The 144,179-nt window shown below is 50.9% G+C and overlaps 2 protein-coding genes and 1 pseudogene across 3 annotated transcripts in view; 2 read left to right on the top strand and 1 right to left on the bottom strand.

The window, feature by feature from the left end:
• The window catches only part of NRBP1 (nuclear receptor binding protein 1), a 138,712-nt gene extending 128,568 nt beyond the window's left edge, over positions 1 to 10,144 (bottom strand). Inside the window, exon 1 of one of the 2 annotated variants that reach the window (XM_088466146.1) lies at positions 10,002 to 10,144. The gene's annotated coding sequence lies outside the window, so the exon portion shown is untranslated. The remainder of the gene's footprint in view (positions 1 to 10,001) is intronic. The other variant, XM_088466148.1, reaches the window with a different exon arrangement.
• A 46,560-nt stretch (positions 10,145 to 56,704) lies between these two features.
• PPM1G (protein phosphatase, Mg2+/Mn2+ dependent 1G) lies at positions 56,705 to 125,236 on the top strand. The gene is made up of 10 exons (XM_088466142.1): positions 56,705 to 56,910; positions 72,963 to 73,032; positions 73,266 to 73,351; positions 73,424 to 73,556; positions 73,962 to 74,392; positions 117,475 to 117,585; positions 119,995 to 120,229; positions 124,157 to 124,286; positions 124,356 to 124,443; positions 124,523 to 125,236. The coding sequence occupies exons 1-10, from the start codon at positions 56,800 to 56,802 to the stop codon at positions 124,709 to 124,711; spliced, it is 1,584 nt and encodes a 527-aa protein (XP_088322268.1). The 5' UTR covers positions 56,705 to 56,799; the 3' UTR covers positions 124,712 to 125,236.
• Positions 125,237 to 132,090: 6,854 nt separating this feature from the next.
• On the top strand, positions 132,091 to 132,209 carry LOC148431261 (5S ribosomal RNA; annotated as a pseudogene).
• Positions 132,210 to 144,179: the final 11,970 nt, after the last annotated feature.

The raw sequence follows: 144,179 nt of genomic DNA, 5'->3' as shown, positions 1-144,179 counted from the left end.
GAGTACTACACAATACTAAGCGTAAAAACCTAGATCCCCAGAGGACTACACAATACTAAGAGTAAGATCTAGATCCCCAGAGGACTACACAATACTAAGCGTAAAAACCTAGATCCCCAGAGGACTACACAATACTAAGCGTAAAAACCTAGATCCCCAGAGGACTACACAATACTAAGAGTAAAACCTAGATCCCCAGAGGACTACACAATACTAAGAGTAAGATCTAGATCCCCAGAGGACTACACAATACTAAGAGTAAAACCTAGATCCCCAGAGGACTACACAATACTAAGAGTAAGATCTAGATCCCCAGAGGACTACACAATACTAAGCGTATGACCTAGATCCCCAGAGGACTACACAATACTAAGAGTAAGATCTAGATCCCCAGAGGACTAAACAATACTAAGCGTATGACCTAGATCCCCAGAGGACTACACAATACTAAGAGTAAGATCTAGATCCCCAGAGGACTACACAATACTAAGCGTAAGACCTAGATCCCCAGAGGACTACACAATACTAAGCGTAAGACCTAGATCCCCAGAGGACTACACAATACTAAGCGTAAGACCTAGATCCCCAGAGGACTACACAAAACTAAGCGTAAAAACCTAGATCCCCAGAGTACTACACATTACTAAGCGTATGACCTAGATCCCCAGAGTACTACACATTACTAAGCATATGACCTAGATCCCCAGAGGACTACACAATACTAAGCGTAAGAGCTAGATCCCCAGAGGACTACACAAAACTAAGCGTAAGACCTAGATCTGCAGAGTACTACACAATACTAAGTGTATAAACCTAGATCCCCAGAGTACTACACAATACTAAGTGTATAAACCTAGATCCCCAGAGTACTACACAATACTAAGAGTAAGACCTAGATCCCCAGAGTACTACACAATACTAAGAGTAAGACCTAGATCCCCAGAGGACTACACAATACTAAGCGTAAGACCTAGATCCCCAGAGGACTACACAATACTAAGCGTAAGACCTAGATCCCCAGAGGACTACACAATACTAAGCGTAAGACCTAGATCCCCAGAGGACTACACAATACTAAGAGTAAGAGCTAGATCCCCAGAGGACTACACAATACTAAGCGTAAGACCTAGATCCCCAGAGGACGACACAATACTAAGAGTAAGAACTAGATCCCCAGAGGACGACACAATACTAAGCGTAAGACCTAGATCCCCAGAGGACTACACAATACTAAGAGTAAGAGCTAGATCCCCAGAGGACTACACAATACTAAGCATAAAGGCTGGTGTCCACTTATAGATATCAGTGTTCTCCCCAGGCTGTTTTCTGCAGGCGCATCGCCCGGCCACCTGGCACTTTTCCCCACCGACCTCTGCTGCGACCAGAGGCTAAAGAAGCTTCAGAGGCAAGCGCTCCCAGTGATGTACTGCGCGGGTGACGTCATGACGTCACCTGCGATGTGAGGAGCCTGCCCCACGCGCCTTCTGGATCTAGTTAGATCCAGTCAGCTTGAGGCAACGGGAGTGGTAGCGGCCAGCAAGTAAAGGTAAGTACTGGGCTGGCGCTAGGACCAGCTTGGGGACACTATTATACCCAGGGGCGCTGCATAAGGGGCACTATTATACCCGGGGGCGCTGCATAAGGGACACTATTATACCCGGGGACGCTGCATAAGGGGCACCATTATACCCGGGGGCGCTGCATAAGGGACACCATTATACCCGGGGGCGCTGCATAAGGGACACCATTATACCCGGGGGCGCTGCATAAGGGACACCATTATACCCGGGGGCGCTGCATAAGGGACACCATTATACCCGGGGGCGCTGCATAAGGGACACCATTATACCCGGGGGCGCTGCATAAGGGACACCATTATACCCGGGGGCGCTGCATAAGGCACACCATTATACCCGGGGGCGCTGCATAAGGCACACCATTATACCCGGGGGCGCTGCATAAGGCACACCATTATACCCGGGGGCGCTGCATAAGGCACACCATTATACCCGGGGGCGCTGCATAAGGCACACCATTATACCCGGGGGCGCTGCATAAGGGACACCATTATACCCGGGGGCGCTGCATAAGGGACACCATTATACCCGGGGGCGCTGCATAAGGGACACCATTATACCCGGGGGCGCTGCATAAGGGACACCATTATACCCGGGGGCGCTGCATAAGGGACACCATTATACCCGGGGGCGCTGCATAAGGGACACCATTATACCCGGGGGCGCTGCATAAGGGACACCATTATACCCGGGGGCGCTGCATAAGGGACACCATTATACCCGGGGGCGCTGCATAAGGGACACCATTATACCCGGGGGCGCTGCATAAGGGACACCATTATACCCGGGGGCGCTGCATAAGGGACACCATTATACCCGGGGGCGCTGCATAAGGGACACCATTATACCCGGGGGCGCTGCATAAGGGACACCATTATACCCGGGGGCGCTGCATAAGGGACACCATTATACCCGGGGGCGCTGCATAAGGGACACCATTATACCCGGGGGCGCTGCATAAGGGACACCATTATACCCGGGGGCGCTGCATAAGGGACACCATTATACCCGGGGGCGCTGCATAAGGGACACCATTATACCCGGGGGCGCTGCATAAGGGACACCATTATACCCGGGGGCGCTGCATAAGGGACACCATTATACCCGGGGGCGCTGCATAAGGGACACCATTATACCCGGGGGCGCTGCATAAGGGACACCATTATACCCGGGGGCGCTGCATAAGGGACACCATTATACCCGGGGGCGCTGCATAAGGGACACCATTATACCCGGGGGCGCTGCATAAGGGACACCATTATACCCGGGGGCGCTGCATAAGGGACACCATTATACCCGGGGGCGCTGCATAAGGGACACCATTATACCCGGGGGCGCTGCATAAGGGACACCATTATACCCGGGGGCGCTGCATAAAGGACACCATTATACCCGGGGGCGCTGCATAAGGGACACCATTATACCCGGGGGCGCTGCATAAGGGACACCATTATACCCGGGGGCGCTGCATAAGGGACACCATTATACCCGGGGGCGCTGCATAAGGGACACCATTATACCCGGGGGCGCTGCATAAGGGACACCATTATACCCGGGGGCGCTGCATAAGGGACACCATTATACCCGGGGGCGCTGCATAAGGGACACCATTATACCCGGGGGCGCTGCATAAGGGACACCATTATACCCGGGGGCGCTGCATAAGGGACACCATTATACCCGGGGGCGCTGCATAAGGGACACCATTATACCCGGGGGCGCTGCATAAGGGACACCATTATACCCGGGGGCGCTGCATAAGGGACACCATTATACCCGGGGGCGCTGCATAAGGGACACCATTATACCCGGGGGCGCTGCATAAGGGACACCATTATACCCGGGGGCGCTGCATAAGGGACACCATTATACCCGGGGGCGCTGCATAAGGGACACCATTATACCCGGGGGCGCTGCATAAGGGACACCATTATACCCGGGGGCGCTGCATAAGGGACACCATTATACCCGGGGGCGCTGCATAAGGGACACCATTATACCCGGGGGCGCTGCATAAGGGACACCATTATACCCGGGGGCGCTGCATAAGGGACACCATTATACCCGGGGGCGCTGCATAAGGGACACCATTATACCCGGGGGCGCTGCATAAGGGACACCATTATACCCGGGGGCGCTGCATAAGGGACACCATTATACCCGGGGGCGCTGCATAAGGGACACTATTATACCTGGGGGCGCTGCATAAGGGACATATACCTGGGGGCGCTGCATAAGGGACACTATTATACCCGGGGGCGCTGCATAAGGGACACTATTATACCCGGGGGCGCTGCATAAGGGACACTATTATACCCGGGGGCGCTGCATAAGGGACACTATTATACCCGGGGGCGCTGCATAAGGGACACTATTATACCCGGGGGCGCTGCATAAGGGACACTATTATACCCGGGGGCAATGCATAAGGGCAAAGTTAAACTACAGCATAAAGAGGAAAAACTACAGGGGGCACTGTATAAAGGGCACAAATACAGGGGGCACTGTATAAAGGGCACAAATACAGGGGGCATTGCATAATGGGCACTTTTGACTGAGAGCCAGTGGGGGAGCAGCCCGAGACCTGTCGGGCTGGACTGGTAAGGGAGATACCCCTTTTCCCGGTGCACGCATAATTGCGAAGACCCTCACCCAGCTACTTCTGGATGCCACCCGGCTGGGAAAAATTTCTGGGGAGAACACTGGATATACAAACAAGAGCACGATTACGACATTGCCATTGTTCTCTCGTTTGTAGATCTAGCGATGTTCCTAGACAGAACGTTCACTCGTTCAATCCAGGCAAATCCCTCATCCCCACACATGCTCAACCTGACGAGATCGTGACCAGCATGTACGGGCGATGTCGGAAGCGACCAGCGGGCACGCGCGTCACTGGTTGCTTCCGACCAAAACATACACGTACGATTTGCAAGCGATTGCACGATAACGACGTCGGTACCGTGCAATCGCTTAGTTAAATAGCTAAGTGGATACCCCCCTTAAGACCTAGATCCACAGAGGACTACACAATACTAAGAGTAAGACAAAGATCCGCAGAGGACTACACAATACTAAGAGTAAGACCTAGATCCCCAGAGGACTACACAATACTAAGCGTAAGACCTAGATCCCCAGAGTACTACACAATACTAAGCGTAAGACCTAGATCCCCAGAGTACTACACAATACTAAGCGTAAGACCTAGATCCCCAGAGGACTACATAATACTAAGTGTAAAGACCTATATCCCCAGAGGACTAAACAATACTAAGTGTATAAACCTAGATCCCCAGAGGACTAAACAATACTAAGTGTATAAACCTAGATCCCCAGAGGACTAAATAATACTAAGTGTAAAAACCTAGATCCCCAGAGGACTAAACAATACTAAGTGTAAAACCTAGATCCACAGAGTACTACACAATACTAAGCGTAAGACCTAGATCCCCAGAGGACTAAACAATACTAAGTGTAAAAACCTAGATCCCCAGAGGACTAAACAATACTAAGCGTAAAACCTAGATCCCCAGAGGACTAAACAATACTAAGCGTAAACACCTAGATCCCCAGAGTACTACACAACACTAAGTGTAAGACCTAGATCCCCAGAGGACTACACAATACTAAGCGTAAGACCCAGATCCCCAGAGGACTACACAATACTAAGAGTAAAAACCTAGATCCCCAGAGGACTACACAATACTAAGCGTAAGACCCAGATCCCCAGAGGACTACACAATACTAAGAGTAAAAACCTAGATCCCCAGAGTATTACACAATACTAAGCGTAAGACCTAGGTCCCCAGAGGACTAAACAATACTAAGAGTAATGGAGCGTACACACGGTCAGATTTGTCAGACTTGTCAGATTTGTCAGATGAACGACTGAACGATTAAACGATTTAAACGATTTGGACGATTTGACCAAAGTTTTGAACGATTTGAACGATTGAACGATTTTTGACTGCATTAAATGAATGGAATCGTCCAAGTCTGACTGCAAACCCATCAGATGTCAGATATCGTTATCTGACAAACGGGAACGCGCATCGTTGATCGTCCATCGTTCAGGCATGTCAGATATGAACGATTTTCCATCAGATATGAACGACTGAACGATTTTTAAATCGTTATCGTCCATATCTGAAGAAAAAATCTGATCGTGTGTATGCACCATTAGAGCTAGATTCCCAGAGGACTAAACAATACTAAGAGTAAGAGCTAGATTCCCAGAGGAATACACAATACTAAGCGTAAGACCAAGATCCCCAGAGTACTACACAATACTAAGAGTAAGAGCTAGATCCCCAGAGGACTACACAATACTAAGCGTAAGACCAAGATCCCCAGAGGACTACACAATACTAAGAGTAAGAGCTAGATCCCCAGAGGACTACACAATACTAAGCGTAAGACCAAGATCCCCAGAGGACTACACAATACTAAGAGTAAGAGCTAGATCCCCAGAGGACTACACAATACTAAGAGTAAGAGCTAGATTCCCAGAGAACTACACAATACTAAGAGTAAGAGCTAGATTCCCAGAGGACTACACAATACTAAGCGTAAGACCTAGATCCCCAGAGGACTACACAATACTAAGAGTAAGATCTAGATCCCCAGAGGACTACACAATACTAAGAGTAAGATCTAGATCCCCAGAGTACTACACAATACTAAGAGTAAAAACCTAGATCCCCAGAGTACTACACAATACTAAGCGTAAGACCTAGATCCCCAGAGGAGTAAACAATACTAAGAGTAAAAACCTAGATCCCCAGAGTACTACACAATACTAAGCTTAAGACCAAGATCCCCAGAGGACTACACAATACTAAGAGTAAGAGCTAGATCCCCAGAGGACTACACAATACTAAGAGTAAGAGCTAGATTCCCAGAGAACTACACAATACTAAGAGTAAGAGCTAGATTCCCAGAGGACTACACAATACTAAGCGTAAGACCTAGATCCCCAGAAGACTACACAATACTAAGCGTAAGACCTAGATCCCCAGAGGACTACACAATACTAAGAGTAAGATCTAGATCCCCAGAGGACTACACAATACTAAGAGTAAGATCTAGATCCCCAGAGTATTACACAATACTAAGAGTAAAAACCTAGATCCCCAGAGTACTACACAATACTAAGCGTAAGACCTAGATCCCCAGAGGAGTAAACAATACTAAGAGTAAAAACCTAGATCCCCAGAGTACTACACAATACTAAGCGTAAGACCTAGATCCCCAGAGGACTAAACAATACTAAGCATAAAAGCTAGATCCGCAGAGTACTACACAATACTAAGCGTAAGAGCTAGATCCGCAGAGTACTACACAATACTAAGTGTAAAACCTAGATGTGCAGAGTACTACACAATACTAAGCGTAAGAGCTAGATCCGCAGAGTACTACACAATACTAAGTGTAAAACCTAGATGTGCAGAGTACTACACAATACTAAGCGTAAGAGCTAGATCCGCAGAGTACTACACAATACTAAGTGTAAAACCTAGATGTGCAGAGTACTACACAATACTAAGCGTAAGAGCTAGATCCGCAGAGTACTACACAATACTAAGCGTAAGACCTAGATCCCCAGAGGAGTAAACAATACTAAGAGTAAAAACCTAGATCCCCAGAGTACTACACAATACTAAGCGTAAGACCTAGATCCCCAGAGGACTAAACAATACTAAGCATAAGAGCTAGATCCGCAGAGTACTACACAATACTAAGCGTAAGAGCTAGATCCGCAGAGTACTACACAATACTAAGAGTAAAAACCTAGATCCCCAGAGTACTACACAATACTAAGCGTAAGACCTAGATCCCCAGAGGACTAAACAATACTAAGCATAAGAGCTAGATCCGCAGAGTACTACACAATACTAAGCGTAAGAGCTAGATCCGCAGAGTACTACACAATACTAAGTGTAAAACCTAGATGTGCAGAGTACTACACAATACTAAGCGTAAGAGCTAGATCCGCAGAGTACTACACAATACTAAGTGTAAAACCTAGATGTGCAGAGTACTACACAATACTAAGCGTAAGAGCTAGATCCGCAGAGTACTACACAATACTAAGTGTAAAACCTAGATGTGCAGAGTACTACACAATACTAAGCGTAAGAGCTAGATCCGCAGAGTACTACACAATACTAAGCGTAAGACCTAGATCCCCAGAGGACTACACAATACTAAGCGTAAGAGCTAGATCCGCAGAGTACTACACAATACTAAGTGTAAAACCTAGATGTGCAGAGTACTACACAATACTAAGCGTAAGAGCTAGATCCGCAGAGTACTACACAATACTAAGTGTAAAACCTAGATGTGCAGAGTACTACACAATACTGTATCAAAGCTTGACGAGAGATAAAATTGTGAGTGAAAAGTATTAACCAATCAGCTCCTGTCATTTTTCAAACACAGCTTGTAAAACGTAAGTTAGAAGCTGATTGGTTAGTGCTTTATCTTACACCATTTTTTCTCTCTCCAGTCTTTGATACATATGGAGTAGGGAGCAGTAGGTACACAGCGGTAGGGAGCAGTAGGTACACAGGAGTAGAGAGCAGTAGGTACACAGGAGTAGGTACACAGGTGTAGGGAGCAGTAGGTACACAGGTGTAGGGAGCAGTAGGTACACAGGAGTAGAGAGTAGTAGGTACACAGGAGTAGGTACACAGGTGTTGGGAGCAGTAGGTACACAGGTGTTGGGAGCAGTAGGAACACAGGTGTAGGGAGCAGTAGGAACACAGCAATAGATACACAGGGGTAGGGAGCAGCAGGTACACAGCGGTAGGGAGCAGCAGGTACACTGGAGTAGGGAGCAGAAGCTACACAGGGGTAGGGAGCAGCAGGTACACAGTGGTAGGGAGCAGCAGGTACACAGGGGTAGGGAGCAGTAGGTACACTGGAGTAGGGAGCAGAAGCTACACAGGGGTAGGGAGCAGAAGCTACACAGGGGTAGGGAGCAGTAGGTACACAGGGGTAGGGAGTAGTAGGTACGCAGAGGTAGGGAGCACTAGGTACACAGCGGTAGGCAGCAGTAGGTACACAGAGGTAGGGAGCAGTAGGTACACAGGGGTAGGGAGCAGTATAGGGAGCAGTAGATACACAGAGGTAGGGAGCAGTAGGTACACAGGGGTAGGGAGCAGTAGGTACACTGGAGTAGGGAGCAGAAGGTACACAGGGGTAGGGAGCAGTAGGTACACAGCGGTAGGGAGCAGTAGGTACACAGAGGTAGGGAGCAGTAGGTACACAGCGGTAGGCAGCAGTAGGTCCACAGAGGTAGGGAGCAGTAGGTACACTGGAGTAGGGAGCAGAAGGTACACTGGAGTAGGGAGCAGAAGGTACACTGGAGTAGGGAGCAGAAGGTACACAGGGGTAGGGAGTAGTAGGTACACAGAGGTAGGGAGCAGTAGGTACACAGGGGTAGGGAGCAGTATAGGGAGCAGTAGGTACACAGAGGTAGGGAGCAGTAGGTACACAGGGATAGGGAGCAGTAGGTACACAGGGATAGGGAGCAGTAGGTACACAGGGATAGGGAGCAGTAGGTACACAGGGATAGGGAGCAGTAGGTACACAGGGATAGGGAGCAGTAGGTACACAGGGATAGGGAGCAGTAGGTACACAGGGATAGGGAGCAGTAGGTACACAGGGGTAGGGAGTAGTAGGTACACAGAGGTAGGGAGCAGTAGGTACACAGAGGTAGGGAGCAGTAGGTACACAGGGATAGGGAGCAGTAGGTACACAGGGGTAGGGAGTAGTAGGTACACAGAGGTAGGGAGCAGTAGGTACACAGAGGTAGGGAGCAGTAGGTACACAGGGATAGGGAGCAGTAGGTACACAGGGGTAGGGAGCAGTATAGGGAGCAGTAGGTACACAGAGGTAGGGAGCAGTAGGTACACAGGGATAGGGAGCAGTAGGTACACAGGGATAGGGAGCAGTAGGTACACAGGGATAGGGAGCAGTAGGTACACAGGGGTAGGGAGTAGTAGGTACACAGAGGTAGGGAGCAGTAGGTACACAGAGGTAGGGAGCAGTAGGTACACAGGGATAGGGAGCAGTAGGTACACAGGGGTAGGGAGTAGTAGGTACACAGAGGTAGGGAGCAGTAGGTACACAGAGGTAGGGAGCAGTAGGTACACAGGGATAGGGAGCAGTAGGTACACAGGGGTAGGGAGCAGTATAGGGAGCAGTAGGTACACAGAGGTAGGGAGCAGTAGGTACACAGGGATAGGGAGCAGTAGGTACACAGGGATAGGGAGCAGTAGGTACACAGGGATAGGGAGCAGTAGGTACACAGGGGTAGGGAGTAGTAGGTACACAGAGGTAGGGAGCAGTAGGTACACAGAGGTAGGGAGCAGTAGGTACACAGGGGTAGGGAGCAGTATAGGGAGCACCGCTGGTTACCTTGGGATTCAGGCCCCGATACTGGGGATCCTCTGACAGATCTCAGCGCCCACGAGTGACGTCACCAGGTTTCCGGATACCGGCCCCTCCCTCGTGACGTCACATCCAGAGTGCACATCCGGGACATTGTTACCGTGTGACCCCGCTCCTTGTCCCCAGAGCTGACACTCTGAGCGGTCTGTTATAGACGCATGAATGTGGCGGTATAGAGATGAGGCTGCTCCCTCTCCCCTGTGTATGGGGAGGGGGCTCATTGTCACCGCGGCTCTATATGATCATTCTTCTCTTATACTCACACAGTGTCCCACAGCACAACCATAAAGACAGAGCCCCCATTCCCAGCCGCCATCACCGCCCGTGCCCCATTCCCAGCCGCCATCACCGCCCGTGCCCCATTCCCAGCCGCCATCACCGCCCGTGCCCCATTCCCAGCCGCCATCACCGCCCGTGCCCCATTCCCAGCCGCCATCACCGCCCGTGCCCCATTCCTAGCCACGATGACAGCCCATGCCCCATTCCTACCCCCATCACCGCCCGTGCCCCATTCCTAGCCGCCATCACCGCCCGTGTCCCATTCCTAGCCGCCACCACCGCCCGTGCCCCATTCCTAGCCGCCAATCACCGCCCGTGCCCCCATTCCCAGCCGCCATCAACGCCCGTGCCCCATTCCCAGCCGCCATCACCGCCCTTGCCCCATTCCCAGCCGCCATCACCGCCCGTGCCCCATTCCCAGCCGCCATCACCGCCCGTGCCCCATTCCCAGCCGCCATCACCGCCCGTGCCCCATTCCCAGCCGCCATCACCGCCCGTTCCCCATTCCCAGCCGCCATCACCGCCCGTGCCCCATTCCCAGCCGCCATCACCGCCCGTGCCCCATTCCCAGCCGCCATCACCGCCCGTGCCCCATTCCCAGCCGCCATCACCGCCCGTGCCCCATTCCCAGCCGCCATCACCGCCCGTGCCCCATTCCCAGCCGCCATCACCGCCCGTGCCCCATTCCCAGCCGCCATCACCGCCCGTGCCCCATTCCCAGCCGCCATCACCGCCCGTGCCCCATTCCTAGCCACGATGACAGCCCATGCCCCATTCCTACCCCCATCACCGCCCGTGCCCCATTCCTAGCCGCCATCACCGCCCGTGTCCCATTCCTAGCCGCCACCACCGCCCGTGCCCCATTCCTAGCCGCCAATCACCGCCCGTGCCCCCATTCCCAGCCGCCATCAACGCCCGTGCCCCATTCCCAGCCGCCATCACCGCCCTTGCCCCATTCCCAGCCGCCATCACCGCCCGTGCCCCATTCCCAGCCGCCATCACCGCCCGTGCCCCATTCCCAGCCGCCATCACCGCCCGTGCCCCATTCCCAGCCGCCATCACCGCCCGTTCCCCATTCCCAGCCGCCATCACCGCCCGTGCCCCATTCCCAGCCGCCATCACCGCCCGTGCCCCATTCCCAGCCGCCATCACCGCCCGTGCCCCATTCCCAGCCGCCATCACCGCCCGTGCCCCATTCCCAGCCGCCATCACCGCCCGTGCCCCATTCCCAGCCGCCATCACCGCCCGTGCCCCATTCCCAGCCGCCATCACCGCCCGTGCCCCATTCCCAGCCGCCATCACCGCCCGTGCCCCATTCCTAGCCACGATGACAGCCCATGCCCCATTCCTACCCCCATCACCGCCCGTGCCCCATTCCTAGCCGCCATCACCGCCCGTGTCCCATTCCTAGCCGCCACCACCGCCCGTGCCCCATTCCTAGCCGCCAATCACCGCCCGTGCCCCCATTCCCAGCCGCCATCAACGCCCGTGCCCCATTCCCAGCCGCCATCACCGCCCTTGCCCCATTCCCAGCCGCCATCACCGCCCGTGCCCCATTCCCAGCCGCCATCACCGCCCGTGCCCCATTCCCAGCCGCCATCACCGCCCGTGCCCCATTCCCAGCCGCCATCACCGCCCGTTCCCCATTCCCAGCCGCCATCACCGCCCGTGCCCCATTCCCAGCCGCCATCACCGCCCGTGCCCCATTCCCAGCCGCCATCACCGCCCGTGCCCCATTCCCAGCCGCCATCACCGCCCGTGCCCCATTCCCAGCCGCCATCACCGCCCGTGCCCCATTCCCAGCCGCCATCACCGCCCGTGCCCCATTCCCAGCCGCCATCACCGCCCGTGCCCCATTCCCAGCCGCCATCACCGCCCGTGCCCCATTCCTAGCCACGATGACAGCCCATGCCCCATTCCTACCCCCATCACCGCCCGTGCCCCATTCCTAGCCGCCATCACCGCCCGTGTCCCATTCCTAGCCGCCACCACCGCCCGTGCCCCATTCCTAGCCGCCAATCACCGCCCGTGCCCCCATTCCCAGCCGCCATCAACGCCCGTGCCCCATTCCCAGCCGCCATCACCGCCCTTGCCCCATTCCCAGCCGCCATCACCGCCCGTGCCCCATTCCCAGCCGCCATCACCGCCCGTGCCCCATTCCCAGCCGCCATCACCGCCCGTGCCCCATTCCCAGCCGCCATCACCGCCCGTTCCCCATTCCCAGCCGCCATCACCGCCCGTGCCCCATTCCCAGCCGCCATCACCGCCCGTGCCCCATTCCCAGCCGCCATCACCGCCCGTGCCCCATTCCCAGCCGCCATCACCGCCCGTGCCCCATTCCCAGCCGCCATCACCGCCCGTGCCCCATTCCTAGCCACCATTACAGCTGCCCATGCCCCATTCCTAGCCACGATGACAGCCCATGCCCCATTCCTACCCCCATCACCGCCCGTGCCCCATTCCTAGCCGCCATCACCGCCCGTGTCCCATTCCTAGCCGCCACCACCGCCCGTGCCCCATTCCTAGCCGCCAATCACCGCCCGTGCCCCCATTCCCAGCCGCCATCAACGCCCGTGCCCCATTCCCAGCCGCCATCACCGCCCGTGCCCCATTCCCAGCCGCCATCACCGCCCGTGCCCCATTCCCAGCCGCCATCACCGCCCGTTCCCCATTCCCAGCCGCCATCACCGCCCGTGCCCCATTCCCAGCCGCCATCACCGCCCGTGCCCCATTCCCAGCCGCCATCACCGCCCGTGCCCCATTCCCAGCCGCCATCACCGCCCGTGCCCCATTCCCAGCCGCCATCACCGCCCGTGCCCCATTCCTAGCCACCATTACAGCTGCCCATGCCCCATTCCTAGCCACGATGACAGCCCATGCCCCATTCCTACCCCCATCACCGCCCGTGCCCCATTCCTAGCCGCCATCACCGCCCGTGTCCCATTCCTAGCCGCCACCACCGCCCGTGCCCCATTCCTAGCCGCCAATCACCGCCCGTGCCCCCATTCCCAGCCGCCATCAACGCCCGTGCCCCATTCCCAGCCGCCATCACCGCCCTTGCCCCATTCCCAGCCGCCATCACCGCCCGTGCCCCATTCCCAGCCGCCATCACCGCCCGTGCCCCATTCCCAGCCGCCATCACCGCCCGTTCCCCATTCCCAGCCGCCATCACCGCCCGTGCCCCATTCCCAGCCGCCATCACCGCCCGTGCCCCATTCCCAGCCGCCATCACCGCCCGTGCCCCATTCCCAGCCGCCATCACCGCCCGTGCCCCATTCCCAGCCGCCATCACCGCCCGTGCCCCATTCCTAGCCACCATTACAGCTGCCCATGCCCCATTCCTAGCCACGATGACAGCCCATGCCCCATTCCTACCCCCATCACCGCCCGTGCCCCATTCCTAGCCGCCATCACCGCCCGTGTCCCATTCCTAGCCGCCACCACCGCCCGTGCCCCATTCCTAGCCGCCAATCACCGCCCGTGCCCCCATTCCCAGCCGCCATCAACGCCCGTGCCCCATTCCCAGCCGCCATCACCGCCCTTGCCCCATTCCCAGCCGCCATCACCGCCCGTGCCCCATTCCCAGCCGCCATCACCGCCCGTGCCCCATTCCCAGCCGCCATCACCGCCCGTTCCCCATTCCCAGCCGCCATCACCGCCCGTGCCCCATTCCCAGCCGCCATCACCGCCCGTGCCCCATTCCCAGCCGCCATCACCGCCCGTGCCCCATTCCTAGCCACCATTACAGCTGCCCATGCCCCATTCCTAGCCACGATGACAGCCCATGCCCCATTCCTACCCCCATCACCGCCCGTGCCCCATTCCTAGCCGCCATCACCGCCCGTGTCCCATTCCTAGCCGCCACCACCGCCCGTGCCCCATTCCTAGCCGCCAATCACCGCCCGTGCCCCCATTCCCAGCCGCCATCAACGCCCGTGCCCCATTCCCAGCCGCCATCACCGCCCTTGCCCCATTCCCAGCCGCCATCACCGCCCGTGCCCCATTCCCAGCCGCCATCACCGCCCGTGCCCCATTCCCAGCCGCCATCACCGCCCGTTCCCCATTCCCAGCCGCCATCACCGCCCGTGCCCCATTCCCAGCCGCCATCACCGCCCGTGCCCCATTCCCAGCCGCCATCACCGCCCGTGCCCCATTCCCAGCCGCCATCACCGCCCGTGCCCCATTCCTAGCCACCATTACAGCTGCCCATGCCCCATTCCTAGCCACGATGACAGCCCATGCCCCATTCCTACCCCCATCACCGCCCGTGCCCCATTCCTAGCCGCCATCACCGCCCGTGTCCCATTCCTAGCCGCCACCACCGCCCGTGCCCCATTCCTAGCCGCCAATCACCGCCCGTGCCCCCATTCCCAGCCGCCATCAACGCCCGTGCCCCATTCCCAGCCGCCATCACCGCCCTTGCCCCATTCCCAGCCGCCATCACCGCCCGTGCCCCATTCCCAGCCGCCATCACCGCCCGTGCCCCATTCCCAGCCGCCATCACCGCCCGTTCCCCATTCCCAGCCGCCATCACCGCCCGTGCCCCATTCCCAGCCGCCATCACCGCCCGTGCCCCATTCCCAGCCGCCATCACCGCCCGTGCCCCATTCCCAGCCGCCATCACCGCCCGTGCCCCATTCCCAGCCGCCATCACCGCCCGTGCCCCATTCCTAGCCACCATTACAGCTGCCCATGCCCCATTCCTAGCCACGATGACAGCCCATGCCCCATTCCTACCCCCATCACCGCCCGTGCCCCATTCCTAGCCGCCATCACCGCCCGTGTCCCATTCCTAGCCGCCACCACCGCCCGTGCCCCATTCCTAGCCGCCAATCACCGCCCGTGCCCCCATTCCCAGCCGCCATCAACGCCCGTGCCCCATTCCCAGCCGCCATCACCGCCCTTGCCCCATTCCCAGCCGCCATCACCGCCCGTGCCCCATTCCCAGCCGCCATCACCGCCCGTGCCCCATTCCCAGCCGCCATCACCGCCCGTTCCCCATTCCCAGCCGCCATCACCGCCCGTGCCCCATTCCCAGCCGCCATCACCGCCCGTGCCCCATTCCCAGCCGCCATCACCGCCCGTGCCCCATTCCTAGCCACCATTACAGCTGCCCATGCCCCATTCCTAGCCACGATGACAGCCCATGCCCCATTCCTACCCCCATCACCGCCCGTGCCCCATTCCTAGCCGCCATCACCGCCCGTGTCCCATTCCTAGCCGCCACCACCGCCCGTGCCCCATTCCTAGCCGCCAATCACCGCCCGTGCCCCCATTCCCAGCCGCCATCAACGCCCGTGCCCCATTCCCAGCCGCCATCACCGCCCTTGCCCCATTCCCAGCCGCCATCACCGCCCGTGCCCCATTCCCAGCCGCCATCACCGCCCGTGCCCCATTCCCAGCCGCCATCACCGCCCGTTCCCCATTCCCAGCCGCCATCACCGCCCGTGCCCCATTCCCAGCCGCCATCACCGCCCGTGCCCCATTCCCAGCCGCCATCACCGCCCGTGCCCCATTCCCAGCCGCCATCACCGCCCGTGCCCCATTCCTAGCCACCATTACAGCTGCCCATGCCCCATTCCTAGCCACGATGACAGCCCATGCCCCATTCCTACCCCCATCACCGCCCGTGCCCCATTCCTAGCCGCCATCACCGCCCGTGTCCCATTCCTAGCCGCCACCACCGCCCGTGCCCCATTCCTAGCCGCCAATCACCGCCCGTGCCCCCATTCCCAGCCGCCATCAACGCCCGTGCCCCATTCCCAGCCGCCATCACCGCCCTTGCCCCATTCCCAGCCGCCATCACCGCCCGTGCCCCATTCCCAGCCGCCATCACCGCCCGTGCCCCATTCCCAGCCGCCATCACCGCCCGTTCCCCATTCCCAGCCGCCATCACCGCCCGTGCCCCATTCCCAGCCGCCATCACCGCCCGTGCCCCATTCCCAGCCGCCATCACCGCCCGTGCCCCATTCCCAGCCGCCATCACCGCCCGTGCCCCATTCCCAGCCGCCATCACCGCCCGTGCCCCATTCCTAGCCACCATTACAGCTGCCCATGCCCCATTCCTAGCCACGATGACAGCCCATGCCCCATTCCTACCCCCATCACCGCCCGTGCCCCATTCCTAGCCGCCATCACCGCCCGTGTCCCATTCCTAGCCGCCACCACCGCCCGTGCCCCATTCCTAGCCGCCAATCACCGCCCGTGCCCCCATTCCCAGCCGCCATCAACGCCCGTGCCCCATTCCCAGCCGCCATCACCGCCCTTGCCCCATTCCCAGCCGCCATCACCGCCCGTGCCCCATTCCCAGCCGCCATCACCGCCCGTGCCCCATTCCCAGCCGCCATCACCGCCCGTTCCCCATTCCCAGCCGCCATCACCGCCCGTGCCCCATTCCCAGCCGCCATCACCGCCCGTGCCCCATTCCCAGCCGCCATCACCGCCCGTGCCCCATTCCTAGCCACCATTACAGCTGCCCATGCCCCATTCCTAGCCACGATGACAGCCCATGCCCCATTCCTACCCCCATCACCGCCCGTGCCCCATTCCTAGCTGCCATCACCGCCCGTGTCCCATTCCTAGCCGCCACCACCGCCCGTGCCCCATTCCTAGCCGCCAATCACCGCCCGTGCCCCCATTCCCAGCCGCCATCAACGCCCGTGCCCCATTCCCAGCCGCCATCACCGCCCTTGCCCCATTCCCAGCCGCCATCACCGCCCGTGCCCCATTCCCAGCCGCCATCACCGCCCGTGCCCCATTCCCAGCCGCCATCACCGCCCGTTCCCCATTCCCAGCCGCCATCACCGCCCGTGCCCCATTCCCAGCCGCCATCACCGCCCGTGCCCCATTCCCAGCCGCCATCACCGCCCGTGCCCCATTCCCAGCCGCCATCACCGCCCGTGCCCCATTCCCAGCCGCCATCACCGCCCGTGCCCCATTCCTAGCCACCATTACAGCTGCCCATGCCCCATTCCTAGCCACGATGACAGCCCATGCCCCATTCCTACCCCCATCACCGCCCGTGCCCCATTCCTAGCCGCCATCACCGCCCGTGTCCCATTCCTAGCCGCCACCACCGCCCGTGGCCCATTCCTAGCCGCCAATCACCGCCCGTGCCCCCATTCCCAGCCGCCATCAACGCCCGTGCCCCATTCCCAGCCGCCATCACCGCCCTTGCCCCATTCCCAGCCGCCATCACCGCCCGTGCCCCATTCCCAGCCGCCATCACCGCCCGTGCCCCATTCCCAGCCGCCATCACCGCCCGTTCCCCATTCCCAGCCGCCATCACCGCCCGTGCCCCATTCCCAGCCGCCATCACCGCCCGTGCCCCATTCCCAGCCGCCATCACCGCCCGTGCCCCATTCCCAGCCGCCATCACCGCCCGTGCCCCATTCCTAGCCACCATTACAGCTGCCCATGCCCCATTCCTAGCCACGATGACAGCCCATGCCCCATTCCTACCCCCATCACCGCCCGTGCCCCATTCCTAGCCGCCACCACCGCCCGTGTCCCATTCCTAGCCGCCACCACCGCCCGTGCCCCATTCCTAGCCGCCAATCACCGCCCGTGCCCCCATTCCCAGCCGCCATCAACGCCCGTGCCCCATTCCCAGCCGCCATCACCGCCCTTGCCCCATTCCCAGCCGCCATCACCGCCCGTGCCCCATTCCCAGCCGCCATCACCGCCCGTGCCCCATTCCCAGCCGCCATCACCGCCCGTTCCCCATTCCCAGCCGCCATCACCGCCCGTGCCCCATTCCCAGCCGCCATCACCGCCCGTGCCCCATTCCCAGCCGCCATCACCGCCCGTGCCCCATTCCCAGCCGCCATCACCGCCCGTGCCCCATTCCCAGCCGCCATCACCGCCCGTGCCCCATTCCTAGCCACCATTACAGCTGCCCATGCCCCATTCCTAGCCACGATGACAGCCCATGCCCCATTCCTACCCCCATCACCGCCCGTGCCCCATTCCTAGCCGCCATCACCGCCCGTGTCCCATTCCTAGCCGCCACCACCGCCCGTGCCCCATTCCTAGCCGCCAATCACCGCCCGTGCCCCCATTCCCAGCCGCCATCAACGCCCGTGCCCCATTCCCAGCCGCCATCACCGCCCTTGCCCCATTCCCAGCCGCCATCACCGCCCGTGCCCCATTCCCAGCCGCCATCACCGCCCGTGCCCCATTCCCAGCCGCCATCACCGCCCGTTCCCCATTCCCAGCCGCCATCACCGCCCGTGCCCCATTCCCAGCCGCCATCACCGCCCGTGCCCCATTCCCAGCCGCCATCACCGCCCGTGCCCCATTCCCAGCCGCCATCACCGCCCGTGCCCCATTCCCAGCCGCCATCACCGCCCGTGCCCCATTCCTAGCCACCATTACAGCTGCCCATGCCCCATTCCTAGCCACGATGACAGCCCATGCCCCATTCCTACCCCCATCACCGCCCGTGCCCCATTCCTAGCCGCCATCACCGCCCGTGTCCCATTCCTAGCCGCCACCACCGCCCGTGCCCCATTCCTAGCCGCCAATCACCGCCCGTGCCCCCATTCCCAGCCGCCATCAACGCCCGTGCCCCATTCCCAGCCGCCATCACCGCCCTTGCCCCATTCCCAGCCGCCATCACCGCCCGTGCCCCATTCCCAGCCGCCATCACCGCCCGTGCCCCATTCCCAGCCGCCATCACCGCCCGTTCCCCATTCCCAGCCGCCATCACCGCCCGTGCCCCATTCCCAGCCGCCATCACCGCCCGTGCCCCATTCCCAGCCGCCATCACCGCCCGTGCCCCATTCCCAGCCGCCATCACCGCCCGTGCCCCATTCCTAGCCACCATTACAGCTGCCCGTGCCCCCATTCCTAGCCGACATCACCGCCCGTGCCCCATTCCTAGCCGCGATTACTGCCCGTGCCCCATTCCTAGCCACCATTACAGCTGCCCATGCCCCATTCCTAGCCACGATGACAGCCCATGCCCCATTCCTAGCCGCCATCACCGCCCGTGCCCCATTCCTAGCCGCCATCACCGCCCGTGTCCCATTCCTAGCCGCCACCACCGCCCGTGCCCCATTCCTAGCCGCCATCACCGCCCGTGCCCCATTCCCAGCCGCCATCACCGCCCGTGCCCCATTCCCAGCCGCCATCACCGCCCGTGCCCCATTCCCAGCCGCCATCACCGCCCGTGCCCCATTCCCAGCCGCCATCACCGCCCGTGCCCCATTCCCAGCCGCCATCACCTCCCGTGCCCCATTCCCAGCCGCCATCACCGCCCGTGCCCCATTCCCAGCCGCCATCACCGCACGTTCCCCATTCCCAGCCGCCATCAGCGCCCGTGCCCCATTCCCAGCCGCCATCACCGCCCGTGCCCCATTCCCAGCCGCCATCACCGCCCGTGCCCCATTCCCAGCCGCCATCACCTCCCGTGCCCCATTCCCAGCCGCCATCACCGCCCGTGCCCCATTCCCAGCCGCCATCACCGCCCGTTCCCCATTCCCAGCCGCCATCACCGCCCGTGCCCCATTCCCAGCCGCCATCACCGCCCGTGCCCCATTCCCAGCCGCCATCACCGCCCGTGCCCCATTCCCAGCCGCCATCACCGCCCGTGCCCCATTCCTAGCCACCATTACAGCTGCCCATGCCCCATTCCTAGCCACGATGACAGCCCATGCCCCATTCCTACCCCCATCACCGCCCGTGCCCCATTCCTAGCCGCCATCACCGCCCGTGTCCCATTCCTAGCCGCCACCACCGCCCGTGCCCCATTCCTAGCCGCCAATCACCGCCCGTGCCCCCATTCCCAGCCGCCATCAACGCCCGTGCCCCATTCCCAGCCGCCATCACCGCCCTTGCCCCATTCCCAGCCGCCATCACCGCCCGTGCCCCATTCCCAGCCGCCATCACCGCCCGTGCCCCATTCCCAGCCGCCATCACCGCCCGTTCCCCATTCCCAGCCGCCATCACCGCCCGTGCCCCATTCCCAGCCGCCATCACCGCCCGTGCCCCATTCCCAGCCGCCATCACCGCCCGTGCCCCATTCCCAGCCGCCATCACCGCCCGTGCCCCATTCCTAGCCACCATTACAGCTGCCCGTGCCCCCATTCCTAGCCGACATCACCGCCCGTGCCCCATTCCTAGCCGCGATTACTGCCCGTGCCCCATTCCTAGCCACCATTACAGCTGCCCATGCCCCATTCCTAGCCACGATGACAGCCCATGCCCCATTCCTAGCCGCCATCACCGCCCGTGCCCCATTCCTAGCCGCCATCACCGCCTGTGTCCCATTCCTAGCCGCCACCACCGCCCGTGCCCCATTCCTAGCCGCCATCACCGCCCGTGCCCCATTCCCAGCCGCCATCACCGCCCGTGCCCCATTCCCAGCCGCCATCACCGCCCGTGCCCCATTCCCAGCCGCCATCACCGCCCGTGCCCCATTCCTAGCCACCATTACAGCTGCCCATGCCCCATTCCTAGCCACGATGACAGCCCATGCCCCATTCCTACCCCCATCACCGCCCGTGCCCCATTCCTAGCCGCCATCACCGCCCGTGTCCCATTCCTAGCCGCCACCACCGCCCGTGCCCCATTCCTAGCCGCCAATCACCGCCCGTGCCCCCATTCCCAGCCGCCATCAACGCCCGTGCCCCATTCCCAGCCGCCATCACCGCCCTTGCCCCATTCCCAGCCGCCATCACCGCCCGTGCCCCATTCCCAGCCGCCATCACCGCCCGTGCCCCATTCCCAGCCGCCATCACCGCCCGTTCCCCATTCCCAGCCGCCATCACCGCCCGTGCCCCATTCCCAGCCGCAATCACCGCCCGTGCCCCATTCCCAGCCGCCATCACCGCCCGTGCCCCATTCCCAGCCGCCATCACCGCCCGTGCCCCATTCCTAGCCACCATTACAGCTGCCCGTGCCCCCATTCCTAGCCGACATCACCGCCCGTGCCCCATTCCTAGCCGCGATTACTGCCCGTGCCCCATTCCTAGCCACCATTACAGCTGCCCATGCCCCATTCCTAGCCACGATGACAGCCCATGCCCCATTCCTAGCCGCCATCACCGCCCGTGCCCCATTCCTAGCCGCCATCACCGCCTGTGTCCCATTCCTAGCCGCCACCACCGCCCGTGCCCCATTCCTAGCCGCCATCACCGCCCGTGCCCCATTCCTAGCCGCCATCACCGCCCGTGCCCCATTCCTAGCCGCCATCACCGCCCGTGCCCCATTCCCAGCCGCCATCACCGCCCGTGCCCCATTCCCAGCCGCCATCACCGCCCGTGCCCCATTCCCAGCCGCCATCACCTCCCGTGCCCCATTCCCAGCCGCCATCACCGCCCGTGCCCCATTCCCAGCCGCCATCACCGCACGTTCCCCATTCCCAGCCGCCATCAGCGCCCGTGCCCCATTCCCAGCCGCCATCACCGCCCGTGCCCCATTCCCAGCCGCCATCACCGCCCCTGCCCCATTCCCAGCCGCCATCACCGCCCGTGCCCCATTCCCAGCCGCCATCACCGCCCGTGCCCCATTCCTAGCCGCCATCACCGCCCGTGCCCCCATTCCTAGCCGACATCACCGCCCGTGCCCCATTCCTAGCCGCGATTACTGCCCGTGCCCCATTCCTAGCCACCATTACAGCTGCCCATGCCCCATTCCTAGCCACGATGACAGCCCATGCCCCATTCCTAGCTGCCATCACCGCCCGTGCCCCATTCCTAGCCGCCATCACCGCCCGTGTCCCATTCCTAGCCGCCACCACCGCCCGTGCCCCATTCCTAGCCGCCATCACCGCCCGTGCCCCATTCCTAGCCGCCATCACCGCCCGTGCCCCATTCCTAGCCGCCAATCACCGCCCGTGCCCCCATTCCCAGCCGCCATCAACGCCCGTGCCCCATTCCCAGCCGCCATCACCGCCCTTGCCCCATTCCCAGCCGCCATCACCGCCCGTGCCCCATTCCCAGCCGCCATCACCGCCCGTGTCCCATTCCCAGCCGCCATCACCGCCCGTGCCCCATTCCCAGCCGCCATCACCGCCCGTGCCCCCATTCCTAGCCACCATCACCGCCCGTGCCCCACTCCTAGCTGCCATTACAGCTGCCCGTGCCCCATTCCTAGCTGTGATTACTGCCCTTGCTCCATTCCTAACCGCGATTACAGCCCGTGCCCCATTCCTAGCTGCCATTACAGCTGCCCGTGCCCCATTCCTAGCTGTGATTACTGCCCTTGCTCCATTCCTAACCGCGATTACTGCCTGTGCCCCATTCCTAGCCGCGATTACTGCCCGTGCCCCATTCCTAGCCACCATTACAGCTGCCCATGCCCCATTCCTAGCCACGATGACAGCCCATGCCCCATTCCTAGCCGCGATGACAGCCCGTGCCCCATTCCTAGCCGCCATCACCGCCCGTGTCCCATTCCTAGCCGCCACCACTGCCCGTGCCCCATTCCTAGCCACCACCACTGCCCGTGCCCCATTCCTAGCTGCCATTACAGCTGCCCGTGCCCCATTCCTAGCTGTGATTACTGCCCTTGCCCCATTCCTAACCGCGATTACTGCCCGTGCCCCATTCCTAGCCGCGATTACTGCCCGTGCCCCATTCCTAGCCACCATTACAGCTGCCCATGCCCCATTCCTAGCCACGATGACAGCCCATGCCCCATTCCTAGCCGCCATCACCGCCCGTGTCCCATTCCTAGCCGCCACCACCGCCCGTGCCCCATTCCTAGCCGCCATCACCGCCCGTGCCCCATTCCTAGCCGCCATCACCGCCCGTGCCCCATTCCTAGCCGCCAATCACCGCCCGTGCCCCCATTCCCAGCCGCCATCAACGCCCGTGCCCCCATTCCTAGCCGCCATCACCGCCCGTGCCCCACTCCTAGCCGCCATCACTGCCCGTGCCCCACTCCTAGCCGCCATTACCGCCCGTGCCCCATTCCCAGCCGCCATTACAGCCCGTGCCCCATTCCCAGCCGCCATTACAGCTACCCGTGACCCATTCCTAGCCGCCATTACTTCCCGTGCCCCATTCCTAGCCACGATTACTGCCCATGCCCCATTCCTAGCCGTAATTACAGCTGCACGTGCCCCATTCCTAGCCGCGATTACAGCCCGTGCCCCATTCCTAGCTGCCATTACAGCTGCCCGTGCCTCATTCTTAGTCGCCATTACAGCTGCCCTGCCCCATTCCTAGCCACCATTACTGCAGCCCGTGCCCCATTCCTAGCAGCGATTACTGCCCATGCCCCACTCCTAGCCGCCATTACTGCAGCCCGTGCCCTATCGCTAGCCGTGATTATTCCCCGTGCCCCATTCCTAACCGCGATTACTGCCCGTGCCCCATTCCTAGCTGCCATTACAGCTGCCCGTGCCCCATTCTTAGTCGCCATTACAGCTGCCCGTGCCCCATTCCTAGCCACCATTACTGCAGCCCGTGCCCCATTCCTAGCAGCGATTACTGCCCATGCCCCACTCCTAGCCGCCATTACTGCAGCCCGTGCCCTATCGCTAGCCGCGATTATTCCCCGTGCCCCATTCCTAACCGCGATTACTGCCCGTGCCCCATTCCTAGCTGCCATTACAGCTGCCCGTGCCCCATTCTTAGTCGCCATTACAGCTGCCCGTGCCCCATTCCTAGCCACCATTACTGCAGCCCGTGCCCCATTCCTAGCAGCGATTACTGCCCATGCCCCACTCCTAGCCGCCATTACTGCAGCCCGTGCCCTATCGCTAGCCGCGATTATTCCCCGTGCCCCATTCCTAACCGCGATTACTGCCCGTGCCCCATTCCTAGCTGCCATTACAGCTGCCCGTGCCCCATTCCTAGCTGTGATTACTGCCCTTGCCCCATTCCTAACCGCGATTACTGCCCATGCCCCATTCCTAGCCGCGATTACTGCCCGTGCCCCATTCCTAGCCACCATTACAGCTGCCCATGCCCCATTCCTAGCCACGATGACAGCCCATGCCCCATTCCTAACCGCGATCACTGCCCGTGCCCCATTCCTAGCCGCCATTACAGCTACCCGTGCCCCATTCCCAGCCGTGATTAGTGCCCGTGCCCCATTCCTACCCGCGATTATTGCCCATGCCCCATTCCTAGCCGCCATTACTGCCCGTGCCCCATTCCTAGCCGCCATTACTGCCCATGCCCCATTCCTAGCTGCCATTACAGCTGCCCGTGCCCCATTCCTAGCCGTGATTACTGCCTGTGCCCCATTCCTACCCATGATTACTGCTCATGCCCCATTTCTAGCCGCCATTATTGCCCGTGCCCCATTCCTAGCCGCCATTACTGCCCATGCCCCATTCCTAGCTGCCATTACAGTTGCCCGTGCCCCATTCCTAGCCACAATGACAGCCTGTCGAAACCGTATAAATTGGTTGCGATCGCTTAATTGCGCACGAATCACAACACGACATTCATTGGACGATTTGATCGTTCACAGCCATTTTATGCGAACACACGCTCCCGCCGCATTTGCGCACGCACTTGCGCACACGCAATTGCACATGCTCGCTATACATTCACACGCATCCCCTGCCCCCGCAACTCGCCATACTGTGAATGGCGAGCCATGCTTCTGTGCTCACAACGGTTAAGCACCATTTTACATTACATAAACACATAACAAAGTTAGTACAGCAATACTGTTTAAATACTGTTTTGCGTTTCAATCGCATAGCCAGCTTTTAAGTATTATTGTCGGAAACCTTACCCCGACGGACAGCAGCCTTTCCTTACAATAAACTTATATCCCATTTAACCCTAAACTGACTGAGATACGCACAATGCTATGTGTTTTAAAGGTATACAGTGAATGTTACATGTTAAATAGCAGTTATATGATATCTGGGATTAGGAATAAGATAAATGGGTCATGAGTAGTATCTACCGATTTCCCTCTGTCTCAACAGGAATATGAAACCAACAGAATGAATATGGAAGGGATCACTATCGAGTTATGAAGACCTGCCAAGAATTATACTCTATACTGTATAAATCACTGTACACCTCCCCTGTAGATTTGCATGCCAAATGTTAGTACAAAGGGATTTTCTAACAGTTCAACCTCCAGTGACGTCAACCATCTACTAACAAATGAATAGCAACAACCATTGTGACTCAGTAATAAAGGGCCAATAGGGAACCCCTCTGAGTATTTAGCTTATGTTCAAAGGTAATTGTACACCTATAAATTGCCATGCAGTCTGGATCCCAGCCCCTTTCCTTTGCTACCTTTCTCCCTGCCTGACCCTAAAGAAACACACAGCAATCCTGATGGACAGCTGTTAGTCTAGGATCCAGACCGCATGGCAAAATATTGGTAATTGTATCTTTGTCTTTATCCTGTATATAGCTGCATTGTATAGATTAAGGCTGATTATACCCTTTTTACAATATAGTATCTTTGTGTGTGTTAGAACCGCAAACTGTTTCTGTGTGACAAAGTTATTTTATATTGAAATGGGAGGTATGGGCAATCTGGTCTGTGCAATCAAATCTCTTTAATATCGATGCTGTTCAAACGGTATCAATAAATGGGGGCTCGTCCGGGATGGATATCACCCATCACTGTGTTTTTGAACTGCTCTCCTCGTCTTGGAACAAAAGACTGGAAAGGCGCCCGCAGACTTTTTTCCTGCGTTCCTATTTTTGTTCAGAGACGGAGACTCGCAGTTTGCGAATTCAGAGAGGGCTGATTAGAATCTGGGATAGTGGAGAGAGATTTGTGCTTGCCCACGTTGTTGTAGAACGGCCGCGCATTGCATGCGCAACCGATCGCACAATAATGCCACAAAGGTTTTAGTGTACACCACATGCAAACAGTCGCAGCATAGTGCGTGCGACCGGATGTACGGCCACTTCCTGCCATGTGTAGTGATTACATCTAATTGTTTGTAACCGAACGCACAATAGCAAGTGAAGCATGTGACTAGCATTTCTGTTAGAATTCAAATAAATCATCAAGACTGAAATACGTCATATTGATAGGGCTGTAATCTCCAAAAGGCTATAAATCAAAAGAAAGGTATTTTTTTTATTTTTGTTATTTGGCCACAATATAGAAGTGTGTAAGGTGTATGATTGAGATTGTTAAATAGGTTGTGCCTTCGTGGTCCCTATTTTAGGTAATAAATATAGGGTATACATAACAGGTATACTGGCAGAGGGGATCCTCCTGGTTTCCTATCGTTAAAGAGAGTTAACGATAAAATATAGCTTCCAGTGTAGTTGTAATATTCATCGGTCAGTTAGGGCCTTTGAGTGTTGCGACCGGACCATACGAGTGTGGCATCTCTGACTGAGGCTGGTTGCGGGGACAAAGGGACAATAGGTGGTTACTGTGGTTTTATCTATAGCTAGATAACTCCTGTGTTCCCTATTATAGGTGGTACTGTGCTTGCCTTAGTAGGTATTGCTGTGCTCCCTATTTTTAGATATTAGCTAACTGTAGAATAGGTGTGTGGAGGCAGCCTATCGGTTAATTCTTCCACCGGTCTCATCATTGCTGTTGTTTTTTTTTTGCAAAATGGGCGCAAAACAGTCAACAGGGATGGTAGACGATGCGCTGTGTATGCAAGGTCCGACCGGGTCGGCTCTTCATATAATGTACACTAAATATGGTGCGTACGCAACGACGCACTGTACTGTGTGGGTTAAGATGACGGGTAAGAGTGAGAAACCTTTCCCAAAGATTGAAAGCTTTAATATGGAGATTTTAAATAACCTTAGGGATCACATATGTAGAGTGAAATCCCTAAAGAAAAGAGTGGAGTATGATGATTCTTTGAAACTCTGGCTGAATGAGAGTCGCACATGGGTTAATGGCGTGCATGGGGCACCGTGTGGAGCCACGTGCATGCCTAGGGGTGATGCGCTCGCAACGCTACACAGCGTAGCGAACGCATCACAGGGAAGTGCAAACTTGCGGCATGGTAGCGTTGCCAAAGGTATTGCGAATCGCGCTTGCGCACCCCCGCCACCTTATGTGGTGGGCGGTGATGATACATTACCACATAACAAAAACTATAAAAATGTTGTAACTGAACCAAGTAAGTTGTACCCGGTCCTGAGTGAATATTTGGAAAATGTCTATGATGCAGAAAGTGATCCTGTAGCAATGTCTGCTGCATCCCATGCTGTGCAGTTATTAAATGTCCCTTCCCAGCAAGTACAAGTAGCTGCCCCTATGGCATCAAGAGGGGGGGAGGGATCCTTAGCTCATGGGGGGAGGCCCTAGTAGAACCCATGGTGGGGGAGGCTCCTTTAATAAGGGTGCAGGAAGTATTAGAACCAACTGCTTCAATAGCGGAGGTTAAAGTAGGACACTTTAGGAAGGACTGTAGAGTCATAATTCAGGAACCCCACATGCAGCAACGTATTGATGCATCTCGTAACCATAAGAACTACCAGATAAATCCTGCCCACATAGTTGCTGCAAATGCCTTGCTGGGGGAAGATAGCCAACTATAGGGGTTAGGTCATACCTGTAGTCTGCAGGCAGTCAGGATAACGGGAGGTACTAGGGAAGAGCCGGTAATAAAGGTTAATGTAGCTGGTACTGAACGTTCCTTCCTAGTAGACAGGGGCGACCAGGTCTGTTTTAAAATCTCTTGAAAATCTACAGATAACAAACCAGACAGTACCAGCAATGGGTGTAACAGGTAGGTTACCATTGGGCCTTTGCATGCCAGGCATTCTTTCCTCCTGGCAGCAACAGCCCCTACTAATCTCCTGGGAAGAGATTTATTGTGCAAAATGGGATGTATTATCTATTGTACCCCTGATGGGATATTTATGGATGTCCCAGGAAGGTTTGCACATGAGGTAAGGGATGTGCTAGACACTCCCCAAAGGTTAATGCTGCACACCATAACATCAGACAAGGGTTCAGCTCAGGTAGATGAAATGTTAGAACAAATACATAGTTTCCTTTGGACTAAGGATGGACAGGACACTGGGTTAATGGCAAATGTAGCTCCCGTCATGGTAAACCTGAAAAACGGTAGACACGCTCCCAAAATTCCCCAATACCCATTAAAGCCAGAAGTGGAGTTAGGGGTTCACCCCATAATTGAGCATTTACTACAGCAGGGAATTTTAGTCCGTACAGCCAGTGTAGCCAACAGTCCCATCTTCCCTGTGAAAAAGAGTGGTGGGAGGGGGTACAGGCTGGTACAGGACCTTAGAGGGGTTAATAAGGTGGTAGAAAGCCAATTTCCCGTAGTGCCTAACCCAGCTGTCATCCTTATGCAAATCCCATCAACCGCAACCCATTTCACGGCAATAGATTTATGCTCCGCTTTCTTCTCCGTCCCCCTTCATCCTGATTGCCAATACCTATTCGCCTTCACATACAAAGGCGTACAGTACACATGGACACGACTACCCCAGGGCTTCATTGACAGCCCCAGTATCTTCTCCCAGGCCTTACATGATTGTTTACAGTCTTTTCAACCTGCCAATGGATCGGTACTAATCCAATATGTAGACGATTTGCTGTTATGCTCTGATTCGTTTATGTCATGTTTAAATGATACTAAACTTTTGTTGCTTCATCTCTCGCACACAGGGCATAAGGTTGCTAAGGACAAATTACAGCCGTGCCAGACCAGGGTTAAATACTTGGGACACTGTCTTACCCAAGGCCTCCGACATCTGACAGCGGACAGAATCCACGCCATACAGACCATGACACTACCGCAGAACCAGCACCAGATCCGTACCTTCTTGGGCATGTGTGGGTATTGCAGGTCATGGATACCCGGTTTTTCCATTCTGGCTTTACCACTGCAGGAGTTAGTATCTTCCACAAAACCAGACCGTGTCTTGCACTCTGAAGAGTCAGAGCAAGCCTTCCTTAATCTTAAGGACAGTCTGATAAGAGCACCTGCATTGGGGATTCCAGACTATGGGAAACCCTTTGATTTATTTTGTACGGAGGCTGCTGGTTGTGCGGCAGGAGTTCTCACACAAAAACATGGTGATGCCAATAGACCAGTAGCATACTACAGTGCCCAGTTGGACGCTGTGGCAAGAGCACTCCCAACGTGTTTAAGGAGCGTAGCTGCAACCGCACTCTTAGTGGAAAAGAGTGAGGATGTAGTGTTAGGCCATGACATGACTGTACATACACCACATGCTGTTTCTGCCCTGTTAAATTCGGCCCAGACCAGACACGTTTCCTCCGCTAGGTTCACTAAATGGGAACTAGCGTTAATTGCACCGACCAACATTACTATAAAGAGGTGTAATACTTTAAACCCTGCTACATATTTACCAAGTGTGCCTCATGATGCACAAAGGGTGGAAGGTAAAGGTGAATCGTTACCAGTGGTAGAAGGTGAGTTTGGTACAGGAATTAATAGGCATGACTGTATGGAGTATTTAAATCAAAATTTTACAGCTAGGCCTGACATTCATGACACACCGTTAGAAAATGCAGACTTAACGTTTTACACGGATGGGAGTTGCCATAGACAGACTGATACAGGTGAGTTATGTACAGGTTATGCTGTGGTTGATGACAAGGACGTTATAGCGGCCGAACCACTCGGTCCACCCCATTCAGCGCAGGTGGCGGAACTCGTGGCACTAAGGAGAGCGTGTGAGTTGGCCGAAGGAAATATTTACACAGACTCCAGGTACGCTTTTGGGGTGGTGCACGATTTTGGGGCCCTATGGCGTCTAAGAAATTTTCTAACGGCAGCAGGCACACCAATCACACATGCACATCACATAAAACGACTGTTGACGGCAATACAGCTACCCAAGACAGTAGCTGTCATTAAGTGTAAAGCCCACACCTGCGAAGATGATCCAGTATCATTGGGTAACAACAGGGCTGATGAAGCTGCCAAATGGGCAGCAGGTTTAAAACTTAATCAAAAGGATAAAGTGTTGGTATTTGAAACGGTTGACATGCAGAAACTGGTTGAAATGCAAGGTGTGTGTACCCATCAGGAAAAAGCAAGCTGGAGATCCAAGGGATGTGAGCAAGAGTCCTCTGGGCTCTGGAGAAATGGACAAGGGAAGCCAGTAGCTCCTAAGGCATACTACCCAAGCTTAGCAGAAGCAGCACATGGTCTGACCCATCTGGGTAAGCAGGGTATGTGTAAGTTAGTGAAGGCATACTGGTATGCACCTGGCTTTTCTTCCCAAGCAGAGAAGAGGGCAATGTCCTGTTTGACCTGCTTAAGGAAGAATATAGGAAAAACTGTACCCACCGAACCATCTCACATCCCTCCAACAGACGGCCCTTTCCAGGTCATACAAATTGACTTCATCCAGTTACCACCCTGCAGGAACTTGAAGTATGTTTTGGTTTGCATAGACATATTCTCTAATTGGGTAGAGGCATACCCAGCTGCTACCAACACTGCTGCATTCACGGCAAAGAAAATAGTTCAGGAGTTTGTATGTAGGTATGGTATCCCTAGAGTAATTGAAAGTGATAGGGGTACCCATTTTACTGGAGATGTTTTTCAATGTATGTGTAAGTTGATGGGTATTAATAGTAAGCTTCACACCCCATATCGACCGCAGGCCAGTGCCAAGGTGGAGAGGGTAAATGGTACTATTAAAAACAAGCTGAGTAAAATCATGGCTGAAACTGGTTTGGGATGGCCAGAAGCTCTGCCTCTTGTGCTCCATAGTATCAGGACCACCCCTAGATCCCCTCTTAATCTTTCCCCATTCGAAATACTGTTCGGGAGTCAACCTCATTTAATTATAAGTCCTCAGGAAGATTTGAAAAGTAACAACGAGGTTACTGTGAGGTACCTTATAGGGATGAGTAAGCAGCTCCAACAGCAGCAGCAGAAACTAAAACTGTTATCACCTGATATGCCTGAAATGAACTGTCATGATGTTGAACCTGGAGAGTATGTTATGATCCGAAACTTTTTACGTTCAGGTTGTTTGACTGACCGTTGGGAAGGACCATACAAAGTGCTACTGACAAGTACAACATCCGTGAAAGTAGCTGAGAGAGACACCTGGGTCCATTCCAGCCATTGTCGGAAGGTCAAAAATCCTGAGGAGAACCAGACCAGGGGAGAGACAGAGAACCTGGACCTGTCGATTGCAAGCCTATTCCATGAAAGCTACTAATTGTATCAGTAGCACTTGAACAAGGCTGGTAAGACCTGGTATGGTGATGGGGTTTCAGGTTGTAACCTGCTTTTGTGTATCCTCCCAGAGTTCATATCATACTGTTGTGTTTCGGGATGTCCTGGTTCTGTGCTGGTGGTCGGAGGATGGAGAGAGAGATCGGTAGTAGTGTCGGTGGAGAGGAACTGGGAGAGAAAGCTGCAAAAACAAGGCCAGTACCTGACCAATATTAGCACTGTAGTGGTTAAAAGATCTGCTCTCTTGGAATCTCAGAGGCAGTGTGAAGGTTTATTGTCTGAAGAGTATTGTATATGCGCAAATTGTGGGCCTGTAGTCAATGATAAATGCATCCTACGATGTCAGACCCAGAGTAATTTATACTTGGGCGAGCATCCGTTAGAGGACTACCATTCCCTAGTAGGTAAGGTTTTGAACCAAACCGAATGTTGGGTATGCTCCAAGGTTCCTCAAGGACAGCATAATGTAGGGTTAGTCCCATTCCCCTTAAAGGTCTCTGAAGTGATTGACTTACAGGGAGGCAAACCGGTGGACAGAAAATTTAACATATCCGATTCCCCTAATTTGAAGCTCCACCAATATCAAGTAGATAAATCCCTGTTATGTTTCAACTTCACCAATCCCAACAAACCTGGGAATTTTGAAGTCACAGGAATTAATCAGACAATGACCTTCTCACTGAGAGCCGATAATGTATCTATAGACTCAGCACTTTTATACAACATTGTTACAAGTGGGAAATTCTATAGGTATAGGTATACGCGGAGTAATGTTAAAGTGATGGTTGGAAGAGTACCACCCGGGTACTGTGCGAAGATCATACAACCTGATACTTGTATTAGCCAAATGGAGGAGATAGGGATGGGATCATTCATAGAAAAGATGTGTACCGGTATCATGAAACATTCCATCCCATTCATCCTCCCAGATGATGTATATTATATTTGTGGTAGAAAAGCGTATAAATGGCTCTCTCCAAGTTCTAGTGGACTATGCTATTTGGGAAAGGTACTCCCTGAAGTCATAACTCTTGCACATAATGAAATGATTGATGTCCATAGGAACATACCTTCTCCATACCTTCATACGCATTATGAACACAGAAATAAGAGAAACATGATTCCTGGTGATGTGCATAAAGCCACTCAAATGATAAGTGAGACGACTGGCTTCCAGATTTTAGTTGCACTTGATCCCACCAGGATTGCTCGGGGATCTCTAAATTTTAGGTATATATTCAAGATCTCGCAAAATTAATAGATAATATCACCGAGCTATATGATGACACCTTTAGGTACACTGGTAAGGAGTTGCAAGCGTACAAGAAAGAGCTGGTCCAACATCGTTTAGTGCTGAATTATTTAACTGCTGTCACTGGAGGGTATTGCGTAACCCTAGTCACCCAGTTTGGTGTTAAATGTTGTACTTATATCACCAATAGCACTAGTGACCCCAAGGAGGTGATAGACCGGAAAATGGATGAAATTCTGCAGTTGAAATGGGAATTTCGGAAGAACCATAATGCTTCAATCGCTGAAGTGGAGGAACAGGTCGAAGAGTGGTTCTCCTGGTTGAACCCTATGAAACGGTTCTCGGGTCTAGGAGAGTGGGTCCAAGGACTGATTGCGAGTATAGGGAAACTCCTGATCCTAGTGTTGGTGGTCATCCTAATAATTGGCATATGTATCAGATGTGTTCCAGCGGCTATGAAGTGTGCAAAAGGTTGTTCCAATGGAAACCAGGAAAATTAAATAATGATGGTAGTTACCCATGATGCTGTGAATACTAATGTAACTAATACCCTACATTATAACCCTGAATTAGAGAGTACGATCTAATGTTTGCTTGCATATTGCCTTGTATAATAAAGTATTGTCAATGTTTCTTTAGAACACCCTAGTTTAAATGTAGTCTTCATCTCTCCTTTCTTCCAAGGTTGTCCTCTCCATGGAGTGGTGCTTTCCCACACTAGCTCCCCATTGTTCCCCGACTTAGAGTCCACGTGGTATGCGTACGAGGGGCTACTTTATGTCCCCAGGGGCGCATTATTCAACGATTCAAATGACCACACAGAGTCATATCGTTAAGAACATTGAACAATACTTTATAATACAATGTCCACATGAAATAAGATCCGAATGATAGTAGAAGTCCCATAAGAACACGTACCTTGTAATGATGTGATTTGGATTTGTTTAGCAGTGCATAAAAGTGTTATTAATGCTATTTCAAAACATCTTAAAATGAAGTCTCTAAACAATTCAAAATTATCCTTATGGGTTAGGTGCATTCCCACATCTAACATATGGTCACGACCTCTTCAGTCTGGCCTGTGGTGTGCACACAAGGCTAGTTTTATGTCCCTTCCCCCAAGAGCACTTCATTGATGGGTAAATTAACAACTCATGCCATCCCATAACAATAACATTAACTAATGTCTTATAGTATGGCTAATCAGATAACCAATTATTAATTGTTGCTTGCATATGGTGATAGCGTATAATTGCTATCAAAGGGTGGACTGTCGAAACCGTATAAATTGGTTGCGATCGCTTAATTGCGCACGAATCGCAACACGACATCCATTGGACGATTTGATCGTCCACGGCCATTTTATGCTAACACACGCTCCCGCCGCATTTGCGCACGCACTTGCGCACACGCAATTGCACATGCTCGCTATACATGCACACGCATCCCATGCCCCCGCAACTCGCCATATTGTGAATGGCGAGCCATGCTTCTGTGCTCACAACGGTTAAGCACCATTTTACATTACATAAACACATAACAAAGTTAGTACAGCAATACTGTTTTGCGTTTCAATCGCATAGCCAGCTTTTAAGTATTATTGTCGGAAACCTTACCCCGACGGACAGCAGCCTTTCCTTACAATAAACTTATATCCCATTTAACCCTAAACTGACTGAGATACGCACAATGCTATGTGTTTTAAAGGTATACAGTGAATGTTACATGTTAAATAGCAGTTATATGATATCTGGGATTAGGAATAAGATAAATGGGTCATGAGTAGTATCTACCGATTTCCCTCTGTCTCAACAGGAATATGAAACCAACAGAATGAATATAGAAGGGATCACTATCGAGTTATGAAGACCTGCCAAGAATTATACTCTATACTGTATAAATCACTGTACACCTCCCTGTAGATTTGCATGCCAAATGTTAGTACAAAGGGATTTTCTAACAGTTCAACCTCCAGTGACGTCAACCATCTACTAACAAATGAATAGCAACAACCATTGTGACCCAGTAATAAAGGGCCAATAGGGAACCCCTCTGAGTATTCAGTTTATGTTCAAAGGAAATTGTACACTTATAAATTCCTATGCTGTCTGGATCCCAGCCCCTTTCCTTTGCTACCTTTCTCCCTGCCTGACCCTAAAGAAACACACAGCAATCCTGATGGACAGCTGTTAGTCTAGGATCCAGACCGCATGGCAAAATATTGGTAATTGTATCTTTGTCTTTATCCTGTATATAGCTGCATTGTATAGATTAAGGCTGATTATACCCTTTTTACAATATAGTATCTTTGTGTGTGTTAGAACCGCAAACTGTTTCTGTGTGACAAAGTTATTTTATATTGAAATGGGAGGTATGGGCAATCTGGTCTGTGCAATCAAATCTCTCTAATATCGATGCTGTTCAAACGGTATCAATAAATGGGGGCTCGTCCGGGATGGATATCACCCATCACTGTGTTTTTGAACTGCTCCCCTCGTCTTGGAACAAAAGACTGGAAAGGCGCCCGCAGACTTTTTTCCTGCGTTCCTATTTTTGTTCAGAGACGGAGACTCGCAGTTTGCTAATTCAGAGAGGGCTGATTGGAATCTGGGATAGTGGAGAGAGATTTGTGCTTGCCCACGTTGTTGTAGAACGGCCGCGCATTGCATGCGCAACCGATCGCACAATAATGCCACAAAGGTTTTAGTATACGCCACATGCAAACAGTCGCAGCATAGTGCGTGCGACCGGATGTACGGCCACTCTCTAATATCGATGCTGTTCAAACGGTATCAATACAGCCCGTGCCCCATTCCTAGCCGCGATGACAGCCCGTTCCCCATTCCTAGCCGCGATGACTGCCCGTGCCCCATTCCTAGCCGCGATGACAGCCCGTGCCCCATTCCTAGCCGCGATTACAGCCCGTGCCCCATTCCTAGCCGCGATTACTGCCCGTGCCCCATTCCTAGCCGTGATTACAGCCCGTGCCCCATTCCTAGCCGCGATTACTGCCCGTGCCCCATTCTTTGCCGCGATTACTGCCCGTGCCCCATTCCTAGCCACGATTACTGCCCGTGCCCCATTCCTAGCCGCCATTACTGCCCGTGCCCCATTCCTAGCCGCGATGACAGCCCGTGCCCCATTCCTAGCCATGGGTACAGCCCGTGCCCCATTCCTAGCTGCCATTACAGCTGCCCGTGCCCCATTCCTACCCTCGATAACAGCCCGTGCCCCATTCCTAGCCGCGATGACAGCCCGTTCCCCATTCCTAGCCGTGATGACAGCCCGTGCCCCATTTCTAGCTGTGATTACTGCCCGTGCCCCATTCCTAGCCACAATTACAGCCCGTGCCCCATTCCTAGCCATGATTACAGCCCGTGCCCCATTCCTAGCCGCGATTAGTGCCCGTGCCCTATTCCTAGCCACGATCACTGCCCGGGTCCCATTCCTAGCCACAATTACAGCCCGTGCCCCATTTCTAGCCACGATTACTGCCTGTGCCCCATTCCTAGCCACCATTACAGCCCATGCCCCATTCCTAGCCGCCATTACAGCTGCCCATGCCCCATTCCTAGCCACGATGACAGCCCATGCCCCATTCCTAGCCGTGAGTACAGCCCGTGCCCCATTCCTAGCTGCAATTACAGCTGCCCATGCCCCATTGCTAGCCGCGATTACAGCTGCCCGTGCCCCATTGCTAGACGTGATTACAGCTGTCCATGCCCCTTTCCTAGCTGCCATTACAGCTGCCCGTGCCCCATTCCTAGCCACGATGACAGCCCATGCCCCATTCCTAGCCACGATGACAGCCCATGCCCCATTCCTAGCCGCAATGACAGCCCGTGCCCCATTCCTAGCCACCATTGCTGCCCGTGCCCCATTCCTAGCTGCGATGACAGCCCGTGCCCCATTCCTAGCCGCCATTACTGCCCGTGCCCCATTCCTAGCTGCCATTACTGCCCATGCCCCATTCCTAGCCGCCATTACAGCTGCTTGTGCCCCATTCCTAGCCACGATGACAGCCCGCGCCCCATTCCTAGCCGTGAGTACAGCCCGTGCCCCATTCCTAGCCACAATTACAGCTGCACGTGCCCCATTCCTAGCCGCAATTACAGCTGCACGTGCCCCATTCCTAGCCGCAATTACAGCTGCCCGTGCCCCATTGCTAGCTGCGATTACAGCTGCCCTTGCCCCATTCCTAGCCACCATTACAGCTGCATGTGCCCCATTCCTAGCCGCGATGACAGCCCATGCCCCATTCCTAGCCATGAGTACAGCCCGTGCCCCATTCCTAGCCACGATTACTGCCCGTGCCCCATTCCTAGCCGCCATTACAGCCCGTGCCCCATTCCTAGCCGCCATTACAGCTGCACGTGCCCCATTCCTGGCCGCGATGACAGCCCATGCCCCATTCCTAGCCGTGAGTACAGCCCGTGCCCCAGTCCTAGTCGCGATGACAGCCCATGCCCCATTCCTAGCCACGATGACAGCCCATGCCCCATTCCTAGCCGCCATTACTGCCCGTGCCCCATTCCTAGCCGAGATGACAGCCCGTGCCCCATTCCTAGCCGCCATTACTGCCCGTGCCCCATTCCTAGTCACCATTACTGCCCATGCCCCATTCCTAGCCGCCATTACAGTTGCCCGTGCCCCATTCCTTGCCGCGATGACAGCCCGTGCCCCATTCCTAGCCACCATTACTGCCCGTGCCCTATTCCTAGCCGCGATTACAGCCCGTGCCCCATTCCTAGCCGCCATTACTGCCCGTGCCCCATTCCTAGCCGCCATTACTGCCCATGCCCCATTCCTAGCCGCCATTACAGCTGCCCGTGCCCCCATTCCTTGCCACGATGACAGCCCGTGCCCCATTTCTAGCCGCGATGACAGCCCGTGCCCCATTCCTAGCCGCGATGACAGCCCGTGCCCTAGCCGCGATGACACAGGTTATATAACCTATTTTTTGCATGCATGTCTTTTTCCTTTTCCTGAGAACACTACTCTCCACCAATTGATATCCCCAGAATAACGGGGCATAAAACTCTCTTTTTGTGTGATACGGAGTTTTAACAATTATGTACATAAACTAAACACTTGAATCCTCAATATCTATATTGGATCAGATGTACTTCCCTTGTATGCAGAGGAATAGAACCATCTAAGAAGCCTCTTGCAGTAGCTGACATGCAGGGGCAGATTTAGAGCATACATAGAGGTGGCTGATGGGAGACCTATGAGGTTCCAGTGAGCTCATTATTTATCTATTTTTTCTGGACAATATTACAATAATTAAATCAAAATGCCACAATTGTGTCATCAATTCTCTGTGGTTTATCCCCCCCTTTTTTTTGTTCAACATTTATTGTTTTTTCTGGACTATGTTATAAAGATTTAATCAAAACGCCGTAATTGTAATAATAATTTTCTGTGGTTTATATCAGTTTTTAGCAGGATGTGTGTCTGATGAATTATTAATTTTTCTGGATACTGTGACGTTTTAACCAAATGCTGAAATGATATTGGGAGTAATAATTTTCTAAACACTGTATCAACTATCGAATTATCAATTTGTGCCCTTGAGATGAGCAATATAATTGAATTTACTAACCAGATATCATCTTTGACACTAATCATCTAGACCAGTGGTGGTTATTTTCATATAGTAAATCAGTTTATAGGTTTGACACTTTTTTCTCATAAACAAGCACCAGTCAATAATACAGTCCCAACTGATAGACTATATATATATTGGTGTATATCGGTGTAACATTTGTATTACTTGAGGTTCGATCCATGTTTTTAATTGTTATTGTATTTTTTCTTTATATTGTCTCTTTCATATATATTTATTAAATCTTTTTTTATACTGACCAGCGCCTATATATTCTTTGTCTGTATGTTCTTTGATTTATGGGAATCCAACAATTTTCCCATCTATATAATGGCTGCTGTCAACCATTTTGGATATGGAACTTTGGGCCTGATTCAGACCCACTCGCGAGCGGCTGTACGCTCGCAAGTGGGTCGATGGTCTGCACTGAGCATGCGCACGACGGAGGGAGCTCCGTCGTGCGCATGCGCCAGACACGACGAGCGAAGGACTTTCCTTCGCTCGTTGTGTCCGATCAAAGGGGGCGTGCTGTCAATGTTGATTGACAGCACGCCCCCTTTGGTGGGCGTGCCGGGGGCATGCCTCCCTGACGGGGGCGTTCCCACGGGAACGCCTCCCGTCAGAAGCCGGCCCACTGACATCACTAGTGATGTCAGTGGGAGTGATTTTGGCTCTGATAGAGCCAAAATCACTCCGGAGCTTGCGGTTGAAAACCTCAACCGCAGGCTCCGGCTCGCAATTTCGATGGTCGCGATGGTCACGACCATCGCGGCCATCAAAATGCACGCTCGTATAGCCTGTGGGTGGTGACCCACAGCTATACGAGCGTCCAGGAGGACGCTCCATGAAAAAGGAGCCCGGCCCTCATGCAGAGCGTGCGCTCTGCTCAGAGCGTACGGCTCTGAATGAGGGCCTTTATACATACTTGATAATTTTTTGAGTCTCAATTACCATCTTTATAGGCTAGCGCCCATACAGATTCGTTGTATGGTTCTGCTGGACAGCAAGTGTGTGAATTGGGCAGTAAAGCCATGCCAAGTATGGAGAAGAAAGCCGGTGCAATAGGGGGTGCTTGGTGGAAGGAGGATGGAGTCCCAGGATTCGGTGATGCGGGATATGCGGTTCTCCATGGTGAGGCTGAACTGCGGGTAAGTGATGGTTCACGAGGTGCCGGGAACGCGGTGGGTGTTGGTGCTGCATCTACTGTGCTGGTTGTCCCATGTGAGTCAGGGCCACCCACTGTTGAAGCTGGGGACCTGATGGGGGGAGCAGCTGGGGTGTTTCTAGGGCGCAGGATGAGGTCACTGATACAGAGATAGTGCTGGCGGCAGCACTGGTTGAAGAAAGCATGGAGGGGGGCCCCCGGGTTAGACTCGTTGCACCTGAGGTGGATCCAGGGGTTCGGTCCTGTGAAGTGCAGGGTGATGTTGGTACAGGTGGTTCGGTCGGTTTGGAGCGTACAGCACAGGGTATGCCGATATTGAATATGAGCACTGTGTCATCTGATGAGAGACTATTCATAGAGACTGTGTATGGTGACAAAATGGCGGTCCCTATATGGGCGAAAACAGCTGCTGAAGCCATTGTTAAAGACATGACAGCAAGGGCTGAAAGAGCTTGGAGAAATGGGGACAACATGGACAAATCTGTGCCAAAGGTGGCTTCATGTGCGAGCATGGCCTCTAAACGGGCAAGAGTAAATCCGGCTAGTAATGTATTTGTTGGGAATGCTGGTGGAGTGGGGGAAGGAGGAGTTTGGTGCAATTCAAGTGGGTGGGGGAGGGAGAAGCATTTGATTTTGGGATTTCTGCAAGTGATCTGTATGCCTGCATTCACCCAGCAAGGTCTGTGGAGTACGATCTAAATTTCCTGGCATATCTAGGATTACAGGCTTTCTGGGTGAAATGGCAGGCGTACAGAAACTCGGAGCCATACAATAAGTTTATAGCAAATCTGGTGACAAGGCAGGACAGAGTGAAGGCCACAGTGTTGGTCAGGAATGAGTCTCTTCCACCTGAAGACATAAATTACTGGCTATCTAGATATTGTGATGTGCAGTCGCACATGGTAAAGGCTGGTCATACGATGGGTGTGTGGGGAGGGGCTTGGGAGGTGTTTATTAAGTTGCTCCAATCAGATGCCGGTTTTCTGCATGTTCCCTTAGCTGCCTACATAGGGCGGGATAGAGTTCAGTGATTTTACCCTGGGCAGCCGAGGACGTGCTTTAAATTTGGAGACTTTAGGCACCTGAGTGGTGACTGTACAGTCATTAAATGTTCACTCTGTGCAAAAATAGGTCACATTTCCAAAGTGGTAAGGTGCAACTTGTGTGGAGAAGAAGGGCACTCTTATAGTAGATGCCCGGAAGCAAGCCATAATTCAGAGTCTAGGCAGCTTTGGCAAGAAAGTGGGGGATAAGGGAAATTAAAGGAATACGGTGGTAGAAGTGGTAAGGGAAGAGCAGAGCAGAAGGGTGGAGGAGGTGAAAAGGGAAGGGGTGGAGGAAGAGCCTTTGCAAAAAGGTAAAGGTGGGAGGAAGAAGAAGAGGAAAGGAGAAGATATGTCCATAGTGCTAGCGAACAAGTTCAATGTTTTTACTTCTGATGAGGAAGGTGAGGTAGTGAGGTGAATTGTTTTTGGTATCTAGGGTTAGTAGAATGAAAGCGAGGATAGCAAAACAAGGAGAAGAGAAGTGGTGATAAAGGGAAGGGGAAAAAGAGGAATGGGCCAGAACAGGAGGTAGAGATATCACTGGAAGAGAATCAGGATGGTTTGGCATGGGTTCCAGTGGGAACAGAGTTGATTGAGGATGTTTCAATAATTGATGGGGTGGTGGAAGATACGGCAGATGTTATAGAGGAAACTCAGGGATTAGAAATGGAGGAGGTGATTGATTCTTCTTTGGGATCAATAGTGGATTCTAGTCAGGTAGCGGGTGGTGAGGTTGTAGGCATGAATCTTGTGTCAAATTCCCCAGTTCTTGGGCTTTCTGATGGTGGGGGAGAGTTGTCCCAAGAGGGAGGAGGAGCGGGTATGCAGGTGTCTTTGACTTCAGGTGTGGAGACTACTGGCCCATTGGGGCTGGTATGCAGGGTTAAGTATTTCCTGGTTGTGTTTTTCTTGGTTAAAAGTTTCACGAGGAGAAGTAAAAGTAAGCAAGGTTGTGTTTCTTTTATAATCTATAAATATGTATCCCTGTCACAACCCTGGCTAGTTTCTTACCTTTTGCCTTGAGACTTACCTCTTCCAGCTGCTCCATGGATCTGTGTGTGCAATTTGCCTGGAGGATCTTCTCTGATCATGCTGGCTGCAACACTTCTCTGTATGCATTCCCTTCCACACTGATTGTTCACCTGGGCTCTCCTCTGTCTGTGAGCATTGCTAGTCTTGATTGGAATTGCAGGTGTGGTTCTGATTCTCAGTGCTGTAGAGATGAATACTCCCTCTGCATGTTGTGTCTTCCACCACTCAGAATGCTACTGCCAGACCACCTGTCCATATCCACCAATTGCTGCCAGACCCAGGGTATGTATATCCTCCCCTGATGGCATTCTGGGCCTGAACATCTCGTTACTTCCTGTGGTGTATGGTTCGTGCTGCTACTGTGTACTAGTGCATCTCGGGCTCCTGCTTCTGCAAAAGCTGGCAATCCTGAAAACCTGCTACAGCAATACCTGGCAATCCATAAATCCTACCAGTTCCCAGGCCAGTGATTATGTCCATTGTTGTTGCATGACTTATGATCCTAAGTTCCCTGTGTGTTACCAGTGCTTCCTAGCACAGCCGATGATACTCCAGACCGGAGTGATATTCCAAGTCCATTCCACGATACTCCAGTCCGGAGTGATATTCCAAGTCCATTCCACGATACTCCAGTCTGGAGTGATATTCCAAGTCCGTTCCACGATACTCCAATCCGGAGTGATATTCCAAGTCCATTCCATGATACTCTAGTCTGGAGTGATATTCCAAGTCAGTTCACACTACTCCAGTCCGAAGTCAAGTTCCAAGCTCTCCAGTTCAATTCTCATTACTCCAGTCCAGAGTCAACTTCCAAGTTCATCAGTTCAATCCACGTTATTCCAGTCCAGAGTCTACTTCCAAGTTCTTCAGTTAAATCCACGTTATTCCGGTCCAGAGTCAAGTTCCAAGTTCACCAGTTCAACTCAGCAAGTCTTCCTGCCGGTCCCGGTCCGGTTCCTCCAAGTCTTCTACTAGTTCCACTCCAACGTTACAAGTTTCCTGTTCTTGTCATTTATCACAAAAGGCAGTTCTCACTGCTATACAATTCTTTCGCAAATAGAGCTATTTACCTCAACCATGGTTCCAGTCAAGCCGGTCTCCGCTGAATCCACTTCAACACCTGAGTCAGGTAATTCTCAAGCACCATTTGTGACAATCCCCATCCTATACGATGTGCCACGATTAATGTGGCTTCCGTAGTTTCCGAACATGCTTGTATGATGCCCTTTGATTTTTTCAACACGGTTGAGTTTGATTTTTTGTTTGTGCAAGAGACTAGGACTGGTAAATTGGATCTCCTTCCCAAAGCAAAGCGCGAGTGTTAACATGAAGGGACAGGACCTAAGGTTAATCAATATTTATGGTCCTCAGTCACAATGGGAGAGGAAATGTCTCTTCATGGAGATAAAACCTTATCTTTTTATGGCCCAGCAGGTTATCTTTGGTGGTGATGGGGTATATCTGGTGTAATGAGGGGTAATACACAGCGGGGGCAGGGATGGGTCAGGTGATGGGGTATATCTGGTGTAATGAGGGGTAATACACAGCGGGGGCAGGGATAGGTCAGGTGATGGGTTATACCTGGTATAATGAGGGGTAATACACAGCGGGGGCAGGGATGGGTCAGGTGATGAGGTATATCTGGTGTAATGAGGGGTAATACACAGCGGGGGCAGGGATGGGTCAGGTGATGGGGTATATCTGGTGTAATGAGGGGTAATACACAGCGGGGGCAGGGATAGGTCAGGTGATGGGTTATACCTGGTATAATGAGGGGTAATACACAGCGGGGGCAGGGATGGGTCAGGTGATGAGGTATATCTGGTATAATGAGGGGTAATACACAGCGGGGGCAGGGATGGGTCAGGTGATGGGGTATATCTGGTGTAATGAGGGGTAATACACAGCGGGGGCAGGGATGGGTCAGGTGATGGGGTATATCTGGTACAATGAGGGGTAATACACAGCGGAGGCAGGGATGGGTCAGGTGATGGGGTATATCTGGTATAATGAGGGGTAATACACAGCGGGGGCAGGGATGGGTCAGGTGATGTGGTATATCTGGTATAATGAGGTGTAATACACAGCGGGGTGAGGGATGGGTCAGGTGATGGGGTATATCTGGTATAATGAGGGGTAATACACAGCGGGGGCAGGGATGAGTCAGGTGATGGGGTATATCTGGTGTAATGAGGGGTTGTGACCGGACGCCTTTCGCCTAGGCTGGCCCTGGTCATGAGTTAGCGCTTTTGGACTCCCACTCACTGTCAGTGACCGCCTGTCACTGACTCCGCCCACTGCGCCGTGGGCGTGTAACGATGCTGACACCACCAAACTCTACCATCGGCGTTTGGAACCGCTTTTTCCGTTACCCTCAGGCTCCTACCTGGAACCGCTTTGCTGCGTATGCATTTGATTAGCTGCGGACACACCTCCTGTTTGGTGTCGGCTGTTCCCACCTGATCCCTTGCAATGGACCAGGTCTGCACGGTAGCTTGGCAGAGGGCTTGAACTTGGAGACACGGAGCTCTTACCCAGAACAGCAGGAGAACGGAATAGCGTTTTGCGCAATTCTGTTGGTCGCAGGATTGAGATACAATTGAATTCAGGCAAGATGTTTATTGCTCAAAGTCTTAAAGAAGACCCTCCCTTTCGCCTGAAGGGGAATATCACACAGAAATCAAACAGCAATTCTCCACAAAGGATTTCCAAAGATGTACCACATACAGGAATCTTATCAGCAGCTCCTCTCCTCAAAGAAGTTACAGGGTTGTACACACACAGCAGAGGTTCACAGGCCGTATATATATAGTTCGAACACATAATACAGCATGGTGACATCCACCCACCGTTGGTCTTGTAACCCAATCAGACCATCTATCCCAAATGTAATTACAACTCACATTCCATAGGAACTGGTCATTTACTTTCATCCTTTGATACATTTATCACACAGTGACAAAATATCTATGTAGAATAACCAGCAATAATATTCGCTTTGGTCTTCCTGCAATAATCATGAAAACACAAACACTTCTCTCCCCCAGAAGTGCAGACACACAGGAGATAGTCTCAGGGCATCTCACCCTCTTCTCACCACACAGAGACCTTCCAGCCAGGTCTAATCTTGATGCACTTCAAAGTAAGCTTTGTTACACAATGGTCTGACCACTATCATAGGTCAGGACAATTACCATATCACTTCCTATGTCAGGAGGTGAGAAGGTCTCATAACCATTTCACTTTAATGTTACAGCCTTCTAAAACAAAACAACTTATACATTCCTTATAAGTGCATTTTCTCTACAAAATATACATTTAAACCATATAGTGCATAGCCTATTAAATATACTCTGCATCATGCACTAATACATTGCAGATCAGCTGCAGTGCATTACAGCAATACATATATACTTTAATACAGTTTATTATAAACCATGTGCAGTGCGCTTTTACACTTTCCTTTTAAAAATGGCGCAATGGCATGAGGGTTAATCCCCTCAATGCCTTGGCAGCCATTTTAATAATGTGTGGTCGGCCTCCGGCCACAGGGGTAATACACAGCGGGGGCAGGGATGGGTCAGGTGATGGGGTATATCTGGTGTAATGAGGGGTAATACACAGCTGGGGCAGGGATGGGTCAGGTGATGAGGTATATCTGGTGTAATGAGGGGTAATACACAGCGGGGGCAGGGATGGGTCAGGTGATGGGGTATATCTGGTGTAATGAGGGGTAATACACAGCAGGGGCAGGGATGGGTCAGGTGATGGTGTATATTTGGTGTAATGAGGGGTAATACACAGCGGGGGCAGGGATGGGTCAGGTGATGGGGTATATCTGGTGTAATGAGGGGTAATACACAGCGGGGGCAGGGATGGGTCAGGTGATGGGGTATATCTGGTGTAATGAGGGGTAATACACAGCGGGGGCAGGGATAGGTCAGGTGATGGGGTATATCTGGTGTAATGAGGGGTAATACACAGCGGGGGCAGGGATGGGTCAGGTAATGGGGTATATCTGGTGTAATGAGGGGTAATACACAGCGGGGGCAGGGATGGGTCAGGTGATGAGGTATATCTGGTATAATGAGGGGTAATACACAGCGGGGTCAAGGATGGGTCAGGTGATGGGTTATACCTGGTATAATGAGGGGTAATACACAGGGGGGCAAGGATGGGTCAGGTGATGGGGTATATCTGGTATAATGAGGGGTAATACACAGCGGGGGCAGGGATAGGTCAGGTGATGGGTTATATCTGGTATAATGAGGGGTATTACATAGCGGGGGCAGGGATGGGTCAGGTGATGGTGTATATCTGGTGTAATGAGGGGTAATACACAGTGGGGGCAGGGATGGGTCAGGTGATGGGGTATATCTGGTGTAATGAGGGGTAATACACAGCGGGGGCAGGGATAGGTCAGGTGATGGGGTATATCTGGTGTAATGAGGGGTAATACACAGCGGGGGCAGGGATGGGTCAGGTGATGGGGTATATCTGGTATAATGAGGGGTAATACACAGCGGGGGCAGGGATGGGTCAGGTGATGGGGTATATCTGGTATAATGAGGGGTAATACACAGCGGGGGCAGGGATGGGTCATGTGATGGGGTATATCTGGTGTAATGAGGGGTAATACACAGCGGGGGCAGGGACGGGTCAGGTGATGGGGTATATCTGTTATAATGAGGAGTAATACACAGCAGGAGCAGGGATGGGTCAGGTGATGGGGTATATCTGGTATAGTGAGGAGTAATACACAGCAGGGGGTAGGGATGGGTCAGGAGATGGGGTATATGTGATAAAATGAGGTGCAGGGAGGGGCATATGGTGTATAATGAGGGGCAGAGAGGGGGAGGGGGGATATGGTGTATAATGAGGGACAGGGAGGGGGATATGGTGTATAATGAGGGCAGGGAGGGGGATATGGGGGTATAATGAAGGGCAGGGAGGGGGATATGTTTTATAATGAGGGGGGTAGTGAGGGGTATAATGAGGGGCAGTGAGGGGGATATGGTGTATAATGAGGGGCAGGGAGGGGGATATGGTATATAATGAGGGCAGGGAGGGGGATATGCTGTATAATGAGGGGGATATGGGGTATGAGGGACAGGGAGGGGAATATGGAGTATAATGAGGGGCAGGGAGGGGGATATGGGGTATAATGAGGGACAGGAAGGGGAATATGGAATATAATGAGGGGCAGGGAGGGGGATATGGGATATAATGAGGGACAGGGAGGGGAATATGGAGTATAATGAGGGGCAGGGAGGGGGATATGGGGTATAATGAGGGACAGGGAGGGGAATATAGAGTATAATGAGGGGCAGGGAAGGGGATATGGTGTATAATGAGGGACAGGGAGGTGGATATGGGGAATAATTAGGGGAAGGGAGTGGGATATGGTGTATAATGAGGGCAGGGAGGGAATATTGGGTATAATGAGGGGCAGGGAAGGGGATATGGTGTATAATGAGGGCAGGGAGGTGGATATGGGGAATAATTAGGGGAAGGGAGTGGGATATGGTGTATAATGAGGGCAGGGAGGGAATATTGGGTATAATGAGGGGCAGGGAGGGGGATATGGTGTATAATGAGGGGCAGGGAAGGGGATATGGTGTATAATGAGGGCAGGGAGGGGGATATGCTGTATAATGAGGGGCAGGGAAGGGGATATGGTGTATAATGAGGGCAGGGAGGGAATATTGGGTATAATGAGGGCAGTGAGGGGGATATGAAGAATAATGAGGGGAAGGGAGTGGGATATGGTGTATAAAGTGGGCAGGGAGGGGGATATGGGGTATAATGAAGGGCAGGGAGGGGGATATGGTGTATAATGAAGGGCAGTGAGGGTGATATGGCGTATAATGAAGGGGCAGGGAGGGGATATGGTGTATAATGAGGGGCAGGGAAGGGGATATGGTGTATAATGAGGGACAGGGAGGTGGATATGGGGAATAATTAGGGGAAGGGAGTGGGATATGGTGTATAATGAGGGCAGGGAGGGAATATTGGGTATAATGAGGGGCAGGGAGGGGGATATGGTGTATAATGAGGGGCAGGGAAGGGGATATGGTGTATAATGAGGGGCAGGGAAGGGGATATGGTGTATAATGAGGGACAGGGAGGGGGATATGGGGAATAATTAGGGGAAGGGAGTGGGATATGGTGTATAATGAGGGCAGGGAGGGAATATTGGGTATAATGAGGGGCAGGGAGGGGCATATGGTGTATAATGAGGGGCAGGGAAGGGGATATGGTGTATAATGAAGGGCAGGGAGGGAATATTGGGCATACTGAGGGGCAGGGAGGGGCATATGGTGTATAATGAGGGTCAGGGAAGGGGATATGGTGTATAATGAGGGGCAGGGAGGGAATATTGGGTATAATGAGGGGCAGGGAGGGGCATATGGTGTGTCATGAGGGACAGGGAGGCGGATATGGGGGTATAATGAGGGACAGGGAGGCAGATATGGGGGTATAATGAAGGGCAGGGAGGGGGATATGGGGTATAAAGAGGGGCAGGGAGGGGGATATGCGGTATAATGAGGGCAGGGAGGGGAATATGTGGTATAATGAGGGGCAGGGAGTGGGATATGGTGTATAGTGAGGGCAGGGAGGAGGATATTGGGTATGAGGGCAGGGAGGGGGATATTGGGTATAATGAGGGCAGGGAGGGGGATATGAGGGCAGGGAGGGGGATATTGGTTATAATGAGGGCAGGGAGGTGGATATGGGGGTATATTGAAGGGCAGGGAGGGGGATATTGGGTATAATGAGGGACAGGGAGGTGGATATCGGGGTATAATGAAGGGCAGGGAGGGGGATATGTGATATAATGAGGGCAGAGAGAGGGATATTGGGTATAATGAGGGACATGGAGGGGGATATTGGGTATAATGAGGGCAGGGAGGCGGATATGGGGGTATAATGAAGGGCAGGGAGGGGGATATTGGGTATAATGAGGGACAGGGAGGTGGATATCGGGGTATAATGAAGGGCAGGGAGGGGGATATTGGGTATAATGAGGGACAGGGAGGCAGATATGGGGGTATAATGAGGAGGTAGTGAGGGGTATAATGAGGGCAGTGATATGAATATGTGGTATAATGAGGGGCAGGGAGGGGGATATGTGGTATAATGAGGGACAAGGAGTGGAATATGTGGTATAATGAGGGAAAGGGAGGGGGATATGGTGTATAATGAGGGGGTAGTGAGGGGTATGATGAGGACAGGGAGGGGATATGTGGTATAATGAGGGACAGGGAGGCGGATATGTGGTATAATGAGGGACAGGGAGGCGGATATGGTGTATAATGAGGGGCAGGGAGGAGGATATGGGGAATAATGAGGCCAGGGAGGGGGATATGGGGTATAATGAGGGCAGGGAGGAGGATATTGGGTATAATGATGGACAGGGAGGCGTATAGGGGGGTATAATGAAGGGCAGGGAGGGGGATATTGGGTATAATGAGGGACAGGGTGGTGGGTATGGGGGTATAATGAAGGGCAGGGAGGGGGATATGGGGTATAATGAGGGGGTAGTGAGGGGTATAATGAGGGCAGGGAGGGGGATATGGTGTATAATGAGAGACAGGGAGGGGGATATGTGGTATAATGAGGGGAAGGGGGATATGGTGTATAATGAGAGACAGGGAGGGGGATATGGGGAATAATGAGGGGAAGGGAGGGGGATATGGTGTATAATGAGGGCAGGGATGGAATATTGGGTATAATGAGGGGCAGGGAGGGGGATATGGGGAATAATGAGGGGCAGGGAGGGGGATATTGGGTATAATGAGGGGCAGGGAGGGGGATATGGTGTGTCATGAGGGACAGGGAGGCAGATATGGGGGTATAATGAAGGGCAGGGAGGTGGATATGGGGGTATAATGAAGAGCAGGGAGGGGGATATGGGGTATAATGAGGGCAGGGAGGGGGATATTGGGTATAATGAGGGACAGGGAGGCGGATATGGGGGTATAATGAAGGGCAGGGAGGGGGATATGGGGTATAATGAGGGGGTCGTGAGGGGTATAATGAGGGCAGGGAGGGGAATATGTGGTATAATGAGGGGCAGGAAGGGGGATATGGTGTATAATGAGGGGCAGGGAGTGGGATATGGTGTATAATGAGGGGGATATGGGGTATGAGGGACAGGGAGGGGAATATGGAGTATAATGAGGGGCAGGGAGGGGGATATGGGGTATAATGAGGGACAGGAAGGGGAATATGGAGTATAATGAGGGGCAGGGAGGGGGATATGGGATATAATGAGGGACAGGGAGGGGAATATGGAGTATAATGAGGGGCAGGGAGGGGGATATGGGGTATAATGAGGGACAGGGAGGGGAATATAGAGTATAATGAGGGGCAGGGAAGGGGATATGGTGTATAATGCGGGACAGGGAGGGGGATATGGGGAATAATGAGGGGAAGGGAGTGGGATATGGTGTATAATGTGGGCAGGGAGGGGGATATGGGGTATAATGAGGGCAGGGAGGGGGATATGGGGTATAATGAGGGGCAGGGAGGGGGATATGGTGTGTCATGAGGGACAGGGAGGCAGATATGGGGTATAATGAGGGGGTAGTGAGGGGTATAATCAGGGCAGGGAGGGGATATGGTGTATAATGAAAGACAGGTTGGGGGATATGGGGAATAATGAGGGGAAGGGAGTGGGATATGGTGTATAATGAGGGACAGGGAGGGGAATATGGAGTATAATGAGGGGCAGGGAGGGGATATCGGGAATGAGGGGCAGGGAGGGGGATATGGGGTATAATGAGGGCAAGGAGGGGGATATGGTGTATAATGAGGGACAGGGAGGGGAATATGGAGTATAATGAGGGGCAGGGAAGGGGATATGGTGTATAATGAAGGGCAGGGAGGCGGATATGGGGTATAATGAGGGCAGGGAGGGGAATATTGGGTATAATGAGGGACAGGGAGGCGGATATGGGGGTATAATGAAGGGCAGAGAGGGGGATATGGGGTATAATGAGGGGCAGGGAGGGGGATATGGTGTATTATGAGGGACAGGGAGAGTGATATGTGATATAATGAAGGGCAGGGAGGGGGATATGGGGTATAATGAGGGGGATATGGTGTATAATGAGGTGCAGGGAGGGGGATATGGTGTATAATGAGGGCAGGGAGGGGGATATGGTGTATAATGAGGGCAGGGAGTGGAATATGGTGTATAGTGAGGGGCAGGGAGTGGGATATGTGGTATAATGAGGGGGAGGGGGATATGGTGTATAATGAGTGGCAGGGAAGGGGATATGGGGAATAATGAGGGGAAGGGAGTGGGATATGGTGTATAATGAGGGACAGGGAGGGGAATATGGAGTATAATGAGGGGCAGGGAGGAGGATATGGTGTATAATGAGGGACAGGGAGTAATATGTGGTATAATGAAGGGCAGGGAGGGGGATATGGTGTATAATGAGGGGCAGGGAGGGGGATATGGTGTATAATGAGGGCAGGGAGTGGGATATGGTGTATAATGAGGGGCAGGGAGGGGGATATGGTGTATAATGTGGGCAGGGAGGGGGATATGGGGTATAATGAGGGCAGGGAGGGGGATATGGGGTATAATGAGGGCAGGGAGGGGGATATGCGATATAATGAGGGACAGGGAGGCGGATATGGGGGTATAATAAAGGGCAGGGAGGCGGATATGGGGGTATAATGAAGAGCAGGGAGGGGGATATGGGGTATAATGAGGGCAGGGAGGGGGATATGGGGTATGAGGGGTCATGAGGGGTATAATGAGGGCAGGGAGGGGAATATGTGGTATAATGAGGGGAAGGGAGTGGGATATGGTGTATAATGAGGGACAGGGAGGGGGATATGGTGTATAATGAGGGACAGGAAGGGGAATATGTGGTATAATGAGGGGCAGGGAGGGGGATATGGTGTATAATGTGGGACAGGGAGGGGGATATGGGCAATAATGAGGGACAGGGAGGCGGATATGGGGGTATAATGAAGGGCAGGGAGGCGGATATGGGGGTATAATGAAGAGCAGGGAGGTTGATATTGGGTATAATGAGGGCAGGGAGGGGGGTATTGGGTATAATGAGGGACAGGGCGGTGGGTATGGGGGTATAATGAAGGGCAGGGAGGGGGATATGGGGTATAATGAGGGGGTCGTGAGGGGTATAATGAGGGCAGGGAGGGGAATATGTGGTATAATGAGGGGAAGGGAGTGGGATATGGGGAATAATGAGGGCAGGGAGGGGGATATGGTGTATAATGAGGGACAGGGAGTGGGATATGGTGTATAATGAGGGAAGGGAGTGGGATATGGGGTATAATGCAGGGCAGGGAGGGGGATATGGAGTATAATGAGGGGCAGGGAGGGGGATATGGAGTGTAATGAGGGCAGGGAGGGGGATATTGGGTTTAATGAGGGCAGGGAGGGGGATATTGGGTATAATGAGGGCAGGGAGGGAGATATGTGGTATAATGAAGGAAAGGGAGGGGGAATATGTGGTATGAGAGACAGGGAGGGGGATATATAGTATAATGAGGGCAGGGGGGATATGGGGTTAAATGAGGACAGGGAGGGGGGTATGTGGTATGAGGGACAGGGAGGGGGATATTGGGTTTAATGAGGGCCAGGGAGGGGGTTATGGGGGTATAATGAAGGGTAGGGAGGGGTGTATGGAGTATGAGGGGTATAATGAGGGCAAGGAGGAGGGTATGTGGTTTAATGAAGGACAGGGAGGGGGATATATAGTATAATGAGAGGCAGGGGGCGATATGGGGTATAATGAGGACAGGCAGTCGGATATGGGGTATAATGAGGGTAGGGAGGGGGGTATATGGTATGAGGGGCAGGGAGGGGGTTATAATGAAGGGCAGGAAGGGGTATGAGGGGGTAGTGAGGGGTATAATGAGGGCAAGGAGGGGGATATGTTGTATAATGAAGGAAAGGGAGGGGGAATATGTGGTATGAGGGACAGGGAGAGGGATATGGGGTATAATGAGGGGCAAGGAGGGGGATTTGTGGTATAATGAGGGCAGGGAGGGGGATATGGGGTATAATGAGGGGGCAGGGAGGGATATGTGGTATGAGGGGGCAGGAAAGGAGGGGAATATGTGGTATAATGAAGGAAAGGGAGAAGGAATATGTGGTATGAGGGCAGGGAGGGGGATATGGGGTATAATGAGGGGGCAGGGAGGGATATGTGGTATGAGGGGGCAGGAAGGGGTCATATGTGGTATGAGGGGGCACGAAAGGAGGGAGATATGTGGTATAATGAAGGAAAGGGAGGGGGAATATGTGGTATGAGGGCTGGGAGGGGGATATGGGGGGGGGCAGGGAGGGATATGTGGTATGAGGGGACAGGAAGGGGTCATATGTGGTATGAGGGGACAGGAAAGGAGGGGGATATGTGGTATAATGAAGGAAAGGGAGGGGGGAATATGTGGTATGAGGGACAGGGAGGGGGATATGTAGTGTAATGAGGGGCAGGGAGAGGGATATGGGGTATAATGAGGGGCAAGGAGGGCGATTTGTGGTATAATGAGGGCAGGGAGGGGGATATGGGGTATAATGAGGGCATGGAGGTGTATTTTGGGAATAAGGATGGCGCAGGAAGGGTATGTGGTATAATGAGGGGGCAGGGAGGGGTATATAAGGAATGAGTACAGGGGGCGGTATAGTAAGGGGCAGAGAGGGTAATATTGGGTATAATGAGGGCAGGGAGGGGGAGGTGGTATAATGAGGAGGCAGGCAGGGGTATAATGAGGGGGTAGGGAGGGGTATATAAGGCATGAGTACAAGGGGCGGTATAATAAGGGTTATATGAGGTATAATAAGGGGTATATCAGGTATAATAAGTACAGGGGGCGGTATAATAAGGGGTATATGAGGTATAATATGTACAGGGGGCGGTATAATAAGGGGTATATGAGGTATAATAAGTACAGGGGGCGGTATAATAAGGGGTATAGGTGGTATAATGAGGGGGTAGGGAGGGGTATATAAGGTATGAGTACATGGTGCTGTATAATAAGGGGTATATGAGGTATAATATGTACAAGGGGCGGTATGATAAGGGGTATATGAGGTATAATAAGTACAGGGGGTGGTATAAGAAGGGGTATATGAGGTATAATAAGTACAGAGGGCGGTATAATAAGGGGTATATGAGGTATAATATTTACAGGGGGCGGTATAATAAGGGGTATAGGTGGTATAATGAGGAGGCAGGAAGGGGTATATGAGGTATAATGAGGGAGTAGTGAGGGGTATATAAGGTATGAGTACATGGTGCGGTACAATAAGGGGTATATGAGGTATAATACGTACAGGGGGCGGTATAATAAGGGGTATAGGTGGTATAATGAGGGGGCAGGAAGGGGTATAATGAGGGAATAGGGAGGGGTATATAAGGTATGAGTACAGGGGCGGTATAATAAGGGGTATATGAGGTATAATAAGTACAGGGGGCGGTATAATAAGGGGTATAGGTGATATAATGAGGGGGTAGGGAGGGGTATATAAGGTATGAGTACATGGTGCTGTATAATAAGGAGTATATGAGGTATAATATGTACAAGGGGCGGTATGATAAGGGGTATATGAGATATAATAAGTACAGAGGGCGGTATAATAAGGGGTATGTGAGGTATAATATGTACAGGGGGCGATATAATAAGGGGTATATGAGGTATAATGAGGGAGTAGGGAGGGGTATATAAGGTATGAGTACAGGGGGTGGTATAATAAGGGGTATATGAGGTATAATAAGTACAGAGGGCGGTATAATAAGGAGTATATGAGGTATAATAAGTACAGGGGGCGGTATAATAAGGGGTATAGGTGGTATAATGAGGGGGCAGGAAGGGGTATATGGGGTATAATGAGAGGGTAGGGAGGGGTATATAAGGTATGAGTACAGGGGCGGTATAATAAGGGGTATATGAGGTATAATAAGTACAGGGGGCGGTATAATAAGGGGTATATGAGGTATAATGAGGGGGCAGGAAGGGGTATATGGGGTATAATGAGAGGGTAGGGAGGGGTATATAAGGTATGAGTACAGAGGGCGGTATAATAGGGGGTATATGAGGTATAATAAGTACAGGGGGCGGTATAATAAGGGGTATATGAGGTATAATGAGGGAGTAGGGAGGGGTATATAAGGTATGAGTACATGGTGCGGTATAATAAGGAGTATATGAGGTATAATAAGTACAGGGGGCGGTATAATAAGGGGTATATGAGGTATAATATGTACAGGGGGCGGTATAATAAGGGGTATGTGAGGTATAATAAGTACAGAGGGCGGTATAATAAAGGGTATATGAGGTATAATATGTACATGGTGCAGTATAATAAGGGGTATATGAGGTATAATAAGTACAGGGGGACTAGGTGGTATAATGAGGAGGCAGGAAGGGGTATATGAGGTATAATGAGGGAGTAGTGAGGGGTATATAAGGTATGAGTACATGGTGCGGTACAATAAGGGGTATATGAGGTATAATACGTACAGGGGGCGGTATAATAAGGGGTATAGGTGGTATAATGAGGGGGCAGGAAGGGGTATATGGGGTATAATGAGGGAATAGGGAGGGGTATATAAGGTATGAGTACAGGGGCGGTATAATAAGGGGTATAGGTGGTATAATGAGGGGGTAGGGAGGGGTATATAAGGTATGAGTACATGGTGCTGTATAATAAGGGGTATATGAGGTATAATATGTACAAGGGGCGGTATGATAAGGGGTATATGAGGTATAATAAGTACAGAGGGCGGTATAATAAGGGGTATATGAGGTATAATATGTACAGGGGGCGATATAATAAGGGGTATAGGTGGTATAATGAGGGGGCAGGAAGGGGTATATGGGGTATAATGAGGGAGTAGGGAGGGGTATATAAGGTATGAGTACAGGGGGTGGTATAATAAGGGGTATATGAGGTATAATAAGTACAGAGGGCGGTATAATAAGGGGCATATGATGTATAATATTTACAGGGGGCGGTATAATAAGGGGTATAGGTGGTATAATGAGGCAGGAAGGGGTATATGAGATATAATGAGGGAGTAGTGAGGGGTATATAAGGTATGAGTACATGGTGCGGTACAATAAGGGGTATATGAGGTATAATACGTACAGGGGGCGGTATAATAAGGGGTATAGGTGGTATAATAAGGGGGCAGGAAGGGGTATAATGAAGGAATAGGGAGGGGTATATAAGGTATGAGTACAGGGGCGGTATAATAAGGGGTATATGAGGTATAATAAGTACAGGGGGCAGTATAATAAGGGGTATAGGTGGTATAATGAGGGGGTAGGGAGGGGTATATAAGGTATGAGTACATGGTGCTGTATAATAAGGGGTATATGAGGTATAATATGTACAAGGGGCGGTATACTTATGAGGTATATGTACAGGGGGCGGTATAATAAGGGGTATAGGTGGTATAATGAGGGGGCAGGAAGGGGTATAATGAGAGGGTAGGTAGGGGTATATAAGGTATGAGTACAGGGGCGGTATAATAAGGGGTATATGGGGTATAATGAGGGAGTAGGTAGGGGTATATAAGGTATGAGTACAGAGGGCGGTATAATAGGGGGTACATGAGGTATAATAAGTACAGGGGGCGGTATAATAAGGGGTATATGAGGTATAATGAGGGAGTAGGGAGGGGTATATAAGGTATGAGTACAGGGAGTGGTATAATAAGGGGTATATGAGGTATAATATTTACAGGGGGCGGTATAATAAGGGGTATAGGTGGTATAATGAGGGGGCAGGAAGGGGTATAATGAGAGGGTAGGGAGGGGTATATAAGGTATATATAATAAGGGGTATATGAGTACAGGGGGCGGTATCATGAGATCACGGTGTAGGAATGGGGTCCCGCTTTGTCACTAAGGCCGCCGTTGATAAGGACGTGACGTTGGCGGAAGTAGAGAGGAATATAGGCGTATCGGTCCGCCATGACGGTTCCTGGCGTGCGGTGTCAGTGTGAGGTACGGGTCACATTCCGGGTGAGGACAAGGGTCCCGGTACTGGGTGATGATGATGCGTCCGGAGTAGGGCCCATCACCCAATACCAGGACAGAGGTTTCCGTCCCCTTGCCTGTCCCTCTGCCCACATGTAAGATGGCGGCCGGTGACCCCGCCCCCTCCGTCCCCCTCTGCCCCTAGCGTCTCCTCTCAGTCTCCACAGAGACTTCCGTTTCCTGTACCGTCCGATTCCGCCGGGAGCCGCTGAGAGACCGCACGTGTCCGGAGATGGGGGCCTACCTGTCCCAGCCCAGCACCAGCAAGAGCTCCAGCGACGGCGGCAACCTGAGCCTGAGCTACGGCTACTCCGCCATGCAGGGCTGGAGGGTGTCCATGGAGGTGGGTGCTGCCTCCCCCTCATCACTTCCTCCACCCCCCCCATATCCTCCATCACTACATCCTCCCCCTCCTGTATCCTCCATCACTACCCCCCCCCTGTATCCTCACTGCCCCCTGTATCCTCCATCACTACCCCCCCTTGTATCCTCCATCACTACCTCCCCCTCCTGTATCCTCCATCACTACCCCCCCTTGTATCCTCCATCACTACCTCCCCCCTACCTGTATCCTCCACCACTACCCCACCCTGTATCTTCACTGCCCCCTTGTATCCTCCATCACTACCCCCCCTTGTATCCTCTATCACTACTTCCTCCCCCTCCTGAATCCTCCATCACTACCTCCTCCCCTGTGTCCTCACTGCCCACCTGTATCCTCCATCACTACCTCCCCCCTTGTATCCTCACTGCCCCCCTGTATCCTCCATCACTACCTCCCCCTCCTGTATCCTCCATCACTACCTCCCCCCCTCTATCCTTACTACCTCCCCCCCCTGTATCCTCCATCACTACCTCCCCCCCTGTATCCTTACTACCTCCCCCCCTGTATCCTCCATCACTACCTCCCCCCTACCTGTATCCTCCACCACTACCCCACCCTGTATCTTCACTGCCCCCTTGTATCCTCCATCACTACCCCCCCTTGTATCCTCTATCACTACTTCCTCCCCCTCCTGAATCCTCCATCACTACCTCCTCCCCTGTGTCCTCACTGCCCACCTGTATCCTCCATCACTACCTCCCCCCTTGTATCCTCACTGCCCCCCTGTATCCTCCATCACTACCTCCCCCTCCTGTATCCTCCATCACTACCTCCCCCCCTCTATCCTTACTACCTCCCCCCCCTGTATCCTCCATCACTACCTCCCCCCCTGTATCCTTACTACCTCCCCCCCTGTATCCTCCATCACTACCTCTCCCTCCTGTATCCTCCATCACTACCTCCCCCTCCTGTATCCTCCATCACTACCTCCCCCTCCTGTATCCTCCATCACTACCTCCCCCTCCTGTATCCTCCATCACTACCTCCCCCTCCTGTATCCTCCATCACTACCTCCCCCCCTGTATCCTCCATCACTACCTCCCCCTCCTGTATCCTCCATCACTACCTCCCCCTCCTGTATCCTCCATCACTACCTCCCCCTCCTGTATCCTCCATCACTACCTCCCCCTCCTGTATCCTCCATCACTACCTCCCCCTCCTGTATCCTCCATCACTACCTCCCCCTCCTGTATCCTCCATCACTACCTCCCCCTCCTGTATCCTCCATCACTACCTCCCCCTCCTGTATTATTATTATTATCCTTTATTTATATGGCGCCACATAGTGCACAGACATAGTGCACAGACCAAGAAAACAGTGTCATACAGTTTAAGACACTACAAGACAAGTACATGGTATATACACTGCTGCAACAGAAGCAGGATGGCAAAAGTCACGGGTTAGGTGCTTTTGAGTATAGAGCAGATAATATAAGTAAAGAAAGGAAAAGCACAAGAGGATAGAGGGCCCTGCTCATGAGAGCTTACATTCTAGAGGGAATGGGCAGACAGACAGGGGTGACACGGATGGGGTAGACAGTGAGCGTGGGACAGAGGGTTAGGATGACAGATGGCTGGATTCCTATTTTACAGTATATGTAGGTGTATGGGGAAAGCCATGGCTGTTATATCAGTGTATGTGACAGTATATGTAGGTGTCTGGGGAAAGCCATGGCTGTTATATCAGTGTATGTGACAGTATATGTTGGTGTATGGGGAAAGCCATGGCTGTTATATCAGTGTATGTGACAGTATATGTAGGTGTCTGGGGAAAGCCATGGCTGTTATATCAGTTTATGTGACAGTATATGTAGGTGTATGGGGAAAGCCATGGCTGTTATATCAGTGTATGTGACAGTATATATAGGTGTATGGGGAAAGCCATGGCTGTTATATCAGTTTATGTGACAGTATATGTAGGTGTATGGGGAAAGCCATGGCTGTTATATCAGTGTATGTGACAGTATATGTAGGTGTCTGGGGAAAGCCATGGCTGTTATATCAGTGTATGTGACAGTATATGTTGGTGTATGGGGAAAGCCATGGCTGTTATATCAGTGTATGTGACAGTATATGTAGGTGTCTGGGGAAAGCCATGGCTGTTATATCAGTTTATGTGACAGTATATGTAGGTGTATGGGGAAAGCCATGGCTGTTATATCAGTGTATGTGACAGTATATATAGGTGTATGGGGAAAGCCATGGCTGTTATATCAGTTTATGTGACAGTATATGTAGGTGTATGGGGAAAGCCATGGCTGTTATATCAGTGTATGTGACAGTATATGTAGGTGTATGGGGAAAGCCATGGCTGTTATATCAGTGTATGTGACAGTATATGTAGGTGTATGGGGAAAGCCATGGCTGTTATATCAGTGTATGTGACAGTATATGTAGGTGTATGGGGAAAGCCATGGCTGTTATATCAGTGTATGTGACAGTATATGTAGGTGTCTGGGGAAAGCCATGGCTGTTATATCAGTGTATGTGACAGTATATGTAGGTGTCTGGGGAAAGCCATGGCTGTTATATCAGTGTATGTGACAGTATATGTAGGTGTATGGGGAAAGCCATGGTTATTATTACAGTGTATGTGACAGTATATGTAGGTGTATGGGGAAAGCCATGGCTGTTATATCAGTGTATGTGACAGTATATGTAGGTGTCTGGGGAAAGCCATGGCTGTTATATCAGTGTATGTGACAGTATATGTAGGTGTATGGGGAAAGCCATGGTTAGTATTACAGTGTATGTGACAGTATATGTAGGTGTCTGTGGAAAGCCATGGCTGTTATATCAGTGTATGTGACAGTATATGTAGGTGTATGGGGAAAGCCATGGCTGTTATATCAGTGTATGTGACAGTATATGTAGGTGTCTGGGGAAAGCCATGGTTATTATTACAGTGTATGTGACAGTATATGTAGGTGTCTGGGGAAAGCCATGGTTATTATTACAGTGTATGTGACAGTATATGTAGGTGTATGGGGAAAGCCATGGTTATTATTACAGTGTATGTGACAGTATATGTAGGTGTACGGGGAAAGCCATGGTTATTATTACAGTGTATGTGACAGTATATGTAGGTGTACGGGGAAAGCCATGGTTAGTATTAGAGTGTATGTGACAGTATATGTAGGTGTCTGGGGAAAGCCATGGTTATTATATCAGTGTATGTGACTGTATATGTAGGTGTATGGGGAAAGCCATGGTTAGTATTAGAGTGTATGTGACAGTATATGTAGGTGTCTGGGGAAAGCCATGGCTGTTATATCAGTGTATGTGACAGTATATGTAGGTGTATGGGGAAAGCTATGGTTAGTATTACAGTGTATGTGACAGTATATGTAGGTATATGGGGAAAGCCATGGTTAGTATTACAGTGTATGTGACAGTATATGTAGGTGTCTGGGGAAAGCCATGGCTGTTATATCAGTGTATGTGACAGTATATGTAGGTGTATGGGGAAAGCCATGGCTGTTATATCAGTGTATGTGACAGTATATGTAGGTGTACGGGGAAAGCCATGGCTGTTATATCAGTGTATGTGACAGTATATGTAGGTGTATGGGGAAAGCCATGGTTAGTATTACAGTGTATGTGACAGTATATGTAGGTGTCTGTGGAAAGCCATGGCTGTTATATCAGTGTATGTGACAGTATATGTAGGTGTCTGGGGAAAGCCATGGCTGTTATATCAGTGTATGTGACAGTATATGTAGGTGTATGGGGAAAGCCATGGCTGTTATATCAGTGTATGTGACAGTATATGTAGGTGTATGGGGAAAGCCATGGCTGTTATATCAGTGTATGTGACAGTATATGTAGGTGTATGAGGAAAGCCATGGTTATTATTACAGTGTGTGTGACGGTATATGTAGGTGTATGAGGAAAGCCATGGTTAGTATTACAGTGTATGTGACAGTATATGTAGGTGTATGGGGAAAGCCATGGTTATTATTACAGTGTATGTGACAGTATATGTAGGTGTCTGGGGAAAGCCATGGTTATTATTACAGTGTATGTGACAGTATATGTAGGTGTATGGGGAAAGCCATGGTTATTATTACAGTGTATGTGACAGTATATGTAGGTGTCTGGGGAAAGCCATGGCTGTTATATCAGTGTATGTGACAGTATATGTAGGTGTATGGAGAAAGCCATGGTTAGTATTAGAGTGTATGTGACAGTATATGTAGGTGTCTGGGGAAAGCCATGGTTAGTATTAGAGTGTATGTGACAGTATATGTAGGTGTCTGGGGAAAGCCATGGCTGTTATATCAGTGTATGTGACAGTATATGTAGGTGTATGGGGAAAGCCATGGTTAGTATTACAGTGTATGTGACAGTATATGTAGGTGTCTGGGGAAAGCCATGGCTGTTATATCAGTGTATGTGACAGTATATGTAGGTGTATGGGGAAAGCCATGGCTGTTATATCAGTGTATGTGACAGTATATGTAGGTGTATGGGGAAAGCCATGGCTGTTATATCAGTGTATGTGACAGTATATGTAGGTGTACGGGGAAAGCCATGGTTATTATTACAGTGTATGTGACAGTATATGTAGGTGTATGGGGAAAGCCATGGTTATTATTACAGTGTATGTGACAGTATATGTAGGTGTCTGGGGAAAGCCATGGTTATTATTACAGTGTATGTGACAGTATATGTAGGTGTATGGGGAAAGCCATGGTTAGTATTACAGTGTATGTGACAGTATATGTAGGTGTCTGTGGAAAGCCATGGCTGTTATATCAGTGTATGTGACAGTATATGTAGGTGTACGGGGAAAGCCATGGTTATTATTACAGTGTATGTGACAGTATATGTAGGTGTATGGGGAAAGCCATGGCTGTTATATCAGTGTATGTGACAGTATATGTAGGTGTATGGGGAAAGCATGGCTGTTATATCAGTGTATGTGACAGTATATGTAGGTGTATGGGGAAAGCCATGGTTATTATTACAGTGTATGTGACAGTATATGTAGGTGTATGGGGAAAGCCATGGCTGTTATATCAGTGTATGTGACAGTATATGTAGGTGTCTGGGGAAAGCCATGGCTGTTATATCAGTGTATGTGACAGTATATGTAGGTGTATGGGGAAAGCCATGGTTATTATATTAGTGTATGTGACAGTATATGTAGGTGTCTGGGGAAAGCCATGGCTGTTATATCAGTGTATGTGACAGTATATGTAGGTGTATGGGGAAAGCCATGGCTGTTATATCAGTGTATGTGACAGTATATGTAGGTGTCTGGGGAAAGCCATGGTTATTATTACAGTGTATGTGACAGTATATGTAGGTGTATGGAGAAAGCCATGGTTATTATTACAGTGTATGTGACAGTATATGTAGGTGTATGGGGAAAGCCATGGTTATTATTACAGTGTATGTGACAGTATATGTAGGTGTCTGGGGAAAGCCATGGTTATTATATCAGTGTATGTGACAGTATATGTAGGTGTATGGGGAAAGCCATGGTTATTATTACAGTGTATGTGACAGTATATGTAGGTGTATGGGGAAAGCCATGGCTGTTATATCAGTGTATGTGACAGTATATGTAGGTGTCTGGGGAAAGCCATGGTTATTATTACAGTGTATGTGACAGTATATGTAGGTGTATGGGGAAAGCCATGGTTATTATTACAGTGTATGTGACAGTATATGTAGGTGTCTGGGGAAAGCCATGGTTATTATATCAGTGTATGTGACAGTATATGTAGGTGTATGGGGAAAGCCATGGCTGTTATATCAGTGTATGTGACAGTATATGTAGGTGTCTGGGGAAAGCCATGGCTGTTATATCAGTGTATGTGACAGTATATGTAGGTGTATGGGGAAAGCCATGGCTGTTATATCAGTGTATGTGACAGTATATGTAGGTGTCTGGGGAAAGCCATGGTTATTATTACAGTGTATGTGACAGTATATGTAGGTGTACGGGGAAAGCCATGGTTATTATATCAGTGTATGTGACTGTATATGTAGGTGTCTGGGGAAAGCCATGGTTAGTATTACAGTGTATGTGACAGTATATGTAGGTGTCTGGGGAAAGCCATGGCTGTTATATCAGTGTATGTGACAGTATATGTAGGTGTATGGGGAAAGCCATGGCTGTTATATCAGTGTATGTGACAGTATATGTAGGTGTCTGTGGAAAGCCATGGCTGTTATATCAGTGTATGTGACAGTATATGTAGGTGTCTGGGGAAAGCCATGGCTGTTATATCAGTGTATGTGACAGTATATGTAGGTGTATGGGGAAAGCCATGGCTGTTATATCAGTGTATGTGACAGTATATGTAGGTGTCTGGGGAAAGCCATGGCTGTTATATCAGTGTATGTGACAGTATATGTAGGTGTCTGGGGAAAGCCATGGTTATTATTACAGTGTATGTGACAGTATATGTAGGTGTATGGGGTAAGCCATGGCTGTTATATCAGTGTATGTGACAGTATATGTAGGTGTATGGGGAAAGCTATGGTTATTATTACAGTGTATGTGACAGTATATGTAGGTGTCTGGGGAAAGCCATGGCTGTTATATCAGTGTATGTGACAGTATATGTAGGTGTCTGTGGAAAGCCATGGCTGTTATATCAGTGTATGTGACAGTATATGTAGGTGTCTGGGGAAAGCCATGGCTGTTATATCAGTGTATGTGACAGTATATGTAGGTGTATGGGGAAAGCCATGGCTGTTATATCAGTGTATGTGACAGTATATGTAGGTGTCTGTGGAAAGCCATGGCTGTTATATCAGTGTATGTGACAGTATATGTAGGTGTATGGGGAAAGCCATGGCTGTTATATCAGTGTATGTGACAGTATATGTAGGTGTCTGTGGAAAGCCATGGCTGTTATATCAGTGTATGTGACAGTATATGTAGGTGTCTGGGGAAAGCCATGGCTGTTATATCAGTGTATGTGACAGTATATGTAGGTGTATGGGGAAAGCCATGGCTGTTATATCAGTGTATGTGACAGTATATGTAGGTGTCTGTGGAAAGCCATGGCTGTTATATCAGTGTATGTGACAGTATATGTAGGTGTATGGGGAAAGCCATGGCTGTTATATCAGTGTATGTGACAGTATATGTAGGTGTCTGGGGAAAGCCATGGCTGTTATATCAGTGTATGTGACAGTATATGTAGGTGTATGGGGAAAGCCATGGCTGTTATATCAGTGTATGTGACAGTATATGTAGGTGTCTGTGGAAAGCCATGGCTGTTATACCAGTTTACGTGAAGTCTGACGGGTAGCTGAAGCCACTAAATGAAGGGCTATTTAGAGAATTTGGTTAACGTGTGACCCAGCAGTCTTAGGTAAATGTAGAAATTGGTGAAAGTAGTTACTGTAAAGAGATGTTCAGATGTAATATAATAAGTTGTGATGAAGTGTGAATTCTATAAGGCACATTTATTGATTTGGAGGGTGATGGGAGACATGTGAGGTTTGCAGGATATATATTCCATAGTAAATCCGCTGTCCGTGTGTGGGGCCTGGATTTGGTGATATGTCACCAGATAATAAAAGCAGGAGGATGGAGAAGTAGATATAGTTGTAGGTGTGTAAACATTTTTATAGTGACACAATGAGGCTGTAATTGTCAATTTTTGATGAAAAGAAATCTCATTAGTTATTAGAGGAGGTGAGTGACTCAATAGGGCGGCAGTGTGCCCAGAGAGGGGAGATGCCGGGAGAGTTAGGGATGTTATATCCTTAGAGAAAATACAAAGGAGGGAGTTGAAAAAAAGAAATGTGTAGTACATGGTGAGTCTTAGGTATGTTTTTTTTAGACAAATTTTAAAGTACCGTATATACTCGAGTATAAGTCGACCCGAATATAAGCCGAGGTACCTACTTTTACCCCAAAAAACTGGGAAAACTTACTGACTCGAGTATAAGCCTAGTGTGGGAAATGGCAGCAGCTGGTAGTGCCCCCAGTAGTAATCCCCCCTGGTAGTGCCCCCAGTAGTAATCCCCCCTGGTAGTGCCCCCAGTAGTAATCCCCCCTGGTAGTGCCCCCAGTAGTAATCCCCCCTTTTAGTGCCCCCAGTGGTAATCCCCCCTTTTAGTGCCCCCAGTGGTAATCCCCCCTTTTAGTGCCCCCAGTGGTAATCCCCCCTTTTAGTGCCCCCTGTAGTAATCCCCCCTGGTAGTGCCCCCTGTAGTAATCCCCCCCCCCCTTGTAGTTCCCCCAGTGGTAATCCCCCCTTTTAGTGACCCCTGTAGTAATCGCCCCCTGATAATGCCCCTTGGTAGTGCCCCCTGTAGCAATCGCCCCCTGGTAGTGCCCCCTGTAGTCATCGCCCCCTGGTAGTGCCCCCTGTAGTCCTCCCCCCCCCCCCTAGTAGAGAGAGACGTGAAAAGAATCACTACCTCCCCCTCCTGTATCCTCCATCACTACCTCCCCCTCCTGTATCCTCCATCACTACCTCCCCCTCCTGTATCCTCCATCACTACCTCCCCCTCCTGTATCCTCCATCACTACCTCCCCCTCCTGTATCCTCCATCACTACCTCCCCCTCCTGTATCCTCCATCACTACCTCCCCCTCCTGTATCCTCACTGCCCCTTGTATCCCACATCACTACCTTCCCCTATATCCTTGCTACCCCCTGTTTCTCCTTCATCCACTAGGGGACACTGGAGTCTCAGTACAATGGGGTATAGTAGTGTGTTAACCAGGAGCTGGCACTTTCAAATTCTTGAATAGAAGCTAGCTCCTCCCCCTCTAAACCCCCAGGCCAGTCTAATTTTGTGCCCAAGGGGGCTAGTTTATGCCTCTAGGGCTCTCTATTTTTAATAAAGTACAGAAGCCTCGATCAGCAAGAGGAATGGACAGGCAGCATCTGCCCCTGGCTGTCTACGTCGATGGAGCTGCCGGGGGGGTCCCTGCTGCAGTTGCTTGCGGTGTGCGCTGGGGTCCTCGGCTACATGAGACAACTGTCTCTGAACGTTGCCTGGATGCCCTGCATGTGTCATACGTCGAGGCTCCCCGCTAGCCCCTCCGGCAGCTTTTGGCAGCAAGGTTAGTAAAGCTCTGGCACCCTGTGTAGCAGGATTGCCAGGAATTCGGTAGGCGGAGTGTCCAGCAACAGCGCTGAACGCATGCCATACCTGCGGGGTGGGGTGGCGCGGAGCCTAACTCGCTGTTCTGCTCCTGCCCCCGGTGGTTCCAGACAGAGGCTGTCGGACATTTTGGCTGCTGATGAACGCTGACTGTCAGTGTGGAGAGTGCTGCCTTACCTACACCTGGGAATGTAGAGTGGGGTCAGGCTGTTGAGGAGAAGTAAATTCTAGTTTATTACACTTACTGTATTGGGCAGCGTTTGGTCCTTGTACCCGCGCTGTTTGGGGCAGGGGTGGATTCTCCCTCTATGCTCTTGTCTCCTTTTCACTAAACACTTTTTTGTCACTACACTGTCCCTTTCACCTCTGTGTGTGTCAGTGTTGTTGGCTTTATGACTTCAAAAGGGTGAAAAGCTGCTCAGAAAACTTTCTTCTTCAAGAATTGTACAGAAAAGTTTTCATAGGGACAATCTTCTAGTTCTCTGTCATGTGACAAATGTATGTCAGAGTCTCAGACTCCTGCATCAGCGCAGCCGCAACCTTCTTGGGCTGAGCAGTTTACTGCGGTTATGTCACATCCGTCTGCGGAGCTGGAAGCTTCTCGCAGAGAAAGAGAGGTTTCCACATCTCAGACGTCTGCCGTTCCTGAACCAGATTGGGCACGTTCTCTAGCTAAATCTATAGAGGGTCTCACTAATGCGATGACATCACAGGTTCCCTCTGTAGGAACGTCCTATCAGTGCCCAGCTAAGAGACCTATTCCAGCAACCCTTAGGTGGGATGTTTCAGATGATGAGGGGATATGCCTCCTCTAGAAGAGGGCGAATTTATAGATCCAGACGAGGTTCAGGTATCGGAGGAGTCTGAACCGTTATCCCAGGTTAGTCATAGATTACTGCAATCCGCCAAGTTTTAAATGTGGAGGATTTAGATCCTGTCTCTTCTAAGCCGTCTATTTTCAATAAACGACGGAAACAGGCTGCCAGCTTCAGAGGAACTGGATAATATCCTTACCTCTGCTTGGAAGCACCCGGATTAAAAGTTCAAAGTTTCACGTAATATTTTAACTTCTTATCCCTTTCCTACAGATAGCAGGAAAGTTTGTGAGACTCCGCCCTCAGAGGCTCTTGGTTCTCCCGGTACCAGGAGCCATATCTCTAAAGCAATCTTCTGACTGAAAATTGGAAAATACATTGAAGTCCATGTACACTATATAGCTGGGGTGACTTCGCCCTGTGCTAATGAGCTGCTGGGTTAAACCAGGAGATTGAAGCATAGGCTATGAGGGTTTAAACGGCTGAGGATCTTTATCCCTTTGGCAGATCAAATTGGTGAGTCAGCTGCTTTTCTTGGGGAAGCAGCTAAGGATGTATGTAATCTCTCCTCTAGGTCCTCGGCTTTGTCAGTCTCAGCTCACAGAGCCCTTTGGCTGCGACAATGGCAGGCAGATGCAGAGTCCAAGCGAGCAGTGGAAGCTCTTCCTTTCACGGAGGAGGTGCTTTTCGGTGCTGAACTGGATAAGTGGATTTCTCATGCCACTGGTGGTAAGTCCAGCTCCGCCTCCTCGTAAGCCTTCAGCGGGTCCGTCCTTTCGCGTTCCGGGAAGTTTCAGAGGTCATTCCTGGGGAGGTCCCACTATCTCTTGTGGCTCTAGAGGCATCCTCGTCTCTCCAGGATGGTAAGCCTTCAACAAAACCCTCTGCATGATGGGCTTCCCTCTCACCTGGGGGATCCCAGGGTTGGAGCTCGTCTTCGAGATTTCAAGGAGCACTGGATCCAATCTTTTCCAAACGTTTGGGTCCGGGACATCATTGTTCACGGATTAAAACTTGATTTCCAGTTCCCTCCTCGATTTTTCACAACCGGTTTACCAGTGGCAGGAGTCAAACGGGTTGTGATTCAAGAGGCTATAGACAAGCTCCTGGTTTCACGGGTGTTGGTCCATGTTCCAACCCATCCGAGGGGACAGGGATTTTATTCCAGCTTGTTTGTAGAGCCCAAGCCGGACGGTTCGGTGAGGCCCATCCTGAACCTCAAGGATCTCAATCCTTATCTACGTGCTTACAAGTTCAAGACTGAGTCCCTTCATTCGGTTATTACGGGGCTCGAGAAGGACGAATTTCTTGTGTCCCTGGATATAAAAGATGCCTACCTGCACATCCCCATTTGGCCACCTCACCAGGCGTTCTTTCGGTTCACAGTGTCTCTCATTTTCAATTTCAGGCCTTGCCCTTCAGTCTTTTTTCAGCTCCAAGAGTTTTTACAAAGGTCATGGCTGAAATGATGGCCCTCCTTCGAATTCAAGGTATCACTATCGTCCCTTATCTGGATGATCTGCTCATGAAAGGCTTCTTCTAGGACTCAATTGTTACATGACATATTGATAACAGTCTCTTCATATCACACGGATGGATCCTGAATTTTCCAAAATACCATCTGCAGCCGACTCAGCGGCTTCTGTTTTTGGGAATGATTTTGGACACTGTGATAAAGGTTTTCCTTCCTCAGGACAAGGTGACCTCCATCCAGCAGATGGTAAGACTTATACTACAACACCACCAAGTGTCGGTACACCTGTGTATACGGCTCCTCGGAAAGATGGTCGCGACCTTCGAGCCGTACCATACGGGCGATTCCACGCCAGGCCATTCCAATTAGACCACCTCTCTCAGTGGTCGGGGTCTCATCTGTTTCTTTACCAACGCGTAAGATTGGCACCCAAGACTCGGACGTCTCTTCTTTGGTGGCTGCATTCCTCTCACCTATTGGCGGGCAAGCGGTTTGGAGTGTGGAATTGGATTCTCCTCACCACGGATGCAAGCCTCAGAGGTTGGGGGGCATTGACTCTGGGAAGACACTTTCAGGGCTGCTGGACCCAGCAGGAAGTTGTTTTGCCCATAAATATTCTCGAATTAAGGGCAGTGTTTTATGCTCTACAGCTAGCTCATCCTCTGTTGCAGGGCCAAGCAGTCCGAGTACAGTCGGACAAGGCAACGGCTGTGGCGTACATTAACAGGCAGGGCGGCACCAGAAGTCGAGCGGCCATGAGGGAGGTAAGCCGCATTCTACTCTGGGCAGAGGAATTTGAGGTGGCAATATCGGCAATTTTCATCCCAGGCGTAGAAAATTGGTAGGCCGACTACTTCAGCCATCAGGACATTCATCCAGGGGAGTGGGCTCTCAACCCGCAGGTATTCCAGCAGCTGGTGCAGCTATGGGGACTTCCATAGGTCGACCTCATGGCGTCAAGGTTAAACCATCAACTGTGTCTTTACTGCTCACGAACAAGGAATTCGCAAGCGGTGGCAGTAGATGCTCTAACTCCTCCTTGGCTGGTCCAATTTATTTCTCTTTCCACCTATCCCTCTCCTTCCTCGTCGTCTTCAACAAATCAAGAGAAAAGGCCAAGGTGCTATTGGTGGCTCCAGATTGACCCAGAAGGGCGTGTTATTCCAATCTTCGCCTACTACTGATAGACGACCTGTGGCCGCTCCCTCTGCGAGAGGGTCTTCTACAACAGGGTCCTTTTTATCTATCAGGACTTAAGGCGGCTTCGTTTGATGGCGTGGCTGTTGAAAGGGCTATCTTGAGAAAGAAAGGGATTCTGTCTGTTGTGATTCCTACTATGCTTCGGGCTAGAAGCATAGTAGGAAACTTCCAAACATTATTACCGAATTTGGAACGCTTATGTCTCCTGTTATTAACACTGGAATTCGTCCCCGACAGAATTCAGGGTGTCCAGGCCTGGGCCAAGGTGTCTCCTGCCCAGGATGGGAGCTCTGGGACGTTTCCATTGTACTGAGCCTCTAGTGGATGAAGGAGAAAACAGGATTTTGGTATTTACCGTTAAATCCCTTTCTCCGATTCCACAGGGGACACTGGACACCCACCCGGCGCTGTTCTGCCTGCCAGGTTTGTTGGTTTGTCCTTCCAGGTTCAGACAGTTTGTTTTATTTGTTGCTTTCCTGGCTCTATCATATTTCTTGTTCGTTCATGTATGTTCTAGCTTCTCTGCACTTCTCTTTTCCAGCTCTCCCCGGGGCACAGTTTTCTAAGACTGACCTGTGGGGGGGTGTAGAGGGGGAGGAGCTAGCTTCTATTCAAGATTGTTAAAGTGCCAGCTCCCGGTTAACACACTACTATACTCCATTATACTGAGACTCCAGTGTCCCCTGTGGAATCGAGAGAAAGGGATTTATTCCAAGATTAGACCCTTTCTCATCCAGGATGCCACTAAAACCCTCATACACTCACTGGTCATCTCCAGATTGGACTACTGTAACCTCCTCCTATCTGGCCTCCCCAAATCCCTTCTCCCCCCTCTCCAGTCTGTCCTCAATGCTGCTGCTCAGCTCATCTAACTCTCAAAACGCTCTGCATCTGCCTCCCCTCTCCTACAAGCCCTCCACTGGCTCCCCTTCCCCTTTAGAACCCAATTTAAGGTTCTCACACTCGCTTACAAAGCCCTCAGCCATTCCTCTCCCATTTACATCTCTGATCTCATCTCCCTTCACTCTCCTGTCCGCCCTCTTCGTTCAACAAATGCACACCTCCTCTCATGCCAGCAGATTACTTCCTCCCACTCCCGCCTCCAAGATTTTGCCCGCGCTGCTCCCCACCTTTGGAACTCTCTCCCACTTTCCATCAGACTCTCCACCTCTCTACAATCCTTCAAACGGGCTCTCAAGACCCACTACTTCATCAAAGCCTTCCAGCACCCATCCTAACTTGCTGCTACATACTCCTTCCTCCCTGCCTACCCCATCTGTGTCACCCCTGTTTGTCTGTCCCTCCCCCTTAGAATGTAAGCTCCTTTGAGGCCCTCTACCCTCTTGTGAATCTCCTTACTCTACCTTCATCTACTTCTTACTCTCTACCAGGGCACCTAACACTTGATTGCTTTGCATTGTTGCTTATCTGGGTGTTATGGTCGTGAATGTAGCAATGTATATTATCCATGTCCTGTATTGTACTGTACTAAGTCACTGTAAATCAATCTATTTGTTTATGTACTTTGTAAGGCGCTGCGGAACACTTGTGGCGCCATATAAATAAACGATATTAATAATAATAATTTATTGGTAAGTACCAAAATCCTGTTATCCCCATCACTGCTTTCACCTGTACACCCAATGTCCCCCTGTATCCCCATCACTACATCCTCCCTGTACACCCAATGTCCCCCTGTATCCCCATCACTACATCCTCCCTGTACACCCAATGTCCCCCTGTATCCCCATCACTACATCCTCCCTGTACACCCAATGTCCCCCTGTATCCCCATCCTCCCTGTACACCGTGTCCCCCTGTATCTCCATCACTACATCCTCCCTGTACACCCAGTGTCCCCCTGTATCTCCATCACTACATCCTCCCTGTACACCCAATGTCCCCCTGTATCCCCATCACTACATCCTCCCTGTACACCCAATGTCCCCCTGTATCTCCATCACTACATCCTCTCTGTACACCCAATGTCCCCCTGTATCCCCATCACTACATCCTCCCTGTACACCCAATGTCCCCCTGTATCCCCATCACTACATCCTCCCTGTACACCCAATGTCCCCCTGTATCCCCATCACTACATCCTCCCTGTACACCCAATGTCCCCCTGTATCCCCATCACTACATCCTCCCTGTACACCCAATGTCCCCCTGTATCCCCATCACTACATCCTCCCTGTACACCCAATGTCCCCCCAATGTCCCCCTGTATCCCCCATCCTCCCTGTACACCCAATGTCCCCCTGTATCCCCCATCCTCCCTGTACACCCAATGTCCCCCTGTATCCCCATCACTACATCCTCCCTGTACACCCAATGTCCCCCTGTATCCCCATCACTACATCCTCCCTGTACACCCAATGTCCCCCTGTATCCCCCATCCTCCCTGTACACCCAATGTCCCCCTGTATCCCCCATCCTCCCTGTACACCCAATGTCCCCCTGTATCCCCATCACTACATCCTCCCTGTACACCCAATGTCCCCCTGTATCCCCATCACTACATCCTCCCTGTACACCCAATGTCCCCCTGTATCCCCATCACTACATCCTCCCTGTACACCCAATGTCCCCCTGTATCCCCATCACTACATCCTCCCTGTACACCCAATGTCCCCCTGTATCCCCATCACTACATCCTCCCTGTACACCCAATGTCCCCCTGTATCCCCATCTCCTCACCTCTTGCTCCAATATCACCACATCACAACCTGTTCATCCCCCCCTAGTATAACCGTATCACCCCATCACTACACCCCCCCCCAATATCCTCACTGCAAGCGCATTATCCCCTCATGTATCGCCCCTGCCGGTATCGCCACTGCCCCCTGAATCCTCCCCACCAGCACCCCCATATCACTGGCATCCTCCCGTCATACCACTGTGTTCTCATATTCCCCACATCCCTGCGGCCCCCGGATACCCTCTCCCCGTCCCATTGTGTCTGTCTCCCAGTTATCCTTCCAATGTGTCTATAAATGCTGCTGCTATTCCCCCCCCCCCCCCCATGTCCCCCATAACTCAACCCCCACCCTTTCTGGTCTGCGGTGCTTCCCTGCCATGCTGTCTCCATGCCATACTGTGTCATTGGGCAGGAAGGAGGGTATATTACCGGGGCATTGGGAGGCCGGTGGTTTATGTACTAAGTGTCGGGTGTGACCCCGGACACGTTTGTGTGTGTGTAGAGGCCTGATATGGAAGAAGACGGCGCTGTTACTAGCAAGACGCAGCTAAATATCCGGCATAAGCACCAACAAGTGTCAGCTGTCACAACCCCACAGCTTAGTAAATAACCCCCTTTAGTGCTGTTGTGTTGTAGTTATGTCACTGATAGGTAGGGATAGAGCGGAGCAAGTATCTGATTATATATAATCTATGGTCTTTATCTCCTCCATTAATGAGAGTTTCCTTTCCCAGGATGCCCATAACTGTATTCCGGAACTGGACAGTGACACGGCCATGTTCTCAGTGTACGATGGACACGGAGGTCAGTCTGTAGGCTCATCCCAGGATTCACCCTCAGTCTGTCTGACAGTAGCGCTCTCTCTCCCTCCCCTGCCCCTCCCACTGGCATGACTTGCCCATGAGGCCCCCTCCTCCCCTTCTTCCTGGCGTGCTATTCCCAGAGACCCTCCACTGCCCCCCCTCCCTTCCAGCGTACTACGCCCCCCCCCCCCCTCCAGGGGACTCTGCATGTATATGACTGTAGATGTCTTTCAGGTGAGGAAGTGGCTTTGTACTGTGCCAAATTTCTGCCTGGCGTTATCATGGAGCAGAAGACCTACAAGGAGGGCAAGCTTCAGAAGGTAAGTCTTCCCGTTGTGCAGGGTAACCGTGGGGGCGCTGCAGAATTGTGGTGTAACAGTTTTGTTTGCCAGGCACTGGAGGACGCCTTCCTTGCCATTGACGAGAAGCTGACCCAGGAGAGCGTGATTAAAGAACTGTCTCAGATGGCCGGGCGTCCAATCAGTGATCAGGGTGAGAAGAATAAAGTTGCTGATGAGGACGATGGTAAGTCACGTGATGCTGGCTCTGTGCTGTCGTCTGTCCGCTATACTGCCTGCATCTCCTTGATTCCCCCCCCCACCACTCTGTTTTATGTATGGTGCTTCCTGGGGGGGAGGGGGCAGCGGAGGGTTGAGTTCAGCGCTGCCTACATGATGTGCCGCTAGTCAGGGGACAGCGTAGTGGGCAGGTAAGATGTTACAGGGAAGGGGCGATCACACTGCACTCCCCTAGATCAGCCCGTGTTACTATGGGCCTAGGCCTACAGGCTGTGGGCACTTGTCCTTCATCTTGCAGCCAATCAGCGGGTGACATTAAATGACCGTCCTGTATTCGTATTAGAGTAGTTCATCTTTGGAACCTGCTCCTTCTGCGGCTTTTGTCAGCGTTCTCTGCCGTCTTCTGTTTCAGTGGATAATGAAGAAGCTGTCTTGTTGCACGAAGAAGCCACGATGACCATTGAGGAGCTTCTCACTCGTTACGGGCAGAACTGCGGTAAAGGCTCGCGGAACAAGATCTGCCTACAGAACGCCAAGTCTGACTCGGGGGAGAAGCCCAAGGATGGCATTGTTAATGGGGATCTGGATGTGGATAGCCAGTGTAAGAACGGAGAACAAGAAAAGACTGCTGTGTCCTCTGCTATGGCCGCATCCGATGAAGGGGGTGCCAGTAGTTCTTCTCATACAAAGTCTGCCGAGGAAGGGGTCTCTTCTGCCATCACTGGGGATGCCGGACCCTCCTGCTCCTCCTGCCCTGTCCAGCTGCAGAACACAGACAAGTCCAAGTTCTTTGAGGATAGTGAGGAGTCAGAGGCCGAAGAGGAGGAAGAAGATGACAGCGAGGTAAGTCCCTCCCGCTCATGTCAGGTTATACAGCAGACTGGGGCTTGGACCTGCCCATTATATGTATTTGGCACTGAATGTACTGTGCGCTTGTCATCGTGTATTTTCTGTCTTTCCTTCTACCTGTCCATTTTTCTGTCCTTTTTAACGCTATGCAGTCTGTGTACTTGGCAGATAACCCTTGTGCTAACGGGGTGAGGGGTTCTCTGTGCCTCCCTTATTACTTTGTGATGCCTTACATTCTTTGCACCGTCCCCTTATAGTACACATCTGTTGCTGCAGCTTCATGTGTGGGGATTGCCTTGGATTCTACCATGTCTCCCCGATGATAAGCTCCTAAGGAGGAGGCCGAGGAGGCTGCACACATGTAGATCTTGTTCTGTTAGTCTCTCCCCGCAGGATCCAGTCCAGGATGGCCTCTGTATTCTGTGCTGCACAGATGCACGACGAGAGGTCCCATCCACAGCCTCCATCCAGGAGCCCTCCCTGTCGCATGTAATGTCACAGCTAGTTGACTGTTTGACAACCCATGCTCCTGCCCTCCCTCCGACAGGGGCAACCCTGCCGCGGCTCTGCGGTTTCATCTGCAGTCACCTGCTTTGGAACCACCATGGGTGAGTTCCTTCTCCCAGTGAGTTCAGGATTTGGCGCAGGTGCTGGAAAAGGGCCGTGCTTCCAAACGCGAACCATCCATGTAAGAGGGCACTACCCCCCCCCCCGCCCCCCCCCAAACCGCTTATGCTTCGGACTCTGAGGTTTCCTCAGACTTTGAGGAAGACGGGTCCATTGCTTCAGATGTGGAGACCACCTCTGTCCAGGAGGAATCCTTGATTAAGGCATTCAAGCTGATCCTGCAAATCAAGGACGAGGAACCTGCCCCTAGATTCAAGGCTCCGGTTTACCAGAGGCAAAAGCGGGTGTCAGAATTCCCTAAGTCAGAACAGCATGAGGACCACTTAGCGGACCATTGGACCATTCCTCATGGACATTTTCAGGTCTCCAAGTGCATTGCGACCTGTGATCTGCTTTCTGCCGAGCAGCGTCACAAATGGAAATCGCCTTTCCCGGTTGATGCGCATGTTGCACGCCCAGTTAAGAACTCTACCCTTACTATCCCTGGAATCCAGCTTTCCTTAAGGATCCGACCGATAGGAAGTTAGTATTCTTCCTTAAGGCTATTTATTCCCATGCAGGTGCTATTGCACGTCCGGCTATGGCTTCCTCTTGGGTGGCTAAGGCCATTGGCAGTCGGACTGACGCCCTAGGAGAGCATCTCTCCTCTAGTGCTCGCAGGAACCAGTTATTGTCACTGGTGGCGCATCTTAAGGAGGCTGTCCCCTATCTGGACGCGGTGGCCCTAGTATCCTAACCTCCAAAGTATCACTTTCCTCCATCGCAGCTAGGAGAGCTCTGGCTTAGTTTCTGGCTCGCCGACTCAGATTTTAGGAAGGCTCTGGAGGCTCTTCCTTATTCTGGGGAAATTCTTTTTGGTCTGGAATTGGACAAGATTATTGCCACGGTGGCGGCATTCCAGGCGTAGGTTCTACCTTCTGCTTCGGCCCCTAGGTCACTAGCATCTAATTTTCGCTCCTTTATCTGCAAGGAAAGGCCAGGGGCCAGTCTTTCTCCAGGCACCAATGTTCTTCCTCCAAGGTCTACATGCCCCGAAGTAAACAACCCTGGGCTGCCAGACGTCCCACCACCAAGCCTGCAGCTTGACTGGGTGGACCTCCATCTGGGGGACCCCAGCGTGGGAGGCAGACTTCTGCTTTTCTTCGAGAGCTGGCTTGCGAACACCTCGGACGCCAAGGTACAGGAGGTGGTGTGACCGTATGACCTCGCATCCACCAAGCAGCCACAGATCGTTTTTGAACCCACTGGATGTTAGGGTATAAGGATTCCCTCTTATCGTTAGTAACCGCCAGTTACTGACTCCACCCACTGTGCCGGTTGTGTGTAACGTCTCTGCCACCACCAAGCTCCGTCACTGGCACTTGGAACCGCTTCTTCTAGGCTCCTACGTCGGCACCTGGAACCCCCTCTGCTGTGTATGCATAAACAAGCTGCACCTCCTGATTGGTGGAGGCTGATACCCAGTGATCCCTCGCAATGGATCAGGCTCTGTACGGTAGCTGGCAGAGGGCTTGAGCTTGGAGACACTGGGCTCAATCCAGAACAGCCGGAGAACGGACTAGTGTTTGGTGCAATTCTGACGCAGGAATCGGGTGCAGTCGTTGTAAAGGCAAAATGTTTATTGCTCAAATAGTCTTCAAAAATATTCTTCCCCTTGGCTTGGTGGGTTTCACAGCAATACTTCTTGATGTTCAAAAAGATACACCCAAACCAGGCTCGCAGGCCTTTTATGTAACTCCAATACACATTACCACAGGGGGTAAGTCCACCCTGTGACTTTTACCCAATTAAATGAAGCCCAAGGCATGCTCATTTTTAACATTGTCCCTAATGGACAGTGGGGAGCCCACCCGCAGGGCTTGTCCCCGGCCAGGCTCCGTCAAGATTCCAGAAATCTGCCAAGTGACCAAGCCTGCCACCTCTAGCCTAAATCTGAGCTCCAGAGATGGGCAACCAAGGTCCCAGGCAGGGTTTCCTGGCCCCGGAGGGGAAGATCTTTGGAGCTCCATGAAACCACGTAGCTGGCTGTGTTAGGCAGCCTTCCTTTTACCTTCTCATGCCACGTAGCTGTCTGTGTTAGGCAGCTTCCTTTTACCTTCTCATGCCACTTGGCTGGCTGTGTTAGGCAGCTTCCTTTTACCTTCTCATGCCACTTGGCTGGCTGTTAGGCAGCTTCCTTTTACCTTCTCATGCCACGTAGCTGGCTGTGTTAGGCAGCTTCCTTTTACCTTCTCATGCCACTTGGCTGGCTGTGTTAGGCAGCTTCCTTTTACCTTCTCATGCCACTTGGCTGGCTGTTAGGCAGCTTCCTTTTACCTTCTCATGCCACGTAGCTGGCTGTGTTAGGCAGCTTCCTTTTACCTTCTCATGCCACTTGGCTGGCTGTGTTAGGCAGCTTCAATTTTCCTTCCCATGCCACGTAGCTGGCTGTGTTAGGCAGCCTTCCTTTTACCTTTCCCATGACACGTAGCTGTCTGTGTTAGGCAGCTTCCTTTTTCCTTCTCATGCCACGTAGCTGGCTGTGTTTAGGCAGCCTTCCTTTTACCTTCCCATGCCACGTAGCTGGCTGTGTTAGGCAGCTTCCTTTTACTTTCTCCTGCCACTTAGCTGGCTGTGTTAGGCAGCCTTCCTTTTACCTTCCCATGCCACGTAGCTGTCTGTGTTAGGCAGCTTCCTTTTACCTTCCCATGACACGTAGCTGTCTGTGTTAGGCAGCTTCAATTTTCCTTCCCATGCCACGTAGCTGGCTGTGTTAGGCAGCCTTCCTTTTACCTTTCCCATGACACGTAGCTGTCTGTGTTAGGCAGCTTCCTTTTTCCTTCTCATGCCACGTAGCTGGCTGTGTTAGGCAGCTTCCTTTTACCTTCTCATGCCACTTGGCTGGCTGTGTTAGGCAGCTTCAATTTTCCTTCCCATGCCACGTAGCTGGCTGTGTTAGGCAGCCTTCCTTTTTCCTTCTCATGCCACGTAGCTGGCTGTGTTTAGGCAGCCTTCCTTTTACCTTCCCATGCCACGTAGCTGGCTGTGTTAGGCAGCTTCCTTTTACTTTCTCATGCCACTTAGCTGGCTGTGTTAGGCAGCCTTCCTTTTACCTTCCCATGCCACGTAGCTGTCTGTGTTAGGCAGCTTCCTTTTACCTTCCCATGCCACGTAGCTGGCTGTGTTAGGCAGCCTTCCTTTTACCTTCCCATGCCACGTAGCTGGCTGTTTTAGGCAGCCTTCCTTTTACCTTCCCATGCCACGTAGCTGGCTGTTTTAGGCAGCCTTCCTTTTACCTTTTACCAAGAACTAAAGGAAAGTGCATTTTATTTTAAATGATACATTTTTACCTTGTACACAGCATCAGGCTGTACCCATGGCAGCTGCTATCCCGGCTCATGGCTGCACTTGGCTTTTTCAAATAAATTTCTACGTTTTATTAGACACTTTTTTTAAAATTTTATGTGAATGTACATTTTATACTCTGAGCTCAGCGCTGCGCTTTTGCTAACACAGCCCCTCTCAGCGCCAGGTCTTTGTGCTGGGACTCTCCTAATTACATGGCCACAATGCTGGGGTCCGGGGAACTGGCTCTCCTTGTCCCCCAGTGTGCAGCCACACTCTACACATCGGGAGATTACATGCTGCACTGGGAGCCGGCTGTCCTGGTCCCCACCGGTGTGCGACTCTGTGTACACACCTCCGGTGCAGCACATTGCAGGTTAAGTAGCGCCGCATGAGGATCCGGCTAGCCAGGTCCCCTGGTGTGTGGCACTCAGCCCTGCAGTCCGGAACACTTGTCCCAGCTGCAGCACCTTCCTGCTGCCCTCGGCTGTCTGAGCTCTGGGAGCTATGCTTCTGGTCCCCAGCGTTTGGCTTACAGCACTGCAGCCCGGGACCAAGTTCCAGCTGCAGTGGCTCTTTGTATTCAGTCCCTGGGGCTCTGGGAGCAAGGCTCCCGGTCCCCAGCGTGGAATACTCAGCCGCTCCTTACTCCATGCCCCCTGGTGCAGCGCATCGGAGGTTAACATCCTTCATTGCCGCGGACGCCGAAGCCGGTCAGGGCCGCAGCATATAAAACTTGTTTAAAGTACCTATGAGCACCTAGTAATTTCAAATATGGCACCGCAGCACTGAGGTTAACCCCTTCAGTGCCGCGGCTGCCATTACCCTTGTGGGGGGGCAGGGACCCGGCCACAGATATATTTCTATATTTGTGCTGAGCCTGGGGCTTGTGGTATTGGGAGCTATTCTCCTGGCTCCCAGTGCACTTGCAATAGCCAGGCTTTCCCCTCCTGCAGCCTGGGTATTGGGGCTTTATCTTAGTACTGGCAGCAATGGGAGCTCCTCTCCCGCGGCTGGCACTCCGCGTCAGGCTCCCCCTACTGCCATCTGAGCGCATCCCCCCCCACCTGAGTGCCGCAGAGCTCCGTACTGCCCCCTCTCTAAGGCAGTAGTACAGGGAGCTGACTCTCTCCCTGTCCCCCCCAGCGTGCGGCCCTGCAGTGCTGCATCATAGTACTGGGGCGCCTAGGCTCCCGGTCCCCAGCATGGAGCACTCAGAGGCTCCTTTCACCTGTTCCCCTGGTGTAGCACATCGGGTACCAGGAGCTGGAGCCACATATAGTCCTGCAGCTCATTCATCTAGTACCCGTGGGTTAACACCATCCATTGCCACTGCCATCGTAGAGGGTCCTGGCCGAGGCAGATCAGACCATTTAAAATTCATTTTTTTTAATTGGCGCCTATAGACAATAATACGTTTGAAAAAAGGGCACCTAGTGCCTATCAGTCCATTTAAATGTGGCGCAGCAGAACGGGACTAACCCCTTGAGTGCTACGACGGCCATTTTCCAGGGTCTCCGGCCACAGGTGGTTTCTCAGGATTATGCTCTAACCTCCCAAAGGTGTCATCTGGCCCAGTTCTTTTCCAGAGGCCTTCCAGCAGATCCAGGAGAAGCAAAAACAATGCAGGAGTCTGTTAACTCTCTTTTGGCCACACGGTAACTATTCCAGTACCTCAGGCTCAGAGAGGCACGGGCTTCTATGCCAACATCTTCTTGTTTCAGAAGCTCTGAACGGGACCTTTTGGCCAATACTCAACCTCAATTCTCTTAACCGCTTCTTGCTGGTCCCAGGTTCAGAATGGATTCTCATGGAATCCGGGGGGACATCCATGACGCCATGTTCCTATCCGGCTCAGGACAAGATGAGCAGATACTTATATCTTTTCACTTCTGCATGCGGATCGTGGGCTCACCAGTCTCTAACTTTGACATGGTGGAGTATGCCCAGTTTAACTCCTGGCCGCTTCAGAGGGAAGTTTTGACCCGATGGAACAGATTACATCTCCAGATCAAGATGCAGACCATCATCCTATTACTGGAGGTCCAGCTGTCCCTCTTGTGGTGGCGCCATGTGTCCCACTTGGTCAAGGCCTGCAATTTTTGGATTTAGAATTGGGTTCTGCTCACCACCGACGCCAGTGTGCACGGGTGGGGGGCAGTAACCTGCCAGCAGTCGGAGTTGGCAGTCGGTTCAGGAGAACTGCTTTTCTGATCAACATTCTGGAGCTCTAAGCGGTCTTTCCTGTCTGTGTCTAGCACAAACGCTACTTCGGTATTGTTCAGTTGGACATTTCAACCGCCGTTGCCTACGTTAACACTGTGGAAGGCACTAGCAGTTGCGACGCCATGAAGGAGGTGAGTCGCATTCTCAGGTGGGCAGAGCTTCATCTTCCAACTGTCTGCCGTCTTCATTCCAGGGGTCCAGAATTGGGAAGAGGACTTCCTAAGCTGCCAAGTCGTTCACTTACACGAGTAGGCTCTTCATCAAGACGTCTTTCAATTTCTGGTTCATCGCTGGGGCCTAATGACGTCTACTTAATGACATCTCGACCAGGGATCTGGGAACTCTTATGGTGGACGCCAAAGCCGTTCGGTGGGTCTTTCATCTCATGTACATATTTCCTCTGATCTCTCTTTCTGCAGGTTTTCTGCAAATTAAAAGTGGAAGGTGTCAGTGTTCCTAGTGGCTCTCTATTGGCTGCGGAATGCTTAGTACGCAGATCTTCAGGGCCTCTCCATTGACGCTCCTCTGAGTCTTCCCCTGCGGCTGGATCTGCTGTCTCAGGGCCCCTGCTTCCATTAGGACCTGGCCTGTCTCGATTTGACATGGTGGCGCTTGAGATATCCGCCCTGAGGGCAAAGGGATTTTCCATGTTTCTCATTCGTACAATGCAAACCCACTTCAGCTAAGATTTATTTGATGGATTTACTTCTCTTGGTGTTCGGCCAGGGCCCTTACCCCTCGATCCTTTTGTCTCTCTTGGGCGCGCTCCTTCCTGCAAGCGGGCTTGGATTTGGTTCTTCGCCTTTCTTCCCTGAACGTTCAGGTTACAGCTCTACGTACTTTTTTAGAGATGTATTGTGTCGTTACCTGATGTCAGAACATTCTCTCAGGGATCCTCCACGTGCAGCCCCCCTTTGTGGCTCCATAGGATTTGTCTTTAGTGATTAAGGCTCAGCTGTCTTCTCCCTTCGAGCCTTTACAATTGGTGGACATTCGCTGGCACACATGGAAAACTCTGTTCCTTCTGGCTCTTGCGTCGGGCCGGAGAGTGTCGGACTTCAGTGCGCTGACGTATTGCTCTCCATTTCTGGTCTTTCACTTGGACCGGGCCATTCTTCGGACACTGATAGGCTGCTTTCCGAAGGTAGTTTCTCCATCAACCAGGAGATTGTGGTTCCGGCTTTTCAGTCATGTTCTTCTCGGGAGGAAGCCTATTTGGATGTGCTGAGGACCCTCCGGACCTATGTAGACCGGGATATTAAGTCAGATTCCCTTTTTGTGCTCTCTGGCTTTCAGACGGGGCTGGCCAGCTACAAAGCAGACCTTGGCCTGCTGATTCCGTTTGACCATCCACCACATGTAAGTGGCGGAAGACCTCCCTGTATCGGCCGTGGTGACGGATCATTCCAGCAGATCGGTAGGTTCTTCTTGGGCAGCTTGGGGTGCCACGGCTTTGCAGGGTGTCTAAGTGGTCTTCTGTCCACATGTTTATCTGTTTCTATTCCTTTGACACCTTCACCTAGATGGAAGCTGCATTTGGGCGGAGAGTTCTCAGTGCAGCTCAGGAGTGTCCCCTCCCTTAGGGGATTTGCTTTGGTATGTCCCCAGCATTGTGTGTGTGTCCCCTAAGGAAAGGAAGAAGAAAAGGAGATTGTTAATTACCTGGTTAAATCCTTTCTTTGAGATCCATAGGGGACACAGGGCGCCCACCCTGACGCACCTGGCTTGCGTGCTCTGTTCTGGTTGTCCTTTTCATGTGGTTGTGGTTCTGGTTGCCCATCTGTGCCGTATTTGGATTGGTGTGTGCCAGTCTTCCTTCTCCTTTCTCACTCCAGGCTTGGAGGCAGGGCAACTTGGCTCTAGGGGAGGGGCATAGGGGAAAAGGAGGCGGGGATGTAGAGATGTCAAAGACTTGAACGGGTTGATGCCCAGCTCTTGTGCACAGCCTATGCCCAGTGTTGTCCTTGTGTCCCCTATGGCGTCTGCTCATACATATCTCATCTCATACATGCTTCTCCTCACACACACATACACTAAGCAGCATTGCACTAAATGTACACTGCGCAGTGCCAGCGTATACTGACAAGGCAGGTGACTGGCAATATGCAACGCTTTCTTATGGCAATAGAGCGACGTGTGGGGTAAAGAGGCAAAGCAGGAAGCGTTACAGCGGCACGTCTACCACACCGTGCCAGCACAATACTCCCAGCTAACTGCCCTCAGTCTGTAAATCATAGATACTGGTAAGACCTAGGATATGCTGACTGCAGGGTTAGTAAATAGGACATACTGCCAGACCTAGAGAGAGGGCACTCTTATGTGTGCCCGAAAAAGGGGCGTGTCTTTAAGACGCGCCCCCTTTTCATCACTCTTGGGGACGTGCCCAGCATTTACGGACATGAGTAGTCTTCTCTGTGAATAGATGCCGGGTGCATGCGACCGACATCTATTCACCGGAGGTGATCGCTACACTGCCGTTTTCCTCACCTGCAGGTGGGGACGGAACCAAAAGGGGCAGGGCCCCCGCTAAAACAGCCAGTGGGAACGCTACGCTGCATGTTTGTTGCGTATATATGTGAAATAATGGCTGCTATAGGTCATAGATTTTTTTTAAGACTAAATATTGCACTTTCTTGGATTAATAAAATGGTTTCTAAGTTATTTCTTGAAATAAGTGTCAGGTTGCCTAGCAGCGATTTGGCACCAGGACGGATTAGTGCCCCCTGTCCTTAGCGGCTGCTAAGCTTGTGCTGGAAACATACAATGTACATATGGTAAACACACATGTTCCCGTTCTCACCATCAGGGAAGTCAGTGGCCACTTGTAGAGCAATACGTAGATGTGCTGACCTCCGCAATGGGAGCGCTGGTCAGGGAGGAAAACATCGCCCGTTACACACTGGTCATAGTGCGCTATTGCTTCGCTGGAAACCGGGGGCATCATGGAGCTGTTAGGCGCTACACTGAGGCTACTTACGGCTCCTTAGCGCACACAGGCTCCATCCTCAGGAGTGCAGTGACATTATATTGATGATGTGACAGCTGAGTCTCGTTGTGCCGTCCCTCAGGAGTGCAGTGACATATTGTATTGATGATGTGACATCCGAGTCTCGTTGTGCCATCCCTCAGGAGTACAGTGACGTTATATTGTATTGATGATGTGACAGCTGATTCTCGTTGTGCCGTCCCTCAGGAGTGCAGTGACATTATATTGTATTGATGATGTGACAGCTGAGTCTCGTTGTGCCATCCCTCAGGAGTGCAGTGACGTTATATTGTATTGATGTGACAGCTGAGTCTCGTTGTGCCATCCCTCAGGAGTGCAATGACATTATATTGTATTGATGTGACAGCTGGGTCTCGTTGTGCCGTCCCTCAGGAGTGCAGTGACATATTGTATTGATGATGTGACAGCTGAGTCTCGTTGTGCCATCCCTCAGGAGTGCAGTGACATTATATTGTAGTGATGATGTGACAGCTGAGTCTCGTTGTGCCATCCCTCAGGAGTGCAATGACATTATATTGTATTGATGTGACAGCTGGGTCTCGTTGTGCCGTCCCTCAGGAGTGCAGTGACATTATATTGTAGTGATGATGTGACAGCTGAGTCTCGTTGTGCCGTCCCTCAGGAGTGCAGTGACATTATATTGTAGTGATGATGTGACAGCTGAGTCTCGTTGTGCCATCCCTCAGGAGTGCAGTGACATTATATTGTATTGATGATGTGACAGCTGAGTCTCGTTGTGCCGTCCCTCAGGAGTGCAGTGATATTATTTCTACTTCAGGGTCCATAGGGTATCCACAGGATACCTTGGGGTATAGGTGTGACGTCAGTCGCAGAGCACCAAAGAGTTAAGCTTTCAGCCTCCCAGGATGCACTAGGTCCCCCTCCTATACCCCGCCCCCGGGCCAAGGCACCTCAGTTTAGTTTGGTGCCCGGCCGGAGTCGGGTGCACCTGTTGGAGTGGGGGCTAGGAGAGCCCCTGAAGCTTATTCTTCATGCAGCTGTGGCTGCACATCTGGATGAACAGCATGGACAGTCAGTCCTGACGTCCATGCTGTCTTCCCTACACCCCGCCGGTACCAGAACGCCGGTACTGATCCGGGGATGCTGGTGGGCGTCTGGGGTCACAGCTAGCGGTGACCCCAGATGCTCCGGACCATGGCCGGATTCAAGGGGGACAGAGGTAAGCAGCGGGGTCCCGCGGTGGGTCCCCGCTGATCACATGGTCCTAAGTCCCCAGGCAGGGGGCTCCCTGGGGACTGGCTGCAGCGTGGAGCCAGGCGACCAACCTGCGCTTCCACTACCCCCTGGGACAGCGGACCGCAGCAGAGCGGTAGCGCTGCGGCGTCCCAGGGGTTAAATGCATGCCAGGGGAGCGCGCCTTCCCTGTCTCACAGCCGGCGCCTCCCCCGCTGCACACAGCCCTCTCTGCATGCTGCCGACTGGTCCTGTGGCAGCGCTCCTCCCCCAGGCCAGCCTCCTCTCTGCTCCTCGGCGGTCATCTTCTCCAGAACGCATGGTGAACGCTGCTGGAAGCGCTGGACGGAAGCATCGTGGTCTGGGTCCCCCCGCATACCTCTCCTCCGCTGTGGTCAGGTCTGTGTATGCAGCGCTGTGTCCTACCAGGCCCTGTGTCTGTGTAGTTGAGTGATCAGCGCTGTTAGTGCAGGAATTGTTATTTCTCTGCATTGTATGTGACTGTGCTAGCGCTGCTGCCTGTAACTTTTCTTCTCTAAACTGTCAGCTTTATTACTGTCCCTGTTCTTTCTGCTAAAGCCCTTGCGGTGCGGTGCTGCAGGGTGGTCTCTCGCCTATTTAATACTTAATTGGTGAGAGAGGTCACATACGTGGTGCCATCATGTCTGAAAGTGATTTTCCCCTCCGGCTACAGTGTACCACGTGCAAAGTACCGTTAGCGGAGGGGGAGGGTAGCGCGGAGGGCCTTTGCCGGCAGTGTTTGTCCATGGCGCGGCCTATTACGGTTACAGCACCGGTACAGGAGCCGCCCTGGGCTTGTTTCGCTCAGGCGTTAACAGCTTTAGTGGGCCAGTTAGCTCCGCAGCCCTCGTTTACTCCGAGGGGTTTGTCCCAGCAGTCTGTGGTGTCGTCACCCATGCAGGGGTTCCCACGACAATTGGTGGTACCCCACAGTCTCCCTATTTCCCCGCTCCCGGGTTCTCAGGAGCCAGCGTGGGTTAACTCCCTGACGAGTTCTGTACAGCACTTGTCGGATGTGTTGCAAGGGGAGTCTGTGATGCGGCCTCATAAAAGGCCGGTGGCGTCTCTGTCCGCTCCTTATGAGGATGACGAAGGGACGTCTGATGATGGGGAGATTCTTGATCCTTACGATCAGGAACCTCTCCATACTAAGGACGCTGATGCTAAGTCCAAAGTATATATTCCTGGACTTATTCGGGAGGTCCGCACAGCCTTGGTGATTGAGGACGAAGTTCCCCCAGCGGCTAAATCTAAGTATGCCTTTTTCAAAGATGTGAAGGGCGATGCCACAGTCTTTCCTCTTTCGGGTCAGTTGGTGGACCATTTAGAGGAGGCGTGGAAACAACCTGGCAAAAGATACCAGCCGCAGAGACGCCTGGCGGTGGCTTATCCGTTCGCGGATAATTATTTTGCTAAGTGGGAATCCCCTCCACAGGTGGATTCTCACGTGACCCGTCTTGTCCGTAGTGCCACATTGCCGATGCCATCCATGTCCTCCCTTAAGGATGCTACGGACCGCAAGGTAGAAATCTGCCTGAAGTCCGCTTATTCCCTTGCAGGGGGGGCAGCACGGCCGGCTTTGGCCATTTGCTGGGTTGCCAGAGCGATGGAGCGCTGGGCGGATTCATTAGAGGCTTCTTTTGAATCCGACTGTCCGGCCGAACAGGCGGAGTTGATTGGCAATCTCCGTGATTCGGCCACCTACATCAACGAGGCGGCTCTAGACATTAGTACTCTGGTGTCTAGAATTTCTTCAGCAGCGGTAGCTGCTCGTCGCACCTTGTGGCTGCGATCCTGGAAGGCGGACGCAGATTCCAAGAAAGGTCTGGAAGCGTTGCCGTTTACCGGAGAAGTTCTCTTCGGTCCGGATCTGGATAAGATTGTGGCCACGCTGGCGGCAGCCAAATCTGCTTGTCTCCCGTCGGCCGCTGCTCCTTCTGGTTCGGGACCATCGTCCTTTCGGTCATCTAGGGCCCAGGGCAGGCCCAAACCACAGTCGTTTCCTCGACAGGCTGGCCCTAAGAAATCGGTCAAGCCCCGGAAGCAGGCATGGAGTACCAGACGTCCGGCCCCCAAGCCAGATGACAAGCCTGCGGCCTGACGGTCCGGGCCTCCCTTTGGGGGATCCCAGGGTGGGAGGCCGCCTGCTACAGTTCGCCCAGTGTTGGTCGACCACTACGACAGACACTTGGGTTCTGGAGGTGGTTTCCCACGGATACGCCCTCTCCTTCCGGCACAGACCCCCGGCTCGCTTCTTCACCACGGGTTTCCCATCAGACCGGAACAAGGCTACGGAGCTGCGGAAGGTATTGCACACTATGCTCCAGGCTGGAGTTATAGTGGCGGTTCCATTCTCCCAGAGGGGCCAGGGTTTCTATTCAAATCTATTTTTGGTACAGAAACCCAATGGGTCATATCGTCCGATTCTCAACCTCAAAGCACTCAACAAGTCTTTGCGGGTCCCGAACTTTCGGATGGAGACCCTACGGTCCATCATTCTGGCGCTGGAACCTGGGGACTACTTGGTGTCATTGGACATACAGGACGCTTACCTGCATGTCCCTATTCTTTGGCGCCATCAACAGTTCCTCAGGTTTGCAATCCGCAGCGACCACTTCCAGTTTCGGGCGTTACCTTTTGGCCTGGCAACAGCACCACGTGTTTTCACCAAGGTGATGGCGGTCATGGCGGCTTCTCTGCGGCTGCAGGGAGTCCGCATGTTGCCGTATTTGGACGACCTGTTATTGGTGGCAGGATCTCCAGAGCTCCTGTTACGCCACTTGGACCTGACCATTGCACTGCTGCAACGGCACGGCTGGCTAATCAACTGGCAGAAGTCCACTCTAATCCCGTCTCGGAGGATTCTGCATCTTGGAGCCTTATTGGACTCGGGACAGCAAAGGATCTTCGTGACGGAGGACAAGATCTCTGCTTTACAGTCAAGGGTGCGCAGTTGCCTGCACAGCCGCCGGGTGTCCTTACACTCGGCGATGAGGTTACTGGGCTCCATGGTGTCGGTGTTCGACATGGTGGAATACGCCCAGTTTCACTCCAGACCTCTGCAGCACCTGATCCTGTCCAAGTGGAACGGGCTGACTCAGTCTTTGAAGTCCCAGACGATTGTGCTCACCCAGGAGGTTCGCCTGTCCCTTGCGTGGTGGTTACAGACGACCCACCTCAACAAGGGACGTCCGTTCTGGGTTCCAAATTGGGTCCTGTTGACAACGGACGCCAGTCTTCGGGGCTGGGGAGCAGTTTCGGGTCCACACTTGTTCCAGGGCAGGTGGACGCCGAAAGAAGCGGAGCTTCCAATAAATATCTTGGAACTCCGTGCGGTCTTCAATGCTCTCCAGCAGGCACAGCGGTTTCTCCAGGGTCGCCCGGTGCAGGTCCAGTCGGACAACGCTACCACCGTGGCCTACATAAACAGGCAAGGAGGAACTCGCAGTCGGGCGGCTCTCGTAGAGGTCTCTCGGATCCTGGTTTGGGCGGAGCGCAATCTTCCGGCCATATCAGCGGTCTTCATCCCGGGAGTGCTAAATTGGGAGGCGGACTTTCTAAGTCGCCAGGACGTTCATCTGGGGGAATGGTCCCTGCACCCGGACGTTTTTCAACTACTGGTGGACAGGTGGGGTCTTCCAGAAATCGACCTCATGGCGTCCCGGCACAACAACAAGTTGCCGGTGTACGGGTCTCGCACAAGAGACGAAGGGGCGTCTCTGGTGGATGCTCTGTCCGTCCGGTGGACGTTCCGGTTCGCATACCTGTTCCCTCCGGTCTCCCTTCTTCCACGGGTAATCCGGAAATTCAAACAGGAAGGAGGGACGCTCCTGTTGATAGCTCCCGCGTGGCCCAGACGGCACTGGTTCTCAGACCTTCAGGGTCTGTCCGTGGACATTCCTCTGCGGTTGCCGCTACGACCGGACCTTCTGTCTCAGGGTCCTTGCCTTCACCCGGACCTGACTCGGCTGTCTTTGACGGCGTGGCTGTTGAGACGGCCATGCTGAGGTCCCGGGGGTTTTCCAGCTCTGTGGTGCGTACCATGTTACGAGCTCGGAAACCGTCTTCCGCGAGGATATACCATCGCGTGTGGCATACGTTCTTCCAGTGGTGTCGACCGAGAGGTTATGCACCGCGGGAGTTTCGTCTGTCTCGGATTCTCGCCTTCCTGCAAGCGGGACTAGATCATGGGCTTCGCCTTGCTTCTTTGAAGGTACAGGTTTCGGCCCTATCTGTCTGGTTTCACCGTAGGATTGCTACAATCCCGGATGTGCGCACCTTTATGCAGGGTGTTCTCCGCATTCAGCCGCCCTTTGTTCCACCTGTGGCGCCTTGGGATTTGGCTGTGGTCCTGAGGGCTCTCCAAGGACCGCCGTTTGAACCACTGGGCTCAGTGGATCTTAAATGGCTAACAGCTAAGACTGTTTTCCTTCTGGCCATTGCTTCGGCCAGACGTGTTTCTGAGTTAGGGGCTCTTTCTTGTAGACCCCCTTTCTTGGTTTTTTATGGGAACAGGGCAGTGCTCCGCACTCGGCCCGAGTTTCTTCCCAAAGTTGTTTCCCAGTTTCATGTTAACGAGGAAATAGTTGTTCCGGCCTTTAACTCACCGGGTCTTTCTGTGGGTGAGGCCTCTATGGATGTTGTGCGGGCCTTAAGGACTTATGTTGACCGCACTTCTTCGTTTAGGAAGTCGGACGCTTTGTTTGTCCTCTATGGCTTCCGTAAAAAGGGTTGGCCTGCTTCAAAGCAAACTTTGGCAGCCTGGATCCGTATGGCTATTTCTGAAGCTTATCTTCATGAAGGCCTACCGGTCCCTCCTTCTCTGAAGGCTCATTCCACTAGGTCTGTGGGTCCTTCGTGGGCAGCTCGACGTGGTGCCTCGGCAGTTCAGATCTGCAAGGCTGCTACGTGGTCTTCTGTCCATACCTTCGTGAGGTATTACAGGTTTGACACCTTCGCCTCTCAGGATGCTTCCTTCGGGCGGCGGATTCTCCTTTCTGCACAGGAGCGTCCCCACCCTTAAAGGATACTGCTTTGGGACATCCCCAAGGTATCCTGTGGATACCCTATGGAACCTGAAGTAGAAAATATGAGATATGGTAAGAACTTACCCTTGTTATCTCTATTTCTACGAAGTCCATAGGGTTCCACAGGACTCCCGCCCTGTCGCACCTGTGCTGCAGATGGGCTTTGCTCTGGTCACCGGTTTTCCGTCTCCCTCTGGTGAGAATGTGATTCTTGTATGTGTCCAGATCTTTGTTCTCTCTCTTCCTTCTCCTCCTCCGGCCTATGGCTTGGTAACTAACTGAGGTGCCTTGGCCCGCTGAGTCTCGTTGTGCCGTCCCTCAGGAGTGCAGTGACGTTATATTGTAGTGATGATGTGACAGCTGAGTCTCGTTGTGCCATCCCTCAGGAGTGCAGTGACATTATATTGTATTAATGTGACAGCTGAGTCTCGTTGTGCCATCCCTCAGGAGTACAGTGACATTATATTGTAGTGATGATGTGACAGCTGATTCTCGTTGTGCCGTCCCTCAGGAGTGCAGTGACATTATATTGTATTGATGATGTGACAGCTGAGTCTCGTTGTGCCATCCCTCAGGAGTGCAGTGACGTTATATTGTATTGATGTGACAGCTGAGTCTCGTTGTGCCGTCCCTCACTAGTGCAGTGACATTATATTGTATTGATGATGTGACAGCTGAGTCTCGTTGGGCCATCCCTCAGGAGTGCAGTGACATTATATTGTAGTGATGATGTGACAGCTGAGTCTCGTTGTGCCGTCCCTCAGGAGTGCAGTGACATTATATTGTAGTGATGTGACAGCTGAGTCTCGTTGTGCCGTCCCTCAGGAGTACAGTGACATTATATTGTAGTGATGATGTGACAGCTGAGTCTCGTTGTGCCATCCCTCAGGAGTGCAGTGACATTATATTGTATTGATGATGTGACCGCTGAGTCTCGTTGTGCCATCCCTCAGGAGTGCAGTGACATTATATTGTAGTGATGTTGTCACAGCTGAGTCTCGTTGTGCCGTCCCTCAGGAGTGCAGTGACATTATATTGTATTGATGTGACAGCTGAGTCTCGTTGTGCCGTCCCTCAGGAGTACAGTGACATTATATTGTAGTGATGATGTGACAGCTTAGTCTTTGTGCCGTCCCTCAGGTGTGCAGTGACATTATATTGTAGTGATGATGTGACAGCTGAGTCTCGTTGTGCCATCCCTCAGGAGTGCAGTGACATTATATTGTAGTGATGTTGTCACAGCTGAGTCTCGTTGTGCCATCCCTCAGGAGTGCAGTGACATTATATTGTAGTGATGTTGTCACAGCTGAGTCTCGTTGTGCCGTCCCTCAGGAGTGCAGTGACATTATATTGTATTGATGTGACAGCTGAGTCTCGTTGTGCCGTCCCTCAGGAGTACAGTGACATTATATTGTAGTGATGATGTGACAGCTTAGTCTTTGTGCCGTCCCTCAGGTGTGCAGTGACATTATATTGTAGTGATGATGTGACAGCTGAGTCTCGTTGTGCCATCCCTTAGGAGTGTAGTGACATTATATTGTAGTGATGATGTGACAGCTGAGTCTCGTTGTGCCATCCCTCAGGAGTGCAGTGACATTATATTGTAGTGATGTTGTCACAGCTGAGTCTCGTTGTGCCATCCCTCAGGAGTGCAATGACATTATATTGTAGTGATGTTGTCACAGCTGAGTCTCGTTGTGCCATCCCTCAGGAGTGCAGTGACATTATATTGTAGTGATGATGTGACAGCTGAGTCTCGTTGTGCCATCCCTCAGGAGTGCAGTGACATTATATTGTAGTGATGTTGTCACAGCTGAGTCTCGTTGTGCCATCCCTCAGGAGTGCAATGACATTATATTGTAGTGATGTTGTCACAGCTGAGTCTCGTTGTGCCATCCCTCAGGAGTGCAGTGACATTATATTGTAGTGATGATGTGACAGCTGAGTCTCGTTGTGCCATCCCTCAGGAGTGCAGTGACATTATATTGTATTGATGTGACAGCTGAGTCTCATTGTGCCGTCCCTCAGGAGTGCAGTGACATTATTTTGTATTGATGTGACAGCTGAGTCTCGTTGTGCCGTCCCTCAGGAGTGCAGTGACATTATTTTGTATTGATGTGACAGCTGAGTCTCGTTGTGCCGTCCCTCAGGAGTGCAGTGACGTTATATTGTATTGATGATGTGACAGCTGAGTCTCGTTGTGCCGTCCCTCAGGAGTGCAGTGACATTATATTGTATTGATGATGTGACAGCTTAGTCTTTGTGCCGTCCCTCAGGTGTGCAGTGACATTATATTGTAGTGATGATGTGACAGCTGAGTCTCGTTGTGCCATCCCTCAGGAGTGCAGTGACATTGTATTTTATTGATGTGACAGCTGAGTCTCGTTGTGCCGTCCCTCAGGTGTGCAGTGACATTATATTGTAGTGATGATGTGACAGCTGAGTCTCGTTGTGCCATCCCTTAGGAGTGTAGTGACATTATATTGTAGTGATGATGTGACAGCTGAGTCTCGTTGTGCCATCCCTCAGGAGTGCAGTGACATTATATTGTAGTGATGATGTCACAGCTGAGTCTCGTTGTGCCGTCCCTCAGGAGTGCAGTGACATTATATTGTATTGATGATGTGACAGCTGAGTCTCGTTGTGCCGTCCCTCAGGAGTGCAGTGACATTATATTGTAGTGATGTTGTCACAGCTGAGTCTCATTGTGCCGTCCCTCAGGAGTGCAGTGACATTATATTGTAGTGATGATGTGACAGCTGAGTCTCGTTGTGCCATCCCTCAGGAGTGCAGTGACATTATATTGTAGTGATGTTGTCACAGCTGAGTCTCGTTGTGCCATCCCTCAGGAGTGCAATGACATTATATTGTAGTGATGTTGTCACAGCTGAGTCTCGTTGTGCCATCCCTCAGGAGTGCAGTGACATTATATTGTAGTGATGATGTGACAGCTGAGTCTCGTTGTGCCATCCCTCAGGAGTGCAGTGACATTATATTGTATTGATGTGACAGCTGAGTCTCATTGTGCCGTCCCTCAGGAGTGCAGTGACATTATTTTGTATTGATGTGACAGCTGAGTCTCGTTGTGCCGTCCCTCAGGAGTGCAGTGACATTATTTTGTATTGATGTGACAGCTGAGTCTCGTTGTGCCGTCCCTCAGGAGTGCAGTGACGTTATATTGTATTGATGATGTGACAGCTGAGTCTCGTTGTGCCGTCCCTCAGGAGTGCAGTGACAGTATATTGTATTGATGATGTGACAGCTGAGTCTCGTTGTGCCATCCCTCAGGAGTACAGTGACGTTATATTGTATTGATGATGTGACAGCTGAGTCTCGTTGTGCCATCCCTCAGGAGTGCAGTGACATTGTATTTTATTGATGTGACAGCTGAGTCTCGTTGTGCCGTCCCTCAGGAGTGCAGTGACATTATATTGTAGTGATGATGTGACAGCTGAGTCTCGTTGTGCCGTCCCTCAGGAGTGCAGTGACATTATATTGTAGTGATGATGTGACAGCTGAGTCTCGTTGTGCCATCCCTCAGGAGTGCAGTGACATTATATTGTAGTGATTTGACATCTGAGTCTCGTTGTGCCGTCCCTCAGGAGTGCAGTGACATTATATTGTAGTGATGTGACAGCTGAGTCTCGTTGTGCCGTCCCTCAGGAGTGCAGTGATATTATATTGTAGTGATGATGTGACAGCTGAGTCTCGTTGTGCCATCCCTCAGGAGTGCAGTGACATTATATTGTAGTGATGATGTGACAGCTGAGTCTCGTTGTGCAGTGACATTATATTGTATTGATGATGTGACAGCTGAGTCTCGTTGTGCCGTCCCTCAGGAGTGCAGTGACATTATATTGTAGTGATGTTGTCACAGCTGAGTCTCATTGTGCCGTCCCTCAGGAGTGCAGTGACATTATATTGTAGTGATGATGTGACAGCTGAGTCTCGTTGTGCCGTCCCTCAGGAGTGCAGTGACATTATATTGTAGTGATGATGTGACACCTGAGTCTCGTGCCGTCCCTCAGGAGTGCAGTGACGTTATATTGTATTGATGATGTGACAGCTGAGTCTCGTTGTGCCGTCCCTCAGGAGTGCAGTGACGTTATATTGTATTGATGTGACTGCTGAGTCTCGTTGTGCACTCCCTCAGGAGTGCAGTGACATTATATTGTAGTGATGATGTGACATCTGAGTCTCGTTGTGCCATCCCTCAGGAGTGCAGTGACATTATATTGTATTGATGTGACAGCTGAGTCTCGTTGTGCCATCCCTCAGGAGTGCATTGACATTATATTGTAGTGATGATGTGACAGCTGAGTCTCGTTGTGCCATCCCTCAGGAGTGCAATGACATTATATTGTAGTGATGATGTGACAGCTGAGTCTCGTTGTGCCATCCATCAGGAGTGCAGTGACATTATATTGTAGTGATGATGTGACAGCTGAGTCTCGTTGTGCCGTCCCTCAGGAGTGCAGTGACATTATATTGTAGTGATGTTGTCACAGCTGAGTCTCGTTGTGCCGTCCCTCAGGAGTGCAGTGACATTATATTGTATTGGATTGACAGCTGAGTCTCGTTGTGCCATCCCTCAGGAGTGCAGTGACATTATATTGTAGTGATGATGTGACAGCTGAGTCTCGTTGTGCCTTCCCTCAGGAGTGCAGTGACGTTATATTGTATTGATGATGTGACAGCTGAGTCTCGTTGTGCCATCCCTCAGGAGTGCAGTGACATTATATTGTATTGATGTGACTGCTGAGTCTCGTTGTGCCGTCCCTCAGGAGTGCATTGACATTATATTGTAGTGATGATGTGACAGCTGAGTCTCGTTGTGCCGTCCCTCAGGAGTGCAGTGACATTATATTGTAGTGATGATGTGACAGCTGAGTCTCGTTGTGCCATCCCTCAGGAGTGCAGTGACATTATATTGTAGTGATGATGTGACAGCTGAGTCTCGTTGTGCCGTCCCTCAGGAGTGCATTGACATTATATTGTAGTGATGATGTGACAGCTGAGTCTCGTTGTGCCATCCCTCAGGAGTGCAGTGACATTATATTGTATTGATGATGTGACATCTGAGTCTCGTTGTTCCATCCCTCAGGAGTGCAGTGACATTATATTGTAGTGATGTGACAGCTGAGTCTCATTGTTCCATCCCTCAGGAGTGCAGTGACATTATATTGTGTTGATGTGACAGCTGAGTTTCGTTGTGCAGTCCCTCAGGAGTGCAGTGACATTATATTGTGTTGATGTGACAGCTGAGTTTCGTTGTGCCGTCCCTCAGGAGTGCAGTGACATTATATTGTAGTGATGATGTGACAGCTGAGTCTCGTTGTGCCGTCCCTCAGGAGTGCAGTGACATTATATTGTAGTGATGTTGTCACAGCTGAGTCTCGTTGTGCCGTCCCTCAGGAGTGCAGTGACATTATATTGTAGTGATGATGTGACAGCTTAGTCTCGTTGTGCCATCCCTCAGGAGTGCAATGACATTATATTGTAGTGATGATGAGACAGCTGAGTCTCGTTGTGCCATCCCTCAGGAGTGCAGTGACATTATATTGTATTGATGATGAGACAGCGGAGTCTCGTTGTGCCGTCCCTCAGGAGTGCAGTGACATTATATTGTAGTGATGATGTGACAGCTGAGTCTCGTTGTGCCATCCCTCAGGAGTGCAGTGACATTATATTGTAGTGATGTTGTCACAGCTGAGTCTCGTTGTGCCATCCCTCAGGAGTGCAATGACATTATATTGTAGTGATGATGTGACAGCTGAGTCTCATTGTGCCGTCCCTCAGGAGTGCAGTGACATTATTTTGTATTGATGTGACAGCTGAGTCTCGTTGTGCCGTCCCTCAGGAGTGCAGTGACATTATTTTGTATTGATGTGACAGCTGAGTCTCGTTGTACCGTCCCTCAGGAGTGCAGTGACGTTATATTGTATTGATGATGTGACAGCTGAGTCTCGTTGTGCCATCCCTCAGGAGTACAGTGACGTTATATTGTATTGATGATGTGACAGCTGATTCTCGTTGTGCCGTCCCTCAGGAGTGCAGTGACATTATATTGTATTGATGATGTGACAGCTGAGTCTCGTTGTGCCATCCCTCAGGAGTACAGTGACGTTATATTGTATTGATGATGTGACATCTGAGTCTCGTTGTGCCATCCCTCAGGAGTGCAGTGACATTGTATTTTATTGATGTGACAGCTGAGTCTCGTTGTGCCGTCCCTCAGGAGTGCAGTGACATTATATTGTAGTGATGATGTGACAGCTGAGTCTCGTTGTGCCATCCCTCAGGAGTGCAGTGACATTATATTGTAGTGATGTGACAGCTGAGTCTCATTGTTCCATCCCTCAGGAGTGCAGTGACATTATATTGTGTTGATGTGACAGCTGAGTTTCGTTGTGCAGTCCCTCAGGAGTGCAGTGACATTATATTGTAGTGATGTGACAGCTGAGTCTCGTTGTGCCATCCCTCAGGTGTACAGTGACATTATATTGTATTGATGTGACAGCTGAGTCTCGTTGTGCTGTCCCTCAGGAGTGCAGTGACATTATATTGTAGTGATGTGACAGCTGAGTCTCGTTGTGCCGTCCCTCAGGAGTGCAGTCACATTATATTGTAGTGATGATGTGACAGCTGAGTCTCGTTGTGCCGTCCCTCAGGAGTGCAGTGACATTATATTGTAGTGATGATGTGACAGCTGAGTCTCGTTGTGCCATCCCTCAGGAGTGCAGTGACATTATATTGTAGTGATGATGTGACAGCTGAGTCTCGTTGTGCCATCCCTCAGGAGTGCAGTGACATTATATTGTATTGATGATGTGACAGCTGAGTCTCGTTGTGCAGTGACATTATATTGTATTGATGATGTAACAGTTGAGTCTCGTTGCGCCGTCCCTCAGGAGTGCAGTGACATTATATTGTAGTGATGTTGTCACAGCTGAGTCTCATTGTGCCGTCCCTCAGGAGTGCAGTGACATTATATTGTAGTGATGATGTGACAGCTGAGTCTCGTTGTGCCGTCCCTCAGGAGTGCAGTGACATTATATTGTAGTGATGATGTGACACCTGAGTCTCGTTGTGCCGTCCCTCAGGAGTGCAGTGACGTTATATTGTATTGATGATGTGACAGCTGAGTCTCGTTGTGCCGTCCCTCAGGAGTGCAGTGACGTTATATTGTATTGATGTGACTGCTGAGTCTCGTTGTGCCGTCCCTCAGGAGTGCAGTGACATTATATTGTAGTGATGATGTGACAGCTGAGTCTCATTGTGCCGTCCCTCAGGAGTGCAGTGACATTATATTGTAGTGATGATGTGACAGCTGAGTCTCGTTGTGCCATCCCTCAGGAGTGCAGTGACATTATATTGTATTGATGATGTGACAGCTGAGTCTCGTTGTGCCATCCTTCAGGAGTACAGTGACGTTATATTGTTTTGATGATGTGACAGCTGAGTCTCGTTGTGCCGTCCCTCAGGAGTGCAGTGACATTATATTGTAGTGATGATGTGACAGCTGAGTCTCGTTGTGCCATCCCTCAGGAGTGCAGTGACATTATATTGTAGTGATGATGTGACAGCTGAGTCTCGTTGTGCCGTCCCTCAGGAGTGCAGTGACATTATATTGTAGTGATTTGACATCTGAGTCTCGTTGTGCCGTCCCTCAGGAGTGCAGTGACATTATATTGTAGTGATGTGACAGCTGAGTCTCGTTGTGCCGTCCCTCAGGAGTGCAGTGATATTATATTGTAGTGATGATGTGACAGCTGAGTCTCGTTGTGCCATCCCTCAGGAGTGCAGTGACATTATATTGTAGTGATGATGTGACAGCTGAGTCTCGTTGTGCCATCCGTCAGGAGTGCAATGACATTATATTGTATTGATGATGTGACAGCTGAGTCTCGTTGTGCAGTGACATTATATTGTATTGATGATGTGACAGCTGAGTCTCGTTGTGCCGTCCCTCAGGAGTGCAGTGACATTATATTGTAGTGATGTTGTCACAGCTGAGTCTCATTGTGCCGTCCCTCAGGAGTGCAGTGACATTATATTGTAGTGATGATGTGACACCTGAGTCTCGTTGTGCCGTCCCTCAGGAGTGCAGTGACGTTATATTGTATTGATGATGTGACAGCTGAGTCTCGTTGTGCCGTCCCTCAGGAGTGCAGTGACGTTATATTGTATTGATGTGACTGCTGAGTCTCGTTGTGCCGTCCCTCAGGAGTGCAGTGACATTATATTGTATTGATGTGACAGCTGAGTCTCGTTGTGCCGTCCCTCAGGAGTACAGTGACATTATATTGTAGTGATGATGTGACAGCTTAGTCTTTGTGCCGTCCCTCAGGTGTGCAGTGACATTATATTGTAGTGATGATGTGACAGCTGAGTCTCGTTGTGCCATCCCTCAGGAGTGCAGTGACATTATATTGTAGTGATGATGTGACAGCTTAGTCTCGTTGTGCCATCCCTCAGGAGTGCAGTGACATTATATTGTAGTGATGATGTGACAGCTGAGTCTCGTTGTGCCATCCCTCAGGAGTGCAGTGACATTATATTGTATTGATGATGAGACAGCGGAGTCTCGTTGTGCCGTCCCTAAGGAGTGCAGTGACATTATATTGTAGTGATGATGTGACAGCTGAGTCTCGTTGTGCCATCCATCAGGAGTGCAGTGACATTATATTGTAGTGATGATGTGACAGCTGAGTCTCGTTGTGCCGTCCCTCAGGAGTGCAGTGACATTATATTGTAGTGATGTTGTCACAGCTGAGTCTCGTTGTGCCGTCCCTCAGGAGTGCAGTGACATTATATTGTATTGGATTGACAGCTGAGTCTCGTTGTGCCATCCCTCAGGAGTGCAGTGACATTATATTGTAGTGATGATGTGACAGCTGAGTCTCGTTGTGCCTTCCCTCAGGAGTGCAGTGACGTTATATTGTATTGATGATGTGACAGCTGAGTCTCGTTGTGCCATCCCTCAGGAGTGCAGTGACGTTATATTGTATTGATGATGTGACAGCTGAGTCTCGTTGTGCCATCCCTCAGGAGTGCAGTGACATTGTATTTTATTGATGTGACAGCTGAGTCTCGTTGTGCCGTCCCTCAGGAGTGCAGTGACATTATATTGTAGTGATGATGTGACAGCTGAGTCTCGTTGTGCCGTCCCTCAGGAGTGCATTGACATTATATTGTAGTGATGATGTGACAGCTGAGTCTCGTTGTGCCATCCCTCAGGAGTGCAGTGACATTATATTGTATTGATGATGTGACATCTGAGTCTCGTTGTTCCATCCCTCAGGAGTGCAGTGACATTATATTGTAGTGATGTGACAGCTGAGTCTCATTGTTCCATCCCTCAGGAGTGCAGTGACATTATATTGTGTTGATGTGACAGCTGAGTTTCGTTGTGCCATCCCTCAGGAGTACAGTGACGTTATATTGTATTGATGTGACTGCTGAGTCTCGTTGTGCCATCCCTCAGGAGTGCAGTGACGTTATATTGTAGTGATGTTGTCACAGCTGAGTCTCGTTGTGCCGTCCCTCAGGAGTGCAGTGACATTATATTGTAGTGATGATGTGACAGCTTAGTCTCGTTGTGCCATCCCTCAGGAGTGCAATGACATTATATTGTAGTGATGATGAGACAGCTGAGTCTCGTTGTGCCATCCCTCAGGAGTGCAGTGACATTATATTGTATTGATGATGAGACAGCGGAGTCTCGTTGTGCCGTCCCTCAGGAGTGCAGTGACATTATATTGTAGTGATGATGTGACAGCTGAGTCTCGTTGTGCCATCCCTCAGGAGTGCAGTGACATTATATTGTAGTGATGTTGTCACAGCTGAGTCTCGTTGTGCCATCCCTCAGGAGTGCAATGACATTATATTGTAGTGATGATGTGACAGCTGAGTCTCATTGTGCCGTCCCTCAGGAGTGCAGTGACATTATTTTGTATTGATGTGACAGCTGAGTCTCGTTGTGCCGTCCCTCAGGAGTGCAGTGACATTATTTTGTATTGATGTGACAGCTGAGTCTCGTTGTACCGTCCCTCAGGAGTGCAGTGACGTTATATTGTATTGATGATGTGACAGCTGATTCTCGTTGTGCCGTCCCTCAGGAGTGCAGTGACATTATATTGTATTGATGATGTGACAGCTGAGTCTCGTTGTGCCATCCCTCAGGAGTACAGTGACGTTATATTGTATTGATGATGTGACATCTGAGTCTCGTTGTGCCATCCCTCAGGAGTGCAGTGACATTGTATTTTATTGATGTGACAGCTGAGTCTCGTTGTGCCGTCCCTCAGGAGTGCAGTGACATTATATTGTAGTGATGATGTGACAGCTGAGTCTCGTTGTGCCATCCCTCAGGAGTGCAGTGACATTATATTGTAGTGATGTGACAGCTGAGTCTCATTGTTCCATCCCTCAGGAGTGCAGTGACATTATATTGTGTTGATGTGACAGCTGAGTTTCGTTGTGCAGTCCCTCAGGAGTGCAGTGACATTATATTGTAGTGATGTGACAGCTGAGTCTCGTTGTGCCATCCCTCAGGTGTACAGTGACATTATATTGTATTGATGTGACAGCTGAGTCTCGTTGTGCTGTCCCTCAGGAGTGCAGTGACATTATATTGTAGTGATGTGACAGCTGAGTCTCGTTGTGCCGTCCCTCAGGAGTGCAGTCACATTATATTGTAGTGATGATGTGACAGCTGAGTCTCGTTGTGCCGTCCCTCAGGAGTGCAGTGACATTATATTGTAGTGATGATGTGACAGCTGAGTCTCGTTGTGCTGTCCCTCAGGAGTGCAGTGACATTATATTGTATTGATGATGTGACAGCTGAGTCTCGTTGTGCCATCCCTCAGGAGTGCAGTGACATTATATTGTAGTGATGATGTGACAGCTGAGTCTCGTTGTGCCATCCCTCAGGAGTGCAGTGACATTATATTGTATTGATGATGTGACAGCTGAGTCTCGTTGTGCAGTGACATTATATTGTATTGATGATGTAACAGCTGAGTCTCGTTGCGCCGTCCCTCAGGAGTGCAGTGACATTATATTGTAGTGATGTTGTCACAGCTGAGTCTCATTGTGCCGTCCCTCAGGAGTGCAGTGACATTATATTGTAGTGATGATGTGACAGCTGAGTCTCGTTGTGCCGTCCCTCAGGAGTGCAGTGACATTATATTGTAGTGATGATGTGACACCTGAGTCTCGTTGTGCCGTCCCTCAGGAGTGCAGTGACGTTATATTGTATTGATGATGTGACAGCTGAGTCTCGTTGTGCCGTCCCTCAGGAGTGCAGTGACGTTATATTGTATTGATGTGACTGCTGAGTCTCGTTGTGCCGTCCCTCAGGAGTGCAGTGACATTATATTGTAGTGATGATGTGACAGCTGAGTCTCATTGTGCCGTCCCTCAGGAGTGCAGTGACATTATATTGTAGTGATAATGTGACAGCTGAGTCTCGTTGTGCCATCCCTCAGGAGTGCAGTGACATTATATTGTATTGATGATGTGACAGCTGAGTCTCGTTGTGCCATCCCTCAGGAGTACAGTGACGTTATATTGTTTTGATGATGTGACAGCTGAGTCTCGTTGTGCCATCCCTCAGGAGTGCAGTGACATTATATTGTATTGATGTGACAGCTGAGTCTCGTTGTGCCGTCCCTCAGGAGTACAGTGACATTATATTGTAGTGATGATGTAACAGCTTAGTCTTTGTGCCGTCCCTCAGGTGTGCAGTGACATTATATTGTAGTGATGATGTGACAGCTGAGTCTCGTTGTGCCATCCCTCAGGAGTGCAGTGACATTATATTGTATTGATGATGAGACAGCGGAGTCTCGTTGTGCCGTCCCTAAGGAGTGCAGTGACATTATATTGTAGTGATGATGTGACAGCTGAGTCTCGTTGTGCCATCCCTCAGGAGTGCAGTGACATTATATTGTAGTGATGTAGTCACAGCTGAGTCTTGTTGTGCCGTCCCTCAGGAGTGCAATGACATTATATTGTAGTGATGATGTGACAGCTGAGTCTCGTTGTGCCGTCCCTCAGGAGTGCAATGACATTATATTGTAGTGATGATGTGACAGCTGAGTCTCATTGTGCCGTCCCTCAGGAGTGCAGTGACATTATTTTGTATTGATGTGACAGCTGAGTCTCGTTGTGCCGTCCCTCAGGAGTGCAGTGACATTATACTGTAGTGATGATGTGACAGCTGAGTCTCGTTGTGCCATCCCTCAGGAGTGCAGTGACATTATATTGTATTGATGATGAGACAGCGGAGTCTCGTTGTGCCGTCCCTAAGGAGTGCAGTGACATTATATTGTAGTGATGATGTGACAGCTGAGTCTCGTTGTGCCATCCCTCAGGAGTGCAGTGACATTATATTGTAGTGATGTAGTCACAGCTGAGTCTCGTTGTGCCGTCCCTCAGGAGTGCAGTGACATTATTTTGTATTGATGTGACAGCTGAGTCTCGTTGTGCCGTCCCTCAGGAGTGCAGTGACGTTATATTGTATTGATGATGTGACAGCTGAGTCTCGTTGTGCCATCCCTCAGGAGTACAGTGACGTTATATTGTATTGATGATGTGACAGCTGAGTCTCGTTGTGCCATCCCTCAGGAGTACAGTGACGTTATATTGTAGTGATGATGTGACAGCTGAGTCTCGTTGTGCCGTCCCTCAGGAGTGCAATGACATTATATTGTAGTGATGATGTGACAGCTGAGTCTCGTTGTGCCATCCCTCAGGAGTGCAGTGACATTATATTGTAGTGATGATGTGACAGCTGAGTCTCGTTGTGCCGTCCCTCAGGAGTGCAGTGACATTATATTGTAGTGATTTGACATCTGAGTCTCGTTGTGCCGTCCCTCAGGAGTGCAGTGACATTATATTGTAGTGATGTGACAGCTGAGTCTCGTTGTGCCGTCCCTCAGGAGTGCAGTGATATTATATTGTAGTGATGATGTGACAGCTGAGTCTCGTTGTGCCATCCCTCAGGAGTGCAGTGACATTATATTGTAGTGATGATGTGACAGCTGAGTCTCGTTGTGCCATCCGTCAGGAGTGCAATGACATTATATTGTATTGATGATGTGACAGCTGAGTCTCGTTGTGCAGTGACATTATATTGTATTGATGATGTGACAGCTGAGTCTCGTTGTGCCGTCCCTCAGGAGTGCAGTGACATTATATTGTAGTGATGTTGTCACACCTGAGTCTCGTTGTGCCGTCCCTCAGGAGTGCAGTGACGTTATATTGTATTGATGATGTGACAGCTGAGTCTCGTTGTACCATCCCTCAGGAGTGCAGTGACGTTATATTGTATTGATGTGACTGCTGAGTCTCGTTGTGCCGTCCCTCAGGAGTGCAGTGACATTATATTGTAGTGATGATGTGACAGCTGAGTCTCGTTGTGCCATCCCTCAGGAGTGCAGTGACATTATATTGTATTGATGTGACAGCTGAGTCTCATTGTGCCATCCATCAGGAGTGCAGTGACATTATATTGTATTGATGTGACAGCTGAGTCTCGTTGTGCCATCCCTCAGGAGTGCAGTGACATTATATTGTAGTGATGATGTGACAGCTGAGTCTCGTTGTGCCATCCCTCAGGAGTGCAATGACATTATACTGTAGTGATGATGTGACAGCTGAGTCTCGTTGTGCCATCCATCAGGAGTGCAGTGACATTATATTGTAGTGATGATGTGACAGCTGAGTCTCGTTGTGCCATCCATCAGGAGTGCAGTGACATTATATTGTAGTGATGATGTGACAGCTGAGTCTCGTTGTGCCATCCCTCAGGAGTGCAGTGACATTATATTGTAGTGATGTTGTCACAGCTGAGTCTCGTTGTGCCATCCCTCAGGAGTGCAGTGACATTATATTGTATTGATGTGACTGCTGAGTCTCGTTGTGCCATCCCTCAGGAGTGCAGTGACATTATATTGTAGTGATGTGACAGCTGAGTCTCGTTGTGCCGTCCCTCAGGAGTGTAGTGACATTATATTGTAGTGATGATGTGACAGCTGAGTCTCGTTGTGCCGTCCCTCAGGAGTGCAGTGACATTATATTGTATTGATGTTGTCACAGCTGAGTCTCATTGTGCCGTCCCTCAGGAGTGCAGTGACATTATATTGTAGTGATGATGTGACACCTGAGTCTCGTTGTGCCGTCCCTCAGGAGTGCAGTGACGTTATATTGTATTGATGATGTGACAGCTGAGTCTCGTTGTGCCGTCCCTCAGGAGTGCAGTGACATTATATTGTATTGGATTGACAGCTGAGTCTCGTTGTGCCATCCCTCAGGAGTGCAGTGACATTATATTGTAGTGATGTGACAGCTGAGTCTCATTGTTCCATCCCTCAGGAGTGCAGTGACATTATATTGTGTTGATGTGACAGCTGAGTTTCGTTGTACCGTCCCTCAGGTGTACAGTGACGTTATATTGTATTGATGTGACTGCTGAGTCTCGTTGTGCCGTCCCTCAGGAGTGCAGTGACATTATATTGTAGTGATGATGTGACAGCTGAGTCTCGTTGTGCCATCCCTCAGGAGTGCAGTGACATTATATTGTATTGATGATGTGACAGCTGAGTCTCGTTGTGCCGTCCCTCAGGTGTGCAGTGACATTATATTGTAGTGATGTTGTCACAGCTGAGTCTCGTTGTGCCGTCCCTCAGGAGTGCAGTGACATTATATTGTATTGATGTGACAGCTGAGTCTCGTTGTGCCGTCCCTCAGGAGTACAGTGACATTATATTGTAGTGATGATGTGACAGCTGAGTCTCGTTGTGCCATCCCTCAGGAGTGCAGTGACATTATATTGTAGTGATGATGTGACAGCTTAGTCTCGTTGTGCCATCCCTCAGGAGTGCAGTGACATTATATTGTAGTGATGATGTGACAGCTGAGTCTCGTTGTGCCATCCCTCAGGAGTGCAGTGACATTATATTGTATTGATGATGAGACAGCGGAGTCTCGTTGTACAGTGACATTATATTGTAGTGATGATGTGACAGCTGAGTCTCGTTGTGCCGTCCCTAAGGAGTGCAGTGACATTATATTGTAGTGATGATGTGACAGCTGAGTCTCGTTGTGCCATCCCTCAGGAGTGCAGTGACATTATATTGTAGTGATGTAGTCACAGCTGAGTCTCGTTGTGCCATCCCTCAGGAGTGCAATGACATTATATTGTAGTGATGATGTGACAGCTGAGTCTCATTGTGCCGTCCCTCAGGAGTGCAGTGACATTATTTTGTATTGATGTGACAGCTGAGTCTCGTTGTGCCGTCCCTCAGGAGTGCAGTGACATTATTTTGTATTGATGTGACAGCTGAGTCTCGTTGTGCCGTCCCTCAGGAGTGCAGTGACGTTATATTGTATTGATGATGTGACAGCTGATTCTCGTTGTGCCGTCCCTCAGGAGTGCAGTGACATTATATTGTATTGATGATGTGACAGCTGAGTCTCGTTGTGCCATCCCTCAGGAGTGCAGTGACATTGTATTTTATTGATGTGACAGCTGAGTCTCGTTGTGCCGTCCCTCAGGAGTGCAGTGACATTATATTGTAGTGATGATGTGACAGCTGAGTCTCGTTGTGCCGTCCCTCAGGAGTGCAGTGACATTATATTGTAGTGATGATGTGACAGCTGAGTCTCGTTGTGCCATCCCTCAGGAGTGCAGTGACATTATATTGTAGTGATGATGTGACAGCTGAGTCTCGTTGTGCCGTCCCTCAGGAGTGCAGTGACATTATATTGTAGTGATGATGTGACAGCTGAGTCTCGTTGTGCCATCCCTCAGGAGTGCAGTGACATTATATTGTAGTGATGATGTGACAGCTGAGTCTCGTTGTGCCGTCCCTCTGGAGTGCAATGACATTATATTGTATTGATGAAGTGACATCTGAGTCTCGTTGTGCCGTCCCTCCGGAGTGCAATGACATTATATTGTATTGATGATGTGACAGCTGAGTCTCGTTGTGCAGTGACATTATATTGTATTGATGATGTGACAGCTGAGTCTCGTTGTGCCATCCCTGAGGAGTGCAGTGACATTGTATTTTATTGATGTGACAGCTGAGTCTCGTTGTGCCGTCCCTCAGGAGTGCAGTGACATTATATTGTAGTGATGATGTGACAGCTGAGTCTCGTTGTGCCGTCCCTCAGGAGTGCAGTGACATTATATTGTAGTGATGATGTGACAGCTGAGTCTCGTTGTGCCGTCCCTCAGGAGTGCTTTGACATTATATTGTAGTGATGATGTGACAGCTGAGTCTCGTTGTGCCATCCCTCAGGAGTGCAGTGACATTATATTGTAGTGATGATGTGACAGCTGAGTCTCGTTGTGCCGTCCCTCAGGAGTGCAGTGACATTATATTGTAGTGATTTGACATCTGAGTCTCGTTGTGCCGTCCCTCAGGAGTGCAGTGACATTATATTGTAGTGATGTGACAGCTGAGTCTCGTTGTGCCGTCCCTCAGGAGTGCAGTGACATTATATTGTAGTGATGATGTGACAGCTGAGTCTCGTTGTGCCATCCCTCAGGAGTGCAGTGACATTATATTGTATTGATGTGACTGCTGAGTCTCGTTGTGCCGTCCCTCAGGAGTGCATTGACATTATATTGTAGTGATGATGTGACAGCTGAGTCTCGTTGTGCCATCCCTCAGGAGTGCAGTGACATTATATTGTAGTGATGATGTGACATCTGAGTCTCGTTGTGCCATCCCTCAGGAGTGCAGTGACATTATATTGTAGTGATGTGACAGCTGAGTCTCATTGTTCCATCCCTCAGGAGTGCAGTGACATTATATTGTGTTGATGTGACAGCTGAGTTTCGTTGTGCCGTCCCTCAGGAGTGCAGTGACATTATATTGTATTGATGTGACAGCTGAGTCTCGTTGTGCCGTCCCTCAGGAGTGCAGTGACATTATATTGTAGTGATGATGTGATAGCTGAGTCTCGTTGTGCCGTCCCTCAGGAGTGCAGTGACATTATATTGTATTGATGTGACAGCTGAGTCTCGTTGTGCCGTCCCTCAGGAGTGCAGTGACATTATATTGTAGTGATGATGTGATAGCTGAGTCTCGTTGTGCCTTCCCTCAGGAGTGCAGTGACGTTATATTGTATTGATGTGACTGCTGAGTCTCGTTGTGCCGTCCCTCAGGAGTGCAGTGACATTATATTGTAGTGATGATGTGACAGCTGAGTCTCGTTGTGCCATCCCTCAGGAGTGCAGTGACATTATATTGTAGTGATGATGTGACATCTGAGTCTCGTTGTGCCATCCCTCAGGAGTGCAGTGACATTATATTGTAGTGATGTGACAGCTGAGTCTCATTGTTCCATCCCTCAGGAGTGCAGTGACATTATATTGTGTTGATGTGACAGCTGAGTTTCGTTGTGCCGTCCCTCAGGAGTGCAGTGACATTATATTGTATTGATGTGACAGCTGAGTCTCGTTGTGCCGTCCCTCAGGAGTGCAGTGACATTATATTGTAGTGATGATGTGATAGCTGAGTCTCGTTGTGCCGTCCCTCAGGAGTGCAGTGACATTATATTGTATTGATGTGACAGCTGAGTCTCGTTGTGCCGTCCCTCAGGAGTGCAGTGACATTATATTGTAGTGATGATGTGATAGCTGAGTCTCGTTGTGCCTTCCCTCAGGAGTGCAGTGACGTTATATTGTATTGATGTGACTGCTGAGTCTCGTTGTGCCGTCCCTCAGGAGTGCAGTGACATTATATTGTAGTGATGATGTGACAGCTGAGTCTCGTTGTGCCATCCCTCAGGAGTGCAGTGACATTATATTGTATTGATGTGACTGCTGAGTCTCGTTGTGCCGTCCCTCAGGAGTGCATTGACATTATATTGTAGTGATGATGTGACAGCTGAGTCTCGTTGTGCCATCCCTCAGGAGTGCAGTGACATTATATTGTATTGATGTGACAGCTGATTCTCGTTGTGCCGTCCCTCAGGAGTGCAGTGACATTATATTGTAGTGATGATGTGACAGCTGAGTCTCGTTGTGCCGTCCCTCAGGAGTGCAGTGACATTATATTGTAGTGCTGATGTGACAGCTGAGTCTCGTTGTGCCATCCCTCAGGAGTGCAGTGACATTATATTGTAGTGATGATGTGACAGCTGAGTCTCGTTGTGCCATCCCTCAGGAGTGCAGTGACATTATATTGTAGTGATGATGTGACACTGAGTCTCGTTGTGCCATCCCTCAGGAGTGCAATGACATTATATTGTAGTGATGATGTGACAGCTGAGTCTCGTTGTGCCATCCATCAGGAGTGCAGTGACATTATATTGTAGTGATGATGTGACAGCTGAGTCTCGTTGTGCCGTCCCTCAGGAGTGCAGTGACATTATATTGTAGTGATGTTGTCACAGCTGAGTCTCGTTGTGCCGTCCCTCAGGAGTGCAGTGACATTATATTGTATTGGATTGACAGCTGAGTCTCGTTGTGCCATCGCTCAGGAGTGCAGTGACATTATATTGTAGTGATGATGTGACAGCTGAGTCTCGTTGTGCCTTCCCTAAGGAGTGCAGTGACATTATATTGTAGTGATGATGTGACAGCTGAGTCTCGTTGTGCCGTCCCTCAGGAGTGCAGTGACATTATATTGTATTGGATTGACAGCTGAGTCTCGTTGTGCCATCCCTCAAGAGTGCAGTGACGTTATATTGTATTGATGTGACTGCTGAGTCTCGTTGTGCCGTCCCTAAGGAGTGCAGTGACATTATATTGTAGTGATGATGTGACAGCTGAGTCTCGTTGTGCCATCCCTCAGGAGTGCAGTGACATTATATTGTATTGATGATGTGACATCTGAGTCTCATTGTTCCATCCCTCAGGAGTGCAGTGACATTATATTGTGTTGATGTGACAGCTGAGATTCGTTGTGCAGTCCCTCAGGAGTGCAGTGACATTATATTGTGTTGATGTGACAGCTGAGTTTCGTTGTGCCGTCCCTCCGGAGTGCAGTGACATTATATTGTAGTGATGATGTGACAGCTGAGTCTCGTTGTGCCATCCCTCAGGTGTACAGTGACGTTATATTGTATTGATGTTACTGCTGAGTCTCGTTGTGCCGTCCCTCAGGAGTGCAGTGACATTGTATTGTAGTGATGATGTGACAGCTGAGTCTCGTTGTGCCATCCCTCATGAGTGCAGTGACATTATTTTGTATTGATGATGTGACATCTGAGTCTCGTTGTGCCGTCCCTCAGGAGTGCAGAGACATTATATTGTATTGATGATGTGACAGCTGAGTCTCGTTGTGCCATCCCTCAGGAGTACAGTGACGTTATATTGTATTGATGATGTGACAGCTGAGTCTCGTTGTGCCGTCCCTCAGGAGTGCAGTGACATTATATTGTATAGATGTGACAGCTGAGTCTCGTTGTGCCGTCCCTCAGGAGTGCAGTGACATTATATTGTAGTGATGATGTGATAGCTGAGTCTCGTTGTGCCTTCCCTCAGGAGTGCAGTGACGTTATATTGTATTGATGTGACTGCTGAGTCTCGTTGTGCCGTCCCTCAGGAGTGCAGTGACATTATATTGTAGTGATGATGTGACAGCTGAGTCTCGTTGTGCCATCCCTCAGGAGTGCAGTGACATTATATTGTATTGATGTGACTGCTGAGTCTCGTTGTGCCGTCCCTCAGGAGTGCATTGACATTATATTGTAGTGATGATGTGACAGCTGAGTCTCGTTGTGCCATCCCTCAGGAGTGCAGTGACATTATATTGTATTGATATGACAGCTGAGTCTCGTTGTGCCATCCCTCAGGAGTGCAGTGACATTATATTGTAGTGATGATGTGACAGCTGAGTCTCGTTGTGCCATCCCTCAGGAGTGCAATGACATTATATTGTAGTGATGATGTGACAGCTGAGTCTCGTTGTGCCATCCATCAGGAGTGCAGTGACATTATATTGTAGTGATGATGTGACAGCTGAGTCTCGTTGTGCCGTCCCTCAGGAGTGCAGTGACATTATATTGTAGTGATGTTGTCACAGCTGAGTCTCGTTGTGCCTTCCCTCATGAGTGCAATGACATTATATTGTAGTGATGATGTGACAGCTGAGTCTCGTTGTGCCATCCATCAGGAGTGCAGTGACATTATATTGTAGTGATGATGTGACAGCTGAGTCTCGTTGTGCCGTCCCTCAGGAGTGCAGTGACATTATATTGTAGTGATGTTGTCACAGCTGAGTCTCGTTGTGCCGTCCCTCAGGAGTGCAGTGACATTATATTGTATTGGATTGACAGCTGAGTCTCGTTGTGCCATCCCTCAGGAGTGCAGTGACATTATATTGTAGTGATGATGTGACAGCTGAGTCTCGTTGTGCCTTCCCTAAGGAGTGCAGTGACATTATATTGTAGTGATGATGTGACAGCTGAGTCTCGTTGTGCCGTCCCTCAGGAGTGCAGTGACATTATATTGTATTGGATTGACAGCTGAGTCTCGTTGTGCCATCCCTCAAGAGTGCAGTGACGTTATATTGTATTGATGTGACTGCTGAGTCTCGTTGTGCCGTCCCTAAGGAGTGCAGTGACATTATATTGTAGTGATGATGTGACAGCTGAGTCTCGTTGTGCCATCCCTCAGGAGTGCAGTGACATTATATTGTGTTGATGTGACAGCTGAGATTCGTTGTGCAGTCCCTCAGGAGTGCAGTGACATTATATTGTGTTGATGTGACAGCTGAGTTTCGTTGTGCCGTCCCTCCGGAGTGCAGTGACATTATATTGTAGTGATGATGTGACAGCTGAGTCTCGTTGTGCCATCCCTCAGGTGTACAGTGACGTTATATTGTATTGATGTTACTGCTGAGTCTCGTTGTGCCGTCCCTCAGGAGTGCAGTGACATTATATTGTAGTGATGATGTGACAGCTGAGTCTCGTTGTGCCATCCCTCATGAGTGCAGTGACATTATTTTGTATTGATGATGTGACATCTGAGTCTCGTTGTGCCGTCCCTCAGGAGTGCAGAGACATTATATTGTATTGATGATGTGACAGCTGAGTCTCGTTGTGCCATCCCTCAGGAGTACAGTGACGTTATATTGTATTGATGATGTGACAGCTGAGTCTCGTTGTGCCGTCCCTCAGGAGTGCAGTGACATTATATTGTAGTGATGATGTGACAGCTGAGTCTCGTTGTGCCATCCCTCAGGAGTACAGTGACGTTATATTGTATTGATGATGTGACAGCTGAGTCTCGTTGTGCCGTCCCTCAGGAGTGCAGTGACATTATATTGTATAGATGTGACAGCTGAGTCTCGTTGTGCCGTCCCTCAGGAGTGCAGTGACATTATATTGTAGTGATGATGTGACAGCTGAGTCTCGTTGTGCCATCCCTCAGGAGTGCAGTGACATTATATTGTATTGATGTGACTGCTGAGTCTCGTTGTGCCGTCCCTCAGGAGTGCATTGACATATTGTAGTGATGATGTGACAGCTGAGTCTCGTTGTGCCGTCCATCAGGAGTGCAGTGACATTATATTGTAGTGATGATGTGACAGCTGAGTCTCGTTGTGCCGTCCCTCAGGAGTGCAGTGACATTATATTGTAGTGATGTTGTCACAGCTGAGTCTCGTTGTGCCGTCCCTCAGGAGTGCAGTGACATTATATTGTATTGGATTGACAGCTGAGTCTCGTTGTGCCATCCCTCAGGAGTGCAGTGACATTATATTGTAGTGATGATGTGACAGCTGAGTCTCGTTGTGCCTTCCCTCATGAGTGCAGTGACGTTATATTGTATTGATGTGACTGCTGAGTCTCGTTGTGCCGTCCCTCAGGAGTGCATTGACATTATATTGCAGTGATGATGTGACAGCTGAGTCTCGTTGTGCCATCCCTCAGGAGTGCAGTGACATTATATTGTATTGATGATGTGACATCTGAGTCTCGTTGTGCCATCCCTCAGGAGTGCAGTGACATTATATTGTAGTGATGTGACAGCTGAGTCTCATTGTTCCATCCCTCAGGAGTGCAGTGACATTATATTGTGTTGATGTGACAGCTGAGTTTCGTTGTGCCGTCCCTCCGGAGTGCAGTGACATTATATTGTAGTGATGATGTGACAGCTGAGTCTCGTTGTGCCATCCCTCAGGTGTACAGTGACGTTATATTGTATTGATGTTACTGCTGAGTCTCGTTGTGCCGTCCCTCAGGAGTGCAGTGACATTATATTGTAGTGATGATGTGACAGCTGAGTCTCGTTGTGCCATCCCTCAGGAGTGCAGTGACATTATTTTGTATTGATGATGTGACATCTGAGTCTCGTTGTGCCGTCCCTCAGGAGTGCTGAGACATTATATTGTAGTGATGATGTGACAGCTGAGTCTCATTGTGCCGTCCCTCAGGAGTGCAGTGACATTATATTGTAGTGATGATGTGACAGCTGAGTCTCGTTGTGCCGTCCCTCAGGAGTGCAGTGACATTATATTGTAGTGATGATGTGACAGCTGAGTCTCGTTGTGCCATCCCTCAGGAGTGCAGTGACATTATATTGTAGTGATGATGTGACAGCTGAGTCTCGTTGTGCCGTCCCTCATGAGTGCAGTGACGTTATATTGTATTGATGATGTGACAGCTGAGTCTCGTTGTTCCGTCCCTCAGGAGTACAGTGACATTATATTGTAGTGATGATGTGACCGCTGAGTCTCGTTGTGCCGTCCCTCAGGAGTGCAGTGACATTATATTGTAGTGATGATGTGACAGCTGAGTCTCGTTGTGCCGTCCCTCTGGAGTGCAGTGACATTATATTGTAGTGATGATGTGACAGCTGAGTCTCGTTGTGCCATCCATCAGGAGTGCAGTGACATTATATTGTAGTGATGATGTGAAAGCTGAGTCTCGTTGCGCCGTCCCTCAGGAGTGCAGTGACGTTATATTGTAGTGATGTTGTCACAGCTGAGTCTCGTTGTGCCGTCCCTCAGGAGTGCAGTGACGTTATATTGTATTGATGTGACAGCTGAGTCTCGTTGTGCCGTCCCTCAGGAGTGCAGTGACATTATATTGTATTGATGTGACAGCTGAGTCTCGTTGTGCCATCCCTCAGGAGTGCGGTGACATTATATTGTATTGATGCGACTGCTGAGTCTCGTTGTGCCGTCCCTCAGGAGTGCAGTGACGTTATATTGTATTGATGTGACAGCTGAGTCTCGTTGTGCCATCCCTCAGGAGTGCGGTGACATTATATTGTATTGATGCGACTGCTGAGTCTCGTTGTGCCGTCCCTCAGGTGTGCAGTGACATTATATTGTAGTGATGATGTGACAGCTGAGTCTCGTTGTGCCGTCCCTCAGGAGTGCAGTGACGTTATATTGTATTGATGATGTGACAGCTGAGTCTCGTTGTGCCGTCCCTCAGGAGTGCAGTGACATTATATTGTAGTGATGATGTGACAGCTGTGTCTCGTTGTGCCGTCCCTCTGGAGTGCAGTGACATTATATTGTAGTGATGATGTGACAGCTGAGTCTCGTTGTGCCATCCCTCAGGAGTGCAGTGACATTATATTGTAGTGATGTGACAGCTGAGTCTCGTTGTGCCATCCTTCAGGAGTGCAGTGACATTATATTGTAGTGATGATGTGACAGCTGAGTCTCGTTGTGCCGTCCCTCAGGAGTGCAGTGACATTATATTGTAGTGATGTTGTCACAGCTGAGTCTCGTTGTGCCGTCACTCAGGAGTGCAGTGACATTATATTGTATTGATGTCACAGCTGAGTCTCGTTGTGCCGTCCCTCAGGAGTGCAGTGACGTTATATTGTATTGATGTGACTGCTGAGTCTCGTTGTGCCGTCCCTCAGGAGTGCAGTGACATTATATTGTAGTGATGATGTGACAGCGGATTCTCGTTGTGCCATCCCTCAGGAGTGCAGTGACATTATATTGTGTTGATGTGACAGCTGAGTCTCGTTGTGCCATCCCTCAGGAGTGCAGTGACGTTATATTGTAGTGATGATGTGACAGCTGAGTCTCGTTGTGCCATCCCTCAGGAGTGCAGTGACGTTATATTGTAGTGATGATGTGACAGCTGAGTCTCGTTGTGCCATCCCTCAGGAGTGCAGTGACGTTATATTGTAGTGATGATGTGACAGCTGAGTCTCGTTGTGCCATTCCTCAGGAGTACAGTGAGGGTTATATTGTAGTGATGATGTGACAGCTGAGTCTCGTTGTGCCGTCCCTCAGGAGTGCAGTGACATTATATTGTAGTGATGATGTGACAGCTGAGTCTCGTTGTGCCATCCCTCAGGAGTGCAGTGACATTATATTGTAGTGATGTGACAGCTGAGTCTCGTTGTGCCGTCCCTCAGGAGTGCAGTGACATTATATTGTAGTGATGATGTGACAGCTGAGTCTCGTTGTGCCGTCCCTCAGGAGTGCAGTGACATTATATTGTAGTGATGATGTTACAGCTGAGTCTCGTTGTGCCATCCCTCAGGAGTGCAGTGACATTATATTGTAGTGATGTGACAGCTTAGTCTCGTTGTGCCGTCCCTCAGGAGTGCAGTGACATTATATTGTATTGATGATGTGACAGCTGTGTCTCGTTGTGCCATCCCTCACGAGTACAGTGACATTATATTGTATTGATGATGTGACAGCTGAGTCTCGTTGTGCCGTCCCTCAGGAGTGCAGTGACATTATATTGTAGTGATGATGTGACAGCTGAGTCTTGTTGTGCCGTCCCTCAGGAGTGCAGTGACATTATATTGTAGTGATGATGTGACAGCTGAGTCTCGTTGTGCCGTCCCTCAGGAGTGCAGTGACATTATATTGTATTGATGATGTGACTGCTGAGTCTCGTTGTGCCGTCCCTCAGGAGTGCAGTGACATTATATTGTAGTGATGATGTGACAGCTGAGTCTCGTTGTGCCGTCCCTCAGGAGTGCAGTGACATTATATTGTATTGATGATGTGACTGCTGAGTCTCGTTGTGCCGTCCCTCAGGAGTGCAGTGACATTATATTGTAGTGATGATGTGACAGCTGAGTCTCGTTGTGCCGTCACTCAGGAGTGCAGTGATATTATATTGTAGTGATGATGTGACAGCTGAGTCTCGTTGTGCCATCCCTCAGGAGTGCAGTGACATTATATTGTAGTGATGATGTGACAGCTTAGTCTCGTTGTGCCATCCCTCAGGAGTGCAGTGACATTATATTGTAGTGATGATGTGACAGCTGAGTCTCGTTGTGCCATCCCTCAGGAGTGCAGTGACATTATATTGTAGTGATGATGTGACAGCTGAGTCTCGTTGTGCCGTCCCTCAGGTGTGCAGTGACATTATATTGTAGTGATGATGTGACAGCTGAGTCTCGTTGTGCCGTCACTCAGGAGTGCAGTGACATTATATTGTAGTGATGATGTGACAGCTGAGTCTCGTTGTGCCATCCCTCAGGAGTGCAGTGACATTATATTGTAGTGATGATGTTACAGCTGAGTCTCGTTGTGCCATCCCTCAGGAGTGCAGTGACATTATATTGTATTGATGTGACAGCTGAGTCTCGTTGTGCCGTCCCTCAGGAGTGCACGGACATTATATTGTATTGATGATGTGACAGCTGAGTCTCGTTGTGCCGTCCCTCAGGAGTGCAGTGACATTATATTGTATTGATGATGTGACAGCTGAGTCTCGTTGTGCCATCCCTCAGGAGTACTGTGACATATTGTATTGATGATGTGACAGCTGAGTCTCGTTGTGCCGTCCCTCAGGAGTAAAGTGACATTATATTGTATTGATGATGTGACAGCTGAGTCTCGTTGTGCCATCCCTCAGGAGTGCAGTGACATTATATTGTATTGATGATTTGACAGCTGAGTCTCGTTGTGCCATCCCTCAGGTGTGCAGTGACATTATATTGTAGTGATGATGTGACAGCTGAGTCTCGTTGTGCCGTCCCTCAGGAGTGCAGTGACATTTTGTAGTGATGATGTGACAGCTGAGTCTCATTGTGCCATCCCTCAGGAGTGCAGTGACATTATATTGTATTGATGTGACAGCTGAGTCTCGTTGTGCCGTCCCTCTGGAGTGCAGTGACATTATATTGTAGTGATGATGTGACAGCTGAGTCTCGTTGTGCCATCCCTCAGGAGTGCAGTGACATTATATTGTAGTGATGATGTGACAGCTGAGTCTCGTTGTGCCATCCCTCAGGAGTGCAGTGACATTATATTGTATTGATGATGTGACAGCTGAGTCTCGTTGTGCCATCCCTCAGGAGTACTGTGACATATTGTATTGATGATGTGACAGCTGAGTCTCGTTGTGCCGTCCCTCAGGAGTAAAGTTACATTATATTGTATTGATGATGTGACAGCTGAGTCTCGTTGTGCCGTCCCTCAGGAGTGCAGTGACATTATATTGTATTGATGATGTGACAGCTGAGTCTCGTTGTGCCATCCCTCAGGAGTGCAGTGACATTATATTGTATTGATGATGTGACAGCTGAGTCTCGTTGTGCCGTCCCTCAGGAGTGCAGTGACATTTTGTAGTGATGATGTGACAGCTGAGTCTCGTTGTGCCATCCCTCAGGAGTGCAGTGACATTATATTGTATTGATGATTTGACAGCTGAGTCTCGTTGTGCCATCCCTCAGGTGTGCAGTGACATTATATTGTAGTGATGATGTGACAGCTGAGTCTCGTTGTGCCGTCCCTCAGGAGTGCAGTGACATTTTGTAGTGATGATGTGACAGCTGAGTCTCGTTGTGCCATCCCTCAGGAGTGCAGTGACATTATATTGTATTGATGTGACAGCTGAGTCTCGTTGTGCCGTCCCTCTGGAGTGCAGTGACATTATATTGTAGTGATGATGTGACAGCTGAGTCTCGTTGTGCCATCCCTCAGGAGTGCAGTGACATTATATTGTAGTGATGATGTGACAGCTGAGTCTCGTTGTGCCATCCCTCAGGAGTGCAGTGACATTATATTGTATTGATGATGTGACAGCTGAGTCTCGTTGTGCCATCCCTTAGGAGTGTAGTGACATTATATTGTATTGATGATGTGACAGCTGAGTCTCGTTGTGCCGTCCCTCAGGAGTGCAATGACATTATATTGTATTGATGTGACAGCTGAGTCTCGTTGTGCCGTCCCTCAGGAGTGCAGTGACATTATATTGTAGTGATGATGTGACAGCTGAGTCTCGTTGTGCCTTCCCTCAGGAGTAAAGTGACATTATATTGTAGTGATGATGTGACAGCTGAGTCTCGTTGTGCCATCCCTCACGAGTGCAGTGATATTATATTGTATTGATGTGACAGCTGAGTCTCGTTGTGCCGTCCCTCAGGAGTACAGTGACATTATATTGTATTGATGATGTGACATCTGTGTCTCGTTGTGCCATCCCTCAGGAGTGCAGTGACATTATATTGTATTGATGATGTGACAGCTGAGTCTCGTTGTGCCGTCCCTCAGGAGTACAGTGACATTATATTGTAGTGATGTGACAGCTGAGTCTCGTTGTGCCGTCCCTCAGGAGTACAGTGACATTATATTGTAGTGATGATGTGACAGCTGAGTCTCGTTGTGCCATCCCTCAGGAGTGCAGTGACATTATATTGTATTGATGATGTGACAGCTGAGTCTCGTTGTGCCGTCCCTCAGGAGTGCAGTGAGGAGGATTACAGCAGTGAGGAAGAGGAGGACAGTGAGGATGTGGAAGATGCTGAGGATGAAGAGGAAGAGATGCTGCCCGGCATGGACGGGAAAGAGGAGGTAAGTGTCTGTTCTTTACACTGTGTATGACAGATAGAGCCCCCACATAACACAGACCACACGCTCTCCTGGTGCACTACCACATACAGTTACCCCTGAGGTAGGTGTGCGGTAATATAAAGCTTTGTAAAAATGTGTGATGGCTCAGACTCCACACGTGATTGCCTGGTAGTGCTATTGCCTGGCGGTATCTTTGGTGGTGATGGTGATTGCCGGGTGGTGCTATTGTCTGGCGGTATCTTTGGTGGTAATGGTGATTGCCGGGTGGTGCTGTTGTCTGGCGGTATCTTTGGTGGTAATGTTGATTGCCGGGTGGTGCTATTGTCTGGCGGTATCTTTGGTGATGATGGTGATTGCCTGGTAGTGCTATTGTCTGGCAGTATATCTGGTGATGATGTTGATTGCCGGGTGGTGCTGTTGTCTGGCAGTATATCTGATGGTGATTGCCGGGTGGTGCTGTTGTCTGGCAGTATATCTGGTGGTGATGGTGATTGCCTGGTAGTGCTATTGTCTGGCGGTATCTCTGGTGATGATGGTGATTGCCGGGTGGTGCTGTTGTCTGGCGGTATATCTGGTGGTGATGGTGATTGCCGGGTGGTGCTATTGTCTGGCAGTATATCTGGTGGTGATTGCTTGGTAGTGCTATTGTCTGGCGGTATCTCTGGTGATGATGGTGATTGCCGGGTAGTGCTATTGTCTGGCGGTATCTCTGGTGATGATGGTGATTGCCGGGTGGTGCTGTTGTCTGGCAGTATATCTGGTTGTGATGGTAATTGCTGGTTGGTGCTATTGTCTGGCGGTATCTCTGGTGGTGATAGGGATTGCCAGGTGGTGCTGTTATCTAGCAGTATCTCTGGTGATGATGATTGCCTGGTGGTACTATTGTCTGGCAGTATATCTTTTGGTGACGGTGATTGCCAGGTGGTGCTATTGTCTGGCAGTATATCTTTTGGTGACGGTGATTGCCTGGTGGTGCTATTGTCTGGCGGTATCTCTGGTGGTGATGGTGATTGCCGGGTGGTGCTGTTATCTGGCGGTATCTCTGGTGATGATGGTGATTGCTGGGTGGTGCTATTTGGCGGTATCTCTTGTGATTGCCGGGTGGTGCTATTGCCTGGCGGTATCTTTTGTGGTAATGGTGATTGCCGGGTGGTGCTATTGTCTTGCAGTATATCTGGTTGTGATGGTAATTGCTTGGTAGTGCTATTGTCTGGCAGTATCTCTGGTGATGATGATGATTGCCGGGTGGTGCTGTTATCTGGCAGTATATTTGGTGATGGTGATTGCCGGGTGGTGCTATTGTCTGGCGGTATCTCTGGTGATTGCAGGGTGGTGCTATTGTCTGGCTGTATCTCTGGTGATTGCAGGGTGGTGCTATTGTCTGGCTGTATCTCTGGTGATTGCAGGGTGGTGCTATTGTCTGGCTGTATCTCTGGTGATTGCAGGGTGGTGCTATTGTCTGGCGGTATCTCTGGTGATGGTGATTGCCGGGTGGTGCTATTGTCTGGCAGTATATCTGGTGGTGATGGTGATTGCTTGGTAGTGCTATTGTCTGGCGGTATCTCTGGTGGTGATGGTGATTGCCAGGTGGTGCTATTGTCTGGCAGTATATCTTTTGGTGATGGTGATTGCCGGGTGGTGCTATTATCTAGCGGTATCTCTGGTGATTGCCTGGTGGTACTGTTATCTGGCGGTATCTCTTGTGATGATGGTGATTGCTGGGTGGTGCTATTGTCTGGCGATATCTCTGGTGATGATGGTGATTTCCTGGTAGTGCGATTTCCTGGCGGTATCTTTGGTAATGATATTGATTGCCGGGTGGTGCTATTGTCTGGCTGTATCTCTGGTGATTGCAGGGTGGTGCTATTGTCTGGCTGTATCTCTGGTGATTGCAGGGTGGTGCTATTGTCTGGCGGTATCTCTGGTGATGGTGATTGCCGGGTGGTGCTATTGTCTGGCAGTATATCTGGTGGTGATGGTGATTGCTTGGTAGTGCTATTGTCTGGCGGTATCTCTGGTGGTGATGGTGATTGTCAGGGGGTGCTATTGTCTGGCAGTATATCTTTTGGTGATGGTGATTGCCGGGTGGTGCTGTTATCTGGCGGTATCTCTGGTGATGATGGTGATTGCCGGGTGGTACTGTTATCTGGCGGTATCTCTGGTGATGATGGTGATTGCTGGGTGGTGCTTTTGTCTGGCGATATCTCTGGTGATGATGGTGATTTCCTGGTAGTGCGATTTCCTGGCGGTATCTTTGGTAATGATAGATTGCCGGGTAGTGCTATTGTCTGGCTGTATCTCTGGTGATTGCTGGGTGGTGCTATTGTCTGACGCGGGACTGTTTCTGATGTTGGCTCATTCTGTTCTCTGTATATGATCTGTATACCATAACTGCTTCTTACTCCATAGCCCGGCTCAGACAGCGGCACTACGGCAGTGGTAGCTCTGATTAGAGGGAAGCAGCTTATTGTGGCCAATGCTGGAGACTCTCGATGTGTGGTTTCGGAGAGAGGGAAAGCCGTGGACATGTCCTATGATCACAAACCAGAGGATGAGCTGGAGCTGGCACGGATTAAGAATGCTGGAGGCAAGGTTACTATGGATGGACGAGTGAATGGAGGGCTAAACCTTTCACGAGCAATCGGTAAGCTTTCCTGGGAACTACTAGTAAGGTACTTTATTGTATCTTATACATATCTGCCATAGATCATTGTCTGCGTGAGCCGTATACAGATGGGAATATTATTATATGTTTATGGTGTGTCCATGTTGTGCTGTTCTCACTGCTCCTTGTTCTGGAGATTGGAAGACTTCTGTGTACCGGCTCCATGCCACGTGGTAGTGTGGTGCTACCATTACTCCATCCCCGGGTATGACTCCAAACCTTCTACAGCTGGATTACTCTCAAATTACATCTTCACACCCAGAGATGCAGCTTGTTTCTGTAGGCGCTTCTGGGGCACCCCCCTGCGCACAGCCCTTAGCTCCTGGCTGCAGGGTGGCGCACAGCCCTTAGCTCCTGGCTGCAGGGTGGCGCACAGCCCTTAGCTCCTGGCTGCAGGGTGGCGCACAGCCCTTAGCTCCTGGCTGCAGGGTGGCGCACAGCCCTTAGCTCCTGGCTGCAGGGTGGCGCACAGCCCTTAGCTCCTGGCTGCAGGGTGGCGCACAGCCCTTAGCTCCTGGCTGCAGGGTGGCGCACAGCCCTTAGCTCCTGGCTGCAGGGTGGCGCACAGCCCTTAGCTCCTGGCTGCAGGGTGGCGCACAGCCCTTAGCTCCTGGCTGCAGGGTGGCGCACAGCCCTTAGCTCCTGGCTGCAGGGTGGCGCACAGCCCTTAGCTCCTGGCTGCAGGGTGGCGCACAGCCCTTAGCTCCTGGCTGCAGGGTGGCGCACAGCCCTTAGCTCCTGGCTGCAGGGTGGCGCACAGCCCTTAGCTCCTGGCTGCAGGGTGGCGCACAGCCCTTAGCTCCTGGCTGCAGGGTGGCGCACAGCCCTTAGCTCCTGGCTGCAGGGTGGCGCACAGCCCTTAGCTCCTGGCTGCAGGGTGGCGCACAGCCCTTAGCTCCTGGCTGCAGGGTGGCGCACAGCCCTTAGCTCCTGGCTGCAGGGTGGCGCACAGCCCTTAGCTCCTGGCTGCAGGGTGGCGCACAGCCCTTAGCTCCTGGCTGCAGGGTGGCGCACAGCCCTTAGCTCCTGGCTGCAGGGTGGCGCACAGCCCTTAGCTCCTGGCTGCAGGGTGGCGCACAGCCCTTAGCTCCTGGCTGCAGGGTGGCGCACAGCCCTTAGCTCCTGGCTGCAGGGTGGCGCACAGCCCTTAGCTCCTGGCTGCAGGGTGGCGCACAGCCCTTAGCTCCTGGCTGCAGGGTGGCGCACAGCCCTTAGCTCCTGGCTGCAGGGTGGCGCACAGCCCTTAGCTCCTGGCTGCAGGGTGGCGCACAGCCCTTAGCTCCTGGCTGCAGGGTGGCGCACAGCCCTTAGCTCCTGGCTGCAGGGTGGCGCACAGCCCTTAGCTCCTGGCTGCAGGGTGGCGCACAGCCCTTAGCTCCTGGCTGCAGGGTGGCGCACAGCCCTTAGCTCCTGGCTGCAGGGTGGCGCACAGCCCTTAGCTCCTGGCTGCAGGGTGGCGCACAGCCCTTAGCTCCTGGCTGCAGGGTGGCGCACAGCCCTTAGCTCCTGGCTGCAGGGTGGCGCACAGCCCTTAGCTCCTGGCTGCAGGGTGGCGCACAGCCCTTAGCTCCTGGCTGCAGGGTGGCGCACAGCCCTTAGCTCCTGGCTGCAGGGTGGCGCACAGCCCTTAGCTCCTGGCTGCAGGGTGGCGCACAGCCCTTAGCTCCTGGCTGCAGGGTGGCGCACAGCCCTTAGCTCCTGGCTGCAGGGTGGCGCACAGCCCTTAGCTCCTGGCTGCAGGGTGGCGCACAGCCCTTAGCTCCTGGCTGCAGGGTGGCGCACAGCCCTTAGCTCCTGGCTGCAGGGTGGCGCACAGCCCTTAGCTCCTGGCTGCAGGGTGGCGCACAGCCCTTAGCTCCTGGCTGCAGGGTGGCGCACAGCCCTTAGCTCCTGGCTGCAGGGTGGCGCACAGCCCTTAGCTCCTGGCTGCAGGGTGGCGCACAGCCCTTAGCTCCTGGCTGCAGGGTGGCGCACAGCCCTTAGCTCCTGGCTGCAGGGTGGCGCACAGCCCTTAGCTCCTGGCTGCAGGGTGGCGCACAGCCCTTAGCTCCTGGCTGCAGGGTGGCGCACAGCCCTTAGCTCCTGGCTGCAGGGTGGCGCACAGCCCTTAGCTCCTGGCTGCAGGGTGGCGCACAGCCCTTAGCTCCTGGCTGCAGGGTGGCGCACAGCCCTTAGCTCCTGGCTGCAGGGTGGCGCACAGCCCTTAGCTCCTGGCTGCAGGGTGGCGCACAGCCCTTAGCTCCTGGCTGCAGGGTGGCGCACAGCCCTTAGCTCCTGGCTGCAGGGTGGCGCACAGCCCTTAGCTCCTGGCTGCAGGGTGGCGCACAGCCCTTAGCTCCTGGCTGCAGGGTGGCGCACAGCCCTTAGCTCCTGGCTGCAGGGTGGCGCACAGCCCTTCGGGCCTGGGGAGGGGGAGCGGGGGAGGTTCACTTATTTCCCAGCGGCTGCTAATTTCTGCAGTCGCTGGGTGGGGGTCCTGCTGTGCTGGCCAAACAGCAGCACAGACACTGGGGGAAGCAGGGGGTCCGAAAGATTCTTTTCCTGCAGCCGCCCCCTCACTGTTTATCTGACTGTTCGAAATTTTGCGACCAGATGAGATGATGAACTACCTGGTGTGGTCTGGTAATTGCGACCGTGACAGGCAAATGGTGCCACAGTCAATTTGTTTTAAGCATGGTAATCCTTAAAACCTGTCCTGCAATGGCGGAGTTGGGGAACATCAGCATGAGACTCTTAGTTGCCTCCAGGCTGTGAGAGGATCTGATCCTGGAGATAATTCGGAGCTGAAAACTGCAGGACAGCGAGGGGTGAAGGAGAGGGAGGAGTCACACAATCGCACGCGCACACTTTACATACTCTGGTGCTTAGCATCAGGGTTTACACACCAAGGCTCAGTCTTCCCCCGGTACAGAGCACTGGAGGCCACTCCCATAGCGCTGAGGCCGCAGGTCTCGATGTGGAGCCAAACCAATTACACATTTCCTTGCATCAGTCCCAGCACCGGCACTTCTCTATGGACCAGACCCTTGCAGGGCCCCACTAAGTGCTGTTCCCCGCCGTGCCTGTAGTACCAAGAGCTTGCACTCCCAGTCCCTGGATCCTGGACGTACACAGTTTTTACATGCTCCTGGCCGCAGGTCATTGCCTTATTACATACCCAGAGCATGAACCTCTGCCGGAGCTAGCCTCACACCACAGCCTTACATGCTCCTGGCCGCAGGTCATTGCCTTATTACATACCCAGAGCATGAACCTCTGCCGGAGCTAGCCTCACACCACAGCCTTACATGCTCCTGGCCGCAGGTCATTGCCTTATTACATACCCAGAGCATGAACCTCTGCCGGAGCTAGCCTCACACCGCAGCCTTACATGCTCCTGGGCCATGCTGGGGTTCTAACCATTGCCGCGCTGTAGCCAATTCAGGGCTATATCACAAACTTGTTTTTTAAATATACGTTTAGATTGCTCCTCGGCTTATGCTGTCTGTGACTTACGAAATGGTGCTACAGAATGAGTTCTCCTCATTGCCAGCATTGGGGGTGGACCTGGGGCACACAGTCTGTGGCTGTCACTTATTTCTCTCACTGGCACTGCCACTCACCTGCAGAGACATGAATGGGTTCCCCAAGTGATGGAGGGTAAGTTCTGCCCCCAGCGCTCCTCTGATGTCTTCCTTTTCGCTGGTTATTAGAAGGTGATTGGTTCTGTAGAATGGGACCTAGCAGCTCCTGGCCTCCATCTTTCTGTCCCCTATTTCCGGGTGGGATATGATGAGCCGTTAGGGGGTCTCAGCTAGTCTGACGCTGATGGGTTTCCCTGTAACCAGCTGCTCATGTTACTCTGCAGAAAGCGATGTGTGCCACCAGCGACACTGCCCTGATATACTATGGTCTCCTTGTCTCCAGGTGACCACTTCTATAAGAGGAACCGGAACCTCCCTCCTGAGGAGCAAATGATCTCAGCGCTGCCGGACATCAAAGTGTTGACCTTGAACGAGGAGCACGAATTTATGGTCATCGCCTGCGATGGAATCTGGTAATTGTCGCTTCGGATGTCTGCGTTCTGCAGCTTTCTGCACAATCTTATGCATCTTTCTTGTTTCAGGAACGTGATGAGCAGCCAGGAGGTCGTGGACTTCATACAGGAGAAGATAAAGCAGGAGCCAGTCTCCTTGTCTTCCATAGTGGAGGAGGTGAGTGGTCTGGAGCACCTCTGCTGAATGTGTGCTGGGATAGCGGCCGTCTTACTGTCCCCTTGTGTTGTCCCTGCAGCTCCTGGACCAATGTCTCGCTCCGGACACCTCTGGGGACGGTACGGGATGTGACAACATGACCTGTATCATTGTCCGCTTCCGGCCCCTCTCACACAGCAGTCCTGAGGCCAGCAAGCGGAAACTGGATGACTCGGAAACAGCCAGTGAGAACTGCAAGGATGGCAGCAAGAAAGCCAAGAGGGATTAGCCGGCGGCCGCGCTGCCCTCATTGAACTTTCGCCTTCGGCTTTACAGACTTTTACGAGTATTGTCTCTTTCTTTTGGTTCAGAAAACCACTGTACAAAGTTGTGTTGAGTTCTAGGGGTAGTTGGCGGGTGTTGCTTATGGCAGGGGGGGCTTGTGCCCTGGGTGGGGGAACAGTGTCGCTAGGGATTTGTGTATAATTTTTGTAATCATTCCATGAACCCAGTTACCTTTGGCCCGTGGAACCTGTGGATGAATTTTAACATGCCTTTTTTATAAACCCGTGTGTGGCCTGGCTCACTCTGCCTCTACTGGGCGACGTCTTCATGGACGGTTGGTTTGGTGCCCACCAAGCAATGAATATCATGGGACGGGGCCCTGTGCAGCAGAGCTTTGGAAGGAGGCTGGTGCCATGGCTATGAGGGCAGGAACCTGGGGATGAGGACGGGCACTACTTGCTGTCCGTTGAGGGTTGCTGGAAGCTGCCTTGTATACATTCACTGACTATTAAACATAATTATCTCTGGAGTGGTGTATATACCAGGATGGAACAGAAAGGGATTAATTGCTTCTGTATTCCCCTGTACGCTGCCTCTCGTGCACACCGTGCCGCCTGCTTTATGTAGCAGCAAATCGCTGTCCCGCTTCCTACAACTTCTCTGAGCAAAACTTCCTGTTCCCACTTGTCTGTGTCTGAGACGTAGAGGAAGGGGCCATAGTGTCCTGTGTGCTGCCACCTCCGTGTCGGTGCCCCATGGCCTCTCTGAGGTTACCCAGTATTACCCTGGTCTTGGGAAAAGTATAGTGCCCTGTGCCAGCTCCTGGAGCAGAGCGGTAGAGGGCACAGAATGGAGGAGGGCGTAGGAGTGTACAGTTTTCCTGTGCCAGCTCCTGGAGCAGAGCGGTAGAGGGCACAGAATGGAGGAGGCCCTAGGAGTGTACGGTATCCTGTGCCAGCTCCTGGAGCAGAGCGGTAGAGGGCACAGAATGGAGGAGGGCGTAGGAGTGTACAGTGTCCTGTGCCAGCTCCTGGAGCAGAGCGGTAGAGGGTACAGAATGGAGGAGGCCCTAGGAGTGTATGGTCTCCTGCGCCAGCTACTGGAGCAGAGCGTTAGAGGGCATAGGAGGGTACGTTATCCTGCGCCTGCTCCTGGAGCAGAGTGGTAGAGGGCACAGAATGGAGGAGGGCGTAGGAGGGTACGGTGTCCTGTGTCGGCTCCTGGAGCAGAGCTGTAGAGGGCACAGAATGGAGGAGGGCGTAGGAGGGTACGGTATCCTGCGCCGGCTCCTGGAGCAGAGCGGTTGAGGGCACAGAATGGAGGAGGCTGTAGGAGTGTACGGTGTCCTGGGCCGGCTCCTGGAGCAGAGCGGTAGAGGGCACAGAATGGAGGAGGGCGTAGGAGGGTACGGTGTCCTGCGCCGGCTCCTGGAGCAGAGCGGTAGAGGGCACAGAATGGAGGAGGCCATAGGAGGGTACGGTGTCCTGCGCCGGCTCCTGGAGCAGAGCGGTAGAGGGCTCAGAATGGAGGAGGCCATAGGAGGGTACGGTGTCCTGCGCCGGCTCCTGGAGCAGAGCGGTAGAGGGCTCAGAATGGAGGAGGCCGTAGGAGGGTACGGTAGTAGCCTCCTTCTGTCTGCGCTAGGGCTGACATTGCTAGAAAATAAACCAGTAACAATGGACCAAATATTCTCCTATAAATAGCGCCCACTGTGCCCATATCAGATTGTAGGGTTAGTGTTGGAGGTATCTGGTAGGTCTGGTAACTGCCTCGTGCCTCATGTGAGGAGGGTGTGGGGCGCACATACTGGAAAACGCCCCACAGCCAGACGGGGAGGTGCGTAGCCTCCCAAATTCAGTCTCCTAGAATTAAATGCAGGACATGTGGATGGGTTGGAATAAATACATGTGATATAGGGCCATATTCACGTAGGGGTGAAAATTTGTTTTTTTCGCCATTTGCGACAATGGCCTTTTTTGGCAAAAAAAAACCAGCGACATCCCAGACCAGGACATAAAAAATACAAAATCCCTATTTTTGGCTAAAAATGTGGGGATTACTTTCAAAACCCTTTGGACCCCTCCCTCCTAAATGATAAATTATATAAAAAGAAAATTGTGAATTACGTACTTTGGCGAAAAATGCCCGTGCAAATTTTGGTGGGAAAAAAAATTGTTGAAAATGGTTTTAACTTATTGGGTCAGATTTTTGGGGGGCGGGTGGATGAGTCAAGTGTATTAAAAATCACACACGGTCGCAGCAGATGACTTTTTTTATTGACTTTTAAAATTGCGTTTTTATGAGACAAAAATATACTTGCACCCGTTTTAACGTACCCCCAATTTACGTGGAACAGTAAATTCCCAGAAAAAAAATAGTTTTCTATCCTTTTTTTTTTTTTTTTCACCTAAAATTTGCGTGATTGTTTTTCGCCAAACTACGCAATTACGTTTTTTTCCCAGTAATTTATCATTAAGGGGGTGCCCAAAGGGTTCTGAAAGAAATCCCCACGTTTAGCCAAAGATCGGGATTATGCATTTTATTTTCTCCTGGTCGGGGGTGGTGGAAACTTTTATCCAGTTTTTTTTCTCCTGTTTATCAGCGAAAATGTCACCTTTTTTTTTTTTAGAAAAAAAAGTGTCAGTTTTCGCTGCTAATTGAATACGGCCCATAGTGAGAGAGCATTTACAAATACTGTGTGTAATAGATTCTATAATAGGGGTTAGATGTTGCCGTTATTAGATATTATTAATCGGTAATGCGCAATTTATAGTGACCGACACAGAATCAGGACCACATATACTGTGTGTGTGTGTATATATATATATATATATATATATATATATATATAATGCTGTGCAAATGGTATACTATTGGAAAAGTCCATGGGGGAGAATGCACTAAGCCTCGGAGAGAGATAAAGTACCAACCAATCAGCTCCTAACTGCCATTTCTTCTTCAGACTCCACGAGGAGACAATGAGGTGTAGGTGGTACTTGGAGGACCGGACACCAACAGTAAAGCTTATCCCAGGATGCACCGGTCCTTCCCCCTATACCACGCCCACAGCTCCGGACCTTCCCCCTATACCCCGCCCACAGCTCCAGTCCTTCCCCCTGTTACCTGCCCACAGCTCCGGTCCGTCCCCCTATACCCCACTCACAGCCTGAGGGAAACTCTGTTTTGTGGTGTCCGCAGGAGCTGCGTCTGGCCACAGCGCCTCGAGTGTTTACCAAAGTGATTGCAGCCCACCTGCGGATGCAGGGGGTCCGCTTGTTGCCTTATCTGGATGACCTTCTGCTGTTGGCACGGTCTCCAGAGATCCTTCAGCGCCATCTGCAATTGACAGTCTCTGTGTTGCAGGCTCACGGCTGGCTTATAAACTGGAAGAAGTACTCCCTGTTGCCATCACTGAGGATGCTTCATCTCGGAGCCCTGTTGGACTCTCAACATCAGAGGATCTTTGTGATGGAGGAAAAGATCTCTGCATTACAGGCAAAAGTACGCTGTTGCCTGCAGAGTTGCCGGGTGTCTATTCACTCGGCGATGAGGTTGCTGGGATCCATGGTGTCGATGTTCGACATGGTGAAGTTTGCCCAGTTTCGCTCCAGACCTCTGCAGAAGTTGATCCTCTCCAGATGGAATGGGTTGCCCCACCGGCTAAGGACACAGACAATGGTGCTGTCACTGGAGTTACGTCTGGTGGCTGCAGACTACTCACCTGAACAGGGGGCGCCCCTTTTGGATTGCTAACTGGGTCCTTCTGGCGATTGACGCCAGTCTCCGAGGTTGGGGAGCAGTGTTGGGTCCACACTTCTTCCAGGGAAGGTGGAAGCCAACAGAATCTGCGCTTTCAATCAACATATTGGAAATAAGGGCAGTATTCAAAGCTCTCCAAAAAGCAAGACATGTCCTCCACGGAAATCCCGTGCAGGTACAGTCGGACAACGCCACCACTGTGGCTTACATAAACCTCCAAGGAGGAACCCGCAGTCAGGTGGCCCTGACAGAGGTGTCCCGCATTCTAGTGTGGGCGGAAGGCAATCTCCCTGACCATCTCGGCAGTGGTCATACCAGGAGTCCTCAACTGGGAAGCAGAATCAGCCATCAAGACGTGCATCCAGGAGAGTGGTCTCTTCACCAGGTGTTTCAGCTACTGGTAAACAAGTGGAGCCTTCCAGAGAGACCTCATGGCCTCCCGACACAACAACAAGCTTCCTGTGTACGGGTCAAGAACAAGAGACACAGGCACTTCTGGTAGACGCTCTGACTCTCCGATGGACCTTCCAGTTTGCGTACCTCTTCCCTCCGTTCTCCCTTCTTCCTCGAGTGATTCGCAAATTCAAGCAAGAAGGCGGCACACTCCTGCTGATAGTTCCAGCGTGGCCCAGACGGTACTGGTGCTCAGATGTCAAGAGCCTATCCATAGATGCTCCAATGCAGTTGCCTCTACGTCCGTACATATTGTCTCAGGGTCCTTGCTATCACCTGGACCGTCTGTCTTTGACAGCGTGGCTGTTGAGACTACCCTCTTGAGGTCCAGGGGTTTTTCCAGCTCTGTTGTTAACACCATGCTCAGAGCTCGGAAAGCCGGCTTCTGCAAGAATTTACCACAGAGTGTGGCATACTTTCTTTGAATGGTGTCGACCTAGAGGCTATGATCCTCAGGTGTTTAGGATGTCCAGGGTTTTGGCTTTTCTACAGGCGGCCTTAGATCACGGTCTTCGCCTTGCTTCACTGAAGGTGCAGGTTTCCGCCCTCTCAATGTGGTTTCAGCGTAGGATTGCTACACTTCCTGATGTCCACACCTTTATGCAAGGTGTACTTCGTATTCAGCCTCCCTTTGTTCCACCTGTGGCTCCTTGGGACTTGGCTGTGGTCCTTAGGGCTATTCAAGGACCGCCATTTGAACCACTGGGCTCAGTGGATTTAACATGGCTCACAGCTGTGTTTCTTCTGGCCATTGCCTCGGCCAGTAGGGTGTCAGATTTGGGGGCTCTTTCATGTCGCCCCCCCATTCCTAATTTTTCATAGGGACAGGGCAGTGCTGCGCACTCTCCCTGGGTTCCTACCTAAGGTGGTATCTAGTTTCCACATCAATGAAGAAATTATAGTACCGTCCTTTAATTCCCCAGACCTATCTGCTGGTCTCCTTGGATGTGGTACGGGCTGTTAGGATTTATGTTGACCGTACCAGTTCATTTAGGAAATCGGACTCTCTGTCCTCTATGGTCTCCATAAGAAGGGTTGGCCTGCCACTATGCAAACCTTGGCAGGATGGATTCGCATGGTGATTTCTGAGGCTTACATTCATGAGGGCCTGTCTGTACCATCCTCTCTTAAAGCTCACTCTACTCGGTCTGTTGGTCCTTCATGGGCAGCTTGCCGTGGTGCCTCTGCAGTTCAGCTGTGCAAGGTAGCCACGTGGTCTTCTGTCCATACCTTTATGAGGTATTATGCATTGGATACCTTCGCCTCTCAAGAGGCTTCCTTCGGGAGCCGGATTCTCCTTCCAGCACAGGAGCGTCCCCACCCTTAAAGAATGCTGCTTTGGGACATCCCCAAGGTATCCAGTGGATACCCTATGGACCCTGATGTAGAAAATAACAAGGGTAAGAACTTACCCTAGCTCTTATCTCTATTTCAACAAAGTCCATAGGGTTCCACAGGACTACCGCACTGTCGCACCTGTACTGCAGATGGGCTTTGATCTGGTCATCAGTTTTTCCGTCTCCTACTAGTGAGAATGTGATTCTTGTGTGTTCCAGACTTTCTTCTCTCTTTGTTCTCCTTTTCCAGCCTATGGCTTGTTATGAAACTGATTGCCTTGGCTAGGGGGCGGGGTATAGGAGAGGGAGGCTGAAAATTAACTCTGTGGTGCCCGATGCCTGACATCACCACCAATACCCCAAGGTATCCTGTGGGGGGGATATGTCTGGTTTGGAGGAGGATGCACCTGGATGGGAGAGGAGGGGGGGGGGATGGGAGGGATACGTCTGGTTGGGAGGAGGATGCATCTGGATGGAGGAGGGATGTACCTGTCAGTGTTGGTGTCTGGGAATTGGTGGAACTGTTTGCCTGACTCTCAGCCTTCAGGAACCTGAATCCACGTCTTTTATTTCTGTTTAAATGAAAGGAGCAGTTGTCTACTTTCCCTGCCTTTTCTAATTTCTCTTTCATCCACTAGGGGACACTGGAGGTGCTTACGCGGGTTATAGAGGCATGGATAGCTGGAGCTGGCACTTTAATTTAGAAGTGTGAAGCTCCTCCCCCTTTAGTCCCCACCAGCCCTCAGTTTAGAAAATGTGCCCTAGGAGCTGGTCACATCATGCTGTGCTCCACCAATACATTTAATTTTTATTTATATTTTATGCATCTTTTACACTACAGGTACCCTTCGCCACCTATATCAAAGGTGGGCTCCGGGTACTGGGCGCCCTGGTTTTTTAATATGAGAATAAAAATTGGGATGGAGTGCACAGGGCTTATTCTAAAAGCACCTGACAGCTCCTTATCGCCCCAGCAAGCCTTCACACAGCATGAAGCTAAAGAAGAGAAGGCTTTGCTGCATGGAGAGAGAGACTTCAGGGACACGCAGTGAGTAACAGCTGCGCATCCCCCGGCCCCCTACACGCTGCCCGGTGCTGACACAGCTTAATAAGCTGTGTCTGTTGTCATTAGGAAGCGCTGCTCCTGGCTCTAATTCCCCGCTTATGCCTGCAGTGTAGCGTGGAGGGGGAAGATAATGCCGCTAATAGCAGCCATAATGGGAGCCCTTAGGGCATGTAGAAGGGGCGGAGCCTAGCCAGCGCGCGCTCTCTCTCCTCTACACGCGGCAGACAGCTGTGTAAAACAAAGTGCCTGCCGTTTTTCTTCAGTGAATAGCTGCATCTCTCCCTGGTTCAGGAGGTCTGCAGCATATGTAACAGAAGGCTGGTTCTCTTGCTCCAGGCATCCCTAGACCACAGGATCCTTCACAAAGAGGGCTGTGAGTGCTACTGGGGTGCATGTAGTAAAGAGCAGGCAATTTATTGCTATGGGAGGGTGTCTTCTCTCTTCATCAGCCTTCTGTCTGTATACTGTCTGCATCTATACAAGTATACGGTCTCCTTATTTCTGCACTGTCTGTGTGGCTGATGTATAAATGTGTAAGGCTTCTCAAAAGATGTTTGTTTGTTCCAAGTGTAGCAACAAACAGGCCAAGCCACATTTTATGGGCTCCACGTTAGTAATGTCCATAACTAAACAAGCATCACCTAACTCACCCACCCCTCCATGGGCTGCTGACATGGTAGGTGGTATGACAGAATTAAGGAGCTCGTAAGTCTCATCCCCCCTGGGTGGCAGGGTTAACCTAGTCTCTAGGCAGCCTGGTACAGGTTAGCCTACGGCCACACCACCCTGAACACGCCCGATCTCGTCTGATCTTAGAAGCTAAGCAGGGTCAGGCCTGGTTAGTACTTGGATGGGAGACCGCCTGGGGATACCAGGTGCTGTAGACTTAAAATGGGTACCACTGCTACTATTCCCTTCACTTCCTACTCAGAAGCGTCCTCTTATAACCGTCCTCCAATCAGAGGATTCGGAAGAGGTACTCCTCGCACATGAAGATACCGAGGAAGGTGAATTACAGGAAGTTTTGAATGATGTTGGTTAAAACTTAGAATCTGTCTCCACGGGGGTGGAACCTCCAATTCTGGCGGCAGGCGGGTCCTTAATGTACCTGAGGATATTGTTCCTGCTTCCCAGGAGTGTGAGTTATTCACTGAACCACCAAAAAGGTCGTCAGTTTTCCCGTTCTCAAAACAACTTCAACAGCAGTTTTCAGTTGCCTGTAAACATCAGGATAAGAGGTTCCAAAATTCCTCGTCTGTTCCCGTCCAGCTATTCTTTTCCGTCATCTATGATGCAAAAGTGGGAAACCCCCTACCCTGTTGATGCGTCTGTTTCCCGTCTCTCAAAAAAGGCTACGCTTCCAGTACGGGGGGCTACATTGCTGAAGGACCCCTCTGATCGTAAGTTGGAGTCAAAGCTAAGGTGTATTTATACTGCAGCAGGGGCTCAGTTTAGACCTACGCTTATTACCGCCTGGGTTAACCAGGCTGTGGTTTGCTGGACTGATCAGTTCATTTCGGGTTTGGATCTACTAGCAGAACACATCCGTGAGTCTGCAGTTTATCTAGGAGAAGCATCCAAGTATATCAGTCAGTTCAATATCCCCTTATGCTATTTCTGGCCGCAGAGTCTTGGCAGGCCGACGTTACCTGGTTGCATTCTTGGCAGGCCGACGCAGAATGCAAGGATTTACCATTCACTGGTGACATGCTTTTTGGGCCTGCATTAGATGGATATCTTGGGCCACTGGGGGTAAGTCTTCCTTCCTCTCTTCAACGGCTCTGGTTCCCAGGTGAACTTACAGAGGACGCTCGTTTCAGTCCTTTCGTGCGCCACAGACCTTTTGTGGTAGATCCTGAGGTGCTCCCACTCAGACAAGGGGTGGTAGATGTCTACTACATACAGTTGCACGTAGATGGGAACCGATGCCAGCTGAGCAACAGGTGGCATGACGGTCTTCCGTCCCACCTGGGGTCTCCTGCGGTGGGAGCTCGCTTATAGAATTTTCAACAAATTTGAAACCAAACCTCTTCAGACCCATGGATTCGCAAACTGCTTTCCCTGAGGTACCAAATAAACTTTGAATTCTCCCCTCCAGCTCATGTCGTCACTATGAGTCTGCAGATACCTACGGAAGGTTCTACAAGAGACTAGCCAGTCTCTAATAGGATCGGCTGTGATAGTTCCGGTTCCAGTGAATCAAGATGGGGTTTTGCTCAAACCTTTTTGTAGTGCCCAAACCGGATGGTTCGGTCAGACCCATCTTAAACTTCATTTTAAAACGATACATCTTCAGGTACCGGTTTAAGGACTTGGAGTCTCTTCAGGCTGTCATAGCAAGCTTACAACCAACGGAGTTCCTGATATCCCTGGATATCAAAGATGCCTATCTACATGTTCCAGTTTGGGAACCGCATCGGGCCTTCCTGCGCTTTGCCATATTGCAAATCAGTTTCGGGCCTTGCCATTTGGATTATCCTCGGTTCCACGCATTTTCACCAAGATTATGTCAGTTATGATTGGTCATCAGGACTGAACATAATTCCTTATTTGGACGACCTATTATTCAAAGCTCCATCAGAATTCCTTCTCTTGGACCACACCTCACTGACTTACTGTATCATACTCTAATCACAGCACGGTTGGACAAATCTCATTCCATCCCAGAGACTTCCGTTTCTGGGGATAATTCTGGATACGGCATCACAGAGGATTTGCCTTCCGGATGACAAAGCCCGGGATATCCGGTTGCTAGTTCAGTTCATTTTCAGACCAAAGAAGGTGTCCATGCTTCTTGGCGTCTTTTGGGGAAGATGATAGCTGCTTCGAGGCACTATAATTCGAATCGACTGATCCGTTTGAACCCGGCTACCAGGGTAGCTCTCCTCTGGTGAACACAATCCGACAATCTCTTAGCAGTGGTCCTCGACTATCAATTTCAGGGTCGTTGGCCTCTGGAACAACGGTAGCCCATAAAGGTATTGGAACTCAGAGCGTTTTCCAATGCTCCCTTAGAAGCAACACAGTTCTGATGTCTCTTCTGGTAAGAGTTCAGTCAGACAATGCGACAACCGTTGCATACATCAACCGCCTGGGCAGGACTCGTAGTTGCATGGCCATGCGAGAAGTAACTCAGATTCTCAGGTGGGCTGAGAGTCAGTCGGCGATCCTGTCAGCAGTTTTCTTCCCGAGAGTAGACAACTGGGAAGCAGATTACCTGATTCGTCAGGATATCCATCCCGGGGGATGGAAGCTTCACCTAGACGTGTTTCAGGCTCTAGTACGGTGCTGGGGTAATCCACGGGCGGATCTTATAACGTCTCGATTAAATCATCAGCTCCCGGTATACGTGTCAAGGACTCTGGATCCGCAGGCGGTCAACGCTCTTGACAGTGCCGTGGACTTACGGCTTCATTACCAGTTTCCTCCGATTACACTTCTTCCTCATATACTAAAAATAAAACACGAGTCGGCCTCAGTCATTCTCGTGGCTACGAAATGGCCTTGGCGCAGTTGGTTTTTGGACCTTCAATCCCTCTTGGCAGATGAGCTGTGGCCCCTTCCTCTTCACCTGGACCCTCTGTTGCAGGGTCTTTTCGCACACCCCAAGTTAGCACAGCTGTGTTGATGGGGTAGCTCTTGAGACCGATATTTTAAGACGCATAGGAATCCCAGACTCTTGTTCCCACCATGCTTCGCGCCAGGAAGCCGGTTTCGGCTGCGCATTATCATAGCATCTGGCGATCTTATATTTCATGGTGTTCCGGTCCGGGCCTTCCATCTAGGACTTATCGATTATCCCTGTTTTTGTTTCTTCTCCAGACGGGATTAGATTCTGGCCTTCACCTTGGAACTCTAAAAGGGCAGGTTTCTGCGTTTTCCATTTTCTTTCAAGGAAAATTGGCTCTCATTCCTGTGTGCAGACATTCCTTCAGGGGGTCTTGCGTGTGCAGCCTCTTTTTGTGCCTCCAACAGCACGCTGGGACTTGATGTTGGTACTCTGGTCTTTTCAGTCTTCCATGTTTGAACCCTTGGAGGAGGTTGATATTAAGTTTTTGTCTTGGAAGACTGTACTCCTCACTTTGGGCTTCGGCTCACAGCCTCGGGAATTGGGGGTTCTGTCCTATAAGCTTCCTTACCTTGTGTTTCATGAGGGTGGGGCGGAACTCAGGACAGTAGCCGCTTTCCTACCTAAGGTGGTGTCGGCTTTCCACATAAACCAACCTATTGGGGTGCCTTCTTTCGTAGAGGATTCAGGTGTTCCTTCTACCCTGGTGGTGGTTCGAGCTTTTCACATTTGTTTCTTGTACGCCGTCCCTCCGCAGGTCGGAGGCTCTTTCTGTCCTCTATGATGCTGTTCGGAGGGCTTGGCCAGCTTCCAAAACAGACGTTGGCTCATTGGTTTATACTGACTATCCGTCAGGCTTATGTCAACAATGATAGTCGGCCTCCTTGGTCTTTATCGGCTCCTTCCACACGTTCTGTGGGTGCGTCGCGGGCGGCCGGTAGAGGTGCCTCCACCTTGTAATTGTGTTGTGCGATCACTTGGTCTTCTGTTCACACGTTTGTGAAGTTTTACAGATTCGATATGTTTGTGGCTTCAGCATCAAGTTTTCGCCGCCTTGTTCTGCAGGTTCCTCAGAGCGCTTCCGCCCGTAGGGAAAACTTTGGGACGTCCCCAGCGTAAGCACCTACAGTGTCCCCTAGTGGATGAAAGAGAAAATGGGATTTTGGTACTTACCGGTAAATCCTTTTCTCTGATTCTACAGGGGACACTGGACGCCCACCTCTTAGTTTGTTCCATGCGTTGTATGGTTTTTTGTTGTGTGATGTTCTACTCCCTTTCACTCTTGTTGTTCTCCATCTCCTCTCGGTCTTCATTTTCTAAACTGAGGGCTGGTGGGGAATAGAGGGGGAGGAGCTTCACACTTATAAATTAATTAAAGTGCCAGCTCCAGCTATCCACGCCTCTATACCCCAGTGTAAGCACCTCCAGTGTCCCCTGTGGAATCGGAGAAAAGGGTTTACCGGTAAGCACTAAAATCCCATTTTTTCGGATGTATAAAGAGGTTTGGCTGCATCTGGATAAGAATTTTCAGATTCCTCATAGATTCAGACTTTCTTATCCCTTTGCAGGGATAAGAAAGAAAGGCGAGCTCAGGGAGGACAGAAACCTCCTGTGGAGCAGAAGGGAAGTCCCACACCGGGTAGATGCTCTTATAGCCAAACTGGCAAAGGCTATGGTTATTCCGCACTCAAAATGATCAAGAAAATGAGACCTTGTTGCAGTTATTTTTCCTTTACGGATATTTCCCTTCCCATTTTGGCCGTTGCCTGGGTCAACAAGGTAATTGAGTCCTGGACTGAACAATTGGCATCTGGTTTACAGGCCAAGCGTACCTGGGAAGCGGTTCCCTTTGAAGGGGACTTTCTCTTTGGTTCAGAGCTCACTAAAGGCGGGTATCCACTACAAGATCTGAAAACGACTGCACGATTACGACATTGTAATCGCTCAGTCGTTTGTCAATCGTGTGATGAGCCTGCACTGAACGAGCAGTCGTTCAGTGTAGGGTTATCAATCATCTTGAAACATGCTGAACCTGACTATATCGTCAGGTTGACCAGCATGTTCGAAAGATGATAGATGTCTAAACGACCAGCAGACACGCGCATCGCTGGTCGTTTTAGACAATTTTGCGAATGATCGTTATCGTTCAACTAAATAGTCTAGTGGATACCCCCCTTTAGATTGTCGCAGAAGCTATGAAAGATAAAAACCCTTACCTTCTTGTCTCTACCTCGAAGGCAAAACTTCCACGGTTTCGTTCAATTTGCTTCTCTGAAAGGGGTGAATCTCAGACCTTCAGAGGCGCTGAACCGGGCCCAAGCCAGCTGCATGACTCCAAAGGGGTCCAACCCCATCCTCCAGTGGTGGGTGCCCATCTGCGCAGGTTCTGGGGCCTATGGCTTTGGTACTCTCCAGATCGCTGGAGTTGCTGCATTGTGTTTGGAGAAAACATCCTGGACCTGGTAGGTCTCTTGCCCATGAGAATTATGTTCACTCCTCTTCCCCCAGACCCATCTAAATGTACAGCTCTGCTATCAGATGTTCATTCTTTTTTAGATTCTGGAATAATTGTTCCGGGTTCCCTCTTGCCATGAAGACCAGTGGGTTTTACTCATACCTCTTCCTGATGGGAAAGCTGGATGGATCTTACTTTCACATTCACTCTTGGACCAGAGACCCTGAAGCCGGAGGTCCAGAGTAACCATGCCCCAGCCTGTCAGACTGGCACTGGAATTGGACTTCCTCAGCAGTCAATGATAAGCCCCAGTGAAGAACTAGAAGCTGAAGGCATCTGGATGAAGCGCCCACTCGCCCGAGTGAACATCCTGGCTGCTGAGGAAGTCCAATTCCCTATACTGTACTCCGGGGATAGAGACCGCTGACAGAGCCGGAAGATGACTCTGCCCAGAAGAGAATGCGACACACCTCCTTTATGGCGCCACGATTGCGAGTGCCAACCTGATGGTTTATGTAGGCAACAGCAGTCGCATTGTCGGATTGTACCTAGACCTGAAGGCATCTGGATGAAGCGCCCACTTGCCCGAGTGAACATCCTGGCTGATGACATACATGGCTTTTGTGGTTTTTGCTCACCTTATGGTTCCCATGTCACTCTCTTCTGGGTGTGTGGACTTGTGTGTATGCACCAGTCTTCCTCCTCTTTCTTGCTCCTGCCTTGGGCTTGCGAACTTAACTGGCCTGGCTGGGTGCTGGGTATAGGGGGAAGAGCCAGGGCTGCTGGGAGAAAAAAATTAACTGTTTGGTGCCGAACTACTACTCCAGCCTATACACCACCATCTAAACTCTGTGTCCCCTATGGCTCTCGAAGAAAAGGATTTAACCAGGTAAAAAGATAAATATAAGTTTTACACAACAGAAACAAAACAATCCACATAAAAAAACAAACATAAAAATGAGTGTAAATATAAGAATCCCCTATGGCACCCGTGTAGTCATATGATGCCAGTAGTCTCAGTGTACATGTAAGACCATCCACGTCAGCCGCGTAATTATATGATGACAGTAGTCTCAGTGTACATGTAAGACCGCCCACGTCAGCCACATAATTATATGCCAGCCGTCTCAGTGTACATGTAAGACCACCCACATCAGCCACAAAATTATATGATGACAGTAGTCTCAGTGTACATGTAAGTCCACCCACGTCAGCCGCATAATTATATGATGACAGTAGTCACAGTGTACATATAAGATCTCCCACATCAGACACATAATTATATGATGACAGTAGTCAGTGTACATGTAATACCGTCCACGTCAGCCACATAATTATATGATGACAGTAGTCACAGTGTACATGTGAGACCGCCCTCGTCAGCCGCATAATTATATGACAGTAGTCACAGTGTACATGTAAGACCGCCTACGTCAGACACATAATTATATGATGACAGTAGTCACAGTGTACATGTAAGACCGTCCACGTCAGCCACATGATTATATGATGACAGTAGTCACAGTGTACATGTAAGATCTCCCACATCAGACACATAATTATATGATGACAGTGGTCACAGTGTACATGTGAGACCACCCACGTCAGCCGCATAATTACATGATGACAGTAGTCACAGTGTACATGTAATACTGCCCACATCAGACACATAATTATATGATGACAGCAGTCACAGTGTACATGTAATACTGCCTACGTCAGACACATAATTACATGATGACAGTAGTCACAGTTGATGATACTGGATCAGAACCTCTATACACTCCTTCCTTTACCTTCTAATATCCTACCTATAAACCTCTAAGGATTACGCTAATTTGCGTACGCAGTCATACAGTAAATAAAGACTTAAGACCTGGAATCGGTTCCAAAGCACAAAGTATTATTCAGGTAAAAGTACAGTCAGTTACACGCTATTGATCCAGACACAATTCAGCGCAAAGGAATTATACAGACCCAAGTACAGTATACATATGCAGCGCTTCCAGACCAGATGTTAGGCATTCGCAAGAAACCCCTCGTCTATCAGCACGAAGACTAAGACCCAGTGTTGGAGCACACATATTTATACCCCCCAGGAATAGACAACACAATAGAGAAGTTTGTTGCTGATGCCATTGGTCCTCAAGGGGGATACATCTGTTACAGGGCGTTTAACTGGCTGATTCAAATAGACTTAACCCAGCCTCCAACAACTGGGGGTCTCTAGGTTCCCGCCTCATGCAACATCCTAACAGTTGTTCATATTATATACATTTTGTTGCTTGAAGTCTCTGCGGTCCATAAGTTGAGAATGCATGATGCGATCTCCCCACCGATAATACCAGAATACTGTGGAAAGAGTACGCATCAGTACAAAACCAAACACGGCTTACTTAGCATGTATAAAACCTTAGTTACCAAATAATCTTTATTTCATAGCATTTATACTTAATGAACAAACTTAAATCTTATACCTTAAAGCTTATGGAACCTTGTATGTGAATATGTAATGTGTGAGTATACAGGGTTTGATATAAAGACGCTAGTTAACTGGGGACAGATGCGTGCGCATTTAGCTAATAAAACAGTGTTTTCATACAAGGTCTTATGCATTCGCTAATATGCGATTAGTTACCAGCGCAATTGTGCGTATTAATGTGTGTATGAAAAATGGTGCACTTAAATCTCACTTACTAAGTGAACACCTAGCAGTGTGGAATGCTGAGCCATATAGTTCCACACGCCCCCCCCCCCCCCCCTCAGCAGCCCCCACCTTTCCCAGGCTCTAAAGAAAAGTCCTTTGTTCTCCAAGACTCTTGTGTGAATGCAAATGTGTTACCCCAAGCTGTGAAGCTGGGGCATCCTGTCTGGGTGTGGGGCTAAAACCTGTTTAGAATTCAGACAAATCCAATTGCGTAGATCAATGCCTGGATTATATTACAATTGCCACAACTATACTTGTCTGCATACAGGGATTCCCAATTTGTATGTAAAAACACTCATTGTCTATTCTATTTACTTTTTCTCAGGAAGCTGTTCTTCCAGTTGCCCTTGGTAGATTATCAAAAACATTGCCGTCTGTACTTAGCTTGTGAGTTGTAACTTAAAATGGAGCTGGTCGCAAAATGGCGTCTTGTAGATTCTTGTTTCTAAAATGGAGTCTAGCTGCCATTCGCAAGATGGCGTCGTCCACGCTTCAATTTTAAACTGATCTTGTCTCAGCCAATTATCCAGCTTCGACACAGTGTACATGTAAGACCGCCCACATCAGCCACATAATTATATGATAGTGGTCACAGTGTATACATGTAAGACCGCCCACATAAGCCACATAATTATATGATGACAGTAGTCACAGTGTACATGTAAGACCGCCCACATCACACACACAATTATATGATGACAGTAGTCACAGTGTACATGTAAGATCTCCCACATCAGCCACAAAATTATATGATGACAGTAGTCACAGTGTACATGTAAGATCTCCCACATCAGCCACAAAATTATATGATGACCGTAGTCTCAGTGTACATGTAAGATCTCCCACATCAGCCACAAAATTATATGATGACAGTAGTCACAGTGTACATGTAATACCGTCCACGTCAGCCACATAATTATATGATGACAGTAGTCACAGTGTACATGTAAGACCGTCCACGTCAGCCACATGATTATATGATGACAGTAGTCACAGTGTACATGTAAGATCTCCCACATCAGCCACATAATTATGACAGTAGTCACAGTGTACATGTAAGATCTCCCACGTCAGCCACATGATTATATGATGACAGTAGTCACAGTGTACATGTAAGATCTCCCACATCAGACACATAATTATATGATGACAGTAGTCACAGTGTACATGTAAGATCTCCCACATCAGACACATAATTATATGATGACAGTAGTCACAGTGTACATGTAAGATCTCCCACATCAGCCACAAAATAGAAGGGTCTGTCAGAAGGAGTTATGGGGCACATCCACTAGACCACAGGTTCTCTAACTCGGTCTTCAGGACCCCACACGGTGCATGTTTTCCAGGTTTCACAGAATTACAGGTGAAATAATTAGCTCCATCTGTGGATCTTTTAAAACGTGTCAGTGAGTAATGAATACACCTGTGCACCTGCCAGGAGACCTGGAAAACATGACCTGTGTGGTGTCCTGAGGACCGAGTTTGAGAACCTCTGCACTAGACGATCTACTCCCTGTCCAATCTCTAAACCATTTTCCCTTGAAATTTTATTTTTCAGTCTGAACGATTTGCAAACTATCTTTAATAGAGAAAATTGTCCTGCGTGTTCAGTCGACTGACGAGACGATCAAACGACCAGCGGGAGCGCGCATCGTTGACCGTTAACGACCAAACACTGCACGATTTTTACACGATTTATAAACGATTGAACAATAACGACGTCGTTATTGTTCAATCACCTGCTAAAATCGTGTAGTGGATGCCCCCTCTTTGCTACTTCTATTGTGGTGAAGGTGTGTGCTGGGGAGGGGGTTTCCAGGCAGACGGAAACCCATAGTTGCCGACAATCAGCTCCAGCCTTCCGGGAGGGAGCTGATTGTCGGCTAATGGCAGGGGGCGGGGCCAGCCATTTGGTGGAACACTGGGGGCGGGGATGGGGATGCACGATTGCGTCATCGTGACTCCGCCCCCTCTTCACAATGCTGTCACCGGGCTACGGGGGTTTCCATTTTTTTCAGGGGGGAGGTAGGGAGGGTCGCAAGCTTCCGGGAGGCTTGCCTGCCTTTCTGGGGGGCCTGGAGCGGCACCCGAAAATCGGGAGGCTCCCGGCCAAATGTGGAGGGTAGGCAAGCCAGCGGAAACCCCCCCTGCATTTGCCTATGGGCTGATACCCACTGATCCCTCACAATGAACCAGGCTCTGTACGGTAGCTGGCAGCAGGGGCACCAAGAGGGGGGGGGAGCGGGGGATATATATCTGTAGGGCGCAGAGGGGGGATATATATCTGTAGGGCGCAGAGGGGTCCTACAGATATATATCCCCCCTCTGCGCCCTACAGATATATATCCCCCTCTGCGCCCTACAGATATATATCCCCCTCTGCGCCCTACAGATATATATCCCCCCTCTGCGCCCCAGATATATATCCCCCTCTGTGCCCTACACATATATATCCCCCCCTCTGTGCCCTACAGATATATATCCCCCCTCTGTGCCCTACAGATATATATCCCCCTCTGCGCCCTACAGATATATATCCCCCCCTCTGTGCCCTACAGATATATATCCCCCTCTGTGCCCTACAGATATATATCCCCCTCTGCGCCCTACAGATATATATCCCCCTCTGCGCCCTACAGATATATATCCCCCCTCTGCGTCCCAGATATATATACCCCTCTGCGCCCTACACATATATATCCCCCTCTGCGCCCTACAGATATATATCCCCCTCTGCGCCCTACAGATATATATCCCCCCTCTGCGCCCTACACATATATATCCCCCTCTGCGCCCTACAGATATATATCCCCCTCTGCGCCCTACACATATATATCCCCCCTCTGCGCCCTACACATATATATCCCCCTCTGCGCCCTACAGATATATATCCCCCTCTGCGCCCTACACATATATATCCCCCTCTGCGCCCTACAGATATATATCCCCCTCTGCGCCCTACAGATATATATCCCCCTCTGCGCCCTACAGATATATATCCCCCTCTGCGCCCTACAGATATATATCCCCCTCTGCGCCCTACACATATATATCCCCCTCTGCGCCCTACACATATATATCCCCCTCTGCGCCCTACACATATATATCCCCCTCTGCGCCCTACAGATATATATCCGATATATATCCCCCTCTGCGCCCTACACATATATATATCCCCCTCTGCGCCCTACAGATATGTATCCCCCTCTGCGCCCTACAGATATATATCCCCCCTCTGCGCCCTACAGATATATATCCCCCTCTGCGCCCTACAGATATATATCCCCCCTCTGCGTCCCAGATATATATACCCCTCTGCGCCCTACACATATATATCCCCCTCTGCGCCCTACAGATATATATCCCCCTCTGCGCCCTACAGATATATATCCCCCCTCTGCGCCCTACACATATATATCCCCCTCTGCGCCCTACAGATATATATCCCCCTCTGCGCCCTACACATATATATCCCCCCTCTGCGCCCTACACATATATATCCCCCTCTGCGCCCTACAGATATATATCCCCCTCTGCGCCCTACACATATATATCCCCCTCTGCGCCCTACAGATATATATCCCCCTCTGCGCCCTACAGATATATATCCCCCTCTGCGCCCTACAGATATATATCCCCCTCTGCGCCCTACAGATATATATCCCCCTCTGCGCCCTACACATATATATCCCCCTCTGCGCCCTACACATATATATCCCCCTCTGCGCCCTACACATATATATCCCCCTCTGCGCCCTACAGATATATATCCGATATATATCCCCCTCTGCGCCCTACACATATATATATCCCCCTCTGCGCCCTACAGATATGTATCCCCCTCTGCGCCCTACAGATATATATCCCCCGTGTCCTACAGATATATATCCCCCCTCTGCGCCCTACACATATATATCCCCCCCTCTGCGCCCTACACATATATATCCCCCCCCTCTGCGCCCTACAGATATATATCCCCCCCTCTGCGCCCTACAGATATATATCCCCCCTCTGCGCCCTACAGATATATATCCCCCCTCTGCGCCCTACAGATATATATCCCCCTCTGCGCCCTACAGATATATATACCCCTCTGCGCCCTACACATATATATCCCCCTCTGC

This window comes from Taudactylus pleione, unplaced genomic scaffold, assembly GCF_031769625.1.
Source record: "Taudactylus pleione unplaced genomic scaffold, aTauple2 ptg002560l, whole genome shotgun sequence".
Taxonomy (NCBI): Eukaryota; Metazoa; Chordata; class Amphibia; order Anura; family Myobatrachidae; genus Taudactylus; species Taudactylus pleione.
Note: the sequence above shows the minus strand (reverse complement) of the source record. Positions and strands in the feature narration are given on the sequence as shown.

Coding starts and splice junctions, on each gene's coding strand:
- PPM1G (XM_088466142.1), top strand. CDS start 56,800: ATGGGGGCCTACCTGTCCCAGCCCAGCACCAGCAAGAGCTCCAGCGAC. Junction 73,352..73,423: donor AGGAGGGCAAGCTTCAGAAG/GTAAGTCTTCCC, acceptor TTTGTTTGCCAG/GCACTGGAGGACGCCTTCCT. Junction 117,586..119,994: donor GCATGGACGGGAAAGAGGAG/GTAAGTGTCTGT, acceptor CTTACTCCATAG/CCCGGCTCAGACAGCGGCAC.